The following is a 144,179-nucleotide window of genomic DNA, read 5'->3' as shown; positions in this document are numbered from 1 at the left end:
GATGGCTCCATGATCCAAGTGATGCACTTCACAAGAAAATAGATCAAATCCCTTACATACACATCAATAATACCAAAATTTGAGAAGAAGAAGAAGGAGGAGGAGGAGGAGGAGGAGGAGGAGGAGGAGGAGAACTTCTTCTTCTTCTTCTTCTTCTCCTCCTTCTCTATCATCTTCTCTCAATGCTGGGTGCTCTTGATTCAAATGCAAAGGAATTGAGGTGTTTGCTTACAAAGCACATTGCTTGGATCATGAAACCAACTACATGCTTTTGAGTTTTGGACTACATTACATAAGGTAAGTAGGTGAGTCCATAACACCTCAAAGTTAGCATCATGTTCTTTTTTCTTTCTACATAGAGAAGAAGGATGAATAGTTGGTTTGGAGCCAAAATATGAGACAACTAGGTGAAAGATAGTTGATAGTAGTGGTTGAAGCTCTTAAAACAATAAGAGTTTTGTCTAATGTCCCATTATTGAGCATCGAGGCCAACGCCTATACGGGAGGATTAAGAAGTCGACTCCCACAATGCCCTGTCACAAAACTTGACTCTCTCTCTCTCTCTCTCTCTCTCTCTCTCTCTCTCTCTCTCTCTCTCTCTCTCTCTCTCTCTCTCTCTCTCTCTCTCTCTCTCTCTCTCTCTCTCTCTCTCTCTCTCTCTCTCTCTCTCTCTCTCTCTCTCTCTCTCTCTCTCTCTCTTTGTGTGTGTGTGTGTGTGTGTGTGTGTTGTACTGAAAATGAGCCTTCCTTCCCCCTTCCTTAGGTCTTATAAGCCTGGGCCAACATCCGAAGATTTCCCCGTGCTTGATCTTGCTTTTTCAATGGATTTTTGCCCCTTTTTTGCCTGTTTTTTCCTTTGTTTTGGGCATGTTTATAGCAACAACCCTACAACGGTATGCTTTGATTTCCAAATCCTAGGCTACTCTAATGCAACAAAAATCACAACCAAAGTGCTGAAACGATTCCTCCTACTTCTCAAATAATTTAAAACACAAAATACTTACTTGCTTCAAAGATTAAGCTCCCAAATCTCCTACCTGGGGATGAGACGCTCGATTTGAAGCACACAAGTGCTCAAGCTTGAATTCATTGGTCCCAGCAACGAAACCAAAATGTAGTGGGAGCTCATGCTCAACCTCAAAGACCCACAAACCACTTATTGTTTCATGTGTTTCAAGCTAGCACAAATGGCTATCTCTCACCTAGTCAACGCGCCTTCAATCCTACAAGTGTAGTGAGCTTACTCTGATGATCAATAGAGTAGCCTCCTTCCTCAAGCCCTCCGATAGCTCCACGATTCAAGATGCAAGCTCAAGCATCCTCAATCCTCCACCTTGCTTCATCCTCCATAGCCCCGTGCACGAGACGAGAGAAGAGAAGAAGAGAAGAAGAGAGGAGAAGATGGAGAGCTTCTCCACCACGGTCCCTCACCCTCACTCACTCACTCCCTCACCCTCTCACACTCCCTCTCTCAAGCAAAAGCACAAGCAAGCAAGAAGAAGAGAAGACAAGAGGAGAAGAAGAGACCACTTTAGCCTCACACCAAAGAATGAGCTTCTCCTTCACTTTTTGGGTTTATATACAAGTCCTAAAACTTTTCGGCACCCATCCCCTTTTTACATGATCGGGCATCTTGCCAAGGTCCTCTTTTCCTATTCTCTTCTCTTCCACCCTATCCCTTCACCTACACCCGTCTAGATTTTACAATTGGCACAGGAGGAAGCCTAGCGCTCTTTTACAAAAATTTCAAGGGTGCCTTGCATTTAAACATGCGCCTTCCGCCTTTTGGACTTGCCTCAGATTTTCGGGGGTTGTCCTTACACTTCTTTGCCGTTTTTTTTGTTGTGTTTGCATTTTTAGATTTTTCTTGTATTTTATCGTGCCTTCTTTTTCTTTGCCTTGCACTGGGTTTAATAGGGGTCCTCAAATTAGGTACATCCAATGACCTCAATTAGCAAGTTGGCTATATCCCTAATCCCCTAGCCCCTTGTATATTCCACCACAAATTTTCAAGGCACATCAAGGACTAGACATGCCTAGGGATTTCATCTCGCTTATGGTTGGACCTGTCACCATAAATCACAATTCTTTCTATACTTCATCAATGCCATCATAATCAGCAAAAGCAAACTAAGGAAAAAGAAATTGGAAAGGACACAATTCTCTTCAATCACTACAAGTAGTTGCAAGCTGCTAAAGAATTGTCATCGAGACACTCAACTCTGCCACAAGGCTATTGTCCAAGCCACTAATGGTGTCTCAAGAATCCTTCAAGTGTACTTTTCCTCAACATCAACACTCTTTCCATCTCTTTGCACCCTTACTTCATCAACACATTGCTACGAGGAACCAAACCAACTATCTTCTAAAACTGAGTAATATCTAAGTATGCACGTGCACTCATGTAATATTTGCACAACAACCTATACACGATTTGGGTCCTCAAGTCCGGGACAACACTCTAGGCTTGCATAGAGATCAACTCATCTCCCAAATAAACCAAATATGTACTATGCTTAGTAAAGAAGACTAGCACTATCCCCTAGGGAGAGACCACATGAGAGGTTTTACATTGCAGATACTAAATATTTCCCAAAGTAATCAGCTCTTCAATGGCTTGAGACAACACTTTTGTCATTTGTCTCATCATCAACACTTACCAAAAGCATGATTATCAACAAAAATCACTAAGAGAATCTCAAGAAAGCCAACAACTTCAACAACCATGACAACTATCAGCCATGCCACCAACTGCAAAAATCATATTATACACAAATCACAACTGACCAATCGATGCAAGCATTGTTTATCAACAACTCTATTGGGATTCCTCCAAGGTGACACACAGTTGTCCCTAGCATCCATATCTAAAGCATGCTACCTATGATGCAAAGTTCCATGGGACTGATACTCGTCTAGGAGGGGGATAATGTTAATTGCAAGATGCAATGGCATACAAGCATGGAAAAGGAGCACATTTTTTGGGAAAAATTATCCAAATCTTCATGCTTATGAAGCTATTGTAACATTAACACCCTAAGTAATTTTTCCATTTGTAATGATTTAACATTTAAACCCGCAAATTGATGAGCATGAACCCGTGCAATTTGTAACAACAAAATAGACTTCTGTAGTGAAACTGTAAAGGTTCTAGTTTGTTCTTACCTTAGGAAAAGCATGCAATAAGTGATGACCAATCTAAAAACCCAAAAGGTGGGCAAGATGCCCATGAGGAATAGGGAAACCCTAACCCTAAAATCATGTATAAAAGGTTGAGTTTGAATGGAATAAGCTATTCATGTGTTGTGTGCAAACTTCTAGTATATGCTCTCCTACTTTTGTCTTTGTGAGAGAGTGAGAGTGTGAGAGTGTGAGAGTGAAGGAAAGGAAGTGAGAGGTGAGGTGAGGGACAAGGAATGTGAAGCCCCTTCTCTCCACCAAGTACTCTCTTATGCCTTATAATGCTTCTCTCTAAAAGTCATTGAGGGTAGTGGAATGGAGTGTGTTATGGATCATGGAGTGTGCTAAGCATCCTTCCTAAAATTAAGGGTATGTTTGGTGCATTCACTACAAACGGGTTTTGACTCATGTGTGAGTGGATATGTGAGAGGTATCCTAAGTACTTCATAGGTTGAAGCTCCTAAAATAATAGGAGTATTTCTTGATGGTCCCATCTCGTTGAGTGTGAGCCTAATAGTGAGCTTATCAACTATCACATAAATCTTGTTCCAACCCTTCTTAATTGTGGGTAGACTAGTGATAAAATCCATTGTAATGTGGGTCCACTATCCTTAAAGCATGGGCAATGGCTGTAATAATCCACCCATCTTAAGGTTATTGTCCTTATTTTATTGATGGCAAGGCACACATTGAGACACAAAGTCCTTAACATCTTTCCATAGGCCTCTCCAATAAAAGCTCTTTGAGATGCGATCATAGGTTTTAAACAACCCTGGGTGACTAGCAATTGGTGAAGAATGTCTCTCTTCTAGGATCCGTTGTGTGAAAGAGGAGGCATGGGAAATCACAATCCGACCATGTGCCCAGATGAGACCATTTTTGAGCTAATATGGGGAGTGCTCATACATAGTGCCTTACTGTAAACTCTGAAAGACAAGGCTAAATTTAGCATCAAGAAAGTAGGCCTCTTGAAATTCCTCTATCCAATCACTATGAAGTTTTATGGTGGATGAGACTTTGCATGCCCACATACAGGAGAGTGAATCAACCACCACATTGTTCTTCCCATGGGTATGAGTGATCTCAAAATCATAGTTTTGTAAAGTTTCCACCCACCACCTTTGCTTAGGAGTCAAATTAGGCTACATCAAGAAGTATTTGAGCACCCGATGGTCACTTTTTACCTTAAATCTATCGTTGCATAGATAGTAGTGCCAATTTTTAATATCATGAATGATTGCTAACATCTCCTAATCTCATAAACATGCAGTTGCCTCTCTTTTTCATCCAATTTGTGGTTCTCAAAGGCTATAACACCATGTTCTTGTAGCAAAATAGTCCCAATACCCCTTCTACTAGCATCATACTATATATTGAATTCTTTTGTAACCTCAAGACACACAAGAATGAGGATTGAAGTAAGCAAGGTTTTCAATTGTTGTTGGAAGTTGTGATTAACTAGCATCCCAAAAAAAATGCCTCTTTTTTTAGCCTATATGTTAATGGTGTTACAATGGTAGCATAATGGTGAATAAACCTTTGATAAAAGGAGAAGAGACCAAGAAAGCCATGTAAAGAGGTAGTATTACAAGGTGTGGGCCAATACCGAATACACTACACCTTCATGGGGTCAGCTTCGATCTCCTTTTCACTCATAATATAGCCAAACACTCAACCTCAATTTGCATGAAAAATACATTTTCTTTCCTTGGCAAACAATCTATGCTCCTGTAATAAATCAAATACATGTCATACATGTTGTTGATGCTCTCTCAATGTTCTATTGTAGATGAATACATCATTGAAAAAGGCAAGCACAAACTAAAAAAGGAAGGGATTCAATATCTTGTTTATAAGACTCTGAAAAGTGGTAGGTGCATTTGTTAGTCCAAATGGCATGATGAGAAAGTGATGCAACCCTTGGTCAGTCCTAAATGTTGTTTTGATTTCATCACTTGTCCTCATGTGAATCTAATGATAGCCAGACCTTAGATCTATCTTAGTGAAGTAGCAAGTTCCCTTGAGCTCATCCAACAACTCATAATTTCTAGGTATGGAGTATCTATTATTGATTGTAATCTTGTTAAGGTCATGGCATTGTAATCTTGTTAAGGTCATGGCAATCAATACACATCCTAAAGGAGCCATCCTTCTTCTTGACCAACAAGACAGAAGATGCATAGAGAGAAAAGCTAGGCTCGATAAACCCCATTTCAATGAGCTCTTTAACTTGCTTGGCAACTTCCTCATGCTCACACTTAGAGAGCCTATAGGTAGCTTATTTACTAGTTTCAAGTGGGATTCCAAGTCAATAGGATGATCTACTTGCCTTTTTGGTGGAAGAGTTGTAGGTGGCTAAAAGAGGTCCTTATATTCATTCAAAAGATCTCTCAAGGCTACATCCTTCATCAAATTAGTGGACTGATTTGAAACGTCCTTGCTTAAATGCAAGACAAAGATTTGTGAGCATCTCTTAAACTCCTCTTTTAGTTGCTTTGTTGTAATCAGTTGAAAATCTACATTATCCCTGATCCCCTCCTCTAAGTGTACAAGTTGTCCATGCATCACGAATTCCATGTATAGCTAAGAGAAATCCATGGCAATTTTGCCCAATTGTTTTAGTTAGTCATAGCCCAAGACAATATTAATGGGTCCCATATCAAGTGTAATCAAGTCCACAATTGCCTCATAATTTGCAGCTAAGCTAAGTGGTACCTTAGAGCATATGTGATGCCGATTTCCTCATTGCCATTAGGCACTTCCATCATAAGGGGTTGCTGAAATGCTATGGGAAAGCATCTCAAATGGTCAAGGGTTGATTTATTTACAAAGCTATGTGTGCTACCACTATCGATATAAGAACAAACATGTGTTTTTCATTTATGTTTCCTTTTATGCATAGTGTACTTAGGCTTCTAGAGCCTATCCATGCATTCGTAAATATGAAGCAAATGGAAGTAGTGGCAATTGTAAATGAGTGGGATACATGGGAAAATAAGGGGAAAATACCAATCACCATGATGGTATTTAAGGTGTAAGAAGGTTAGGTCAATCATCATGCATTAATCAAGAAACTCTCTCTTCACCTTCACAACTTCCGTGGCTTCCCTCCTCTTCTTTCTCTCTTTCTCTCTCTTTTTATCTTTCTCTCTCTTCTTCTAGTATTTCTCTCTCCTCATCACTCTCTTTTTCTCTTTTACACTCCTCTCTCTTAGGTCCTGTTAGATTCACTTCATTACATTGGTATCAGAGCACCGGCGGTCTTTGATCCTTCTTCTCTCTTCCCTTCTTTTCAATTTTGTTTCTTTTCAGTCTCAAATTCCTAGTTACTCAAGTACACAGGTATAAGGGAGTATTTGAGGTAGACTAGCAGCTTTCTTGAAGACCATGGTAGTCTTTTTTAGAGTTTTAAATGGATCTTTGATTGAATTTAAGGCAAACAATAAATATGGCAGCTCATTTTTCCTCTACGTCTCAATTTTAGAGGTGTTTTACCTAAGGAGGATAGTCAAGACTTGGAGGATGGCTTAACTACGACTATTTTTTCCCAAAAGTGAGTTTCTCTCTTCTTCCTCAGTTTCTTGAGGTAGCCATGGAACCTCCAGCCCAAGAACTCTCCAAATCTTCCTCCTCTCTCTCCCCGGGCTTAAGTGAAATCTCCCACTATTTTCCTAACACCTTAGGCAGCCTTTAGAGCACCCATAAGCTTCACTCACCTAGCTGGAGTCTCCAAAGGTAGCCCCGCAATTTTTGGCACATTTTGCACTAAGATCTGTGGTCATTATCCTCCTTCTCTAGCACTTGGCACTAATCTTTAGCTTCATCCCCCACCAGCTCTTGGCATTCATCTGAGTAAGATTCAACCCTCTTGACTAAGATCTCTGATCTTGGCACTCTCTTGAAATCCTAGAGTGGACAACATTAATGGCAACCGTGGAACCTTTCTTGTAGTTCAAGCTCTCTTGAAGAATCTTCAATTTCAACGTTTTGCTCCCATTTCCTAGATAAAGAATGAAATCAACCTACCAAGATGCTTGTATACTTATCATCTAGTAGAATAAAATGTTTGTTTCCATGAGTGTGGGGTGGAATGTAGAGGATCCAATCGCCCATACTCACACCTTGCTTACTTCAAAAAACTCATGGCTAGATTAGAAAGGTCAAATAAATGAGGAATCCATTTGATGGGTCATGGTTGAATGGGATCGAATAGGATAGGTTAGGATTAGAGAATTAAAAAATGATAAACGCAAAACTCAAAAAACAAACCTTTGGTATTCCTATCTACATAACATCATCATGTAGGTACCAAAACATTGTATCATTTTGTGTGGTCATACACACACCAAGGTGTACATGAGCACTCAAGGGATACACTAGCAGAGCAGGTAGATAGGCATGTAGGTTACATTGATCTTGTGGTTTTCTTGCATCATTAGTGTGCAACTTATACGAGGTTGCTCAAAAAACACAAAAATGACATTAGACAACCTCTTTAGGGCATGTACGAGCTTCCAAGGTAAATTACTCTTATGCCATATGCTCTCAAGGTATATCAACCTTGTGCACATAAACATATAAGGCATATAGGCTGGACAAAAGAAAGTAGTGTCAAAAGGGGCCAATTGAGATGAGAAAAAAGCAAACTCCACAAATGTGGCATTTATGAGAGCATATGCTATTGTTTATGAACACATATGGATAAGTGACATATGTGAAGATTTATGCCTATGGTGGCATAATTGCATCAACCTTAGGAAACACATATCAACTTGGAAGGCAAGCATATTATTTGGCCTATGTTTGATTAGGGTAGCAATGTCAAAAGCAAGAAAGTTGAGAATGAGGAGTAGATGACATCACCATCAGTTAAGCCACCCACATCATCATCTTTGTTAAGCATATGTGTATTGCTCTTCACTCTTGCTTTGATTTGAAATGCCTTTTATTGCTTTTATGATCTATGATTTGGAACTTGGGCTTATTCATTGCACTCCTTACACTTTTAGTGATCATTTGCAATCATCATAACATAGAATAGGTTCATAAATCATAAGCACTAGTATCATCATCATCATTGGTGTCATGCTCACCATTGTTGTCACAATTCCTATTGTGCTTATCACTCCTACATGCACACATGCCCTTATAGCCTCCTCCCAATCACAATCATAGCCATCAACAATCATAATTATCACATATCCAATCTTAGTCATGATGCCACTCATAAACATTAGCCATATCACTTATAATCATAATAGTACCCAATTATAATCACAACATGGCAATCATAATCATCATGATTATCATCACCAGCTCAATTATATTCATCACTAGCATATACTCAATTATAATCATCACTAGCAATCACCACGATGTCATGGACTAGCCATGCACCCTTAATTATGAGCCATCCACCACCCTAATCATAGTGATGCATGGATACTCACACTCATACAACACTTGTACATAGGTCATAGCCCATTGGCAGATAATAGCACTCGTAGACATAAAAGCACACCTCATTCCTAGACATAGTCACTTATGTAGATGCACTTGTGATCATAGCCCTACCACATACCCACAAGCGCAATAGGCACATAAGCAATCATAGATAATGAGATACACACGCTATGCATACAGTGCCTACATTAGTTGATTCGTATGGTTCTCTTGAATTATTTCCTTGTCCACCTCTCACATCTTTGGAACGGCCCATTCCAGATTAGTGGATGCTTTAGATATTAAAAATGAAGATTGTACTTGACATTCATAGCTCATTGAGATTCGAGAGAGCTTCAAGGTCAGTGGGTCTTTCATGGTTTGTACCAAATCATGTTTTTGCATATATTTTTAAAAGCACTAATGCACATAAATGTCCCTCCATGTTCACTTGTAAGAACATAATAGAGGACTTTCTTAATTTCAATTTTGAAGAAGGATGGAATGAGGTGTATGGGGTCCACAAAGGTGAAATCTTTTCATGTAGAGTGGTAGTTTCTAGTGTTAAATTTCATTACTTGATTGCATGTTCATCATTGTACATGCACTTCTATTACTGAAGTTGGATGAAGAAAGTAGGCCAATGGATTTCCCTCGGAGTCCACTAAAGAGATGGGACAAGCGTTTGATATTCAAATTCATATTCCATGTGGAATGATCGAGTCAATCATAGTGAGTGATTATTAGAGTCTCCTAAATGTGTGAGAGCATCTAGTCTTGATGGCAAGCATTCATACAGAGAGCTTCAACTTGTTTAATATTCAATTTTTTTGGTTTTGGTTGGGACAAAGGTTCAAATTTTTTTCTTTCAGATGGGCAAAAGAATGGAGAAGAATTATATGTTATCGTGAGTGCTTTATAATAAGTCAAAATTTATGTTCAAAATGACATATAAAAAATCAATGATGAATAGATCATGGGATTATATTTTTTAATGCTTTATACATATTTTAGATTCTCTAACATCCTATATTTTGGATTGTTTTATGATTTTATTTTTTAACTTTTCAAAACTATATTAATATAACTTAATGGATTTTAAAAAACTAATACTCTAAGTTTATGGCCCATAAAAACCATTCACTTGGTCTCATTTTCATTTTCCGACTCTCCAACCATTCTCCTCTCCCAAGTACCCTTGTACTTGCCTCCTTCACCCCTTCTTCCACAGTGGATCACACTCTGGAATTCTCATGCAATTCCTTCAAGGCATGGAATTCGGGTTGGGAGATCAGATCTTTACAAGATCTTTTGTCCCAATATTAAGTACTATGATACGGTATTGTGGCATGGCCCAAGCTTGCAATTGCCTATCAAGTACATGTAGTGAGCGGGATATATGGAAAAATTAGGGAAAAATACCAGTCACCCTAATGGGATTTAAGGTGTAAGAGGGTAAGGTCAATCAACATGCATTAATCAAGAAACTCTCTCTTCACCTTCATAGCTTCCATAGCTTCACTCCTCTTCTTTCTCGCTTTCTCTCTCAAATAAGAGAATGGAGCTTGACAAATGGATGAAGAGAAAGGTTAAGAACTATGAGACATACCTCAAACATGCTTGAAGAAGTGGTGGAAGGTTGCTCAAATCAAGAACCTATGCTTCTTCTCTAATTCAACCAGTGGATGGAAGAAGGTGTTCAATCCTTTGAAATCTTCAAGAGGAAGAGTCTTGAGCTGCTACTAATGGCTCTTGGGGTCCATCATTCCAAGTGAGCTAGACTTAACCCTTGGCTGTTGTTTAACGTTCCTATGAAGTTTGACAGCATGTGCTTGCCATCTTGGATTGAATTGAGTGAATTTATTCCTTGTCGATGAGCTTATTCACACGGAATAGGCTCGTTCGGTTCCCAAAATAGAACAATTGGTCCAATGGATTGCCTCGGGGGCAAATCGACCCGTCTAATTCAAACAACTGATGATAAAATCGAATCATCCGATTGGCGAAATTGGCCACCAAAACTCGATCGTCGGCCTAAGAGAATCAGCCCGTCTGATTTGGCTGGTCCTTCTAAGAATCAAACAAACCAAAATTGGACAAGATCGAAATCCGATTCTGAGAATCGGACAACTAGGAATTGACCAAGGCTATATCAAAAAAGAAAAAACCACAAATGACTAACCCTACCAATCAATGCATAGATGAGCCCAACCGAGTAGGACGACGTAGTAGAAATCCTAACAGACCCAAGAGTGGCCACCGTGCTTAGAGCCAAACTAGTCTAGGATGAAGAGAGCGGAGTGAATGCGATAACTATTTCTTTGGATTCGCACACCACTCTAATATGTACACTTGAAGTGCACTGAAGAAAACTAAAAGCTTGATTTTGCACTGTGCACAGAAACGATACCACATACGTAGTGAGTGAATATAAGTTGAGGATTGGTTGCAATAAAAAGGAGCGTACTCAGAGATAATAACAAAATGAACCCACTAGTAGGAGACGGCCCCAAACATAGAACAAAACCTCGAACCATGAGACCACCAAGAAGGGCAAGAAGCAAGTGCCATTGGAACTGCAACTATCCTTGGCCTACTCAACCTCATAGGCAGCCTAGCAGACCAAGAAACTGTCAGCATGGAAAGAACATGCACGAACTTCGAAAATGATGAGCTAGACGTGAGGGATTTTTTGATCGAGATCCAACAAACGATAGGGAAATATGACTTGCAAGCGAAGGTAGATCGCCAAGGTAGATAAGTATCAGCCTAGTGACAACCCGTATAGCTTTGTAGAGCAGTTCGAGCAAGTCTGCAAGGCAAATGGCCTTACTAACCTCACTCAACACGCATAAGCTTTTGGCTTATGCCTAGGCGATAAGGGTAGAACATGGTAAACTAGCTTCGACGTGGTGGATAGGCCCAACTTCAACGACCTCAAGAGTCTCTTCATCAAGAGATTCTCTGAGGTAGGATATTCAGACAACCTCATAGTCAGACTGATGTGAACGTCAAGTAGAGGGACAAGGAGGACATTAGAGACTACATTACTCACATGCGGAGTCTCTTTAAGAGGATCCCGACCAATGAACGACCAATGGAGAGAGCTATATCCATGGTGTTTATCAATGGAACCCACATCAAAGAGCTCTATAAGGCCTTAACAGGCAACTCAAGTTTTCAGAGAGATGCATTGGCCAGAGTCTTTGAAGAAGCTATACGAGTGGATGATCAACTAAAGGAGAGAAGCTCAAGAGTACGAATCAAGATGAGGATAGGTCTAGAACTTTAGAGAGAGCCACTACGTCTAGCGAATGATCAGGACAGACCATGCAAGACAAGGGAAAGGCCATTGACCAGAGCCAAGCGCTGACTGAGATGAAAATGGAGCTAGCTAGATTGCAAGAATTAGTGAGGAGACCTACATGGCTTTATGTCCAGTGTGTGTATTATGACAGAAACCACCTTTAACCCAAGTGCCAGGACCCTAGGTCTTGACCTTGTGCTTTCTGTGGTAGATTCGGCTACGATGCCATGTATTACAATCTTCTTCAAGCCTATAACCAACCATACCTAGGGAACTGGCGCGCCAAACTTCTTCAAGAGGAGAGCCCCATTGGCTCTTCCCGCACCTAATGACACTAAACTGGCCATTGCTAGGATGGAGATTAATCCCACAAGTATACCTAGGCCACAAGAACCCTTCTTAACCCATCCATCGTAGTCCAGTACGTGGAGGAGCCAAGTGAAGAGGAAGTCTACGTGAACCCTTACATCTTGTAAGATGAAGAGGGCAACCCAATCCTTATGGATTATAGACTAGTGCCGGTGATGGTGTTAGGAAGAGGTAGGGGTAGAGGCTTGGGTTAGCAATCCCAAGATCCAATTACCTGTTGGACATGTGAACACCCAGGCCACATCTCTTCACGCTACTCGAGAGGGAGCTCGCTAACCAAGAGAAGCCAAACCTTAGGTGCATGGAGTGTGGAATCACTCACTTGCTCGTAGATTTCCCTAAGTGGAAACCAACCACTAGCTCAGCAATCATACCATTAGTACCATTGGGGTTGTTTGGAGTTAAAACACTCGATGGGGAGGCTACGACCATCCCATTGGATGTGATGATCCAAACATAAACAAAGTAGGCCAACATACCACTGCCAGGACCCGGTAACTTAGATGCTGCCTCAATAGGGAAAAAGAGCCGTAGGTGAAGAAGGTAGAAGACTGAAGAAAAAGTCACACTCAAGACTGAGAGTGCTACAATGTTGCCTAATGGCAAGAAAGTTATGGATGTAGAAGCAGAGTCATCCACTCCAAAGATGACACAAAAGGGGAGTTCATGAGCAGTTCGCAAATATCCTAACCCAAGGCACCAACTCGAGGCAATAGACAAGGTCAAGGAGTGGGTAAGAGAAGCCCAACAACACCTATAAGATGCTAAACCTATCTTGGAAGATGATCTAAATGACCTCTGTAGTGCAAGCACACCAGTTTCACCAATGAGCGTGGGATAAGAGACGATACTACATCTCAAGCAGCTCCTCTCTTGGGAAAAGCACGAGAACAACAAGGCAACAAATTGGTCAAGGCCATTAGAGAGGCAAGCAACTAGCAACCTTCTTACGACACTAGTCAACATCCCTGTAACTTTGAGGTTAGGAAGCTTGCTTTGGTAAAAATTGACACAATGGCAAGAGCTAAAGCAGTGGGTAGAAGGACCTATAGAGTCAAGAGCAGTCGACCTACATGACAATGATGCAGTCACACAAATACCTAGTGTAACACTGCTCTCAATGCCCAAATCCTTACACATTAACACTTTATGGGAAGGCACAGAGATGCATGCTGTGTCACCAGTCTTGACACTGGGAGATGCAACGAGAAAGGGATTGTAGACACGAGGGCAGGCGTAAGTGTGCTCAGCCATGTAGAGCTCTAGGCTTGGGGTAACCTACCTCTCAAGAATGCTAGGTTCAATGTCACATTGGCCAATGAAATGAAGGTGAAACCATTCGAAGTGTTGAAGGATTGGCCATTGAAGATTGCAGGAGTGCAATTCCAAGTAGACTTCATTGTCATGAAAGGTGTGGACTATGATATCCTGCTAGGTTGACCCTAAATGAGGAATGCATGATCCATAGAAGACTAGGGTAATGGTCAAATCTTCTTAGGCAATTGAATGGAAGCTGTGAGGGTGGAGATGAACACTTGGAAGACTACACCAGTTGAGTTCCAAGCCATCTCTACTGTATTGAAAGGCGATACTCCAGTTAGGGAACTGTAAGGGCCACTGTCAAAGTACATCCCATGTCCAAAGGATGAGTGAGATTAGATGAGCATGCTTGCCACTATCGATCTGCCATTCTCAGACGATGAGGAATATAAGCACGCTGCCAAGATAAGAAGTGAGCCCAAGAACTAGTTCTCAATATCCTTATGCATGATGGCTGGAGCTCCTAATGGATGACCAACCCCTGACATGTTCCATGTCCCAAACAACGAACGAGAACTCCATGAGATTGTTGAATATTTCATAGGCAAGCTTAGATAGCAATACAACCGCTAACTTGAAGCCTCTTAGGGATCTCTTCGACAAACCAGAGTGGAAGTGGACAAAAGTGCACAACCTAAACTTAATGTACAATTGGGCTTTAGTGCGACCGATGAAAGTGAGGATCTAGATCTAAAAGACGATGAGCAGTCGGAACCATGGAGGTTCAAACGACGAATATGAGGACTGCTAGAACAAAAGCAAAGAGGACATTGATACGATCGAGTATGACACTAATGGATGAGTAATAGAGTAGGTACGAGCATACTCCAAGCCACAACAGGGGAATAGCTTTGGAATTGAATGGGGAATTATGAGAATGGAATGTGATTATGCTTGACTGGAGCACATAGGAGCAATCGATTATGAGCAAGCTAGCCTCACTTAACCCAATGCCGCATCACTGCTTTGGGTAGAGACATCATCTAAATTATGACCACCTGGAGAGACTCCCTCTTCTAGCAAAGATGGAGAGTTTGACTCAGAATCAGAGATAAGCTTTGACAATGACCTCGAAGTACCCCGATCCCCCTACAACAAAATGCACCAAGGGAGACTTGCCAGTCCACCTAAGGTGCAAGTGGTTAAAGAAGGAAGCAAAACGAGGAGTTAAAAGCTAACGGAAAAAGAAATTGCAAGACCTACCAAAGAGATTCACAAAATTCAAGAAGGGAGATAGGGTAGTGATCTTGCTAGGAGCCAAATGACAGGGGCAAGCGAGTGAGCCAATAGAAGGGTTAGGCATAGTCAAGGAGGTTAATCTAGCCAAGGAAGGGGAGACACCCTGACCTATCTTTATAGACGATGACTTGACCAAGGAGGAGGAACCGAATCTCATTTCTCTCTCAAGAGAGTACATAAACATATTCACTTGGTCCCTCGATGAACTAAAAGGGATAGATCCAAGTGTAGTGACTCATAACATCCCTATGATGCTAGATGTAATGCCAGTCAAACATAGACTATATCCTATGAATCCCAAACATGCACATGCTGTGAAGGGGAAATTAGACAAGCTAATGCAAGCTGGGTTCATCCATGAAATTGAGCACATGGGCTGGGTTTCACCCATTGTCATCGTTATGAAAAAGAATGGAATGATCAAAGTGTGTGTCAATTATAAGAAGGTTAATGCTACTACAAAGAGAGACAATTATCCACTACCGTACACAAAGCACATGCTAGAAAGAGTGCTGGGTAAAGAAGCCTACAATTTTTTGGATGGCTTCTCAGGATACAACCAGGTGCAGGTGCATCCTAATGATAGGCATAAGACTACATTTGCTACTGAGTGGGCTATCTTTGCCTATGTAGTCATGCCCTTCGGGCTGACTAATGCACCAGCCATGTTTTAACAGATCATGTGTGCCATTTTCAAGGGCATGCTTATGCGTGAGCTAGAAGTATTCATAGATGATTTTTGTGTCCATTCCAGCTGGCAAGAACACCTAGATAAGCTTCACGTTGTCTTTGAATGATGCCAATTATATCGTCTCTCATTGAACCCCCTTAAGTGCCAGTTTTGGGTAAAGCACAACTGCATTCTAGGACATGTAGTGTCAAAGAACGACATTGCCACTAACTTCTTGAAAGTTAGGGTAATTGTTGATCTCCCACCCCCAACTGATTATAGGGGAGTTCAATGCTTTTTAGGTCATACAGGATACTACCGACAGTTTGTGCTAAATTATGCATCAATTATTAGACCTCTTTACAAACTACTCATAGTATTTGAGTGGACTGAAGAATGTCAATGAGCATATAAGGAGTTGAAAAAGGCTCTAACAACATCACCTATCTTAAGAGCCCTAGACTGGACCATAACCTTCCATGTGCATATTGATGCTTCAAAGTTTGCCGTGGGGGTGGTGTTGTGCCAGCCTAGTGAACACAACTTAGATTATCATGTGAGCTTTGCTAGCAGACAAATCATGGATATGGAGATGAACTACTCCACCACGGAAAGGGAAGGACTGGCCATGGTATTTGATACGATTAAATTCTAACATTATCTTTTGGCCACGCCGTTCACCTTCTTTGTTGATCATCAAGCAGCATGGAAAGATATCAAAGGATAGTATGACAAATGAATTTTTGAGAATATTTGGTGAACAATGGTGAGAATAAGCAACAGAAGTGACTTGTGTGAAAGAAGAAAGAAATATGCATAATAGAAAGAGTCTAAGATCATAAGGTAAGAGGAATTGAGAGTGTAGATGCAAAAGTTGAAGGTATAAAAGGTAGATAGGTTCAATAAGATGAGGAAGATGAATCCATGAAGCAAATAATTGGAGTGAGATGGAAGTGTGAATTAGAAAACATATCAATATATCTGAAGATGTCAACTAGATCACCATACATTTACTATTAGCTACTTGCTCATGTGTTTGAGAGAATTGAATGTGGTTGCTTTTATAACTAAGTTATCATGACCATTACATCATGATATATTCATCTGTTTGAGAGAATTGAATGTGGTTGCTTTTATAACTAGCTTTAGCATGGCCATTGCATCACAATATACTCATGTGAATGTGGTCATGGAACAAGACATGTATGGCCCATATACCATAGTTACATGGAGTTGCCCTTACATTGTCATAAACCATGCATTTGAGGGAATAAGAAACTCCTTCAAGAATTGAGAGAGAAGTTAATATGTCCATTAGAAGTAAGAGAAATGGTGGAGATACATGCGTCTTCCATGAGAGAAGTATATGTGATGCCTATTGAGGTGAAATACTTTACCATTGCATAGATAGGATTGGTCATTGCCAACATGATAGTTTCTCCATGTGTCATTAAACATCCATAAGGTGTAGATTATAGGGCATCAATCAAGCCATTGGTGACTCTTGCATGATGGTTCCTAAGGATAGCTTGTGAGAAAACTTAGTGAGCCAAGGGAAACGAAACACAATAACAACCAACAATACAATTACTATAGAGTAAACAACAATAGACTTCATTCAACAAAGAAGGGAAGCTACAGCTTTGCCAAGTACACATGATGGGCTAATTCCCAAAGCCAAAACTATCAATAAGGATCTCAACCAATTCTAATATAATAATGCATAAAATGTTGAGAGTGTGGACCACATTTAGCACCACTCTATATTCTTAATAGTACACCTCTATAGTGTGTCATTATCTACTATCACTCACATAGTCCACGACACCAATCTAGTTACATAGAACAATTGATATAGTTCTATAAAATGATGAATCTCAAGGAACCTTTTGGTAGGTAGATAATCCTTGATGTGGAAACAAATCTCCTTCAAACTCCTTGTTGAGATAATGGTTGTAGTCTAGTTATTTGGCTGCCCAAGTAGGTAGGTAAGTGCAATCCAAATTTCTATAGGTAGGTGATCTATTACCTTGGTAGATGTATAAAATATTCTACATATAAGATCTAGAAGATCCCAATAATGAACTTATAGCGCAAAAATTTATATTTTTATTGGTAAGCTCGGATCACAAGGCTATTTGCTTCGATGTACTCTTTGACTCATAAATGTTCTTCAAGGTCTCCCAAGCTTTCTTAGGAGTCTTCACATCCATTAGATAGCTAAGAATATCATCCTTGGCACTCAACTTTATCATATGGATAGTAAACTTGGCCTTCTTGTCCCATTTTGCTAATTCTTCTCTAATAATCTCACTTGGTTTTGGTCTATCCATAGAGACCAACTCTCAAAAATCTTGAAAGAAGAGAAGCAATTTCATATTCACTTTCAAAAAAACATACTTGGTTCCATTGAGCTTTTTAGCTCCTTCCAAGTGTAGACTAGATGCAATTTTTAGCTTTAAGTAAACAATGCCATGAATGGGGATTTTCACACACACAAGGCAAGCTCCTAAGATGCCTACTCTTATACTTAGAATTTGGCGAGGAAGAGGAAATGAGATACTATAGCAACCAACAATTTGATGACAATGTAGAGGAAACAATAATAGACTTGTTCAAGAAAGAAGGGTAGCTATGGCTACCGAGGACAAGTGGTAGGCTAATCCCTAAATTGAAAACTTACGTTGAGTAGCTCAATCAACTTTGATATAATAATGCATACAATGTTGAGAGTGTGAAATACGCTTAGCACCACTTTATACTCTTAGTAGTATACCTCTATAGTGTCTCATTGTTTTCTATTATTCACATAGTCTAGGATTACAATCTAGATACATTAAAAAAATTATATATCTCTATAAGTGAGCGAGTCTCGAGAAACCCTTTGGTAGGCAAATTTTTCATGGTATGGGAAACAAGTATTCTTCACAGTACTTCTCGAAATGATGGCTATAGCTGTTGAGAACCTTCACCATACAACAACAACAACTTATTAACCAAAATTGAAAGAAACACAAATTGAATATGAAAGAACATAGAGAGAAGAGAAATTGAGTGAGCATGCATGACACAAGTTTGGGTACAATCGAAGGTGCTCACCTATGCATGGGGTATATGGTACCCAATCTTGTGTTGTGCATGCTTGCTCAATTTCTATTCTCTCTCCTCTCTAAAATTCTTTGGAGAACAAGATGTGCTTATGAAGAGAGATAAAGGCATGAGATATTGGTAGATGTGATAGATAGAGTAGATGATACATTGAAAAAGATGTGGCAAGAGATCTAACACGACAATATTAGGCTAGGCACGAGAATAGCTGGGAGAGAGAGAGAGAGAGAGAGAGAGAGAGAGAGAGAGAGAGAGAGAGAGAGAGAGAGAGAGAGAGAGCATTTGGTGTGAACTTAATTGGACAAGGTGATAATAATGTGAGGACTTGAAGATGATTGGTTATCAAAGGATGAGAAATCATCTGTTGCTTAGCATAACAAGGAGCATGTGGATTAGTATACATGGTTGTGACAAGGTAGTGGAAAATAAAGCTTCGAGTGATGGAATTTCCTACGAAGGACTACTAACTTTGACGCAAAATCTTGATGTATGGTAGTTATATGATTTCAACTATAAGATGCTGACTACTCGATTGCATTTTATGTGCTTATGTGTTGATTGGGTGACATTGATTGTGGTTACAAGGGCTATGTGTGTGTTGATGTTCACATGATATTGTTGGATTGATGTTGTGTGCTACTACGCTAGGTGTGTGTGTTATGGTGCTATTGTTGTGTGCTACTTGATAGTGGCCTCTTTTTTTGTAGTTTCAAAAACTACAATGGGATGGGGTGATAGAGAGATGGAAATTGCTTCACCAATAATTGGGTTGCTTATCACAACTAGTTGAGGTTGACTAATGCATTAACTAGTTTTAGCTAGAGGTGTCTTTGCAATGGTAACTTATTCGGGCATCATATTGCTTGTTTATGACAATTGGTGTTGATCATGATGGTGATGACCAAGTAATGCAACTATGCTAATTGTAATTTGGCACAATGAGGTTGAAGACAAGTGCTAAAGTCCTATGCTAAAGTAATGATTATTAAGTAGGCATGGATTTGTATGTCTATCGTTATTGAGAGGTGTTTTGGTGTTGTATCGTTGGTGGCAAGATTGAGTTGACAAGGGTTGTTGGCACAAAATAGGCTGACGAAGGCTACATTGCTATGATTGTTGGAACATAGGTGTTGGTATAAGCGCCAAACACATTGTCAAACTATGTGTCGGTATTTGCAATTGTATAGATCATTGTGCATTTTGACAGATATCCCAATGAGTGTAGAGGAAAAAAGTCTTAGCAACCCAAATCCCCATTTCCATATTTGTAAATTTGTTAGATCTAGAGTACCTATGCACTCCAACAAATATATTAACAAGTGTTGAGGAAAAAAGTTTTAGCAAGCCAAATCTGTGTGATTCATGTCCCCAATGTTGTTAGACATGGAGTGCCTATTTGCCAAGTATACATTATATCATACATATCAATAGACATAATACATAATAAAAGTTCAATACACCCATAGGTCTAATACACGATAATCAATATATAATATAATAATGGCATGAGTCCTATAAATATGACATATAGTACTCAATGTTACATATGCCTTACTAGAACACATGGAGTTCCCTCTCCAAGAAGCAATTGGGCATGGGGCATGAGGATACACTTGTGAAGATCTACAAGTGATATATAGTCTAAGTGGAAGCCCCTTCAACTTGGGACTTTTGTCCATAGATCCTTTTAAGAACTTGTTGCAATATACATGAAAGCCTTTCACAAAGGAGGATTGCTCCTACAACAATATAGACTATCAAATGAGCTTCCATTTGCATGCACATAATAACCCAACTACCAATAGAAATAGGTACGCACTTCCTCTCACACACACACACACACACAAATTGTTAACAAATAAAACAAAAAAATCTAAAGCATGCATGCACGCACACACATAAATAAAAAGTTACATATATTTAGCATAAAAATAAACAAAATATAAAACAATGAAATTATATAGAAAACACCAAAACAAATGCACATTAAGCAAAATTGTTTGTGATGCCAATAAATGAAGTTGCTGTGTGTGTGTCCATGTGTGAAGAGGTCTTACTATTGTGGTGTAGTTTAGGATGAAGTGCTTGCATGTAACATTTCGTTCAAAATAATGGAAATTTTTTCTATTGTTTTTCCCCATGTCACCGCCAAGCAGGTGGTGAGGGGAAGAGGGATGTCAATGATGCCGAAGCAGGGAGGAAGGACACGATAACAATGATGAAGAGGGGGAGGCCATGTGGCCTACCAGCCCCTCCCTCACAGGCATAATAGTCAGATCATGGGCAGTTAGGAGGCTACATGCCCCTACCGCCATGCAAAACAGATGGTGGTCATTGCCACCACCACTACCCCATGCCCCCCCCCCCCCCCCTCTGATAATAATCACCTTCCACCCCAATAATAACCTCCAACCCCCCCTCCCCCCTCATAAAAAAGAAGGAGAAGGCCTCAACCTGCTGCTGCATGGGCAGTGAGGAGAGAGAGAGAGAGAGAGAGAGAGAGAGAGAGAGAGAGAGAGTCTTTCTCTTCCCCTCCTAAGACGGTGGCCACACGCATCTTTTTTCCCCTTTGCCCGCAAATCTATTCTCCATGCCTCTCATGAGATTGTCCTTCCTCCCGCAAGCTGAAATTTCCCCAATTGGCCCTCTTCTCGAGCGAGTGGCTAATGAGTCTTGTGCGAGTCGCATCTAAAAGAGGAAAAGACCAAGGATGGCCCCCAAGCGAAAAGTGTCACGCGCGGATGGAAATCCCACAATGAGCAACGAAGCCTCGGGCGAGGGTATCACTGCCAATCCAATTGCGATACTGGCCTTAGGTAATGAATTTCCAAATTAATAAGGTGCTTGCTTTGATTCCCACATGAGATGTGTTAGGCCCCATGCTATCCTGCACGAGAATAGGTCATCAAAAGGGATAGGATTCATCTCATATTTTCGAAAGATGGAGTTTTCAAAGCACATGTATCAAGAGAAGTAAATTGCACCTAGATGCTATGCAAACAAATACATAGATAGTATAAATAGCGTATAAGATTCCCAGGTATTATCGACTCTCCTTCTCTTGAAAATGATAGATATGTATTTCACCACACTGAAAGTATGTTGTAACTTGCACGTCTGACGGATTACATGGTAAGTAATCTAGCCTAGAGGAAATTCAATCTTGAGCCTCTAAGATCTTTGCCCAAGTTCTTGCTAATATCTCGAACTGCTAGTTCATTGGGATCTTGATGTTGTGTATAGTTAACACAAATAACAATCATAAGGATTAAAATTAAGATGCCTTGAGATCTGTACAGTAGCTACTATGTTTATCAATCCAAATTCGGGGATTGGGCTGGATACAAACAACAACTTCGGGCCTCAAAGGCAAGTAGTGAGCTCAAGGGGTTATGAAAACCCTAAGTCGAAGGAAAGACCGATGCTTTTGTACTTGTTGAAGAGAAGGCTGGGTTATCGAACAATGTAAGTGACCTATAGAACTTACGTCACGTACAATGTTTGAACCCTTAACATATGCCTTAGCCAAAGGAAGGGAGTGAAGTAAATTTTACATAGAACCGCTCCTGATTCCAAGAGGGAGAGCAAATATGCGATGGAAAAGTTATCCTGACTATTCCTACAATGTTTGAAAAAAGATACCATTGTTTTTTGTGACTGATCAAGTAATGTCCTAAATGCTTTTGCAATAAACTGATTGTTGGGATATGATTTGGATGATTATTTTCAAGTGCTTGGGTTTGATGGTAAATGCATGGTAGGGGTCAGTGATGACAAGTTGTCGTGGGGAGTAAAAGAATGTTTTCTTGGAAGATGATATTAGGCTGATTGCCTTGATTGTGCTTGATTCTTAATTGGATTAATTAAGGAAGGATATTTTGAGCGGGTGGATCATCTCCAAGGTCACACCACATTTCAACCCGAGAGGGCACTACTCGAATCACGGGCCGAAGGTCTAGTGGTGAAAAGGCCAACCATGGAAGTTTGTCTCACTCCTAGGTCGCTTGGGGTCAGTGGAGCTCTGGACACCCCTTGCCTAGTCCGAAACGGAGTTGAAGACTGCCATGAGCCCAACATTTGAGGCATTGGAAGATACTATGCTAGATATTGGATGGAAATTATGGTGCCATGTGATTTGGACTGGGTATTTCTGTTAGACAAAAGGGAAAATATAATTTCTCATGTATGGGCAGGAGACAAAGATTAACTTGAAGATAAGTTAAGGAACTTGGTTGAACTTGTTTGTTAAAGGATTGCTTGCTCTATATTTGTGTCTATTTTGTAAATTACGTGAATGAACCCTGTTCCCTAAAAGGTTTAATTAAGGAAGCTGATTTTAAATGTCGCACATAAATATGATAGAACCTAATTAGAAAACTAAAGCTATCAAGGAAAGCGGGTGGGTGAAACTCTCAACGGGTCTAGGGTGGTCCCAGAGAAATGGGAGGCTTCTCACAAGATTTTACCATCATTCAACCGTTCGGTATTGCTAGGTTAAAATTCGATTCATGCCATTTTAGGGGACTTGAATGGGAGTATGCCCTACGGGCAGAGAGGTTGAGCGGCGCATCCCTCTCGTTTCCCATTCTCTTTGAACCAAGTGCGGCATGGGTTTACTTCGGCTTGGGTATCTTTGCGTAAAGTAGGATGTCCAAAACTCGATGTTAGAATGCTGTTAGGATATCTTGGCCACTAGGAACCTAGATTTTAGGACGATCCTAGTGGGTCTGACTACGAATGTTCCGTTGCGAGGTGGACTTGGGAAACCCTAGGCAACAAACCACGGAACATTCCATGGGAGTACCGAGGAATGACACTTAGATTTGTTTCTCAATGGACTGCTAAAACGTGCTTGAATATCCGATAAGTGGGCATGTTAAAATTGGTATCAAAGCAACAAAACTTCGTAATGATATATGATTCGTTTATGTATGGTTCATAGACATATCCCAAACAGAATAACCTAAGTAGTTAGTGGAGCTCTGGACACCCCTTGCCTAGTCCGGAATGAAGTTGAAGACTGCCGTGAGCCCAATGTTTGAGATGTTGGAAGATCCTATTCTAGATATTGGATGGAAATTATGATGCTATGTGATTTAGACTGGGTACTTCTGTTAACAGAAGGGAATATATAATTTCTCCTGTATGGGCAAGAGACAAAGATTAACTTGAAGATAAGTTAAGGAACTTGGTCGAACTTGTTTGTTAAAGGATTGCTTGCTCTGTATTTGTGTTTGTGCTGTAAATTACGCGAATGAACCCTGTTCCCTAAAAGGCTTAATTAAGGAAGCTGATTTTAAATATCATACACAAATGTGCTATGACCTAATTAGAAAACTAAAGCTATCAAGGGAAGTGGTGTGGGCGGAACTCTCGACAGGTACATCCTATGGTAGGGTGGTCCCAAAGAATTGGGAGGCTTCTCACAAGGTTTTACTGTCATTCAACCTTTCGGTATTGCTAGGTTAGAATCCCATTCATGCCATTTTAGGGGGATCGGAATGGGACTATGCTCTACGAGCAGGCTCTATGAGCAGAGAGGTTGAGTGGCACATCCCTCTCATTTCCCATTCTCTTTGAACCAAGCGTGGCATGGGTCTGCTTCAGCTTGGGTATCTCTACGTAAAGTAGGATGTCCAAAACCCGACGCTAGAATGTTGTCAGGAGATCTTGGCCAGAAGGAACCTAGATTTCAGGATGATCCTAATGGGTTCGACCCCGCGAACGTTCTGTTGCGAGGTGGACTCGAGAAACCCTAGGGGACAAACGCTAGAACATTCCATGGTAGTGCCGAGCAGCGACACTTAGATTCGTTTCTCGACGGACTGCTAAAACGTGCTTGGACAGCCTATATTATAGTACCTTGGTAAGGCACATGAAGCACAGAATGACCATAGGGTTAGTTGTTGTTTGGCAGTAGGTCCATGATTACCTGGATCTTTGCAATGTCAATTGTAATGCCGTCTCTACATTATGAGGCTAGAGTGCTCTAATACAATGTGGTGAAAATTCGCAAGAGAGTTGAAGACATGAGAGTATACAACAATATGACAGACTTGCTTGTGTTACTTAGAAAGGATATACACATATATATGTAGGTAGCATTGAGAGATGGATAGGTCGATAGTTTCCTTCATAGTGGAAGCTCCTACAAATATCTTATTTAGTCTCTAAGAATATGTCACCTAGCACTAGATATATAACATATGTTTGTGTTTCCATGTACAATACTCTTATCATAGATACAATCTATCACCACATGATTTGCAAGTTGTGCCATCAAGAGATGGAATTAGAAGATCATTACATCTATGACATACAATGTATTATGATAAGGAACAAGGGGAGAAGAGATCACATAGCCTCTAATAGAGAGGAGTGGATATGAGAGGTTTGTTTACTCCCAATCCCATGTCTGATGTACAAAATCTTGTCACACCCATTCGATGGAGTTAGTGGTAGACTATTCAATGTTCATCATTGCTTGGTTGGAAATACTAATGCCTATGCGAATAGTGAAGTTTACCACAAGTAGTTCAATACTTAGCTAGGGTGAGGTCTTCGGTTTAGGGTTGATAAAATATCATTTCTCATTTTTAAGTATTAATTGTACATTTTTACACGTGAGATTCTCAATATAGCCTTACTTTATTGAGACTTACTATTTCTGCTTCTTTGTGCAACCACTTAGTAACACTTGGAAATTGAATAGGTTGCCTCTTGCTCTTGAACAAATCCTCATGCCGCCCTTGTCTTTGTGCTTCAATTCTATCCCCAAAAACTCCACATTTGTCTTGAAGATATTCGTTGATCATTTTTGTTAGTTATCACCTCACAAGCTTGATGATATCATTGGCCGCACTTGTCAAAGCAAGGGATACAGACTTTACAAACCCCTACCACAAGAAAGATTTTGACTTTGTAGAGATACCATTTTTTATGAAAATAATAATTATATCTTGTTATTTTTTAGCAAAATCCCTCTGGTACATTTAAGGGTTTGCTACCCATTCCACCTTAATTCAAAGGGAATTTGTAGCCACAAAGTAGGGGAGGTCGAGATATTGTAAGCCCAAAGAATCAAGTATGTAAGTTCCAAAAGTCTATTAGAGATTGGTGGAGATGTTTGCTACCATGTTAAGGTGTGTGTGAGAGCTAACACAGGGAAAAAGTTTTAAGTATAGTTCCTTCGTTTCAACTACAAAGGAAAAAAAAGGTGGCAAATCCCTATGAGCATGGTTTTTTGAATAGTTAGGCTTCTCTTCATGTGATTGTATAAGGATAATCAAGAAATTTGGATGTCAATGGCCATAGATGTTTTGCCATTGCATATACTTGTGATGATTGTGGATTGGTTGATTCAATCATATGCCTGGGAAGTCCTAAGTTGGATGATACAACTAGCAAGTTGTGTTTGGATAATACAACATGATCAATGTCTTGTCTGTTGTGGGAATTCCTATGTTCTGAGTTGCCACTTGCAAGTCGTGTTTGGATAATTCAACATGATCAATGTCTTATCTGTTGTGGGAATTCCTATGTTCTGAGTTGCCACTTACTGAAGTATTAGGGACAAATTGTAAAACCATTTAACCACTTCCATCCACAACAAGAAATATGGTCACATTTGCAGGCAAACGGGGTTATAGTCCAACTGGTTCGAGCGCAAAGATATGTACATGGGTGTGGGAGCTCAAACCTTGGGTTACATATCTTTGAAATTTCAGGCCTTCTCCAAAAGAGCGGCTTCGGTGGGGGTTCATGTTTTTGTTGGGAGCCGGGGGCGGGGGAGGGGGCGCGGGCCTGGATGCAGGTTGTCAAACAGGGTACGGGAAGCCAATAGGATGTCGCCACGTCTCACCGGAGGACTAATGGCAGGTCGCCACGTGTAAGCATCAGGCTAGCACAACGCTATTTTGACGCTGAGGAGAGGCGGGAAGGGGGGAGGAGGAGAGGAGAGGATGCCAATTGCTCGGCCCGAGACGTCTGAGACTCGTGTGATTGCCCACGTCGACCTCGATTGTTTCTACGTCCAAGGTAGGCTTCCATTCTACCCGGCCGTCCACCTCGAGGGGCGGCCATAGCTAGTTCTTCAGCTTGTAGGTGGAAAAACATAATCAGAGATCGTTTTTGCCAGTCTATTTGAACAAGCATGTCATTGTTAATTGATAATACCAATCCTTAATCACGCAATTGGTTCAGGCCGGAACTCTAAACCCATAAATAACTATCGCATGATTGAGGCCTAATCACTGACCATGGTCCGTAACATTGCGGTCTCGTATGTTCATATATCTCCACTACATAAGATTAAGGTCTATATCATATTCCAGTACACAAGGGTGTAGTCCGCATTCAAGTTGCCCTGTATTCAGCTTCGTACCTTTAGGTGGCCACAATTATTTCTTGTTGAGCCACATGGATAAAATAGCCCCAATGATTGAATGGTTTTCAAGTAATAGAAGACACTTTGGGCTGCATGCAGGGACTGATTAGTCTGCCATTTTATTCAGCATTCATTCAGATTCACTGCAGATTTCTCTTCTCTTCTTGCTGTCTCTCTAATCTTTTTCCTTTCCATGTTCATGTTTCTCTTCCATTGTGCGCACTCACAGCTTACAGGCAGTTTTTGCCTTCTCGAGGCGGCTGAAGTTAAAATGCAGCAAGGGCAGAATGCCATCCCCTCTAGAAAGCAGTTCCCATCAAAGCACAAAGATCGAGGGTGTTTTAGATGCTTTCGATATTTGGGACTTTGTCACCCATCCTACTCCTTGTCCTGTAGTGGATCCAATAATTGGATTGTTGTGAATTTGTTCTCACTTCTCTTATCACATAAATATGATGTGTTCATGCAAGTCTCCTCACCTCTAGAGTTTGGGACACTGTCTCATGGGAGGAGTGGGTCCCCATGGTTCTTAATAGGATGTGCAGCATCAAGAGCTGTATTTGGAGGAGCAAGATCCATTAGCTAAGCCCCTGTAGTTGGCACAACATGAGGAAAAGGACAAAAGAAGAAGAAGAAAGGAAAAAAGGCTAAATTGGAGTTGTCCTTAGGCTTTGATTTTGACAAAGACGACAAGTGCAAAGGTTTCCCAAGTGTCCATGATGTGGGAAGAGCTCACATCTTGAGGGGAAGTGCTGGAAGAAGGATCCTCACCTTCATCCTAGTGCAAAGTTTGGAGTGAAGGAGCCTTTTTGGACATTCACATATTTTCCAACCATTAGATATGAGTCATTTTCCCTTCACACCCATCAAATGGAGGACTCTCCTTCAACTATTTTGTCTTCAGAGAGGCCCTGGCTTGTGGATGTGGTGCTTTGAGTCATATGGACCATAGGTGTGATTGGCCCTTGGACCTCTCTTCCTAGGAGGATACAATCACCATAGGTGACATTTCATTTGTGCTTGTTAGTGGTGTTGGCACCATGCTAGTTTTACTTGATTGTTGTTCATCTTTGAGTCCCGTAGGAAAGGTTCTCCATATTTTGGATCTGCACTACCATCTCCTCTTATTTGTCCATGGCCTTATTCATCTTTGGGACATGGGTTGTTTTTATAGAGCAAGCCGTTGTTTTAGGATGCTATGTTAGGAGTGTTACTTTAGATAGGTCTTTAGGAGTGTGGGCTTTATTGGCTCTATTCCCCATTTGTGTAAGTAGTCCTTGGTGTCTCCGCGTTGCCTCACCCAATCAAGTTTCTGTCCATTCACATGTTTCAGTGAGAGTGTGCAAAGGAAGAGAATGAATCATGAATATAGAGAGTGAAGGGAAGAGAGAGACAAGATGAATACAGATAATGAAGGAATGGAACTGCACTGATCTGAGAATGAAAGCTGAATACATTGCTGCATTGATCAGCCCCTGCATGCTGTTGGTATGTGTTAGTGAGGGGGCCGGAATGGGTAGAAGCATGCTGGGACAGTAGGCTGAAAGCCAATAGTGGAGGTGATTGCAAAGGAATGTGTGGGCAGGCTGTGGACAACAGCTATAAATAGCTGAATACCTCCAAAATTGGCAGACCAGCTGCTAAAATGGGTGTAAACCTGGTTGGCCTGCAGTTGGTGATAAAATGCTTGGTCAACTTGCTGTGAACTGGTTGCTTGGCTTGCCAAGAGGCAAAAACTCAATGCACTCGACGGTGTGAACATAGTTACAAACAAACCGATCAAGCTAGAAACTAGAATGCAAATGAATAGATAGTTGCCAAAGCTCTTCTATCTCTATCAAACTTTGACAGAGCTTGCAACCAAGAGATGACCAACATGAATACAAGTAATGCTAACACCCCCTCTCAAGTCATAAGAGTGGCTGAAGGCCAAGAATGTACATATGATGAAGCATGGAAGCCTGAGACAATGGCTTCATGAAGATGTCCATTGCATTGTCCTTGTGTCAATGCATTGCATGCAATCATGAAACATTGGGTTCTTCATGAGAGCAAGAGCAGACTGGTTGTTGGTGCTAAGTCAGATAGGTTTTGCTTGAGGGACACCAATCTCTGCAAGCATGTGGCAAAGCTAGACCACCTCCTAAATGGTAGAACACAATACTTGAAACTGGCTTGTAGATTTGATCTATAGGATAGTGAACATAAACTTATAACATGCACACTGTTCAATTCAGCAAAGGAAATAAACGATACAAAGAACTTGAGAGCTAGAGCTCTCTTGCACAGTAGACAACACCAAATTGGCTTTGAAAGTGAGTGCCCCTTATGGTATTTCTTCAATATTGATGATGAACCTTTACAAAACCACGTGTGGCCCGCTTGTGCAATCAACTAGGCTGTCACAAACCAACACTCACTCCAATTACCAAACAAAGAAAAATATAATATAAAAGGTATCTTCTATAGACACACTCTGTTTTTATTTACTAGTGAGAAAGTGGAATTGCATTTTCAGCAAAGGCCACATATTTTTGATAAATAGTTTCTTTATAGCAAGATGATAAAGTCTACCCTTTACTTTCATGGTTGTTTTAAAAACCCGCATTTTATGGCCTTGTCATCCAACTTTGTATATTGTCTTTATGGCCCGAGAATGCATCCATGGTCTTATTGCTCTAAGAAACCACACTTGACCCAATGGATAATAATGTTGATGTAGTAGTTAAACATAAATAGTTGATGTCAATAGTCCAATTAGACTCACTCCATCCTATAAGAGTAGGCCCCTCTCAATACAAGATCTTGTTGGATCGGGTCCCTTGAAAACATTGCAAGGTGTAGAGAGTGGCTCGCAAGTGAGCCCGAAGGAAAGTCTTCATAAAAGAAGACAATAAAGCTACCACGTAGGAAATGTCACTTGGAGTGTGGATCACCCATATGAGAGACCCAATGAGGCATTGATAGCAAGTAGCATTTGGAAGGGAATCACTTATTAAAGAAACTTTGGACTTAGGATCCATGGGGCAAGAGATAGGCTTACAAGAAGCCATGCCAAACTCCTTGAAAAGCTCAAAGATATACTTGTATTGAGGAATGAAGATGCCTTGAGGTTCATAGACCTCAAAATCAAGGAAGAAGTGGAGGATGTGAAGTGATGCTAGGGTTTGCATTGAGAAAACACAAAATGTACGAACACAACTAGGACACAAGAACTCATACAATAACACAATAAATGCAAAGACACAAAACACAAACAGAGAAGACAAAGACAAAGTGAATGAATCAATGTCGTAAATGAGTGTAAGAATGTACAAGATGCTCAAAGGTAGAGCAATGGGGGTAGTTGGAGAGTGATGCCCTCTAAAGACAGATCCAAGGTCTCTAATTACCAATCAAAGCAGAATGTGAAGGGGTAATAGGCTGGAAACCAAAATGAAGCAGTTTGGAGGTGTAGAATTGGTAAATGCAGTAGTCGACTACCTGGATGATGACATGAAGTGATCACTGACAGCAGTAGAAAGCTGGGCGATAGTTGCAGAAGGTGAAGAAGATGGTGACATGGTTTGTACTGCAGTAAACACAGGCTGTAACAACTTTTGGGAGTGGCTGGACAGCAGGGCAGCATGCCAAACCTACAATTGCAGCTGTCTAGAAGCTGTAGGATGGTCACTAGCAAGCAAGAAGTAGAAGGCAACAGCAGTAGACAGGGCGCTAGGGGTTGGAAGTTGTGTGGTAGCAGTCATGGATTGTTGGACAACCATTGGAGGAGGGTTGAAGGTCGGAAACAGGGCACCGACAGCTAGAGACGGTGTGGAAAATCTATGTAACCTGCAAAAAAGGGATGAGCTGAGTGACTGGGTAGCCTCCTGGTTATGGAGGTGGATCCTCCCAAAATTAGGGTTTTGGCTTAAGCAACATAGCAGCCAACTGGGTGTTTGGCCCATCTTGGTACTGGTCAGTTTGTTTCCAGGTAGCTATAAAAAGCAGCCACTTGATTGCTGCCACACACATTCTTCTTTCAGCCTACCACACACTCTTTGATTCAGCATGTAGTCTTTCATTAGCTTGATTTGGTGCCCTAATTGATGCCTTGGGCTGTGTGCAAGGACTGATCAGTCTATTGTGTATTCATTAGCTTGATTTGGTGCCTTGAGTTGTGTAGGGACTGATCGGTCCATTGTGTATTCAACATTCATTTTCACTTCAGTTCACTCTATTCCTTCTCTTCTTTGGGTTCATTTCGGTTTCTCTTCCTTTCTCTCCTTGTTTGTGTCTCTCTTCCATTGTGCACTCACCCTCAATGAGGCCCTTTTGAGATTTGTGTGTCCATTGGAGTGGAAGACGAGGTGCCCCTAATGGGCATTCCGGCCAAAAGAAAACAATAGGGACCGAGGGCCATGAAAGGGGTATGCAAACAATAGGGGATGGTGGCTTGATGATCAAGGAAAGAGGTCATCACATGAAAGAAAGGCACATAGAAGACTACAATTCCTGAAGAAGTTCCTCAAGATCTGGGAATTTCCCTCTAAAACACAAAGGGCCGTAGAATCCACAACCACATCATGGGTATCATCCCCCTTTGAAAGGCTTGCCCTTTACTTGAAGATGCTGCAAAAACACAGCTATGTGCATTCACTCCGCTAGAATTTGTCTCCTTGTGACATGCATCTTGCTCAAGCACCATTGGGACTAACTCCTCCCAAGTGGTAGTGTCCCTTGTATGAGAAGGGAGGAGACTGGTGTAGAACACATCATATTTTGATGATGGAAGATGTGAGAAATGTCACAGCTAGGTTTTGTGAAGAGATAATCTTACCAAGGGATACAAGCTCACCCTAGATCTCCTAGCCACAGAAGATTAAGGGAGAGAATGATAAGATGGTTGTTGGGAAGGAACCTAGTCATGCTTTGCCCTACAATCTTCACGGTCACAGCTCTAGGAATGCTGGTCTTCAGATTCTTGATTGTTACTTTGACAGTCCTTATTGTCCTGATCTACACAAGCCCCACAGCCATACTTGTTGGTTGTAGATGTCCTTTAAGAAAACCTGCGTAAAAACATAAGAAAAGAGTGTTACTTTGGCTGTTCTCCTCTTGTTTGAGGCCCGTCAGTCTGAAAATGCTGTGCAGCAGTGTAGATGGGGAGTATCTGAGGCAGCAGGAGTTACATGATGCCGGGCTATCAAGCTGGACTGCAAACGTAGGGGCAGCAGGGCTGCAACCTGAAAAACACAGCTTCTGTGGGGCTGTAAGCTGATCAGTATGGTCCGGGCAGATGCTGTCGTGCAGAAAACACAAGGTCTGAGGCGGCTGTAATGATATCAGCATCTAAAAAGGTGTTGGCAAGCAGAGAGTTGATGCCATCCATAGCTGCTACAGCAGCCTTCCAGTCTAAAATGTAGCACAAGGGAGGGTAACCTGCACAAAACATAGACTGCATTGGAACTGTCCCTGCAAAATACAGCAGCAATAGGGTTGAAAACTGGCTGGCCTGTTATAGAACAAGCTGAAACTCAGGGTCTTCAATGCCAGAAGATGTCACGCAGCTTGTTGCAATGTGGACAGCAGCTCCTCTTTGTCATCTCCGGCTCCCACTAACGAAAATGATACCATGTGAGTTGTGCAACAGAAAGGAAAGTGGACATGGAGTGGATAGAGAAGGAGACCAAATGAAACGCAAGAGAGAGAAGGAACAAACTGATTGATGGCTGAAACTTGAAAGATACAAGGTCGCAACAGTTAGCCCCAACACGCAGCATTGGGGGTTAGTGCCAAATGGTAGTAGGGCAGTGAGAGAGGAACGAGTAGGGCTGGCTGAATGATGATTATAATGGATTAATGAATGAGGGGGGTAGGCTGCCTATAAACAGGCAAATTGGGGCCACAGTTGGTATACAAGTGGCAAGGTCCAAAATGTGGGTGCCTAGCACAGCCCATCCAATTGACCAAAATGGTCACAATGCCCAAAATGAAATGCACTAATGTACCCTCCATCTGAAGTGTCTAAAATACATAAATTGATAGATAAGCACAATGTTAGAGCTCCTAATGTCCTCATTTGACTCAGATTGCGGCTCACGGGCAAGAGATAATTGTACATGACACGTCTGTCAACAGATATATCTATAGGATTATAGAATGCCACTGTGTGGCAATGTACTAGAAGTGAGTAAAATAGCCGGCACTTGGGAAAAAATACGTACATGCCAAAATGCAGTTGGACATTACCTCCCAGACCTATTTGTAAGTGACCTAATCTATGTTGAATTTAAAGAATTCCAAATTAGACGTTGGAAAGCTTAACATACTTTCCCTTTATTTTGGTTTCAGGATTGTTAGACTTGAGCAAAACTTAACCTCCTTTTTGTATTGCACATCCTTTTCTTGTTTGCTTGTAGCTTTCTTTTGTTTCATGGGAACCTCAATGGCAGTTTCAGCCTAGTTCTCCCATCCTATCTTTTGGAGAATATTTTTTCAGCATATGGTTTTCGCATGTCCAACTCCAAACTCTTTGTTACTGTAAAGAATAGAATGCTAAGGAAACACATCAGTGTCTTGAGTCCCTTATTAATGTGCATAAACTGCCAAGGGAAAGATTGAAAGAAAAATGGAAAAACACCTTAAAGTGTTTTCTTAAGTATAGAGCAATACTTGATGTCTTTGGAGATAGTAAGTATTGCCTTTGTTTTCTTTTTTGGCAGTGGAGCAGAGAAAGAACCCGGTGCTGCGTGGGAAGCCAACTGCAGTTGTGCAGTATAATTCCTGGAAAGGTGGAGGCCTTATAGCAGTGGGCTATGAAGCTCGCCATTTTGGTGTAACTCGGTAAGTGCTTTATAATGGTTCTTGATAATCTGGGAACTCTTTGGTATAATGGTAGAGCTTTATAATGGTTCTTGACAATCTGGGGACTAATTATAGCCTGGTGTTAAATCAAACTGCTGTGTGGATATAAGAGATTTTGACACGTAATATTTAGCTACAGCTTAAAAAATACATTCACACAAAGTGGCATAGAGTCCGGTTTTATATGTATAGCTAAGGATTTCTAATTTCTGTTAATGCTGTTTGAGAAGGTTGCAAGGACATTGGATGGGTAGTTATACTTCTTCATGGATGCTTAAGCTTCTCTAAACCAGGCAATGGATTTGATATACTGCATTTGTCTTTTTGGGTTTGTTCTGTTCTTTAAGCAATATGCGGGGAGATGAGGCCAAAAAAGCATGTCCAGAGATAGAGCTAATTCAGGTTCCTGTAGCTCATGGAAAAGCTGATCTTACTCAGTATCGTGATGCTGGCTCAGAGGTATTCTCCTTCTTATGCTGTTTTACATAACAATGCCCTTGACTTGGGTGCAAGTAAATTGCAACAATTAGGTGCCAAACAGTTCTCTTGTCACTTGAAGGTTGTTGCAATCCTTGCCCAAAAGGGAATATGTGAAAGAGCGTCTATTGATGAAGTTTATTTGGATATCACGGAAGCTTCAGCTGCTTTATCACTTCAGCAGTTTTCTTCCTTACCCGAACCATTGATCAAAGAAGTACTTAAAAGCCATATACTTGGATATTCAGAGGTATGCTTTTCTCCGAGTCCAACATAATGTGTGGAAGAACTCTCACGTAATGTGCATCCTCCAGGTGGTGGGCCTAATGGTTGCAAGTTAGGATTTTTGAGGATATTTGTTGCATTCAAAAAATTCTTGGAACATGTAGCTCATGTGTATCTATTCACTAAGTGTGTTTGATTTAGTAGCAGTGTGAGTAGTGACCTGAAACACCATAAGGACAGGGTGGGGTGGACTCCCTCACTCCCTGGGCTTGTAAAAGGAAAAAAGCACTGGTGAAGGAGGAAAAGTAGTATCTCAGAAGCTTTAAAAGCAAAGCTTCTTTCATGCTTTTCCGGGATGAGATCTAGTATGCATATTTTTGTGCACGTTACAGCTACAGTTGCATCAATGCTGTAGTATAAGATATTACGGCTTGTACGATTTATCAGACTAGTAATATGAGTGTGTTGGGAGCAAAGATATCTCCTTGATGCCTCCTCGTGGTCACTTTGTCGAATTGGCACTTGCATCAATGGTTTTTAGATATACATCAACTTCAAAGCATTTCATTAATTCACCATTTGCACCTATTGTTTTAGATGTAATGTTAATAGCTATGAAGTCTTTGGTTTTTAAAGCATCAATAATGGACACTTGTCTTTCTCTGCAACTTCAGCCAAGGCCAGTGTGTGAAGCCTTCATTTGGTCTGGAAGGCAGCTTTTGAACTCTTTCTTGGGCTTTGAACAACTGTTTCTCTTTTTGAGGGCTTTGCATGCACCTCATAAATTATGTTCCCATTTCATATCACACTAGGAATATTGTGTGTGTCTGTGCATTTACTGTACAGATCTAATATCATAATATTGATAAGAGTCTATACATCTGCTATACGTCTTTGTTCTGTTTCTATCTAACCATCCAAGAAAGTGAAAGAGACAATGCACGAGAATGAATGCAAACTATACACATGTGTAGAGGAACCCCCCCACATAATTATACTGTTTTTGGTCCATTGCATGAATACAAAGACAGTCAAAACATATAACAATATCGGCCTCAACACTCTAGCTAGGCTAGCTCTAGCTACACCCCTTATCTATATAGTTGGACACCTTGTCTATGTATGATCCAAGGTGAGAGCGGGCATCTGTGTTTTACTCCTTTGGCCCTATCAGTCCTCTAGACATCCTTCCAGGTGTCCGTGCATGGCCTATCACTTTCTCTTATAATGCATAAATGCCCTATTGTAGATCTTCTGGAACTCCAACATCCTGCAGTCTTTGCATGAAATGTGCTTGAGATACTATGCCAAATGCCATGCAGAAATCCACAAAGCAACAGTAAATCCTCGTCTCGGGCTTGGCTCTCCTCAATGATCACCTTGAGTGTGACAATATGGTCCTGTGAGGTGTATCCATGTCTAAAACTGGCCTGCCTCTATGCTCCTGTACCTTGCATCTCAGCCCATTATCTTGCAGTGGGACTATGGTATGGTCTGACCAAGCTTTGGGGAATCCCTCACATATTGCTCTATTGAACGTACATGCCAACATGGATAGCAATGTGTTACAAGCATGTGAGAGGTGCTAGCAAATGAGTGTCTTGCATGGCTGTCTCTTGCTTGTGAGCTTGAATGAGCTAGAAAAGGACATTAAGAGCTTTGACATGGTGTTTGTTTGTTGTTTTATATGTTTTAGACACTTTAGATGGAGGATACATCAATGCATTTCATCTTGGGCATTGTAGATTGTCTCGGGTGCCCACATTTTGGGTTAGGACCCGTGTGTACTAGTTGTGGTCTCAATTTGTCTATTCATAGGCAGCTTGCCTCCCTTATTCATCCATTGTATTGATTGTTGGCCCAAGTGTGGAGCAATTGTGCAATTAATTTAATGGAAAATGAATGAGAATGAAATAATTAATCGATGCATAATGATACTTGATCATGAATGAGAAGTAGTGCATTAATGAGTGAGTGAGAGTACAATGCTCAAGGCAATCACATTGAATAATGCCACACTTGTATGCTAAGGAGGCACAAAGTGTCCTTTTATAATAAAAAATGAAAGCCTAACGACTTAACCATCATAGGAAACCCTAGACTAAACCCTAAACCTATTGTCACTTAGTGCCTAGGACACTAGGGACAACAACTACATCTAATGACAGTTTAAATGTCTAGGGAGCCCAGATCATGGATCAACGGGCATCAGTGCGCAGTGTGCGAGATGGCTACAAACCCCCTCCATGAAATGGGTGCACTGATCTAGGAAAAATGACAGAATCCTAGAAAACAAAAAGAAATATAAGGTCATGGTTGCACATGTTCATCTTGATGGATATAGCAATCTATGACAATACAACGAATGACAAATGATGTTTTAAAAGGTGTCATGAGTAGAGATGGCTGAACAACTCAAAACTCTGATGGAGGAAATGGCTGAATAGCTCGAAACTTTGATGGAGGAATAGCCTTCATAAAAAGATCAGTCAAAATGTCCTTTGAATAACCAGCCCAATTATAATCCATGAATTCATGTATAAGTGAAGAAACAACCTTGAAGAACAGGCTTAAAAACTTGGTGTCCTTGAGGCAAGTGAAGACACTCTTCATGGTTTGCCAATGATTCAGAAGAGGGCTGTCAGTTATGATGCTTGATTGGGCAATTGAATACTTTTTTGGTGATGAAAATATGCCCCCCTCAATGGTGAAAAATTGGGGAGCCAAAGGTGAGCGAAGAACACCAACATAAATGACAGCAAGTGCTTGTTGGAAATGATGTTGTAATGTTGCAATTTGGACAACATTGATACCAATAATAAGTAAATCATCAATATATGGAATTAAAATTAGCAAATCTGAAACATGTGGCACTGAAGGAACCATGTGTCATAAAAAGATCACTTGTTGAAGGAGCATGATCAAGAGAAATTTCAGCATGTGGTTGATCATAAGTATCAAGACAATCAAGTCCTAATGCGAGAGCGCCGGTCAATACAATAGAAGAAGGTACCCGATATTCATAACTGCACACTAAGGGCCATCAAAGAGGATACAAAAGCCCAAAGTAGCAATGGTTGAGATGGAAAGAAGGTTCTTCTTAATGCATAGCACATAGAGGACATTTTGTAACATCATGGAAGTGCTAAGAAAAGTATTAACTTGCACAAGACCAATGCCTTCAATCGCATAAGAGGCATTGTTTGCACACATGACTATGCCCCTCTTAGGTATATAAAAAATGGTTGAGAATAATTTGCAACGATAAGTGATGTGCTTAGAAGCACCATTGTCGAAATACCAAGTAGAAGCTACATCAATGATAAGAGAATAAGCATCATGTATAGAAGGATTATATTGACATTCGATCAAAAAAGTATTTTCTTTGTGCTTGGTGAGGTTGGCAGCCTCATTGGTGACAATGAGACTAGTCTCCTTCTTCTTCTTCTCTGATGCAATGTGCTTATGACATTTAGTAATGTTGTGCCCCATCTTTTGATAGTAATTGCACCTCTTTGGTTTGTTGGATGTATCTTTGGAGGGATTGGAAGATAATGGTGGGCTAGCATGGGGAGGTATCTTGTAGGAATTATTTGATGAAGAAGATGAATGACTAGCATGGGTATTTGCTGGTTTTTGACCAGCATGCTTGTATTTCACATGATTTTGATCTTTTCCACAATGATGGGTAGAAAAGGCTTCCTTGATGGCCATGGAAGCATTGCGGTTGAGACTGTTTTGTTTTTCTCGCAACAAAAGAAACACAAGCTGGTCGAAGGTGTAGGTAACTTGGTTGCTTATAGTTACCAACTGCAAAGTGGTAGCAAAACCTTGATATGACTCCGGTAGACCATTAAGAGTGATAGAAACAAGCTGATTATTTGGAACTTTTTCATCAATATTTAATAATTGTTCAGTAAGATCTTTGATGCTGATGGAATAGGCATCCATGTTACCTCTTTCCATGCGGACATATTTTAGTTGCTTACGTAGGTAAGCAACACGTGCTTCATTGTGCACTTGATATAATGATGCAAGCTTTTGCCATGTTTCTTGGGTTGTCTTGCATGATTTGATGTGTGGAATGATACCTTTCTACACTGATAAAATGATTAGGGCGTGCGCTTAGGCGTCATGGCCATCCCATTGAATTTGATCTTGAATGGGAGGTGTTGTTGAAGAAGAAGAAGATCCGCCATCATGAGGGCCACCTTGCGATGTGGAGGTGGGAGGTGGTACTAGTGTTGGAGAAGTTGGCCTTTGCTTAGTGTGCCATTGACAATATGCCATAGATTCTTTCTGGCAAGAACATGGCATATCATGTAAGCCCACATTGGGTAATTGGTGCCGTCGAGCTTGTCATTGGCGCCAAGCATGCTCAACAAATTATTATTATTGTTGGCCATGAGTGGAAATCAGCAATAAAATAATATTTTCCAAGTGAAGAGAGAAAATAGATGCGCGAATAATAGTAAGTGCTAATAAAAGAGTTGTTGCCCGCCTCAATGAAGTTGCATAATACAAAGAAGAATAAAATTTTATTGCTGTTTTCTTGCTGAGGAGAGAGAAAAATATGCAGAAACTAATTATTTTCAGAAATAAAATATTACTCGATCAAGGTGGTAATCAGCAATATGCTGAAATCAGAGATTAATGGCTGAAAGTGCTTCAATAATGCTGACAGCAACAGAATATAACGAAAATTTGGCACAAATAGTACTTTAAAGGATGTCTTCAATGCGTTGCAGCCAAAGGAGATGATTTAAAGCAAAAGGCCCAAATTTTGACAACCCAATGATGAAGAAGTGCAAAGACAATGTTGGGAGGGGTAGTTCGTATGCAAAAGAAGAGAAATTGGGCAAAATGCCCCAAAATTTACTTGGAAATTGAAGAGAAACTAATGAAATCAGATAAAATTATTATCTGATTGGCGTTGAATGTTATGCCTCAAGTTGAGCCCAAAAGATGCCAAATGTCATAGCCAGTGATGAATTGGACCTTAGTGTCGATGAAGAATGCCAAATTTTGAAAAACTGCTCCCCTTGTGAATGTGAATACATATCCTAAAGTAGATTTCCTGCAGTTAGGATGACTAGCATAGTTTGCATCCATGAAGCCAACAACAAATGACTTTTGCTTCCCAAAGCAGATGCACAAGTCCTTTGTGCCCTTAAGGTATCTCATGATACCCTTCACTGCTTCCCAATGCTTTTTGCCAGGATATGCCATGTACTTGCTAACCATTTCCACCACAAATGCAATGTCAGGATGTGCAGCAACCATAGCATACATCAAGCTATCAACAGCTGAAGCATAAGGAATATTGGCCATCTTAGCCTTTTTATCATCAGATGAAAGGGTTGTCATCTGCACTAGTTTTCACATATGGAGGCAACGATACACCAATGGCTTTCCCCCCCCTGCATATTGAAACACTGTAAAACCTTAGTAACATACTTCTATTATGACAGATAGAGAAGACCATGCAATTTGTCCTTGAGTATACGCATGCCAAGAATATGATTGGTCTCACCAAGATCCTTGAGTATACGCATGCCAAGAATATGATTGGCCTCACTAAGATCCTCATATCAAAGCTATTATGTAGGCTTTGTTTCAAGGAGTCCAAAACATGAATATTCGTGTCTGCAATAAGCATGTCATCTACGTACAAAACCAAGAGAATAAGGCTGCCATCTGGTGCCTTCTTGGTGTATAAGGAGTGATTAACTTCAGATCTATGGAATCCTTGAGATTGCATAAATGTATCAAATTTATGATACCATTGTCATGGTGCCTATTTCAGCCCATACAAACTCTTGTTGAGTTTACATACCATTCTCATGGTGCTTGTTTCAACCCATACAAACTCTTGTTGAGTTTACATACCATGTGCTCTTTCCCCTTGGCAACAAAACCCTCAAGCTACTGCATATAGATCTCCTCATACAAATCTTCATATAAGAAAGCTGTTTTTACATCCATCTGTATGAGTTCCATATCTTCAGATGCAACCAAGCCCAAAATGGTTCGCAAAGTAGTCATTTTGACTATAGAAGAAAAATTTCATGAAAATCAATTCCATATTCTTGTTTGTACCCTTTAGCAATTAGTTGTGCCTTGTACCGTGGCATAGAACTAGAAGTGACTTTCATACCCATTTGCATCGTAGCACTTTCTACCCTTTAGGCAAATGCACCAAATTCCAAGTGTCATTTTTCATGAGAGATTCTACTTTGATAGCATAGCTTTTGCCATGTCTTGCTGTTTTTTCTGTCCATTGCTTCCTTGAAGCATGATGGCTCACCACAATTTGTCAACATGACATAATCAGCCACATAATCGAGTCCAGAAACAAACCTATTTGGCTGTGTCTGCTTTCTGGTCGACCTTCGAACTCAATAATCAGGATGTGCTGGCTGTTCAGCTTGCAAATCTGCATTAACAACTTGTTGTTTTGTAAGTTCAGAATGCTGTATAGCTGGTTCTGGTTGTTCCAAATGTTGGGGCAAAAGGCCCTTGGGCATGCCCGTGTATAGTGACCGCCCATATTCTTTATTCATATATATGAGAAAGTGCAATAAGGCTGTCATATCATTCTTGACAGCACCTACATTGTGTGTGCTCTTCTCTCCCGCATCTTCCTCTTCTCCTTCTCCACTGCCATTGCATCCCCTTTAACTGGTATCAGAGCTTTGGATTAGAGCTTGATCGTGGAGCTTAGCGTGGTATTACTTCAGCCGCCCGGATTGAAGACCTAGAGCTTGGAGCTTCAATGTCAGCCATGACTTCTTCCCCTCGAGGTAAGATTTCATCTCCCACCTCTCCTCGGCCCTCATAGGCTCTTTGCAGGTGTTCCTTGGATTCATCGGGCACCTTGTATGGTCCCATGTGTCCCCTTATCCTCAAGATAACCAGTAGGCCCCACAGTAGTAACTCACAAATTTTTTTAGGCTTGTTTCAAAATCTGGCTCAAAAATCCTATTTTTTCTCATATCTCGGGCATCCAAAACCCGATTTACGCAAGGTAAGAGTCTAACTTGGGGTTTTCCTAGAGCTTAACTATTACAGGATTTTTTGCCTCTTGCTGGTCTTGGCTTGACTTGGCTTTTCCCAGATGGCATTATGTACTACAGAGCTATGCTTATGCGTATGGTTATGGGCTGATTTCATGGCTGAATACCGTATGCTCTTATGACAGATGTCTTATGCTTTACTGTACTGAGGTTGGTTATGTCATGCAGTTGGCTACGACTCTTCTTCATGTGGGAGCTTTTGCATCCTTGGTTGATGCCTTTATGTCCTCCCATCCGTTGAGGTTTCATGAGCCTTTGCAACATACTTCTACCACTGATGTACTTGCAGATGATTGTCTTTATGATTAGGCTTCCTTTGTTGGGACAGCCCTCGACTCCTTGAGCTCCATGGATGCTATGGATAGCCCTATTCATGGTGACTTGGATTCCTTGTCGTCTTCTACAGATTCTTATTCTATAGATGTATGCTTTCATTGTGGGAAGCTTGGGCATGTTAAAAGAAAATGTTTCAGATGGTTTAGAGAGCAGCAGAGACAGAGAGGGACTCGACATGAGCAGAGAGTCAGAGATACAGGAGATGCAGCGGGTGTTACCATTGTTACTAGTGGTGAGGTACATATTGTTACCCATGATGATGCAGTTGAGCATGTCCTCTTGTCATCTTGTTTCCCTACAACTTACTTGCTTAGTGATTAGGCCTATGCCTTTGATTGGCTTTTGGACTCTATGACATCTTGTCATGTTACCCCTCATAGAGCATGGTTCTCTTCTTACAGGGAGGTTGACGGATGTATTGATTTGGGCCTTGAGCAGACTTATGCTATTGTTGGTACAGGGGACATACACCTAGCTGTGCCTAATGAGACTTTTCTTATGCTCAGGGATGTTCTACATGTTCCCATGCTCAGTAAGAGCTTGATTTCTTTCAGTTAGTTGCATGATACAGGTTACTCTATTTCTCTTCAGGATAGGTCGTGGAAGATCAATCGTGGTTGCTTGGTTTTGGCCAGAGGTTCTAGAGTTGGTTCTCATTATCCAGTGCATGTCTCTCATGTGGGAGATCCTATGGTTGCAGTTATTTGGATATCACATGCATTGTTATGTAATTATCGCCTAGGCCATATGCACCATAGAGAGATGGATATCTTGTCTTGTTTAGACTCATTGTTGCCTCCTATGTCACATGTAGATCTTGATGCTTGCCATGATTGTTCTTATGGTCCTTGCAGAGCCCCTTTGGCTCATGGTGGTTGTGAGAGGCATGATCCTCTAGATCTTGTCCATTGTGCAGTTTATGGACCTATGCCTACCCAGTCACTTGGTGGAGCTTCGCATTTTGTGACCTTCGTGGATCATGCTACCCACTGTGTTTGGGCTTTTTCCTTGATATGGATTGAGGATGTTGTAGTTATGCTTGACAGGTTTATGGATTCTGTTGGTTGCAGGCCTAGGTGCTTGCAGATGGATTATAAGATTCATGCTATCTCTCCCAGATTTCAGTCCTATTGTCAACAGTCTGGCATTGACTTCCTATGCCCATGGTATTACGGGATTGCTCATGGCATGTGCCTAACTCTACAGGCAAAGGTTGCTTCTATGCTTACCACAGCTGGGTTATATTATGGCTTTTGGGCTGAGGCCCTTATGACAGCAGTCTACTTGCTTAATAGGATGTCTTGCTTGACTTTGGATGGTATTACACCACACGAGGCATGGAGTGGCATGAGACCCTCCTATGATTACTTGAGGATGTTTCGTTGCCAGGCATTTGTATATATGCCAGATATGCCTATGTCACGCAAATGTATCCTCCTTGGTTATGGAGATGGTGACTTTCAGGCTTACAAGTTATGGGATTTGGATGCCCAGCAGGTTATACGCAGTCGTCATGTTGTCTTTTATGAGACACAGACATCTCTCAAGCCTCTTGATGGGCGTTCAGTGTGCTTTATGGTTGATGCTATAGCCGTATGTCAGTCTTCCGCTTCGTTGAGGCCGCATAAAATCTTGAGATCCTGTCTGATATGTGTCCGGGATGCTGGCCCTTTGTCTATGATTGACTTTGGAGAGTCTATGTGCTCTCAGCTGTCTCCTATGTGCCACGCTGATGCTATGCGCTACTCTGATGCTTATGCATTACAGCCTTGCACTCATGAGTTGTGCTTGCTTCATGAGAAGCATTCTTGGATTGCTCCGTTGTATGGAGCTGCGGGATCTCTTGTCTCTTGGATGTCATGGACTCAGGGATGCTTGACTCTTCTTTCACAGAGATTCCCGCTTATTGCACAACTCGCTTTCCGATTGGGGGGCATTGGGTGAGATGTCATGATTCCTCACATTGTCTCTTTTTTTTCTTTGTTTTTTCACTCCTGGCCCATTGGCCTTTTAGTGGGAGGTTGTTGGGGTAAAAGGCCCTTGGGCCTACCCGTGTATAGTAACCGCCCATATTCTTTATTCATATATATGAGAAAGTGCAATAAGGCTGTCATATCATTCTTAACAACACCTACATTGTGTGTGCTCTTCTCTCCCGCATCTTCCTCTTCTCCTTCTCCACTGCCATTGCATCCCCTTCACCAAAGGCATTTGTTCTTGCTGAAATTGTGGTATATCATGGGCAATATCTTGCTGATCATTTTCAGCATCATTTCTTGCATTTGCAAGGCCATTTACAGCAGGTATTTGTTGCTATCTAGCAGACATTATTTGCTGTCCTGTTGGTACATCTTCCCGGAATACAATCTTGCTCACTTTCTTAGTATTTTCTGGCTGTTTGGGAATGCGATCTTCCTAGAAGATAACATCATTTTTGTATATAATTTTTCTTTTTTCGGGATCCCATAATCTATATCCCATTTCACCCTCATCACTATATTCTAGGAAAATACATTTAGAGGACTTTGGCTCAAGTTCACTGCGTTCTTCCTTGCGAATGTGTAGAAATACCTCGCAGTTGAACACTCTCAAGTAAGCATATGAATGTGGCTTGCTCGATCATGCTTCTTGAGGGCCCCCCCCTCCCCCTCCTCCCAAGACCTGTTTGATGACCGATTAATCAAGTGTATGGTTGTCATAACAGCCTCTGTCCAAAATCCATGAGGTAATGCAACATGTGACAGCATTGTACGGACCCTATCTTGAATGGTCCTATTCATATGCTTTGCAACACCATTTTGGGGTGGATTTTGAGGGGCGGTGAGCTCTTTTTTAATCCCTTTGCTGTCACAAAAGTCCTGAAACTCTTTGGACACATATCCCCCACCATTGTTGGAGCGGAGACACTTTAATGTCTTGCTGGTCTGATTTTCAGAAAGTGTTAGGAATTTTTTAAATTTATCCAAGGCCTTGTCTTTATGAGGGATTGGATAAACCCATACTTTCCATGTGGCATCATCAACAAAGGTAATGAAATACTTCTTTTCCCCTAGAGATAACCTTGGCGTCTAACATACATTTGAGTCTACCAACTCTAAGGGTGAAGACTTTAGAGAGAGAGATATTTTATGTGACGTTTGAGCATGCTTACCATAAATACAATGATCACATTGTTCAAAATCAGCATACCTCAAAGACGGCAAATAACCCAAACGAGAAAGCACTTTCATTCCAGTTTGACTCATGTGTCTCAACTTGCTATGCCACAAAGAAACACTTGGCTGCTCGGTTATGGCAACTACATGGTCACGCATGCTAGATACATGCAAAGGATACAAAGTATCACTTTTGGAGCCCTTGGCAACAATGCGAGAGCCCTTATAAATTTTCCATTTGCTATCCCCAAAGCTGGTGTGATAGCCTTTATCTTCTAGTTGCTATGTGCTTATTAAGCTCTTCTTAAGCTGAGATAGATGTCTCACATGATGCAAAACAAACACAGAGCCTTGCTGAAATTCCAATTTCACACTGCCAATACTTGCAATTTTACATGCATAGTTATTCCCCAAGTGGACAACACCACGTGCACCACCATTGTAGTCAGAAAACCACTCATGATGTGGTGTAACATGAAAAGACACACTTGAATCAAGTATCCAAGTGTGCATGTCATCATCAGAATCTGCAATCGATGCATGTGCACTCAAAGAAGAAGCAAGAAGTACATCATTGTCACTGTCATTCTCTTGACTGACTACATTTACCTCTATTTTCACATTGCTTTTCTTTGCAGGTTGGCTGTCCTTTTTCTCAGTCTTGTTGTCCTCAATGTTTTTGCTTTTACCTATCTCTTTTTTTAATTGAAAACAGTCCCATTGTGCCCTTTCTTGCCACAATGATGACACTCCACATTTTTGCCACGAGACTTGCTATGTGTTTTATTTTCAGAATTGCCTTTTTTTTTTGAGATTTGCCCCTAGTGTGCTATGCATTAGAAGACTTGTTTACTGAATTGTTTTGCCTATTGAGTTCTTCCATCAGCAAAGAACTCTCCACATCAGAATATAATACTTGAGTATTTGAATTACTCAAAGCTGTCTTGAAAGTATCTCAACTTTTAGGCAAAGTGCATAGCAAGAAAGTATCCTTGAATTCATCATCAATGTGAAAATCCAAAGCAATCAGCCGGCTGAAAATTGAGTTGAACTCATTCAAATGTACAAACATGGTTGTATCTTTTTTCATGCGAAGGTCCATCAACTTTTTCAGCCAATAAACCTTGCTGGCTACACTTTTGTGAGCATATAGTTCCTCAAGTCTTTGTCACATTTCATATGCAGAATTTAGCTTCTCAATGTTAAAGAGCAAGTTGTCTACCACTGAGAGCTCTATGGTAGAGTGTGCAAGCTCATCCAAATCATCCCACTCTTCTTGTTCCATACCTGTTGGTTTTATTCCCTTTGCTTTGATGGGCTTCACCTGTTTCTTTTGCACCAAGACATTGTAGCACTGTTTTTGCTATATTGTAAAATTGTGTGCACCCTCAAGCTTCTTGATGTGCAAAAGGTTGCTGTTGTTACTGTTTCCAGCCATGATTTGCAGCATTAAATTGACTCAAATGTCAGCAAATGCAAGCCCAAATGTCACACAAGTGACCATGGTACCTTGCAAGTACCAACCAGTAGTGAAAATCAAGAAATTACAGAAATTTCAGATCTGCAAATTGATTTCCAGAATTAGAGAATGTTTGTTACTGCACTCCACAATCAATTACAGCCACATTTATGGGCCAATGCACCAATTGCATGCGAAATCCCCAAAATTCTGCTGCAATTTTTGCTCCAAATGCATTCTCGGGTACAAATTTGATGATTGCGGTCAAAAGCCCCAAATCTTCAAAAGGAAATTTGCCCAAATTGCATCAACACTTGTATCCAAGTGCATATACTTGGCAGTTCTTGCACAAATTGATGAAATTCTGCAAAAGCCCCAATTTTCTCGAGTCCAGTGTGCACAAATTACAGTGAAATTGACAAAATTTCCCGGGCAAATGTATACCAAATTTTGCAATTTTTGAGTTAGATTGTCCTAATCTGCATCAAAATCTCCAAATCTGGGAAAAGCACCAATTTTTCGGATCAAAATTTCACATTGTGCATGGGCATGCGAATGCTTGTTAGTGGGAGGTGAACAAATTGCAGGATATAAATAAAAGATGATGAAAACAAGCCAGGAGTGTTGAAACGTTGACCAAGCATGATCTCCGCTTGGGCCAAATCATGGCCCTGCCACCTGCTAGACCTGTGCTGCCTACGCACTTGTTAATGCTTGGTTGCAGCCTGCCACTTGGTTGTCGTAGCCCCCTTGCCTGGCCGTCGTAGTCCATTGGCTGCTTGCCAGGCCCGCCCGCTTGGACACGTCAACATGCCTGCTCGTCAGGCCGCCAGTTGGATCTGTGCTCGCTTGCCAGTTGCTTGCTCACCCAGCTCATGCCTGACTGTACCTTGAGAAGGGTGCACTTTTGAACTTTCTTGAGAAGCTTACACTCCTTGCCTAGTTTGACACCAGTTTATTGTTGTGGGCACGAGGATCAAGACAGAGTGCGGGGTTGAGATATGCACAATTAGAGAGGGAAAGTGCAAAGTAGAGAGAGGGGGTGAGAAAGAAGCAAGACTCGATGTGGGTACAGTTACAAAGTGTACCACTTTAGGTTTTTGATTATATATACATATATAAAGTACATGTGTAAGGGTGCGTGCACACCCGAACACTGTAAAAGGCACGGTGACTCTTTATTCCCAACATATTAATGAGTGAGAGAGAGTACAATGCTCAAGGCGATCACATTGAAGAATGCCACACTTGTATGTGACTGAGGCACAAAGTATGCTTTTATAATAAAAAATGAAACCCTAATGGCTTAACCGTTGTAGGAAACCTTACAATAAACTCTAACCCTAGTGTTACTTAGTGCCTAGGACACTAGGGTCAACAATTGCATTTAATGAGTTTAAATGCCTAGGGAGCTTGGATCATGGATCAAAGGGCATCAAAGCATAGTGTGCGAGATGCCCTACAATGATTCAGCCAGCCCTCCTCATTCTTCTCTTATACCCTTGCTACCTTTTGGTGCCAACATTGACATGTATAGTTGTGTGTTGGGGCTGACATGTATAGTTGTGTATCTTTCAGCCATTGCAATCAATTTGTTCCTTCTCTCCAGCATTGATTCAGTCTTCTTCATCTCTCCATGTTTGCTTTCCTTTCCATTGCACACTCTCACCTGGTATCAGAGAACGAGTTGGGATCTAGAGTCTTTGGAAGAGGAGCAGTCTGTCCACCATTCCAGCCAGTTGGCGTCATCCTCAGGCATGAAGATAATGCATTTATTGTGTTGCAGGGAAGGGTGACCTGAGTTCATCCAAGCTGCATTTGGAGCTGGAATCCACCTTTGCACCTTGCGTTTCAGCCTGAGGACTCTCTGCTGGTGGTCAATCTTTGCATGGGGCCTTCCTTTTTGCAGGGACAGGTTCATTTTCTGCCTGCATTTCAGAGCAGACACCTCTTTTTTGTGCTGTGTTTTATGCTGGGAAAACCTACAGATGGCTGGGTGGCCCATCAGAGATCTGGGCAGCAACTCCCCTGACCTGGGCAACAGATATTCCAGCTAGATGACCATCACACCTGCTGGATGGTTTCTAGTCTTGATGCCATCATTCTAGGGCTAGACTTTGCGTTTACAGCAGGATTGTGTGTTTCCAAGACTTTTTGCTCCATCTCCAGCCCCATTAAGGCTGCATTTACTGCATATCGTGGACCAGCCTCACTGCTTGGCATCACATCACCTCTCCTGCCTTGGATACTCCCCATTACACTGCTGTCCCATAGTCTTCTGCTGACCAGCATACTGACGGATCCTGAACAGGCAGAGAACACCCAGTGAAGCATCTTTTCTTGTGTTTGCCTGCAAGTATTCTTGAAGGACATCTATGTCGGATGAGTATGACAGCGGATTTGTGTGGATTGGGACCATGAGGACCATCATAGCCATGTCTGAGACCGTGAAGATGGGTGTTCACAGAGCCCATGACCATGAGGATCCTTTGCACGGACTCTGATCGGCGGACCATGACTGGGTTCCTTCCCAACCACCATGTTATCATTCTCTCCCTTTTCAATCTTCTGTGGCTACTAGTTGCTGATTAGTAGTGACGGCACCCCATGTGCAGGTGCATGTCATACACACTGTGTCCGCATATGAGAAGTTGGATGAGATGAACTACTCTCTTTGGTTGTGCAAAGTCAAGTACATCCTTGATACCTTTTGACCTTTGGGATTGACAATTCCTTTACCCCAACCTATCATGGATCCCTGAGCTGGAGCACCCATGGACTGAATAGCTTTATGAGATTTACTAAATGCCAAACCTTGATCTTTTCTTTTCTTCAATTGTATAGATTTGTGCTTGTGCATGTAAGATGCATTTGCACTATTGTAGAGCTTTGGAAGAGATTGATATCTTTGTATTAGGTCAAGACATTTTGCATTGCATATCCCTTGAGTTGAGGCTATGATAACTTTCTGTCCGTAGATTCCCCTACAATGAAGGATCACATCAACAAGATGGAGGAGATCTGGGATGAACTTGTACCTCTTGGTATGCTCATTCCATCCAAGGACCTGGCTTTGACACTTCTCTCATATCTCGTCACCAAAGTATAATGTGTTCTATGCCAATCTCCTTCCTTTTTGAATGAGGTACGCTCTCATTGGGGAAGAGCTAGTCCCATGTCAAAGTGCAGTGAATGTGGAAGTATATGGATAAGAGTGAAAGGCAATGAACATGAGAGAAAGGTGTCAAAAAATGACAAGAGAATAGAGAGACAGTAGGGTTTGCAGGGAGAAACACAGTGTGTACGACAAACATTGGGAGAGGAGAAACTCCAAAAACACAGAAGAACATGGTGTTGATGCATTGAATCATGCTATGAAAAGAAAAGTTGATATAGTGGAGTCAAAGCTCAAAAGATGATTGCACTGTTTTGTTTGAATTAGGTGGCACCACTTGTGGGGATGTGCACAATGAAGGGAGTAAAACGCAGTCCTTTGAGCAACGGGCTATGGAAGTAATCATTGAAAGGTGAAGAAGTAATCACTGAAAGGTGAAGGACAGTTGTCGAGGGAGCAAAGCGCAGTCCTCAAATCCCGTTGGAGAAGAAAAAGATGATCACTAGTTGTCGATGGAGTGAGACGCAGACCTCAGATACCAGGGAGATGGCATGGGTGGCAAACACAAATCCTAGAGTGTATTGGAGTTATAAAACCTAGGAAAAGCAGCCTAGATGCTGATGCCAAGTACAAGATGACGCCAAATTATGGAGGATCTCCTAGGCTACAAAATGCAAATACCTAGGTGGTGATGAGTTGACGCCAAGGGTGTGAAGGTTGACACTAGGTGAAGAATATCGTCATCGGGTGGAAAGACTTGATGCCAAGTAGAGAAGTCCCAAACACAAGCGATCTAATGGTCGCTAGGTGGGAGATGATGTTACTAGCTGTGTAGGACTAACGCCTAGATGTGGGGAGGCTCCAAAGCGCAAAACCTACTGATGAAACAAATGGCTTGAAGCAAAGGACAAAGATTTAGTAGACAGCTATGAACCACAAACTGCAATGTCTGTGTCGTAAGGGGTGCAAGGGCAGATGACGAAGGAAGAGTGGTGGAGAATGATCGAAGTGGGTTAAAGAATGAATGAAGTGTTGGCCTATTTATAGGCATAAGCTATCTAGGGTGGTATACCATTGAGTGGGCGTCCACTAACAAAATGACCAAAATGTGGTCACCAATCCTTTTTGAGGCTGTCAATGCAAAACCCTAACTGAAATGTGTAAATTGAAAAAGTGGTTTCTCAACATCCCCTCTTAGGCCCAAAAAGGGATGAAGAGAGATACAATGAAGATGTAGAGGATCTTGGAGATTCAAGATGTCCACTTGAAGGGTAACCTATAGTAAGGAACAATAGACCGGACGAATTGTAGAACCTGACTCCACCTCGGGAGAGAAGCCACTAGCTCTGTAACTCCATGTTGGAAGGAATTCAAAGGCCTCATCGCCAAGTTGCGGCTGAAACTTGAAGGGCCTGTTCTAGGCAATACTTGAAGATCGTGGGTATTAAGAGGAGAAATGACCGCTCGAAGATAACCATCCCTAAAGAGTAAATGGTGGGTGAAGAACTTCATGATGAGTAGGTGCCTGCTTTGAGGTTGGAGAAGCAGGGCTCCTCTCCGAAGCCGAAGAAGAAGTAGGAGTCTCTTTGAGGGCAAAGAGAGTACATCCCCCTTGGCAAGAGATAGGGAATCTAAAAACTCATTGATCACGGACTTTGAATCATCTGGTGATGAAGTGTCTACGTCGAAGAAGATATTGTTAGCAGTCATGTTTGTCATGCCTTGTCACGTCTTGCTTGTGAGCCTCAGTCTAAGTTAGATGGGGACTTTTGGAGATTTGACACTTCTGTCATGTGTTTTGATGGGAAAGGATACTGATTCTAGAGTGGCTATTTGGGTGCATTTCTTTTGTTTGTTTGGTTCTAGTGTGTTTTCCATGAGTATGTGGATTTCCCAAGCTGTACACACCTGCTGGACATTGTCCTTGCCAATCAGATTTTTTGGTGGCCATCTAGCATTTTCTAGGCATTTATTATGCCATGACCAGGATTAAATGCTGGCCGTTTGGCATTTTCAGATTTCAGTAGGCTAGTTTAGGGGTTTTGTGGCTATTTATAGCCATTCCCCACTTGGCAGTCATTCATATCATCTTCCTTCTTTCTTGGCACGTGCACATTCTGACTCCGTCATCTTCCTCCGTCTCCAGTGCTGTTGTGAGCATCAGCTTGATCTAGTGCCCTCATTGATGCTATGGGCTGCATGCAAGGATTGATCAGTCCATCATTGTATCAACGTTCTTATTTAGTCAATGTAGTATTCTCCCCTCATCTTCTACTCTCTCTCTCTCTCTCTCTCTCTCTCTCTCTCTCTGTCTGTGCTTCTCTCTGTGTTCATGTTTCTCTTCTGTTGCGCACTCTCACATGGTATTAGGGCCTAAATGAGGATATAGTTTGGAGATTTATCGCAAAAGAGTAGGTTTTAATTGCGGAGGAGCAGCCCAGATTTCCAAAATGCAGATTTTCATCTTACGTTTACTGCGTTTATAGCCCGAACAGGTGGTCCACTATTCATTTCATCCCCAGGCAGCCATGCGATAGTGTCCAAGGACCAAGTGGCAGCTTTTCTACATCAAGCGGCATCAACTTTTGCATTTTGCCCAAAATGCAAATTTGCATTTTTGCAAGTGTCCATTTCATGGTGCAGGTGTCCCATCTTTTTGTAGGTGATAGCTTCTCAGCCTTGGCGACAACTTTTTGCAATGGACAACTGTTTTTTGTGCACGACAGTCTCTTGTTGGTAGGCACCGGTTGTTTCTTTGTCAAACGCAACTTTCCAAGAGATTGCAGGTTTGAAGATGTCTTATTACTAGCTCTTTGCTGACTCAAGAGAATGAGGTCTCTATTCCTTTCTTGTATCTTAGTATATGTGTGCAGGTTATGGCAAGGAGTGCAAGCGTGGACAAAGCTTGCTTCTTTGTACCATCAAAAGATGTTTGCCCATCAAATTACTCTTGAAAAGAAATTACAGATGCTTGCTGTTGATGATTTTCCTTCCATGAAGGATCATATCAACAGGTTGGAGGATATGAGGGATGAGCTTGCGTCCCTTGGCAGGATGATATTTTCAAAGGATATGGCTATGATTCTTTTGACTTAGTTGCCATCTCGCTGGTTTGATATCTTCTATGTAGGGACCGGTTAGGCACAGAGATCGAAGCAGACAGTCGTCGTGCGCAGTGAGAGACAGAGAGAGAGAGCAGAGTAGAGAGTGAGTACGTTTTCAGGTACAATGACGAGTGTGTACCTTTAGGTTTTTATATAGATATATATGTGTAAGTACAAGTGCTAAGGGTGTGTTCACACGCGAACACATTTAAAAGGCACGAGGCCTTTATTCCCAACAACCTCCCACCTAAAGGCAATGTGCCTTAAGAGGAGAAAAGAATTAGCTAAGTCTAGGTATGTACAAAGCTGAAATACATATATCTATCCAACTCCCATCATCTGTCGACAATGAGCAAACCGCTCTGTTGGAAGACCCTTCGTGAGAAGGTCTATAGGGTTATCATTTGTATGTACTTTGACAAGCTCAATGCTTTTGCTGTGAAGTACATCTCTAATGAAGTGGTATTTCACTTGTATGTCTTTGCATGAAAGACAGGATTCCGTGCTAGCATGATAGCACTCTGACTATCACAATGGAGAACAGGTAACTCTGTGATGCCCAGCTCTCCCACCAGATGTGAAAGCTATAAAGCTTCCTTGCATGCCTTAGTGGCAGCCACATACTCTGCCTCTGTAGTAGACAATGCAATACACTTTTGTAGCTTGGAGATCTAAGAGACTGCTCCTCCTGTGAAAGTAAACACATACCCAGAAGTGGACTTCCTGCAGTCCGCATGACTAGCATAGTCTGCATCCGTAAAGTCAACAACAGATGCCTTTTGCTTTTCAAAGTAGATGCACAACTCCTTTGTGTCTTTGAGGTATCTCATAATACCTTTCACTGCATCCCAATGTTTCTTGCCAGGGGTTGCCATGTATCTGCTAACCACTCCCATTGCAAAGGCAATGTCAGGACGTGTAGCAACCATAGCATACATCAAATTGCCAACAGCTGAAGCATATGGTATCTTGGCCATTTCAGCCTTCTCATCATCAAATGTAGGGCTGTCCTCTGCACTAAGTTTCACATATGGAGGCAATGGAACCCCAATTGTTTTCCCCCCCTCCATATTGAAATGCTGCAAAACTTTGGAGATATACTCTTGTTGAGATAGATAGAGTAAGTTTTTTGATCTATCTTTGAGTATTCGCATGCCAAGAATGTGATTTGCATCACCAAGATCCTTCATGTCAAAGATGCCATGAAGACTTTGCTTCAATGAATCCAAGGCATGAGTATCCCTGCCAACAATCAGCATGTCATTAACATACAAAACCAAGATAATCAGGCTGCCATCTGTTGCCTTCTTGGTGTACAAGCAGTGATCCACTTGACTTCTATGAAAGCCTTGGGACTGCATGAATGTATCAAACCTATGATACCATTCCCTTGTTGCTTGTTTCAGGGCATACAAACTCCTTTTGAGTTTACATACCATTTTTTCCTTCCCTTGTTCAACAAACCCTTCAGGTTGCTGCATATATATGTCTTCATGCAGATCACCATGTAAAAACGCAGTCTTTACATCCATCTGTATGAGCTCCATATCCTCAACTGCAACCAAGCCCAAACTGGTTCTCAATGTAGTCATCTTGACTACAAGAGAGAAAATCTCATCAAAGTCAATTCCATGCTCCTGCTTGTACCCCTTTGCAACCAATCTTGCTTTGTACTTTGGTGAGGAACCAGAAGTGATCTTCATATTGTAAACCCATTTGCATGGAAGAGTTTTTTGCCCTTTAGGGAATTGCACCAAGTTCCAAGTGCCATTTTTTTCAAGAGATTCCATCTTTGACAGCATGGCTTTATACCATTTCTTGCTGTCCTGTCTGTCCATTGCTTCCTTGAAGCAAGACGATTCACCACAGTTTGTCAACATGACATAATCAGCCACATTAATTGTACTAGTAACAAACCTGTCAGGTTGTCTAGTAGCTCTAGACGATCTCCTAACCCAATGGTCATTGTTTGCTGGCTGTTCTTGCGAATTTCCATTTTCAGCATGCTATCCTGGCATTTCAGCCTGCAAATCAGCATTAATAGCTTGCTGTCCTAGCTGTTCCTGCACATGTAATGGCTCATTTTCATGGACAATAGCTGGCTGATCATTTCCAGCATCATTTCTTGGATTTATAGGTTCATTTACAGCAGGTATTTGCTGCTGTATAGCGGGCACATTTTGCTGTCCAAAGGGTATTTCTTCCTGGAATACAACCCTACGGACCTTCTCAGTCTTTTCGGGCTGTTTGTGCATGCGATCTTCCCGGAAGATAACGTCATTGCTGCGTATTACTTTCCTTTTCTCGGGATCCCACAATCTATACCCCATTTCACCCTCGTCACCATATCCTAGGAAAATGCATTTACAAGACTTTGGCTCAAGTTTGCTGTGTATTTCTTTACGAATGTGCACAAAAGCCTCGCAGCCAAACACTTTCAGATGAGCATATGAAGGTAGCTTGCCCGACCACGCTTCTTGGGGAACTCCCTCCCCCCCCCCCCCCAAAGTCTTGTTTGGTGACCGATTAATTAAGTGAACGGCTGTCATAACAGCCTCTGCCTAAAAACTATGGGGTAATGCAGCATGAGACAGCATCATACGGACCTTATCATGTATGGTCTGATTCATATGCTCTGCAACTCCATTTTGGGGCGGATTATGAGGGGCAGTGAGCTCCCTCTTTATCCCTTTGCTGTCACAAAATGCTTGAAAGGCCTTGGGCACATATTCCCCACCATTATCAGAGCGAAGACACTTAAGTGTCTTATCTGTCTGATTTTCAACCAATGCCAAGAATTTTTTAAACTTATCAAGCACTTCATCCTTGCTATGAATGGGATAAACCATACCTTCCGTGTAGCATCATCGACAAAGGTGATAAAATATTTCTCTCCCTAAAGATAATCCTGGCATTTGATATACATCTGAATGTACTAACTCTAGAGGAGAAGATTTCAAAGAAAGAGACATTTTCTGAGACGTCTGTGCATGTTTGTCATAAATACAATGATCACAATGCTCAAAATCAGCATAATGAAGATAAGGCAAGTAATCCAAATGAGAAAGCACTTTCATTCTTGTTTGACTCATGTGTCCCAACCGGCCATGCCACAAAGAAACGCTTGGCTGCTCGGTCACGGCAACAACATGGTCACGCACGCTAGATACATGAAGTGGATACAAAGTATCACTCTTGCAACCTTTGGCAATAACCCTAGATCCCTTACAGATCTTCCATTTTCCATCACCAAAGGTGGTATGAAAACCATCATCATCTAGCTGCCCTGTGCTAATCAAGCTCTTCTTGAGCTGAGGTACATGTCGTACATGCTGAAGTGTAAAGACAGAGCCATGCTGAAACTGTAACTGCACACTGCACACTGCTAATACCTGCAATCTCACATACATAGTTGTCCCCAAGATGAACAACACCATGTCGACCCCCTGTATAGATGGAAAACCACTCACGATGAGGGGTGACATGAAAGGAAGCACCTGAATCAAGAATCCAAGTATGCATGTCATCACCTCTATCTGCAAGCAAAGCATGTGCACCAAAGTGTGAAGAGACAAAGAGTACGTCACTCCCACTATCACTGTCATGAGTGACTACATTGACCTCTTTAATTTTTACACTACTCTTCCTAGGCTGACTGTCTTTCTTCTCTTCCTTGCTATCATTTGTCTTCTTGCCTTTTCCTTTCTCTTTCTTCCATTTGTAGCAGTCACGTTTAAAGTGACCCTTCTTGCCACAATGATGGCATTTAACATCTTTGCCACGTGATTTACTGCGTCCCTTGCCATCATATTTGCCCTTTTGCTATGATCTACCCCTAGTATGCAAAGCATTGGAAGACTTGCTGGATGCGTTGTTCTTCCGATTCATCTCTTCCATAAGTAGAGCACTCTCTACATTAGCATATAAAAGGATTACATTAGAATTGCTCATAGCAGTCCTAAATGTATCCCAACTCTTTGGTAAAGTGCAAAGCAAGAAAGTAGCCTTGAATTTCTCATCAATCATAAACTTCAAGGCAACTAGCTAGTTGAAAATGGAGTTAAACTCACTCAAGTGAGTAGACATTGTTGTACCCTCTTTCATACGCAAATCCATAAGCTTTTTTAGCCAATACACTTTGCTGGCAGCACTCTTCTGTGCATACAGTTCTTCCAGTCTAGTCCATATAGCATATGCAGATTCCAAACCTTCAATGTTGAAGAGCAAGGCATTAGAAATCGATAGCTCTATGGTTGAGCGTGCAAGCTCATTTAACTCATCCCAATCGTCCTGATCCATGTCCGCGGGCTTTGCCCCTTTGGTTTTGATCGGCTTTGCCTGCTTCTTTTGTAATAGAATATTGTAGCACTGCTTTTGCAAAACTGCAAAATTGTGTGTGTCTTCAAGTTTCTTTATGTGCATCAGATTACTGCTGTCATTGCTGCCAGCCAAATTTTGCCCAAACTGCAAAAGCCCCAAATTGCACGGGGTCCAATGTGCATCAATGTCGAGAAATTTGGTAAATTTCAGCCCAATGTGCTCAAGTACATGAAAAGCCCCAAATGCCGGGGACAAAATGTCACAAAATTTCTGCAATTTTGAGATAAGTGACCTTGCTCTGCACCACAATCCCCAAATCCGGGAAAAGCCCAAATTTTTGGGCCAAGTTTGCACAGATTTGGCCTTTTGTGCCTGGCACGCGAAACCCCGTCAAGAAAGGGGTAGAAGTTGATTTTTTTTTTCTTTGTTATTCTTAAGAAAAAACGATTTTGAGAAAAAGAAGACGTGACGGGGTCCGTTGACCCCGTGCAGGTCGCCAACAGGACGTCGCCTGCGCCTACTTGCCATGGATCACTGTCGCGCGACTGCTGCCCCATTATGCTCTGTTCGTTGCCCGTTGGTCCTTGTCAGCTGTTGCTGGTCCTCACTGATTGCTGCCCGTTGGTCCTCGTTGACTCTGCTGCCCGCTGTGTCCTACTGGTGACTATCGCCTATCGCCTATTCACTGCCTGTCGCACCCCGTCCAACAATCCGTTGACTTGGACTTCATTAGTCCTGTCGCCCACGATGCCTGCAGTCCAACTTGCAACCCTGACTTTGCCGATGACTCTTGCAAGACTGACGGAGTGTTGAGCACCTGGGCTTTGATACCAGTTTGCAGGGACCGGTTAGGCGCGGACATTGAGATAGACTGTCGCTACGCACAGTGAGAGCCAGAGAGAGTGAGAGAGAGAGAGTAGAGTAAAGAGTGAACATGTTTTCAAATACAATGACCAGTGTGTACCTTTAGGTTTTTAGATAGATATATATGTGTAAGTACAAGTGCTAAGGGTGTGTTCACACCCAAGCACATTTAAAAGGCACAAGGCCTTTATTCCCAACATTTCTTGTATGGTCATCTCTTGCTTGTGAGCCTCGATCTGAGTTAGACAAGGGAATTAGGAGATGTGACATTTGTGATTGTCTATCATTTTATGTGTTTTAGACACTTTAGATGGAGGGTACATCAATGTGTTTCATTTTGGGCACTGTAGACTCTCTTGGGTACTCACATTTTGGGCTGGGCCACTTGTATACCAGTTGTGGCCTCAGTTTGCCTATTTTCAGGCAGCTTGTTCCTCTCACTCATTCATCCAGTGTGATCCTTCAGCCAATGCTACTTATTCTTCTCTCATCTCCTTGCTACTGTTTGGCACCCATACTACAACGTAGAGTTGCATGTTGGGACTGAGTGTTGCAACCTTGTATCTTTCAGTCATTGTAGTCAATTTGTTCCTTCTCTCTTGTGTTGATTTGGTTTCCTTCTCTTTGTGTTTGCTTTCCTTTCTATTGTGCACTCTCACAAGAAGTGCTCTTATGCTTCCCGATTCTATAGTTTACACATTGCTTCTCTAACCATCCATTGGTGAAGAAAAACCATTGTGTTGGCTTGTGGGCGTGTGTAGTTTGCATGAGTAGCTGTCCCAATACATCATTCAACTATTTCCCATAGTGAATCCAAGCATTTGGGGATTCCATCTATATGGGGGGTTGTCTCTTTGAAACATTTTCCATGCTCTTTTGCTATTCCATACCAAGAATAGTTGGTATATCTTTGTCTCAAATTTTGCCAAGTAATTTCACTTCTTCTGTTGTACAAGGTATCCGAAGAGCATCCTTTCGTGGCAATGTGTTAGAATGCCCAAAGCAGTCTCTCTTAATAGATGAGTATAAGTGTCTCTGCACTCATAATCATACTAGCCATTTTGAGTAGTAGAGTGTGCAGGTTTGGATGGAGACATGGTGTGTGGGAATGCATACACAACTGAAATATGCAAGGTCTTTGTTGAGTCTCTCATGCATTTCTTTAGCAGTTTTCTCAAATCTAGCATTTGTAATGTGTCATGCAAAGAGTATCCATATATTTATGAAGCCTTCTCTACAAAGTGGTATTTGTGAGCCTAGGGTGACATTGTATTGTGTCTCTCATGTGCCTACAAGAGATTGTAAAGGTCAAGATGGCATGGTCCATTGCTATCCCAAACGGTCTCCCAGAGATCTCAATGCTCTGGATGTTTGGTATCAACGATGATGATCCTATTAAGTAGTCCATTGTACTTGCCCCTCGCTTGTGGTTCCAACATGTCAAGGCATGTGATCTTGGCTAGCCATGAGAGACCATTAAACATGGCCAATCTATGTGCACTCTCCAAAGCTTATAAGTGTGTCCCATAGATACTCACTTCTTTGTCACGAGCCATCTTGTGTAGGCAAATCTCATCTATATCAATCTCGTTGAATATGTCATCCTCCTACATGTAAAAGTCACTCTGTTTGCCCCTAGTTTGTGCATTGAAAAGCCCTGCCAATAATACATCTCGCGAGCTAGCATATCTCGTGATGTCCTCAAATAGTGTATCAAAGGGGGATCCATCTTGTGAAGCATAGCTTGAGTTTGTAGGAGAAAAGTAGCATATTGCAATTAAGATGTCACATAGTCTCCCTGTCTGCAGCTTGACCCACTTGTATTGTGTATTTTCATCTTTCTATATCACTTGCACGACACCTCTAAGACTCTCTTGAAAAAGTATGGCCACACCCCTAGAGCCCCTAGTGCCACCAAGCTTTCTAGCTTGTGGCCGGAATGCATTTTCCCATTTCTACCCCATGTACATTTGGTAGTTGGCGCCAAGAGGGCTGCAAATTCCATGTGAGGAATGTGTCCACACCCAAGAGCTTCTCTTTCTAATCACAATGCTGATCGAGATGATGGTGTTGCTCTTTTTAGCAACCATGATGCTGTTCCAGCCTCTCCCATTGTAAAAAATGACCTCATCTCTAAAATGGAAGATCTCAGCCTTCTCTCAGGCAACAATGGCTTCCACTTGTTGCATGCACTAATTTGGCTTCATTGCTTGCATGCACACAAAGAGAGAGAAAGAAAGAAAGATATATTAATGTTTGCAAAAGGCCAATGTGGCCTTTGAGACAAAATCAAAGTACATCTGTGTCCAATGTCATCTCATCATGAAAATGAAAGAAAATTGCATCCTACTTCCTAGTATAGCCTAACATCTAGAATCTAAAGATCTCAATGTCTAGAATTGTATGTTTAGAATGTACATGATCCTAGATATGATGTGGTCTAGGGCCACTCTGTTAATGTGTGGAGGAGTGTGTCTCTTGTGTCTTGCAATGATGGATTTGATCTAATGCAATGGTCATGTCTAGTGTGACTCCATGACGTGGGGTAGGTCTTGTTTGGTGGGATGAATTTGTGTGTGTTGAACTAGTAGTGCTTGTGGGGTTTGATGTATGGAAGAAATCCATCACTGCTCTTTGTCTAGGTCCCTTTGGGCAGATTGGTCTCTTGTCTTATCACAGTACTGTGTGGCGCTTTTGAAGCTCGAGGAGGAAAAGCCGTAGGCATATGTGGTCCTTAATTCCATGTCACGGTGGAGGGGGTCCAAAGTCCTCACGGAAAAGGCAATGATATCTTTCTCGTATGTCATAATACACTGTACATTTGCATGTAGAGTGTTCCTATGTCTCGAGCTCTCTATCACAAAGCTGGTATATATCTTCTATTGGATTATCTATCCACCTACTTGTCTCTATCCTTAGCCGATGGGAGAAGGTCCGCAAAAGCAGCCTGCATACCATGGGAGATGTGCGTATCCATATACTTCGGTCAGACAATATATCTATCCTCGGAGAGGTGTAGGAAGCGAGTTGAAGAACTCCATTTTCAATCCTAGAGGGAGAGGTAGCTAGATTTAGGTTCTTTCTATCTCAACTCTTAGGACATAGGCCTTGATGACTAAATTTAGCTTAGATCAATTGAGTTGGGGTGTAGGACATTCCGAGCTAAAGTCGAAGGGCGAGAGTTGGTTGATGTCGAGTCCACGTAAGCCCATCCAAGTTGCCATCTATGAGTACCGACATTCCTTCTCACTTGCATCTGCTAGCTGTTTGGAGGAAGTCAATTCTAATCTGGGGTATCTATGGCATGGGAGTACCCATATCTTGTGTAAGAAAGTCACTACTCTAAAGAGTGCCTAACTCTACTCTGGTGATATGGAGTGGGGTGGAGGGCTTACTCCTAATCATGTGTGATATCATCATTGTCAATGGTCTCTCTATGTGGTACCAACCATCATAATGGTCTCTTTTTGGGCTAGTTTAGTCAATGAGTGGGCTAAATCATCTATGATATATGTTGCAGGCCCAAATCTCAGCTTCATACATAAGAGTAGGTGTGACTAGACTGTCAAACAACCATAGTTTGTTGCGAGATTACTGAAACTTTATGTGGGCATATTGGCTCTTAAGGGCCCCTAGGGCTACGTAGCCTCACACCAATTGGGCCTCAGGTATCCCCCTCAGTGATCTCGGGCTAGAGAAAGTGACTCCTAAGTATACGTATTCTCTCACATGCTCTGTTGCATCTTCCCCAAATGTAAATTGATACATAGATCGAGTCATCCACGCTACAGAAGTGTTGAATACCATGACTTTGGTTTTTCCAAGATTCATTGTGAGATCTCTATCTCTGTAAAAGGTATATGGTGCATTCAAATGATGCTGCAAGCTCTTCAGTGAGTTTGAAACACTCTAGCGAGGCTAGCTATAGCTCCACCTCACCTATCAATGTAGTTAGACACCTTGTCTATGTAGAGTCCAAATAGTGTGGACAAAATCAGATATCCTCGCTTTACTCCGATAGTACTATCGATCCTCTTAGATATCCCTCTAAGTGTGTGCATATGGCTTGTCACTCTCTCATATAATGCATAAATGCCCCATTGCATACCCTTTGGCACTCCAATCTCTTGCAATCTTTGCATGAACGTGCTTGAGGTATTGTGTTAAATGCCTTATAGAAATCCACGAAGCAACAATGAATCCTCTTGTCTTGGGCTCAGCCCTCCTCAATGATTGCCTTGAGTGTGAGGTTATGATCCAATGTGGTGTATCCACGTCTAAAACTAACTTGCCTCTTTGATGTCCTTCCTTGCATTTCGGTCCATGCACTAAGCTCATGCTTAAATATGGATCCATATGTCTTTGGCCAATGTGTGGCTGATCATGATACTCGTGTAGTTACTAGGGACCAGAGGGTCGCCACTCTTAAAAGAGTGGGCCTATAGTATGGTGCAACCATATTTTTGTTAGCGATTGTCATCCCCTGGACAGTGCGGAGCAGGCAGCCACGTCAGCTGCCACATGGCAGTCTGGTGCAGGTCGGCCAGATCTGTACCAGTCAGCTGCATTTAATGCAGCCGACCTGTCATATTTTATCGCATTTTCTCAGGCTATTTATAGCCGGCAGCCAGCACACTATTACTCAGTTGCGATTGCAGATTCCAGCAGGAGATCGGGCAGATTGCAGCGTACTTCGAGGTGAACAGCAAGTTACATCATCGAGGTGGAGACACGCAGTCACACGCATTGCGCCCGTGCACATATCTGCATATCTTTGTATACAGCATACCTTATACAGCAGATCTTCCACTGTCTCTTCCTCTCTCTCTCCTCTCTGTGTTCACTCTCTCTCTCAGTCTTGGTCCCACGCTTCCGCATCGCTGCACTCTGACATGGTATCAGAGCAGTGAAGGACTGACTGAGTGAAGAACCTGCCTGAAGAGGAGATTCCATCGTGACACAAGGTTGCATTTCCAGCGTTCGAGGGTGAGCGGGAGGGCTGCGCATCGGAACAAGGCTGAAGCGAGCGTGGGCGCGCGGGAAAGGAGTCCAGTTGGTAAATCTGCTGCTGTTTGCTGCTGTTTGAAGAGAAAGAAGGTTGTGTTTTCAGCTTTCAAGTGCAGGCTTTACTTTTTCATCGCCTCCGGCGGTTGAAGAAGGTTCGAGACGCGGAAGAAAGAGCCCTAGCAGGCTGTGTTTTCACAGTCAGAGGGGGCTGCTTTTGTGTTTGTGCAGGCATTGTAGGTGAAGATGTCTACAGAGATTGACTTGGAGTTCCAGACAATCATGGATCGGAAGGTGCCTGTCTTACCGGCTTTTTCCTCAGATCAAAAGCTCGATGGCGACAATTACCGCATCTGGCGCGTGATGATGTTGGCCATCCTTGAGTCTTACGATTTGGCGGAGCTTGTACAAGTGGAGATAGACCGGCCCTCGGTGAGAGATGAGTCCAAACTCTCTTCCGATGCTCGTGCGGAGTTGACCAAGGCCCAGTCTCACTAGGACAAACTGAATGCCCGGATTCGTTCTTTTCTTTTTCTGTCTTGTACTACAGCCATGATAGCCCACATCGAGCACTTGACGGTGGCTCGGGAGATATGGCTGGAGCTTGACCAGATGTATAATTGGATGACCTTTATGAAGAGGGTTTCTTTGGAGGTGCAGATACGGACCTTGTTCGTGAACAAGTCTTCTTCGTTGCGGGAGCACATCAACAAGCTTAGACAGCTTCAGATGCAGGTTCAAAATGCGGGGAAGTCGATTTCATCCGAAGACATGGCGATCACACTCTTGTCCCAGTTGCTGCCACGATTCGGTGCTTTTTACTCCGTCCTTATTGCTTCGGGGCGTGAGTCTACTCTTCAGTGGGAAGAGTTGGTTCCTATGGTCTTGGACCAAGAGGAACAATTGAAGGGACAGCATGCTTCCAAGTCGGAAGCATTGACAGGTCAAGCCTCTCAGAAGAAGGGGAAGGACCAAAAGAAGAAGAAGGAGGACAACAAGCCAAAGAAGGACAAGGAAAAAGAATCAACATGCCATATTTGTGGTAAGACCGGTCATTGGAAGAAGGATTGCCCCGACACAGACAAGAAGGGCTCGAAGGATTCTGGAGCGGTGGTTGCACCATCATCAGCTGCGTTTCTTCATTTAGCAATCATTGAGGACTCTACATCGAAGGCTTCTGAGCTGCGATGACAGCCCCACAGGCTCGAGAGTGGATTGTAGACAGTGGTGCCTCCCGGCACATGACTCCTTCATCAGTTGGTGTTGCCCAGTTGCGACCTTCGCATGGGCAGATTCTCATCGGAGATCGCTCTTCGGTATCTATTGCAGGACGGGGTGAGATGCAGCTTATTCCAGATGGACGTGGTGGTACCCATACCTCAGAGGTGTTGCATGTGCCAGGTTTAGGGTATCATCTACTTTCGGTTCATAAGATTTGTTCACTTGGACTTTTGGTGGAGTTTGATAGTGATTCGGTATGAGTCCTTGATCGTGGATCACGGAAGGTTCTCTCATCAGGATATGAGGAGAACGGCATCTACAAATTGACGTCTTCTACCGCTCTCACTACTCTTCTTCTTACCTCTCAGATACAGTCCGAGCTATGGCATGCTCGGTTTGGTCACCTAAACTATGATTATCTTCGGAGGGCGTCATGTGGACAGCTTGTTCGAGGGTTGCCGGACATTGTGGTGAGCCAGCAGCCATGCGTCTCCTGCATTCGTGGGAAGCAGCATAGGGATGCGATTCCCACCAAAGCTTCGCGGCGGTCTACTTCACCGATGGAGCGTGTATCTACGGATCTTTGTGGCCCTATGAGGAACGAGTCCTTGAAAGGAAGCTCGTACTTCATGTTGATTGTAGATGACTACAACAGGATGACTTGGGCCTACTTCTTGGTGTTGAAGTTGGAGGCTTTCTCCCACTTCAAGGATTGGCTTCTCTTTGAGGAGAACCGATCGGGTCGGTGATTGAAGACCTTGCGCTCCGACAAGGGTGGTGAATTTGTTTATCATGAGTTTGCTCGTTTTTGTGCAGATAGAGGCATTCACCAGGAGTTTGCTAACACCAATACTCCTCAAGAAAATGGTATCCTTGAACGGAAGAACCGAAGTGTGATCGAGACGGCGTGCACCATGATGGAGCACCGACAGACACCTCAGTTTTTGTGGGTCGAGGCTGTGGCTACTGCAGTCCACATTCTCAACCGCTCCCCCACTTTGGCCGTTGATGGGATAAGACCTTTTGAGTCTTACTTTGGAACTAAGCCCGATGTTTCTTATTTTAGGGTTTTTGGGTGTGATGCCTATGTTCACATTCCCAAGACTCATCGTGATAAATTTGCAGCAGCTTCTCGAAGACAGGTGTTTGTTGGCTACAGCTCTTAGTCCCAAGGCTATCGCTTGTATGATCCCGTCAAGCGGGATGTGTACACCAGTCGTGATGTGCGGTTCGTGGAGGTTCCGACCATAGCAGCGGGTGAGGAGCATCCCGTACTTGGAGATCTAGGGGAGAGTTGGGCTCTCGTGACAGTTTCTTTGGAGCTAATGCCTTTTGATTCCGATTCTGTTTCAGATACAGAGTCTACTCTTCCACTGGTCACCCTCGAGGAGCTCCCACCGGTGGATGTCCCAGAGTTTTCAGCTGATGGAGAGCGACGAGGAGAGATTTGGCCTCCTCCTCGTTGGGCTCGTGACACACTCCGAGATTCAGGGATCGAGGGGGTCCCTGAGGAGTGGGGACCGCAGGATGGTCCACGGCGGTCACGGAGGCACCAGGCACATTCTACGGAGCTTGTTTGCTCTAACTATTGTTTGATGACCCGTGTTATGCAGGATCGAGAGCCCACCTCCGTGAAGGGGGCTTTACAGTCCGCACCATGGAAGAAAGCTATGGAAGCCGAGTTGGAGGCTATTGAGAGGAATGACACTTGGTACCTTGTGCCTCGCCCCTCTCATAAGAAGGTGATTGGCGTCAAATGGGTCTTTAAGATGAAGTACCTTAGCGATGGTTCTTTGGATAAGCACAAGGCTCACCTTGTTGCTAAAGGTTTTGTACAGCGCCCAGGGATTGACTCTCATGATACTTTTGCCCCCAGTGCTCGTATGGCGACTATTCGAGCTGTTCTTGCCTTGACTGGCCATAGGAGATGGCCTGTCTACTAGTTGGATGTGAAGTCAGCCTTCCTCAATGGTGATTTGAAGGAGGAGATCTATGTAGAGCAGCCTCCTGGCTTTGGATCTTCAGATGGGCAAGTCTACAGGTTAAAGAAGGCCTTGTATGGCCTAAAGCAGGCTCCGCGTGCATGGAACGAGAAGATTGACTCGTTCCTTCAGTCATAGTTGGGATATCGACGCTCCAAGGCCGATCCGTAGCTTTATGTACACACTTCCGAGGCTGGTTGTGTGCTTTTTGTGTTGTATGTTGACGATTTGATTGTCACAGGTGATCATGCACAGAAGGTCAAAGAGACGAAGGCAGCTTTACATCAGGCGTTCGAGATGACGGACTTTGGTCTACTCCACTTTTTCTTGGGCCATGAGATTTATCAGTCTCAGAGGGGGATTTTCATCTCTCAACAGAGATATGTACAGGAGCTCTTGGTTTCTTTTGCGATGGAGGATTGTCGGACCATTTCTACTCCTATGGATTCGAATTGGAAGGTCACTTTCCATTCTGATTCTCCCTTGGCGGATGCTTCCCGCTACCGTTAGTTGATTGGATCATTGATTTGGCTCCTCAACACTCGTGTTGATCTTTGTTTTGCTGTAGGTCTCTTGGTGGGGTTCATGAGTGAATCTCAGAATATTGTCTCTTCCTCTCTCTCTCTTCTCTCTGTGTTCACTCTCTCTCTCAGTCTTGGTCCCACGCTTCCGCATTGCTGCACTCTGACAATTTCAAGGAATCCCTCACATATTGCTCTATTGAACATACATGTTAAGATGGGTGCTAGTGTGCCACATGCATGTGATAAGTGCTTTGCCACTAGAGTTTGTTTGTGGGCCTATGGAGGTTGCATGGGTGTTTGTTCGGGCACATCATATAATTGTCTCCCATTTTGGAGATGAGCATTAGGTAATGTAATTTGTATAGGGGACTATTTCTCGTGAAACATTCTCCATGCTCCTTTGCTATCTGCTCCAAAAATAGTTGGTATATCTTTGCCTCAATTTTTGCCAAGTAGTTTTGCTTCTTCTACACAATTTGTTTTTGGAGTAGGCAATGTGTTTGAGTGCCCAAAGCAATCTCTCTCTTTAGGAATGTATGAGTATCCTTGCACTAGTCATCGTATCAGCCATTTTCATGGGCCATAGAGCGTGGGGGTTTGCATGGGGGCAAGTTGTGTGGAAATGCATACATAATTGAAGTAAATAAGGCCTTTGCCACATCTCTTTTGTAGTCTTCTAGGGATTTGCTCAAATCTAACTTTTGTAATTTGTGAGGACTCAGACATAGAGCTACTATATGTATGTGAAGTCTCCTCTGCAAAGTGATATTTGGGGTGCTTGGGGAGATATGATATTGTGTCTCTCATGTGTTCGCAAGAGATTGTAAAGGTCAAGATGGCATAATCTGTTGCTATCCAATCAAGTGATCCATTGTACTTGCCCCTTGCTTGTGGTTCTAGCATGTCAGGGCATTTATTCGTGACTAGTAGGAGAGACCATTGAAAATGGCTAATCTATGTGCACTTTTTAGAGCTAGCAAATGTATCCCATAGGTGCTCACTTCTTTGTCCTGGGCCATCCTATGTAGACCCACCTCAATCTACATCGATCTTTTTGAATATGGCCCACCTATGTAGACCCACCTCAATGTACATCGATCTCTTTGAATATGGCATCCTCATGTATGTATCAGTCATTTTGTTTGGTCCCACTTTGTGCATCAAAGTACCATGCCAACAATATAACTCCCAAGCTGGCATATCGCATGATATCCTCACATATATGATGTGTCAAATAGTGACCCATCTTGTGAAGCATAACTTGAGTTTGTAGGGGAAAGGTAGCATATAGCATTAATGATATCAGGCGGTCTCCTTGTGTGTATTTTGATCCACATGTGTCGTGCCTCCTCATCTTGTGTGTCATCTATACAACATCTCTAAGACCACTCAAAAAAGTACGGCCACACCCCTAGATTCCCTAGTGGCATCACAATTTCTAGCTTGTGGACAGAATGTACTTTCCCATCTATACCCCCAAACATCTAGTGGTTGGCTTCCTTTGCATTGGTGCATTTTTGTATACATAGCTATGTCCATATTTCAAAAATTGTCCACAAATACTTAGCGTCCAAACGCAGCACTCCACTATAGTTTCATATGGACATCCTAAGTGTCCCATTGGCCGTACATCATCACTGTGACCTACGTTGCAATAATTACCCTGCTATCTTTGTAGACTATGTACTTGCCTGCCTTACATGCCTCCAATATCTTAGGCATGTTGGCGTTTCTATGTTCTAGCTGAGTAGGTATCAAATCCTCATCAAGGTATAATTTTTCTTCCTTGAAGGCCCCACGTTTTGTGAGGAAGGCTTTTTTCATGTCCATGTTTTAAAATTCAGTATGAGGATATGCTCTCTCTTATCCATTGGTCCTCCCACTTTTCATGCATCTAGAATGGATATCTCTTTTGCCCCCATTTTCTCACTCCGGGATGTTGCATCTTCTTGTGGAGTGGCTTTTTCAGCCCATCCTTCTACATAAATTTGCATTGCTCAAATTTTTCGTCTTGTTTCTTTTTTGTGTGATGGCATTCATCACTTCCACTTTGCTTACATGCCCTCCTTTGTTCTTTTGTGCAACCTCAATTCATTGAACATTTTCTTCAGTGACACGTTCCATTGTTTCCATCTTCTTTCTTGCCCTTTAAACAATGCTGGCCCATGTATGCATGCCCTTCTTAAGGCAATCCATTGCTTTTTCTAATTTGGGTGCCATTGGTGATGGCTTTTGTGTATCAAATTTTTACTTATATGTTGCTATGTCTTTCTTGCAAGCATCTAGCTGAGATTTCAACTCAACAATTTTTTTCGCTTTGGCTGTTATGCATGTCTTAGTGTGCTTTCTCAATGTTTCCATTTCATTTTTCCAAGCTATATCCAATTTCGCCATGCTATCTGCCATTTCAACTTTTAATTTTGCTTTTATTTCACAATATTTCCCATTTTCCCAGTCACTAATGCATGCTTTCATGTGTGCTTCTTGCAATATTTTTATCATGTATTGATGCATACATTTCTTTGACCTTGGCTCTTATGAGATCGTCCATACTGCCCCGCACATTGTCTTCAGTATATCTGCAACTTTAGAGCATCATTTGATGCTTGTTTGTGTAAGTGCATCACGTCTACATCCTTGGTAGAATTTTGCTGGGTTCGGAAGGTTTTTTTTTCCACCAGGATGTCACCTTCCTTTCCCAGTGATACCAGTTGACCCATATTTGCCAACATAATTGTTCTTCCTACTACAAGTGCATTCACATGTACTGGTCACAATATTGCTGTGTGCAATGCTTGCTGCTGTGTATTTTCTTCTGTCAGTGCATGTGAAAATCCCTTGCCTATTTTTATTGATTTTAGTAATCATTGGCCTGTGCAAACTATCATTTGGCTGCCCAGATTTTAAATTCAGAAGGGCTTTCCCAAACTTTGAATTTAAGTGGCCTGCCCAACTTTTTGTCCAGCCTTTCACACTAGGTTAGAAACTACTCTTTTGGCCTATAATGGAAAGTTTCACAGTTGACTTTTGGAAAGTTACAATTGACAATTTCGAAGGCCCTGCACATGTCCAGCACTGCTAATGCAATGTACATCATGCCTAGGGCATGGAGTAAGTTCACATGCTTATGATAGACTGCCCTTGTTGGCTCAAGAAGGAAAGGTAGCATTGTAGGTTGAACTTGAAAACTTTCTGTAAATGCAGATAGATGCCAAAATAAGTATAGGAGAAATTTAATAAAGTTGATAGTAGACACCTCAAACAGACGACAGCTATTGTGTAGCGATTTTGGACTGATAATTGATTTGTGAAAATTGCTACAAATGTTAGATCTTGTATGCACAGAAGATTCTTGGAAGTTCATAATGGTACCGTACTCTTATCCAACTAGAAATGAGTTTGAGCTTACTGTTGCTTCAGTCATATTTTGTTCTATTTGCAGGAGTATTTGTGGCTCATTCTTAATGCTTTAAAACTTTCTTTGTTTTATGTGAAGGGTGATGGAGAGCGACAGGACCTGGTCAGACAGTGGCTATGCAATGCCAAAGCAGATTCTAAAGAGCGAATGTTAGCATGTGGAGCTATTGTGGTTGCACAGCTTCGATTGGCAGTCTTAGCAGAGACCAGCTTTACATGCTCAGCAGGCATTGCTCATAATAAGGTAGTGCTTCTAGTACTGTGAATGTGCTCATGAATTTCTGTTTGGATTTGTTCTGCATCTGTCATTTAGATTATGGCCTTTATATTTAGAGTTATGATAGTGTCTTAGAATGATTATCTGCATGAAAGCAAGTACTTTGAACAAAATGGACTGGTTAGAGATAGGCTGGTATGAAACAATAAACCTTACTTTACTGTGTATTGCCGTTATAGCGTATAGGCTGTAGTGCATAAATGTGCTGTGCTGTGCCTATGTAGCAGCCCAACTGTCTGGACATCACTGAAGGATCAATGAGTTTGTTACTGCTTGTGCATTTGTGCATTTGTGCCCAACTGTCTCACATTGCCCTTGTGGAAAGCCTCAAACTTCTCACGTGGTAAGGCCTTGGTGAAAATGTGTGCAACATTTTCTTATGTGGGAATGTACATCAAGCCGGTCTCTCTTGCATAAGATCTCTCTTTGACATAGTGGTAGTGAATCTTAATGTGTTTCATGTGAGCATGGAACACATGATTTTGTGCTACTACAATAGCATTTGACTGTTTGAGAGAATTGGTGTAGGATTCTCCAACAAAACCTGTAGATCAGCTAGCAATCTGCATAGCCATATACATTTGACCGTTGTTGTGAAGGCTGCCTTGTATTTAGCGTCATAAGATGAGGTAGCCATTGTAGATTGTTTCTTACTAAGCCATGAAATGCATGAATGGCCCAAAAAGAAACAATATCCTAGTAGACTACTGAGTACTTGAGTCTCCATCATCCCGATTTGAATCTTTGTATGCTTGTAGGCCCCCAAGAAATATCAAGGCATGTGTTTGAGTACCTTGCAAGTAATGGAAGATCTGCTTAATAGCTTGCCAATGAACTGTATGTGGACTGTGCATAAGCTTGCTCATGTGAGATACTACAACCTGTATGTCAGGGTATGTATTGCAAAGATAGATAAGGTATCCGATAACCTTACTATAAATTGCAACATCAGTTATCTCACTACTATCATGCATAGAAAGCTTTAGCCTTGGCTCCATAGGAGTACTCATAGGTTTACAATCTTACATCTTAAACCTATGTATAGGGCATTTTGCATAGTGGGAGTAAGTGTACTAATTGTCAAAGCATGATGAGTTTTCTTTTCAGGAAAAGCATCCACCATCTGACAACACTTAAGTGTCATCAAACTACCAAAACTCATGTGACCATAGTGAGCATGTCAAAGCTCCACTTTCTGCATAGTAGGAGTAAGTGTACTAACTATTAGAGCATGATGAGATTTCTTGTCATAAGTATTCGGCAAAAAGAGACCTTTGTACAAAGTTTGTGGTAACCGAAGAGCATAATCAGCTCTATATCTTTGACAACACATTTGTCATCTTCAAAGAGGACCTAAAAGCCTTGTGTAGTGGAGGATGAAATTGAAATACAGTTTTTAGTGATCCTTGGCACAAACAATACATCCATAAGCTGAAAATTTGACCCATCTATAGTAGTTATTGTACTAATGCCACATACATCATAGCTAGAGCTGTTTGCACAAGAAACTCTCTTGTCCATAGGGGCTGATTGCATGCATATAAATAAATACTTCCATGAAGTGATATGCTTGGATACCACACTATCAAAATACTATGTATTTTGCGTTTTAGCAGCATTAAATGCTGAATCAGCCATAGATGTGTCATAGCTACAAGTCAAAAATTGAAAAATGCATAGTTCTCCTCAACCAAGTCGGGTATAGCATCACCATTTTCGAAGACTGAGTGGTTGATGTTTCATTGATAGCCAAGACAGAGTCCTTCTTTTTCTTTGCTATGTTGGGGGTAAAGGTGCCTATTCCTATGTTGCCTTGTATTTACTTCATACACTGTGACCACATACTTGGATGTGGTGGATGCCTATCACTTCAATCTTTATTCTTTTAGTGATCATTGAATAAGGGAAGGCCGGTCACACATTGTGATTATTGGAGTTTCTACATACGGTACTTTGCTTTCTTGCTCTCTTGCTCCATTTGCCATAGCTCATGCTTTTGCTTGTGTGCTTCCACTCAGGCTCTACCTCTCAATTGGTATTGGGCATTCGATGAGCTTCTTCATTCTTTACTTTAGTCCGGATTCAAAGCTTTAGCCGAAGGTTTCATGGCAGCCATTGTTTCTTCCTCTCGATACATGCATCAAGTCTTCCTTTTTCTCGACTTGTTTCAGCTTGCTCTTGGCTTGTCAAGGAGCTTTCTAAGGCTTAGCTAAGCCTTATTGAGTGGTTATTGAGCTGAGAAGCAGCCATTCTATTCATTTTGAGTGGATATAGAGCATGTTGCAAAAAATTGTAGATAGCTATGGCAACTTGACAACACTTTCATATTTTGGTCATAACTTTTACATACGATATCGGATTGAGGTATTCTATAGGTAGAAATGAAGAGCGCGCAATGAGAACTATAGATGTGAGCACTGATAGAGTTCATTTTGTGTAGTTTTTAGTTCTTTGTTTCACACAAACAGAACAATTGTGGTCTGGACAGCAAATTGTGAGCTCCATTATGCATGTTTAATGCCTTGGTGATATTATTTTGATGCCCCGATATTATGATTATGCTTTGGAATGCTATTTGGATTGGTTAGAGCTTGATTAGCATAGTTTTGCAGAATTTTATTGTTGTAATAATAGTTTGATCAACAAGCTATTAACAATAGCTTTATGTCTATTCAGGCTTGATGCTATTCCAGTATGCCATTAAGATGCATTGATGTCTAGCATTGATACTTGCACTTGGATATAAGTATGGATGGCTTTACCACTCAGGTTTGAGCTACATTTGATGTACTTGGGCTTTGATGAGTTGCCTTTGAGTTTTCGTGCTTACTTACTTATGGGTATTGAAGCTTCATTTGGACACTTATGCTCTCGGATGTATTTATGATGCGCTTAGGCTATTGGAATGCTTTGGTGTATATATCTTGAGCTTTGCTTGCTCACTTTGCATTCCAGATTCTCCTTTAGTGGAAGATGTTTGTACTTGGTAGAGCTTGGTTCTTTGAGCTAGTGGGACTCTTGGTTCATATATGTGCTCTCTTTTATGCTATTGGATGCAGTTACCTCCACTTGTTGGTTGATTTGATTCCATATGCTTTGGACACCGGTACTTACCTTTGTCAGTAGTTTGTTAGTGATGTATATGTTTATGGGATGTGTGGTTTATTGACACTTTGAGTTTGTGACAGTCTTTGGTACCGGTGGTCTATGCTTAGTTATTTTACATTCTTTATATTCGAGGAGTAACAATACATGTGGCCTATGCTTAGTCATTGCTAGTTGCATTCTTTATATCTCAGTTGTTACTTGGATATCCTTGGTAGTGGGAGCTTGCTTTCTTGCTATTTTTCCGCAGTTATACTTTTCATCATTGTCTTGGAGAGCAGACATTATACTTTAGCAATCTGTTTCTTGTAGTTGATAGATGGCCCTGTACTTTGGTATTCCCTTTTATTTTGCCCTTGTTTTGATTGAGTTTTGGGGGCTGATTTGCATTCATTTACAGCAGTCCATTCTTTTGGATTTTACATTGGTATACAGTCATTATGATTGGTTTTTTGAATGATAGTGCTATTTTCCATATTGAAGCTTGATGGCATAAATTTCACCTATTGGAAGAGGTAGATATGGCATGTACTGGTTCAAAAGAAGCATGCTAGGTTCTTGAAAAACAAGAGTATAAAGCTCGAAGGCATGGATCGGGATGCTTAGGATGAGTTGGATGAGCTATGCAAATCCACCCTTGTATTGTCATTGTCTAAATAGGTTTATTTTAATGTTGTGGTACCTGAGGATAATGCTTGGTAGTTATGGGAAAATATATGCAATCTTTATGACAAATAAAGTCTTGCTTCACAGATGTCTTGGTTGAAACAACTCATGGACCTTCGTATGAAGGAAGGGACTAGTGTGTTCGTGCATTTGAATTAGTTTCATTCTCTTTTTAACTAGATCACTTTGCAGGGCATTGAGTTTAAGGATAATCTCTCTCCCTTGTTCTTGCTTGTGACACTTTTTAAGTCATGGGACACTTTCTGTACCGCTATGTATGCTAGTATGCTAGTATGCCTAAGGATGGTTTAAATATCTAGGATATTGAGGGTGTCTTATTCACAGAGGAGATAAATAGAAAAAATGTAGATGGAGCACTTACTTCTCATGCATTGGCTGTTAGGGTTAGACATGATGCTAAGAGTGGTAATGACCGCCGTGGTAGAGACTTATAGAGGTTCTTGTGTTGTGGTCGGTCACACAGTAAGTCCCATAGTCGTAAGGCCTCTCTTACATGTCATTACTGTAGGAAGCAAGGTCATATTAGGCCATAGTGCCATAAGATGTGTGATGATAAGCACAAGGAGAAATACAAGGGTAAAGCGTAGGATAAGTTTGATGATTGCAACATTGTTCTTAGTAAGTCTAGTGTAAAAATTGAGGAGATAAATGCCTTGGAGCTTGAGTTTGATGATGATTACATCTTTGCAGCTTCTTTTCTTGATGCTAGTCAGTTGGCTGATGCCTCATTCACTTTTTCTTAGTGTTGGCTGCTTGATTCGAAGGCTTCTTTCCATGTTATCTTGTATAATAGGGTGACACAAAGTGGTAGCTACTGTAGGTGGTGACCGACACCAAGGGAGATGGAACGTGGCGAGTAGTGCTAGTAGAGATGGATTGGGTGAGTTGTAGGTAGTGTTGGTAGTAGAGGTGGCAAGGCTGATAAGAAGACTGCTAGGGTTTGCACTAAGGACACACAGAGTGTACGACCACGACAGAAACACCAAGACACGGACATAGACACAGAGGGCAAAACTTAAACCCTAAATGCAAAACTCAAAACTCAAACACAAACAAAAGAAGGGAGAGAGAGAACACAACTCTGAAGTGAATGAATGCTGTAAATGAATGTAAGAGTGTTCAGTGTGCTCAAGGGTAGAGCAATGTCGGAGTGTGACGTCCATCGAAGATGGATCCCAAGTCTGTGACCACCAATTGGAGTGTAGGAGTGCTGAATAGTGAATGGCAGCAGGCTAGTCACCAAAATGCAGCAGTCTGGAGGTTGGAAATTGGTAAATGCAGCAGTGTACCACAGATCGGGGGCTGGAAATTGTGCACAGTCTGCTGTGAACAGCAGGCTGAAATAGTGTCTGAGAGTGTTAGGGCCTGCAATGTTGAAAACATAGGCTAGCTGACCGTGGAGATGATGGACAGCAGGCTGAACAGCAGTCTGGGACAGTTTGGAGCAATCGCTAGCAGTTGAGAGCTATCGCCTGCAGCAATGGACAGACTGAAGATGATGAGGCTGCAGTCGATGATTGCTGGACAGCAGATGGAAGCAGGCTGCAGGCTGGAAACTGGACGCCAATAGCAGCAGAGGGTGTATGGGCTGGTGTAGCCTGCAAAACAAGAATGATCACTGAATGGGAGCAGCCTGTCTATTTATAGATGTGGAAGGGCGCCCCAAAAATTAGGGTTTCCACTAAACTTTCTCGAATGACTCCCCATTTTAGGGTTTCCATTGAACTCTCTCGAACCGCTCCCCGTTTTAGGGTTTTACTCTAAAAGAGCATTTTTAGTGTGTTTTGGAGCTACTTAAGAGGCTAATTAGCAAGTAATGCATATTTTAGCTCAACACTCCCTCTCAGGCTCAAAACTGAGCCGAAAGGTTAGGCCAGCCATTGTGATGTTGATGTACCCCAAGGCGTCCCATCTCAAAGCAGCCAAGGTATCGAACAAGGGTGCACGTCAGCTGCCCAATGGCCTACCAAGACTACAGAGGCGATGGTTATCTTACCAAGGGAATCCAAGTAGTCACCCTAGAGAGGACAAGGTATCGGATAAAGGTGCACGTCGGCTGCCCAGTGGCCTACCAAGACTACAGAGGACAAGGTATCGGACAAAGGGTGCACGTCAGCTGTCCAGTAACCTACCAAGACTACAGAGGCGATGGTTATCTCACCAAGGGAATCCAAGTAGTCACCCCAGAGAGGACAAGGTATCGGACAAAGGGTGCACATCGGCTGCCCAGTGGCCTACCATGCCCTACAAGAGGTGGATGGAACTACATGGAACTTTTGTGTGTGAGTGTGTGTTTTTTTTTTTTTTTTTTTGAATAAGTGTGGTAAATTTTATGGGATGCGGCCGATTGAGGAATAGTGACTCAAAAGACGGGAGCAGGGAGGGTAAACCCAACACATCACAAAACAGTACAAGCTAACCCATCCACTTAGGGTATCGATGATGAGGAAAAGTTGGTGATGAGGTATCTATGTGATGAAGAAGGATGGTGGTGTGGTAACAACAGCCGCCGGTGGAAACAGCTTAGGATTTGCTCAAGTGGTGCGCTGCACAATGAGATGCAAAGTATGCTACATGCTAAAGAATGCTCATGCAGCAGATGCCACTTGGACAGTGTCCCTCATGGGAAAATTGTTCACTTGCCCAAGCGCCCAAGTACAAAGATGATGAAATCATGAAATGCAAAGGGTAAGGTACAACAGGGGGGAGAAGCCGATGTCGAAGACAAAGTACTGAAACTTGTAGAATACCAAGAAGGATAGGAACCCCCTCTCAACCTAGATGTAGATGCCGAAGAAGAAAGAGGAGTCTGATGTCGGTTTTCGTGTGGTGCCGAGAACATAAGGAATGAAGAGGAGAAGGAAGCATCCCAGCTGGAAGAGCTAGGTAGAAGTCATCGCCATGATAGCATCAAGAGAGATGCTGCACGATCTGCCTCGGGAGGGGAAGCCTCCATGCTGGTAGAAGAGCAAAACTCCAAGGATGATGAAACCATGAAGGAACGGCGCGCATTCCAAGCCTCCAGCCCAGGTAGGACTGGGCAAATCTGCATGTTAGCCCTACACCGAAAATCGACTCTAAGAGTTCGAAAAATGGATGCTAGACTGACCCAGGGTATCCGAAAGGACCTAGAGACATGCTAGTCTAAGAAGGTGGCCACCATTACGTACGTCCAGTAGCAGGGCTCTGCCAAGGGAATGCCTGATGAGGTGGGGAGGAAGGTGAGATAGATGCATGAAGTGCAACGGGATCGGAACCTGTAGACCAATCAACCAGTCCCTCAGGGGTAGTGAAAGAGATGGGCTGCTGAGGTTGTACTCGAGCCACATGTCTAGCAGCAACAACGGGTGCTGAAGGAGCAGATGAAGCAAGAGTGGAAGGTGCAGCCCCACTGGATTGTGGAGTCGCAGTGGTGTGTGGAGGCTTTTTAGGTGGAAGACCTTGGGCCTTGGAGCGATACTCCTCGTCCACATGGCCTGCTCTCTGGCAGTGTGTGCAAAACCGGTTTTTCCTAAGGAGTTGCTGCCAGATAAGTCTTGATTCTTTGGTTCCATCAGAGGAAGAGGAGTCACCCTTTGATTGACTTGCCTTCGCATCTAGCGAGTTCTTGCCACTGGTGGTTTTCCCTCCCGAAGAAGAAGCAACCAACCCCCTCTGCTCTGAATAAGGTTGTGATGAGGATTACTTGTGGACTTGATTATGCAGCCTTGCGTAATGCAAGAACTGACACTCAAACTCGTAGAAGGTTGGCAATCGAGGTTGGAAGATGATGTGTTGAATGAAATTGAAGTATTTTGCGGGCAACTTATTCAAGAAGAATGTAACCTGATCGTCATTTGACTTTGGAGAGCCAGTAGTGGCGAACTCGGCAAGTAACCGCCTATAGTCAGCCAGCTTGACTTTCAGATCATCCCCTTACTTAAGAGAGAACTCTTGAAGCTCAAAGTCGAGATTGATGCGCCGAGTACGATCATGAGCGGCATAGCAGTCGAGAAGGTGACTCCAATGCTCTGACGCGAGCGAGAAGTGCTACAACTGAGAGTGAAACTCAGGAAGCAATCCGTGTATCAGCTCAACATTGGCTGTAGCATTGCGGACTCTCCATTGACGGATGTAGTCAGGGTGAGCTAGTCGAGGGTTCGGCATAGGCTCTAGACCAATGACGAGGTCCCAAAGACCCTAAGACTCAAGCACTTGTTGCATGAAATTCGACCAAGTAGTGAAATTTGACCCGTTAAAACGTGTCTTATCCGTGAAGGCATTCTTGGCCGTTGCAACAGGAGTGGTAGTGCTCGGAGATGGATAGTGTGAAAAAGTGTAGTGGGGTAAGGATGGGGGAGTGGAGTACACTTGGGAATGGGCCCTAGAGTGCCCACCAGGCATGCGGGTAGTGTGCAAGGTGGATCCATAGGTAGGGATGGGCTGACTAGGCATGGGCATGGTAGCCACATGAGGAACCCAAGGAGGTGAGATGGAAACATGGTGAGTAGAAGATGGGAATCCTTGCGTAGGTGTAACCCAAGGAGAGTGTGAAGATGCACCATAAGTTGAGGAAGGAAACCCCTGCGTATGAGTGGTCATGGGAGATATGAAGCTAGGGATAGTGAGGGGGATGCCCATCACAGTCGTCCCAGGAGTTATGGGTGTGCTCATGTGTTGAAAGGTGAGAGACACTGTGTTAAAGGGTGGCATTCCCCCTAACGAAGTACCATGGTGCAAAGAGGTAGAGAATGGGGGTGGAGAAGGAAAAGGTGCTAGGAGCGGAGATGGAAGATTCAATCCCTAGGGTGTGTGATGTAGATGTGGAGTGTAATCCAAGGTTTTGGAAAGATGATGAGAGGTGTGATATAGAAGAGGGTGGGATGGGAGGGAAGTGAGAAGTGTGTGTAATATGCTCAAATGAGAGAGAAGCTGTAGATGTACTTGAATTTCGTCTGCTTCTCGAGCCCCCTCTATTGAAGTTTATATACACAAAGCCATCTGGATCCTGTACCTCAAAAGAAGAAACAGGCGAGGGTTTTGATTCATGCAACACAAAAGAATTGTACAAACCTGACATTGGACTTGGCGGAGATGATGAAGATGGATCACCAGACGTTCCGAATGCCGTATGTCCTCCATGATCGACGGAGAGGCGGCCAGCCTCACCAATTAGTCCGAATGTGGTTGCAAAACTAGTAGGAGGGGTGTAAACATCACTGTACTTGTTGTGATAGTACTCCTCAAAGTCCTCTGTCATGTTAGTGAAAGTTGGTGAAGGTGGAGTGTCGTCCTCCTCACCGAGTCCATAATGCCATCTCAGGGCCTCCAATGATGGAGAAGCTTGATAAGACATCATAGGAAGTGGAGAAGGTGTCTGAGACATTGTGATTCGGTTATGAGTCGTATTGTGTGCCTGATAAGACATCATAGGAACTAGAGAAGAAGGTGTTATGAGACATTGTGATTCGGTTATGATTCGGTTGTGAGGATAGCATTTCCGTGGTAGATAGGGTTGTGCTAGGCAGATAGGGCAACTTTGCTATTGGGTAGCATACAACTGGTGGAGCAGTGTGGCGACGGCTCCTCGATCGTCAACAACTTCTGCTCTGTGAGATTTGAGCTAAGTTTGCTGCAGCATGGTCCACAAGCGGATGGCATCATCTGATGGTGATGAGATGAAACCCGTGTGTAGCTATAATACCAAATGTGAGATTTAGTTGGCTATGGAGGAGAGAGAAATGAGAGACAATGAGCAATAGATAGTGTGAGCTCAAGAGAGTGTATTAGCTCAAGACTACACAATAGAATGAAAGTTCAACTAAGGTCTCAGGTTGACCCAACCACACTTCCATACCCTAACTAGAGTTGGCTTAATTTAACTCTAGAGTCTAGTGCCACTACACTTAAATGTCCTAGACACACCACACTTTGACACTTCAATAAGTGTCACACTACACAAATTACATTGGGCGCTGCCAGAATTTAGAAATTCTAACAACATTGACTCTGATTGGGTAGGAGATCCAAACACTTGGTGTTTGCCTAGTGGCTATATGTTTGGTCGACAAATTGTAAATTGGACACACTTGCTACCTCATTTGCAAGGCCGACTATCAAGCTCTCTACGATGGTACCATTGAGGCTATCTATTTGAGGAGCTTGCTAGAGGAGCTTTGATTTTCGTGCACCATCTCGACTACTATCTATTGCGACGGCCAAAGTGTTATAGCACTTGGTGGCAACTCTGCATTAGTTCGAAGACAAAGCACATTGAGGTGCACTATCATTTTACTAGAGAGCAAGTGGAGCTAGATACCATCCACCTAGAGTTCGTACCATTATGAGATAAATTATTAGATATTTTGACCAAACCAATCAATCGATCCTTCAGTATATACCTCCATGGATTGGAGTGGGTGCTCCCTCCCCTTTGACTTCAGCTTGATGAATAGGGGTTTTTCATAGCTTCTCCTTCCATAGTCTAGTAGTGAGAGGGGGCGGCTTTCTCTCTTGGTGCCTATAGGATTTTGGTCATTGTCACGGGGATGCGAAATTTTAAGATGCTTCAATCTTGCCGATAACATTTAATTAAGTTATTAATCAAATGTGCAAGGTTGTTTTGGTAGATTATATGCACATGACAGTTATTTCATGGTAATAGGCCAATGATTGCGAGGATGTAGTGGGTATCAAAGGTAATAGTTGTGATAAGTTATGCTAGTTGGGCTTTGGAGGTTAGTTGATGTTAGTTTTGACCTAGCACAATTGCGTGGCCAATAAGTGTCAGTTTGGTGACACTAGGGACTAGCATTAATTAATTAATGCCAGTCTAAGGATCAATAGAGTTTGGGGACCACTCAAGGTTGTACATGGCCTAGCTAATTTAATTATGGATGGGCACATTTAATTTTGGGTAGGGTAGAGGGGCTGAAATTAATTTTCAGGATGATTTAATTCTGAAAATTACTTAAATAGTTTGATAATGCTAAAAAATAGGTTTAGAAGGTTTTCCACTTGGAAAAAATGCCTATGCAAACTAAGAAAACGTTTTTGGGGGCTAAGTCTTAGCCATTTAGTGTTTGCAGCCTAGAGAGAGAGAGGGAACCGTTGGTCCATTTTTTCAATTAGTGAATAACAATTTGCTGCAAAAGATAGTCATCTGGGGGTCTCAATAGGCAGGGGATAGCGGGAGATATCTTCTAGGGGTTGGCAACATCATTGTTAATCAGGTGACAACATTTTGGAGGTGTTTAGCAGTAGGTGACTTCCTTAAATGCAGGCTGGAGCAGGCAGTAGGCAGATTTCAGGGTTTTCTCGCGAAGAAAATCAGATTTTTTTCTCATCTTGGCTTTCTCTCACCTTCTCTAACTATTTCTTAAAGTTCTCAGCATTTCTCAACCATTCTCAGTAGATCTCAGCCAAATTTGGTGGACAGCAGAAGGATTTCTGCTGTAAATCCTAAATTTTTGCAGAAATTAGGATTTGACAGCCACCTTGGGACACATGCCAACAAGAATAGGCATCTCACACTAAAATCATCACTTGAAATTTGTTGAATTGATAGGAATTTTAGATGCTACGTTATCCAATGTAAATTGGGGCAGCATTTGGCCAGTTTGGTGGTTCTATTTGTGCAATTTTTGGGTGAAAATCAAGGGGAAATTGGAAGGGGCAATTGGCCCAACTTGCTTGCTGATTGTATGTACAGCAAGGGGCTTTTGGATTAGCAAAGGAGATTGTAGAATCTCAAGCTATACACTGTCCATTAGCAATTAAAAATAAAGAAATACTGAAAAGGACGCCAACTTTTGGGCCAATTGGGTGTTTATTGTCCAAGATTGTTAAGGTAATGTGTGCATTTCAGTTTATGCTCAGTTTTTAACTATTGTGATTAAGTGCTTGATTAGTTTTACCTCTCTATCTAAGGGGAAGGTTGGTTTCATGGTTTCATTGCTAGGATTTGAACTCAATGCCTTGATTTGGTGGGCTCGGGGCACCTGATTGCAAGCCAAAGCTTTTAGTTTTGATTTTTGCTCCTAGCTGAGAAATTATAGCAATATGTCTTCATATAGTGAGATGCAATCAAGCGGTGATGATGCTTTTTTGTATGGACACTCACATGGGGAAGAAGGGAATGCAATGCCTAATCTTGAACACACCACGGACAGTAAGTTGAAAATGTTGCTGTTGGGCAGGATGCAAGGCCTTCAAGGCATAATGAGACTGATGACCAACAAAGTGAAGAGGAATTTGATGACAAATTCAAGAATCGGATAAGGATAGCAGAAAATCTCTTTGCTGAATTGGCAAAGGATCCTCAGTTTACCCGATTTTTGAATGCTCTAAAGAAGGACAATTGCAAGAAGAAGAAAGTCATCTTCTACACCATTGGAATAGCAAAGTGCATCGAAGCAAATGCCAAAGTCTTCATTTGAAGCTCCCAAAGGTGCTATGGAAGCAAAACATTAGTATCTATGGGGCAAGAAATGCAAATGCAAGGCCATCATGGAAGTGCCAATCCAATGGATTTTGGATAGCTGGGCATGTATGCTATGATGGGACAGCTAGGATACTTTGGTGGTAGCATGATTTTTTATACTATGGTTGGATAGGGACCGCACACATGAATGTATAACACAAATCCCTATGGTATGCAACAGCCAATGCATGTTGTGCAAGGCCTAATGTATTCGGGTATGGATGGAAATATGCAAAACCCTATGTATGGCAGCATTTGCTTGATGCGTGGGGCACAAAGTAGCATGGCCGATAATGCATTTGCATTTCCGAATGCTTATGGGGCTCAAGGAATGAGTGCTGGTCACGCAGATGTTCCGTTTGGTGTTGGTTTTGATGAAAATTCAGTGAATGCAGCCTTTTTGTAGTAGCTAGTGTATGATAACTTGACACTCAAAGGGACTGCAAAAGACTATGATGAGGGTGGAAAAGCAATGAAGTTTGAGTCATTCAATGGTACACAAGATAGGTTGAAAGCTTTGACTTTCATTCAGCAGTTTGATGCAGCCTATTCAGGGGGAAACTTCACCGAGTCCTTGAAGATTCGAAAGACAACTACTTTCTTGAAGGGGAATGCATTGTAGTGGTGGTTTACTCTTTTGATGCAAGGTAGAGCATTGTCAATATGGATACAATTCGAGTAAATGTTTGCGTCAAATTAGTTGACAAGTATCTTTGAAGTGGATATCATGACAACTCGGAATAAGTTGGATGCTAAGGAATGTAGGAATTTAGAGAAATATAATAATAAGTTTTGGAATACATTGCTGCCGGTCACTTCTTATTGCGTTGTACCACTTCATGAGCAAGTGGAAAAATATATTTGTGGACTACCTAAAGGAATCAAGGGATTTTGCATGAAATCCACCATGTTTAGCATCTCTCAACTCATAGAGACTGCTGCTACAACAGATACTTTGCTGCACGGGAAGGATTCGAGCTTCCTACAGAGTGGGGAGAAGTCGAATAAAAAGCTGTTTAAGGTTGAGAAAAGGGGCAGATTTGAAAATCAGCTTTAAAAAAGAAAGGGCTCGAAAACATTGGCGCAATGTAGAGAATTGATGGCTATAAATAAATGCTTCATTTGTAAAGAGGAGGGTCACATTGTAAGAGATTGTCCCAATAAGCAACAAGCTGGAAAATTAGAAAATCAAGGAGATCCTAAGGAAAAGAAGCCCAAAACATCAGTGGGATTGATGTTCGAAGTTGTTAGTGATTAGTCCAATGATGATGCTATTGAGTTGTGCAGAGCATGGGGTAAAATTAGGGATCAGTATGCATTGATTTTCTTTGATAATAGTACATGAGTCAACTTCATCTTTGTTGACATGGCAGCCTGTCTAGGCATCGGAGAGGATGAGATGGGACCCATGGTGGAAAGGCCATGTAGAGCCTGCCACACTACTCATTGAAAAGCTTTGGTTGCATATACAGGGATATGTAGACAACAAAGAGTTATTCATTTTTCCACTTGAAGGTTGTCATGTATTGCTTGGAATGCCATGGTGTCAGCGTATGCATGCAGTGATTGTTTCTCATGCAAAAGAGATTACTATTCAGCACAAGAGAAAGACACTCACGATATAAAATTGAAAGATGAATTTGTCCCTGTGTTGTATCTATAGCTTCCATTTCTAAAGTAATGAAACATCATCTTTCAGCGAACTTGGTTTTTACTAAGGATAAAGATGATAGTGAGAATGTTGGGAACATGTCTAAGCTAGAGAAGGATCGCATGCCATTATTGAAAATGTATGTGGATTGCTTCTCTTAGTCACTTTTAAGGCAGCTATTGCTTAAACGGCTTGAAGATCATACCGTAGATCTTATCCTTGGAAATAGCCCACCTATTAAGCCACCCTACAGAGTTAGTGCAACCTAGCAGGAGGAGATTATGAGTCAAGTGAATGAGCTATTGGAAAAAATGTTAATTCAGCCCAGCTCATCTCCTTTCTGTTCTCTAGTGCTTTTGGTGTAGAAAAAAGATGGTTCATGGCATATGTGCATTGATTATCGCGTTCTGAACAAAATCATGATAAATAATCTCTTTTTGATTCTTTGGATCGATGATGTTATGGATAGATTGCAAGGGGCAACCATATTCAGCCATATAGATTTGAATAGTGGCTACCATCAAATATGCATTAGATCGGAGGATGTGCCTAAGACAACTTTTAGAACATCTTTTGGGCTATATGAGTTTCTTGTCATGCCTTTTGGGCTTACGAATACTTTTGCTACTTTCAATCGGATGATAGATCACATTTTTAAGCCACGTAGAGAATTTGTGGAAACTTTCTTTGATGACGTGATTGTCTATTCAAAGAATGAGGCAGAATATAGAACACACTTGAACATTGTGTTCAACAAACTGCGTGAACATAGACTGGTTATCAATGACAAGAAAAGTGAATTCTTTTTGCATGAAATTCACTTTTTGGGGCACACTGTATTGGATGATGATATTCGCATGACCCTGCAAAGATTGACGTAACACTATCATGACCACCTTTGAAAAATGTGCATGAGATCCATAGCTTCGTGGGTTTATGTTCTTACTACAAGAAGCATGTATGCGGGTTTGCGGAAATTGCATCTTCATCGCATGCCTTGCAGAAGAAGGATGTGCCATTTAGATGGACAACAGTGGAAATTTTAACATTTGAAAAGTTTAAGGATAAGATGACTTCAAAATTTGTGCTTGTGTTGCCAGATCTAAGGAAGTCATTCATGGTTCAATGTGATGCTTGTGGTAATAGCATTGGAGCTGTTCTTATGTAAGGTGGCCATGTTATGGCTTGTAAGAGCCGAATTCTCCATGGTGTAGAGAAGAATTTACAGGTGTATGAGAAAGAACTGTTGGCTGTAATTCATGCACTGTCTATGTAGAAACATTATTTGTTGGGGGCTGATTTTACAATTTAGATAGATCATCAAACTTTGAGGTACTTTCTGACACACACAAAGTTGTCAGAGAACCATATGAGATTGGCAAATTTTCTCTCTATGTTTCATTTTTAGATTGTACATATTGATGGTAAAAAGAATGTTGTGGTTGATGCATTGTCACGTAAGCCACAAATTTTAGCTGTTAGCATGGTTTATCACACTGAGTTGGATGCCATGAAAGAGCAATATGCTGTTGATTCAGACTTTGCTAATATTTATGATCAGCTTTGCAATGACCAAAGGCATGAGTACTTTGTGCTTAGAGATGGATTTTTGATGATGCATGGACAATTGTGTGTCACAAAGTAGTTGAGGCCTAGAGTTATCATTGAAAGTCATGCTTCTCTGTATACAAGACATAGAGCTATTGATGCCACAGTCAAGCTAGTGGAGCATTCCTTATATTGGCAAGCTTTGAGGCATGATGTAGAACAGTTTTTAAGACATGCAACGTATGTGAGAAGGTAAACATGATAGGCAAAAGATGCCAGGCTTGTTGCAACCCTTGTCTATTCTCGATAGACCTTGGTAGAGCATCGCAATGGATTTTATTTTTGAGCTTCGTAGGACGCCTACAGGGAATGATGGGATATTGACTATCATTTGCAGGCTTAGCAAACATGTTCATTTCATCCCGGTGAGAAAGAAAATAAAGGCTAATCATATGGCACGCTTGTTTTTGTAGCATATCATTAAGTATCATAGTATGCCAAAGTCAATTGTCAGTTATCGAGATCCTTGGATGACCAGTTTATTTGGGAAGGGGTTGTTTGAGAACATGGGTACCACACTGAAATTCTCATTGTCCTTCCACCTGCAGACATATGGTAAGTTTGAGAAAGCAAATTCGAGAGTGTTAGATCTTTTGAGGTGCTATGCCTTAGCCCATAAGACATAGTGGAAGCAATATTTGCCCTTAGTTGAGTTTGCTTATAACATAGTGTATAGTTCCACTGGCAAAGCTTCATTTGAGGTGGTTAAGGGTGGCAAGAAGGTACCACCTATCTTGCAGACTAACGATAAGATCTTTGAGTCTGACCATTATGTGGAAAACTTGGATGCAGCCTATGCAAAGATGAAGTATATACTTGAGAGATCATAGGAATTGTTGAGTGTGCGAATAGCGGAAGTGTGAAGATTTGCAGCAGCGGAAGTGCGCAGGTGAGTGAGAGTGAGAGTGATAGAGAGAGTATGAGCTGATTTGGGTGTACCAACAATGTGTTGGTACACAAAGAATAAAATGTATTTATACTTAGGGCTCGTAAGGGTGCATTCACATGTACAACATAATAATACACGTGTACAATATATGGAGGTGGATAAAGGACCTTTACATCCCAACAACCTCCCTCTTAAAGATCCAAAGTGAACCTTTAATTAACTCCCACTAGTCATATGCAATGCTCATGCTGAGCTTTTCTTAAACCTTTAGTGAGAACATCTATAGGGTTGTCCTGTGTTTTGATCTTGGTCAATGTGATTAGACCATCTTCTAGAACCTGTGTGATAAAGTGATATCGCACATCTATATGCTTTGTGCGTGAATGATACATGGTATTCTTAGCCAGATACATAGCACTCTGGCTATCACATCCCAACACTGGAGTAGTCATAGACAAGCCGAGATTTTTTGCAAGTCTGCTCAACCATATAGCTTCCTTGGAAGCTTTAGTAGTTGATATGTATTCAGCATTAGTAGTACTGAGTGCTACGATGTTCTGCAACCTAGAGCACCAAGAGATGGCCTCACTAGCAATTGTAAAGACATACCCGCTAGTGGACGTGAGAGTGTCCAAGTCACCTTCCATGTCTGCATCACAATAACCATGTAGACTAAGTGCACCCTGCCCATAGCAAATACACTTTCTTTGTGTACCCTTTAGATATCTAAGAATACACTTGGCAGCCTCCCAATGTGGTTGCCGGGATTTGACATAAACCCCTTGATAACTCTGCATGAGCAATGTCTGGACAAGTAGCGACCATAGCATATATAAGAGAGCCACAAGCTGATGCATAAGGGATTCCCTTCATAGCATTGGTTTCCATGTCATCTTTTGGGCTGTTGGCTTTACTAAGCTTAAGATATGGAGGTAAGGGCACCCCAAGAGCTTAGCTTCGGCCATGTTAAATCTATCCAATACCTTTTCAATGTACTTCTCTTGAGATAAGAACAACAATTTCTGCATTCTATCCTTGTGAATCCTCATGCCCAATATATGCTATGCATTCTCCAAATCTTTCATAGAGAAAGGTGATTTCAGCTGATCTTTTGGAGCATCCAAGCTAGTCTTTATTTTCCCAACTAGCAACATCTCATCCACATACAAAACAAGTATGATGGGGTTGCCATCTGTATCCTTTTTCATGTACAAACAATGATCTGCATGGCTGCATGTAAACCCATGAGGAAACATAAAAATGTCTAACTTTTTGTACCACTACCGTGGTGCTTGTTTCAGCCCCTACAAGCTGCGTTTTAGTTTACACACCAATTGCTCTTTTCCAGGAACTACAAAGCGCTCGGGTTGTTTCATGTAGATCTCCTTATCAATGTCACCATGTAGAAAAGCTGTTTTCACATCCATTTGGTACAGCTCTAAATCCAATACAATAGTGAGAGTAAAAAGCACAAATAGAGTGGTTATCTTCATAATAGGGGAGAAGACCTCTTGGAAGTCGATCCCTTCCTTCTGTGCATACCCTTTGGCAACCAGTCTTGCCTTGTACTTGGGTTTTCCATCAACTGTCTCTACTTTGTAAGCCCATTTGTTTGGAAGAGGCTTTCTTTCTTTGGGCAACAACACAAGATCTCAAGTATCATTAGCATACAAAGATTTAATCTCTTCTTGCATAGCTAGCTCCCACTTACTACTGAATTTGCATGACTTGGCCTCTTTATATGTAAGAGGTTCACCCTCATTTGTAAGCATCACATAGTGCAAAGAGGGGTCATACCTATGTGGCTGCCTTCTTAAGCGTGTAGACCTGCGTACCCAATGATCTACATTCTCAGGAATCGGGTCTACATTTGGAGGCATGTTATTTTCAGCATTTATTGGCTGCTGTAAGCCATTTCCAGCATGTTGTTCATGTTGTACAGCACCTTCATTGTCATTTCTAGCACCTGCATTTTCATAATCAGCAAGTCTATCTTGTTGTCCATGACCTTCTTGTGCTTCTATTTGTTGTCCATCATCATGTGGCTCAAAAATAACTGGTTGATCATCAGTTTCAGCCTGTGGTACAACATTATGAGGCTCATCATTTGAAGTAATAGATGGTTGCAAATGTTGAAATTTGACATTTTTCATGTGTTCATAGGCTAAAGTACTTTTCAGCAACTTTGCCTCATTAAACACAACATTACGGCTACGAACAATTTTCTTGGACTATGGTTACCACACTCTATAGCCAAATTCACTCTTATCACCATAGCCCATGAAAATGCCTTTGGTGGATTTCGGGTCAAGTTTACTCCTCAGCTCATCTCTAACATCCACAAAAGCATCACAACTGAATATTTGTAAGTGGTCATATGAGGCCAATTTGCCAGACCAAACCTCCTCAGGGATGCCATTATTTAAGGACCTATTTGGAGAGCGGTTGCAAATGTGAACCGTGGTTTTAAGTGCCTTTCCCCAAAATTTACGAGGGGGATTAGGAGTGGATAGCATGCACCGCACTTTCTCACATAAAGTTCTATTGTATCTTTCAGCCACACCATTTGAAGAAGGGCTATAAGGAGCTGTAAGCTCTCTCTTGATTCCATGCAAGTCACAAAAAGACTTAAACTCAGTAGATGTGAACTCACCCCCATTATTGGTTCTCAAGCATTTAAGCTTTCTACCTGTTTGAGTGGTCACGAATGCATGAAAAGTTTTAAAAACAGCAAACACTTCACTAAACTCAAATCTTTCTAGAACAATCATCAATAAACGGGGCAAAATATGCAGCACCACCCAACAATTTCACAAGCATACTAGATACATCAGAATGCACTAAGTCCAAGACATTGGACTTACGAGAGACACCAAGGTAAAAGGAAATTTTCATTTGCTTTCTAAACTGACAGTCATTACAAAAAACAAGTTTAGAGCCTTTTCCATCAACCCTCTTCAAAGAGGTAAGGACATTAAGTCCTTTCTAGCTCATATGGCCTAATCTTTTATGCCACAACTCCAAATGATAGCCAATTTCAGCAGCTGCAAGAAACTTGCCATTCAAAGCTTTATAGTGCAGACAATACAAAGTGCCCTTTTTGTTTCCTTTTGCAATCAGCATGGAATCCTTTTTTAATTTTCACAAACCACCACCAAAGAAAAGTGCATCAATCACATCAGCCTTGGTAATCTGCATATCCTGTGTGATATACAAGGGGATCATAATCTACTGCACATAGTACATCAGCCTTTGCATCCGAGAGCTCCTCTATGACTACACTGGAGGCCACATTGGCCTTTTCCTTACCTTTGGCTGCCTTAGATGCATCAGTCTTATCCTCTTTCTTCTTTTTGTCTCTTGCATTCTTCTTTCTCCCTTGTTCCTTCTTGTAGTACTTGTAATAAGGCTTCTTGTGGCCCTTCCAACCACACTGATAGCAAGTAACATCACTCTTTTCCTTTCCTTTGTTCTTGCTTTTGCTTCTCTATCCAGCATTTGCATTTTTCTTTTTAGCCCTACCTCTAACATTGTAAGCTGAGTTATTGCCTTCTCCACTAGACTTACGTCTAATTTCTTCATTCAAGATTGAACCCCTCACACCATCATATGAGAGATTGGGGTTATTACTGAGAGAAATTACCAAGGTCTCCCATGCATAGTTATCAGGTACAAAAAGTACGATATGCTACGGTACGATAAAATACAATTCTTAATGGTACCTTAAGATTTTATAAGGTATCGTACGATATTAGTACGAAAAAAAATTTAACTTCATTATTTTGAACTATAGATGATAGAACAGATGTTTAAAGTCTAAATAGCAATGCTATTGGAGGATATAAGATGAATACTTGAGGGTAACACGCCAAAACCTTTATGGCATATGCCACATGCGCAATATGCGCTACAACTTACAAGTACATACATAGGAGTGGATACATTATACATGAATGATCATACAAATAAGAGATATGTATGCTTGAGAGAGAGAAGGTTGAGAGAGAGAGAGAGAGAGAGAGAGAGAGAGAGAGAGAGAGAGAGAGAGATGAAATGACATGAGATGCTTTATTAACGTTTACAAGAGGCCAAAATGACTTGTGAGACCAAACAAACCACCAAAGGTTTTGGTAAAAGATTTATGAATTTTGTTATGGTTTTGTTTGGCATTGCTAAGGCTAAAGTAGCTACCGATGGTACATTCACTAATTCGTGTACTCTCAGAAGGTACATTAGGCCAAGCTATCATCTGGCCTAGTTTTATTAGCAATATGTACTAATGCTTTGGGTTGGGTGGTGCAAAATGAGCTGTGAACGAAGGTAAAATCAATAGGATTAAGCTACTTGATGATTCTCAAATGGTGCTGAATTTATTTATTGATATATTGTGAAAAATGATGGGACATCCATTAGAAACGTTTAGAACTGCTTGAATACCTTATGTATGCCCTTTGGCTCTAGGATAAATCATAACAAAACATGTATGAGGAGTCTAATCAAGCTTCCACCCCCTTTCTTGGTTGATCGATCAAGGCTACAAAATCACCACCACCACCACAACAACAACAATCAACAACCCAAACGACCACCAACAATAACAACCACACACAAAAAAAAAGAAAAAAAAAGTTCTTGTTTTTTGGTACGAATTCGTACGGTATGGTATGAACTGTATAGTACGAACCAGTTCGTACTACGTACGAGTGCAACTATGCTCCCAAGAATCAGACAGTGTCATGATTAGAAAGATCGCCCTCAACTTATTATCAAAATCCAAATTAGCATCCTTGAGCTGATTTAAAATACTAGTAAATGCACTTCGGTGCTCAGTTGCAGGCTTGGACTCATCCAGCCACATATTCAACAACTTGCGTATTAAATGTACTTGATTAACATGTGTGGTGATTTCATAGGTAGTTTGCAACTTCTCCCATCTTGCATGACCAATATCTTAGCCCTTTATATCTGTCAAAATGTCATTAGTGATACCCATCTTTATATAAGCCACAACCCTTTTGTTGACTTTGACCCAATCTGCATCAGACATTTGTGTGGGTTTATCTTCTTGCAAAGCATCCTCACAATCCTTTAAGAATAATATGCCCTATATACGGTCTTTCCAAAGGTCAAAACCCTGACCATCAGACCGTTTGATTTCCATCAAACTCTTAATGTCAGAACTAGAAGAAGTTGCAGCCATTTTTATCACAAACACGAGTTAATGCATTGAACTGCAAGAGCACAAGCTGAACCAGCAAATACACTACTGTTCTTGCCCAACCAGCAATAAACCTCTATTGCTTTTACTTAAACCAGCCACCACATGGGCAAATGCTGCAGAAATTTACCAAAATCTGCACAAAATCCCAAATTTCCAGGTTCAATAGTGCGTAAATGTCAGCCAATCTGAGCCAGCTAAGCAAAATTTCATCAATATATGAAAATCCCCAATTTTTCCAGATCCAATGTCAAGAAATTTTACTCGGATGGGCAAAATTCCTACAAATTTGGCAAAATCCCCAATTTAACTGAGGTCAATATGCACAATGATTGCAATTTCTGACACAAATGTCACTTTCAAGCATAAACAACATTAAATGTGGGGAAAGCCCCAAATTTCGAGAAGCAAATTTGCACAGATTTATGATCTGTGCTTATGCGTATGAATGCCTGGAAGGGGAGAAATAAAATGAACTGAAATTTCTGATTTTAAATAAATGGAGGCCCATTGACCTACTTGTTTGATGGACGTGCAACCCAACATGCACGCTTCCTTTGTTTCCTGTCGTTGATTGGTCCTGATCGCGAGCAGTTTGTCTCGTTCGCTTGGTCGTTTGTTGACTGGTCCTAGTCACGAGTGCCATTTGTTCCGTCGATCTATTGCTTGGGCTTGTCCGTTCGCTTGTGACCTTAGTAGACTACACCTGTCGATTGCGCTTGTTACTTGCTCTTGTCACGCTTGACTTGTCGTGCAATACTGCATGTCACTTGCTTTGAACAATTGCTCGCAGCGCTTGTCACGTTTGCCCATTTTGTCTGTAGCCTAGTTGGCAGTTGGTTTGATTGCTACCTACTGGTCTCGAGATGCGTGCACAACTTGTGCTCTGATACTAGTTGTTAATGCGCGGATAGCGGATGCACAGATAGCGGAAGTGCGAAGATTTGCAGCAGGGGAAGCGTGCAGGTGAGTGAGAGAGAATGACAGAGAGAGTACAAGCTGATTTGGGTGTACCATCAATGTGTTGGTACACAAAGAATAAAATGTATTTTATACTTAGGGCTCGTAAGGATGCATTTACATGTACAACATAATAATACACGTGTACAATACACGGAGGTGAATAAAGGACCTTTACATCCCGATAGGAAAAGTAAAAGAAGACGGTTGATTGCCATAGATGTGCTTTGCAGTTTGCAAAGGGTGATTATGTATTGCTGCATTTTGAAAAGGTAAGGCTGAAAAAGATGAAAGGAAGAGATTGTATCCGAAGTTAAGTATGAGATACTATGGGGCCTTCCAAGTGTTGTAAAAGATCAACAATGTGGCATATCGGTTGAAATTACCTCTACATTGGTGGATACACAATGCCTTTCATATCAGTTTGTTGAGGCTTTTTCATGGTGATGTGCCAGAGGATATGTCTACTGAAATTTAGGCTGAGGTTAAGGAGCTAGACAAGATTTTGATACTTGAGCAGATCTTAGCACATAAGGAAAGAAAGACTAGAGGTAAAATTTCCAGGAGATTTTTGGGTGAAGTTTTAGAATTATTCACCAACAGATGCAAAATGAATGGGAAAGGATGACTTGGTAGACCATCCTCAGTTGTTGTAGCTTTACCTAGATGCCTTTCAGTTAGGGCCAACATCAGTTTGAGAGTTAGGTTCAGCAGAGCAAGGGTCTAATGTATTACCTGATGCTCAAGGGGAAGGTAGCACTTCCACTTTTGCAGTTGTGGACAGCTCTCGTATGTAGTGGATCTTGGATGTATTCAGTATGCATCCAAGGTACTGTGCCGATGATAGTATGTTTGCCATGGGGCCTTTTCTCAGTGTACTAGTCATTGTGAGATGTATGCCAATGAGTATGGTTGTTACCATGGCTCTGACACTATACTTTTGTATTAGTTTGGGATCAGTTCATGATTAGTTGGGCATGAGCTTTTGCCTCGGTTTTGAGATTAATTTTTGATTAGTTTCAGCTCAGTTTTTAATCAGTTTGAGAAGCGTTTATGGTCACTTTTGGGATTAGTTTTGCATCAACTTCTGATCAGATTTGCAATCAGTTTGAGGTCACATCTGGGGGCCTCAGTAAATAGGGGATAGTAGAGAGACAACTTCCAAGGGTTGGCAACAACATTGCTGATCAAGTGACAACATTTTGGAGGTGCTTGGCAATAGGTGATTGCATTATATGTAGGTTGGAGCAGGTAACATGTAGAGTTTAGGGTTTTCTTGCGAAAAAAATCAGATTTCTTTCTCATCTTGGCTTTCTCTCACCTTCTCTAGTAATTTCTCAAAAGTTCTTAGCGTTTCTCAGCCATTCTTGGTAGATCTCATTTGATGGACACCAGGAGGATTTTTGCTGTAAACCCTAAAATTTTGCAGAAATTAGGGTTTGACAGCCACCCTGGGACCCGTGTCAACAAGAATAGGCATCATACACTGAAATCAACACTTGAAATTCGTGGAATTGACAAGGATTTCAAATGCTAGGTCATTGAATGTAAATTGGGGCAACATTTGGCATGTTGGTGGTTCCATTTGTGCAATTCCTAGTTGAAATTCAAGGGGCAATTGGCCCAACTTGCTTGTTGATTGTATGTATAGCAGGGGGCTTTTGGATCAGCAAAGGAGATTGTGGAATCTCAACTTGTACAATGTCCATTGACAATTAAAGATAAAGAATTACCGAAAGGGGCACATGATTTGGGGCCGACCAAAATGTCTATTTTGTGTAATGTGTGCATTTCAGTTTATGCTCAGTTATTAATTGCTGTAATTAAGTGCTTGATAAGGTTTTACCACCCTATCTGAGGAGGAAGGATGGTCTTAGTCACTTTTCATTTAGCTACATTTGTACTTTGTATCATTATTGGTATGCGCCTTGATGGTCATGATTGTAAGGATACTAGGGCAAGTGAATAGCTTTCTTATGAGGGCATTGCTCAAGTGACATTGTTGCATGAGTAATCTATTTGAGCGTGACACTTTGTATTAATCCTTATATAGCTTTTGCATTGGCATTGTGTTTTTGTGAATGGAGCGTTTTGGAAGAGGGGAATACTTGTATTTTCCCTTACATAAAACTTGATAAAGATTGTGTATCTATGAATAGATTGCTTTGAATTAGGGGAATACGTGTATTTGGAAGTGCTCATCCAAGGATGCAAATCTCCTTGCATCTATGAATGCTTTTCCTTTTACTTCTCTCCACTGTGGCAAACACTAGATCCACCATATTAGTGGCATCTCATATGGCAGTCTTCATGGTAGTATACGATACATATCTTTATATTTCCTTTGTCACTAACACCTCACTCCTTGTGACAGCTATCATCCATCCTTCTAACTCGTCATACTTCTACATTTGCAACTGTAATTGTAGTTTTATACTAAGGTTTCACTTTCCTATGAAGTAATGAGTCAAGTCAAACCTAAAAGAATTGTAATATAAGGAAATCCACCGGTCCTTCTACTAGTGCTTTATAAAAATCTTGTCTAATGAGCCTTTGGCCGTCCTTGATAGAACAATAATCCACCAAAATCTCGAATGTTCCATGAGAGGATTCTCATGGGAAGAATCTAAGTACCTTAGATTGGTATGGCTCTATGGTCTACATTGTCTCCTTTGCCACATGGTGTAAACCTATTCTTGTCTTACTCCTACAACCTTTGTATCCTCATGAAGAGGGGGAAACTCAATAGAGTTTAAAGAATCTTTTAAATTTGAATCCATCTCGTCCCTGCTCTCTCCCTCCCTTTGGTGGGTAGCCAAAATCTAGGAAACCAAATACTCCTCCCTCCTCCAGAAGAGTCCCTTCCTCCAAATGAGTGTCAATATTTCATAGACCAACCAATCGGCGGAGGCCTCAATTGTATGGGCAACCATAGATGGAACTAGTGTGTTATCATTGACGTAAGCGGTTGGGGGTGTATGTGAGTAGATTGTTCAATCTAGTTAGAGGGCATGTGGTTGCCACCCTAGGTTGTCATAGGTGATTGAACGGGTTTGTCCCTTTGTTGTTGATGGCCTAGGAGGGTGGCTTAAGCACATCCATCTTTGCCACCATGGATATTGGTGGTGTAACTATTATTGCGTGTTTGTAAGTGGCAGACCTAGGATTTCTAACAACTCTTGATTGTCTCTTACTTGGGCGGCTACTCTTGTCTCTATTTCACCCCTTTCCTTAGTCTGTATTTCTTCTCTATCTAGTGACTCTTCTCCGTCGCTCTCTCTTTCTTCTCGTGTGAGGTGTGAGTTCTTCCTCATCTTGAAAGAAGAGTGTACGAGGCCTAGCAACTCATCTCCTTCATTGTGCCTTGGGAGAGTTTGCTACAAGGTGGCCCATCATCCTGTAGGTGAAGCATTGCCATGGGAGGCCAATATAGTATATTGCTTGGAGCATGAAACCCTCATGCATTGAGGGGATTTAAATGGTGTGAGGAAGAGAGCCCAATGGAGTGAGGTCTTGCTCCCTTCTCTGCTTGTGTTTTATATGTTTGGCGTGAGCAATTAGTTGTATAATAGCCAAATGGACATTTTTTAGGCTGAACTCATGCCTATACAGGTTGTCTATACCAGCAACAATCCTTCTTTTCTTTATGTTTTGTTGGTATTCTTAAAGGACATAGATGTGAGACTAGTATGATTGGTATGATTATGTGGATCAGGACGGTGAGGACAATTGAGATTGAGAAGATTGATGTTTCGACCATTGTGATTGTTAGGATTGTTGCGAAGACCATGGAGATTGAGACAGAGAGCGTACTCGCTTTGGTCATGCAAAGTCGCGGGCACATCCTCGACACATTTAAGCTATAGGAGTTTGTCATAGTTCCTCATCATTAATCTATTGTGGACCCCCATGTTGAAGTGACCTAGGGCTCGATAGCTTTACGGGATTGGCTCAATGCCAAAGCCCATTCTTCTCTCTTTTTGAGTTGTACAGATTTTGTGTCGATGTGTTTAAGATGTATTCACATCATTGTAGAGGCCTAGACAAGATTAACATCTTTATATTAGTTGTAGACATTTGTGTGTCGGATGACCCTAGAGTTAAATCTACGATATCTCCTTGTTGTGAATTCTCTTATGACGAAGGATCACGTCAACAAGATGGAGGAGATTTCAAGATGAGCTAACATCCTTAGGGAAGACCATGGCCTCAGAAGAACCTTGTTGTGAAAATGTGCAATGCTTTTTATCTCATCTCCTATTACGGAAGTATGATGTCTTCCATACAAGTCTTCTTACCTCTTGTACACAGGATTATGGATACTATCACTTGGGAGGAGCAAGTTTCTATGGCACTAGCAGGATGCGCATCACAAAAGAGAAAGATTCTCACAGAGCAAGTGGGCTCGCGAGCCTTGCTTTTGCAACATCATCGTTGGTCCAAGCAGAAGAAAGAGAAGAAGTCCAAGAAATTAGAGTTATCTTCCGACTTTGATACAGACATTGAGGGGAAGTGCAAAGGATATTCTAAGTGTTAACGTTGTAGCACAACCTCACACTCTAAGAAGAATGATGGACAAAATGTTCTCACCTTTGTCTAGGAGGGAAGGTAGAAGCAACAATGGAGTCTCCATCTACCTCTACCTCTATATTTGCCATTATGATAGTCAAATTTTTTTTCACATCTATCAGTTGGAGGAGTCTTCTTTGGCTATCTTGTCTTCGGAGAAACCATGACTTATTAACCACAATGCTTCGAGTCATGTGACTGCATGAGGAGATTGGCTCTAGGATCTTCATTTCCAAGAGGGTATAGTTACTATTGATGATATCTCATCAGTGCATATTTGTGGTGTTGGCACTTTTTGTCTTTGATCATTGACCGTCTATCTCAAAGCTCTGCATCAGAAGTCCTATATGTTTTGGACTTGGGCTTTTGAAACTAGCCTTCCTTCTCGGATAGGGTGGTAAATAACCTAATTAAGCACTTAGTTATAGCAATTAACAAATTGACAAAATTGAAATGCACACTTTACCATACAATCTTGGATATTTAACAGCCTGTTGGCCCCAAAATTGGCGCCCCTTGCAATATTTCTTTAACTTTTATTGTAAATGGATGGAAAACTAAGATTCTCTGACCTCCTCCGCTAATCCAAGTGCCTTTTAGTGTTAAAACTGACCAGTAAGTCTCCAAACCAATTTGCCCCTTGTCTTGCATGGGGATTGACATTCACCTTGCTTCTTGAGAGACAAATTCAGCCCAAACCTCATATTGGCTAGTTGGCCTCTTGAATCTCCTTAAAATTCCTCAATTTCAACTGCCAGATTTCAAGTCGTAGATCCTCAATTCTGAGCATGCATCTCAAGGCGATTGTCAAAAATCTAATTTTTGCTTTAAATTAGGATTTACAGTAGAGACTGATAGGAATCTCTTCCTCTGATGGTTCAAAGTGCTAGAAAATGTTGAGATAACTTGAGAGATGATTGGGGGATGGGAGAGAATGTTATAGAGAGGAATTTCGGAGTTTCATTGCAAGAAACATTGAAAAACTACTGGTGCCTTGGTCAAACAGCCATGGAAGTTGTCACCTACAACTTAGGATCACCAGAAAGACTCTTGCTCCACCCTATATGTTGTCATCTGTACCAGAAGGACCTTGGGCTACCGTCACTTGCTCTTGGAGGGCTCCAAACTGTTGTCACATGCTAAAGGACTGATCCTTGGTGGCTGCAAATCACAAGAGCAGCCTCTCATTGCTCTTTAACAGCCTCCTTTTCTCTCACAATGGTTGGAATAGACTTCCAACAGCCCCTAAAAACGTTTTTTCCACTTGCATGGGCAAGTTTTGCCAAGTGGCAGCCTTTTAATCCCATTTTCTTACATTATCTAGCTTACTAAAACAATTTTCAGTATATTAATTTTGAAAATTAATTTAAAAATTATTCTAGTACTCAGAAAATTAATTTCACTAGCCAAGAATTTAATTGGCCAGGTCAATTTGTCTTCCAAGTATCTTGAGCAGTTATTGACCCTTAGATTGGCATTAATTAATTAATTAATGCCTAGTCTCTTATATCACCATCGACAATAGTGGCCAATAAATTGGTCTAGGCTAAAATCTGACACTAGATATCACCTAGTATATGCCACGCATAACTTACTACAACTTTTGCCTTCAACACCCATTGCATCTATGGGGACCTTGGCTTGTTACCATGAAATAATTGCCATGTGTATCACATGTGCTAAACAACCTTGTACATTTGATTAAGATCTTAATTAAAAGTTATCAGCAAGATTAAAGCATCTCAAAATTTCACACCTCCGTCAAATGCTAAACAATCTTGCACATTTGATTAATATCTTAATCAAATATTATTGGCAAGATTTAAGCATCTCAAAATTTTATGTCCTCGTGATGATAGCTTTCATCTTCTTTCTGTTGATGGCCTTACAAGATTCATTACTTGGTTTGTCTTCAATGAGTAGGTTGTACTAGTTGAAGACTCTTCATTAGGAGTCATTCTTGCAATAGGTTGGTAGGAGAGGGGGCTATATCAGCTCCATTCCCCTCCAGTGTGAATGACCCTTCAAGGTAGCTTTCTATTGTTGCACCCATTCTCGTTTGCATACTCCCCTATCCCATAGCACACCCCCTCTCCTAAAAAAAAAAAAAAAACTCCTTTGGTGGTTCCCCCGCACCCCCATTCCCTTTAGAGCGGGATGCTCGTAGAGATGCAACTATGGATTCCCTTGCTCTTCTTGTTTTTGAGGGGGATTCCTAGGATTGTGAGGAGCTTCTTCAAGGATTGCAATCTTATATGGGCCTTTCTTTCATGTGGTGGCCTCTTTCCTTTATCATTGAGCCATCTCCTACTGCTTTTGCAAGCCCATTCCATGGCCCTTCGTTCCTATTGCTCTTTTCTAGCAGGCTACATGGCCTTTGATAGCTCTTAGCTACCATCTCTTGGTTGGGTTAGAGGTTTGGCACACCCATTCTCAATCGATCGATCCATTCAAGGCCTCTCCTAGCTATCAGGTTAGAGGTTTGGCTCACCCATTCTCAAACAGACATCTGTGGATCGATCCATTCAAGGCCTCTCCATTCCCCTTGGTCTATGGTGGCCTCCTGTTGGGTCGCTTTCATTTGGAAAGGGGGTCTTACTCCTTGGCTGGCATTCTTCCTCGATGGACTTCATTGATGGTGGCACTCCTCTTGCCACCCTCAGATCCATTCAATCTTGTTTGGCCTTCTGCCACATCCAAGACCTGAGAGGGTTGTTAGCAGTCATGTGTCATACATGAACATTGTTTGTGTGTGAGCCTGAGTTTGAGCCAGACGAGGACACATTATGACCTCTGATAGAGTATTTGTCCTTTGGTTTATATGTCCTAGACACCTTCGGAGGAGGTCTAGTCTTGCATCTGCACTAGGCAACCTGATTTTCCTCTTTTGTGCATGCAGCATTGCCACATGGCAGGGCAGATGGTCTCTAGTAGGCAGACAGCATTATTGACCAGGTGGCTATTTACTGGTCCCACCTCCATTAAATGCAGGTTGGCCAACTGCTGGTCAGCCCTATTTGCAGCCTTCTTGCATATATTGCAGCTGCCACTCTACTGAGTCAGTCATTCAATCATTCCATTTTTTAATGGCAGCCATCATCATCATCATCATCATCATCTCTTGCCTCCATCTGCTGCCCTCACTGACACTCCCCATTGGGGTGTAGGGGCACTGAGACCAGCCTTGTATCATTCAGATTTCTGTCAGTTTTGTTCCTTTAGTTCACTGTGTTTCTTCTGTCTCCCCTTTCACTTTGTCTTCATTGTTCCTTTCTTCTGTGCACTCTCACAGAAGGCACAGTTGGAAGAGAAGGTGCAGGGTGCTGGTGGGGCTACTAGTAGTAAGTAGGTGCAGGGGCTAGAGTTATTGGTGGGACTGACAGTGGTGGGTGCAGTGTGCTTGTGAGGCTGGAGGTGTTGGTGTGACTGACACGGTAGGTGAAGGGTGCCAGTGGGGTCGGAGGTGCTATTGTGGTTGACAAGGACAGGTGCATGGTTTCTGTCGGGGTTAGAGGAGCAGGTGGGGCTTGGAAAACAATGTGGTGGTAGGGAATAGTATTGATTGGTGGTCACCAGCAGCAAGAGGGCCAGGGCCAGTCGTACATGTTAATCCCTGTTGCTCTTCTGCTACTCCCATCAATTGAAAAGTGCACTCAGGGTATCAAGGTACCCTACCATGTGGCACTTTTGACCCTCTTGTGTGGGAAGAGGGGTCATAACATTTTTTCATCTCAGATTCCATCTCCACCAGAAGGTTTGTAGCAGCACCTAAATGCTTAACATGTCTTTTGCACAGATAAAGATCTCTAGAAAAATCTTGGTAAAAATAAGGTTGCAGTGCTTAACACCATCCAGGCCTGGACAACCAGGTCAAAACAGCAGTTTACCTTTAACGGGACCTCCATAGAGATGGTCAGATTATATGTAGATCTAGGTTGACCTTCAAAGGGCGTGACTTTAAGTAACTAATATGGCAACCAATAAATGGTTAAGAGTATAACAATTCCTTTACAGTTTTATATGTGAGAAGCAAGTGATGCCAGGTTAACAGGAGGCTTTGTAGCACTTGGCACATTGGAAAGACATTGTGTGGACATACAATTCCAGGAAGCACGAACCAAATTATGGGCTGTCCGACAGTAACCCCGAGGATTCTCTATGAATCAGAGGTTTGGGGGCCTAGTCTTTATCACACAAAAAGAGAACCACTAGGAGTAGGATGGACTTGAGAGAAAATTCTATGATAGCTGGCAGCCAATGGAAAGAGAGTTTGTACTTTCTATTCATTTTAGCATTCCTGAAAACATACATACTGACTACTCTCTCTCTAAAGGAAATTCAAACATGGGCAGCCATTGTCAAAAAGGCCCAAGGGGAGGTGCAAGCCACTTCCGAATGGATTAAAGTGGAGAAAAAATGCAAGCCACCAACAAACAAGGACAAGCTTATCAACGCAGTCATGGAGGAAAGAAAAGAGGAAGGTCTGTGCTTTTTACATGCAGATAGTGGATTGGAAAAAGAAAGATGGCCCATTGGAAGATGCCAAGGGCACGTGCCAGCGTATGGGAGTGGCTGATGCCTCTACTATTGTTGGTGCATGGTATGTAGGGAAAGACACCATCAAACACCATTCATCCTCAAGTTTGTGATCTCAAGGCATGGAGAGGCTCTCTCTAAGACGGCAGCCCTTAAGGGTGAGAAATATATCTTGAAGATGATCTCAAATTAGCCCAAACAGCACATAAAATGGAATGTGTGCCATGAGTCCATAATAATGTGCCATGATCATCACAAATAGGTGCCCATAATAATATGTGGCCTAAGAGATGCACCTGAGATTCAGTGTGTAACTGTAACGGAGTGATGAGGACTCTCAGTAAAGGTAAACATCACTATTGGGGTAAAACAAGGTTGCCTATTGTCACCTACGCTATTTGGCCTATACATTGATGAAGTAACGAACTACATAACTACATACACATATTTGGGGGACATGGGGAAATTCTGGCCAGAGTGTTAATATCTATGCTTTTGTATGCTGATGACATTTTTCCATCATGCTGGTGGCATTTTTAAATCTCAGATTCACCAGAAGGTTTGTAGCAGCACCTATATGCTTAACATGTCTTTTGTACAGATAGAGATCTCTTGGTAAATCTTGGTAAAACTAAGGTCATGGTGCTTATAACACCATGTAGGCTTGGGTAACCAGGTTAAAACAGCAGTTTACCTTTAACGGGAGCTCCCTAGAGATGGTCAGATCATATGTATATCTAGGTTGATGTTCAAAGGGCCACAGTTTTCCATGTGAGAAGCAACAGCGGCCAGATTAGTATGAGGCTTTGTAGCACTTGGCATGCTGGAAAGACAATATATGCACATACAATTCCAGGAAGCATGCACTAAATTATGGGCTGTCTGACACTTAGTAAGACATTGTGGAGTTGAATATTGAGAAGACTGGCTGAGTCCTGCTGTAGCAACTAGGCATAAAGATGGCATGTTACCAGACACTTTTTGAAATCTCTCCCAGGATGGTTTTGTCACATGCCCAGCTTATATGGATGTACATTTGTCACATGGCGTGAAGTGTGCCGTCATATAGATCTGCACTTTGTCATATCAAGGAAGGACAGTTTGGGAGATATGGGTACATACAGCAGAGGACTGCATTTGGCAGATGTGCGGGTTAAGAGGTTGAGATGGAGGAACACTATAGTTGTTAATCCTCGGTTTACTAAGAGATCAGGAGGAGATACCGTCCTCTCTCCTGTGAGGGTTTTGGTCCAGTTCAGTGGGCATAGAATATGAGGGCCAGAAGTACCTAGGCTTGTTCTTATTGGAGCTGAGGAGACATAGGGAGTCACTTCTGAGAGACCAAAGCACACCATCATCCTCATGTCCACATGGCTAGAGACTCCTCACGGATTTCTTCACTATATCCACCACTAGAAAATCCACCCACTCCCATGACTATGACACCCTTGTCCTCCACATTGACAATTCTGGATAGATCATATCTGTGAAGAGTTACCATACAGTGAGCCACTGCTCTATGTTGCATGAGGTGGCCATGACCGCCAGGGAGAGGAGCTCACTGCCTGTTTTATCACCAGATCAGCTCTACTATCATCTGACACAGGCAACGCCCACCCAGATACTTGAGCATGGACAAGATAGAACAATGGTGACACCATCTATGTTGGATATACTCTACATGGTGGTTTGGCATTAGATATGACAGATGAATGCTCATGGATGACCCAGCCACAGCTGGTCTCTTCAACTAACTTCAGATATAGTTTCTTAGTCAGACCAAGATAGACTTTCTTTACTTATTAGATCTAGATTAGGTCAGATAGTTCAACTTGTTTAACTTTTTGTTTGATATTTGCAGTTCTCATTTGATATGCGTCTCATCTTTTAAGAATATCATGATGAGATGTGATTTGTAGCTGCACCCCTCTGGCCTTCTCTTCCTCTCCTTTCTCGTTGTTTCTTGTTGGTCTACCTCACATCCAACAAAATGGACCGAAGAAAATGGGCAAAAATACCCTGATGGAGCTGGACATCTGCAAATTCCACAAGATTTTTCCGGGTCGAATAAATCCTGATTGCACTGTAGGAACGCCCTTACTGCATAGAGTCACTTATCCTTTTAATTTATCAATATAAATATAACATGCCCTTTTATGATGTTTGTGGTCAAGTCATAAAACAACAAATATTTTTAAGTGTTCAGTTACTTCATCTATTGTAGACAGTAAGATAGCACTAGTAAGCCTGCAAAACATAACCTATCAAAAACTCATGCTGGTGTGCTAACTGTAGTTGTACTCTGCTAGAGCCCTAAACCATTGAGATGATTATCTGACCAGTCAGGGTTAGTTCTCAGGTGCCCCACCTCTGCATTTGTTTTTTCCCTTATTTTATTGCTTATGGATTGTGTGGAAGGATCTTTTCCTGAAAATGTTAGCATTGTGACTTGCAGATGCTTGCCAAGCTTGCAAGTGGAATGCATAAGCCTGCACAGCAGACACTTGTACCTTCTTCCTCAGTATCAGACTTGCTGGCAAAGTTACCAATTAAGAATATGTAGGTCTTTGCTTCTAATTGATTGTGTACATGAAAGCAGGATTCAATACAATTGATGACAATGCTGCCATGGTTGCTATGTGCCTTTCAGGAAACAACTCGGAGGCAAGCTTGGTGACTCTTTAAAGACGGACTTGAAAGTGTCTTACATTGGAGATTTATTGCAGTTTCCAGAATCTAAACTGCAGGATATGTATGGTGTAAATACAGGGTATTCTTCTTTTCCTCATTATGTGAAAAGGTAGTTATCTAAAGCCATGAAAAGGTACTGAAGAATATTATAAGGTATTCTTCTTTTTGTTCTTTCTTGAAAAGGTAGGCAGTCTTCTCAAAGGCATGCAAAGATGCAGAAAGTTTCTTGCAAGGGGTGTGAAGGCATTTTGTTAAGGCAGTGTCCAATTGGCAATTTAGTCCGTAAATAGGAAACATCACCAATCATAACATGATGCTGTTTAAATAGGATCCAAAAGTTTACTATATGGCCTGAGATTGCCCTGCCCTGCATATGAAGTTGTTTTCAATCAGCTCAGATCTAAACAGCCCTATAGCTGGATCTATAAAGTATGGTTAAGAAGGATTCTGTGTGTAATTGAATTTTTGTTATTGCCATTGTAAGTTATGCCCCCATAGGCTAGTAGTGTGTGCCAATGTAAGCTTTTTTCCCATAGCCTATATGTGTGCCTTTAAGAAAGGATATCTAAAGCTCACATTTTCATCTTAACAGTTTGTCTTTGAATTTTCTTATTGACAATTTTCTTGCTGCATTACCAGTTGGCAAGGCTTCCTGTAAGATTGTGGCTGAAATATTTGCCATTGCAACATGATTTGCAAATTTTTGCCTCAGCAAATAGATGTTTGGTGCTTGCAGGGTAGATCCAAAGATCATGTCGTGTTGTTGGCATTGCCAAATTTTTTTTCTGGAACTTTATCTAGGTCCCATGCCACATTAACAGAGCTCATGCCATTACAATAAGTCAAATTTGACAGGAAACCACTGTAATCATTGCAAATTCCAGTGCATAGATTTTCACGTGACTAAAGTGTGGGAAGACAATGCCATCAACTGTATTTTGCAGTTAATAGAACACAATAGAGTGTATCTTCATCAACAACTGCTCTTGCATGTGTAAAAACCACCCACAAACTAAAACAGTGAGTAAATTTTCAGTGTGCTTTAACTATTGATCTTTCAGAACCTGGTTATGGAGCGTAGCTAGGGGTGTGAGTGGTGATGAAGTTAAAGCTCGTACTCTGCCTAAAAGTCACAGTTGTGGCAAAACTTTTCCAGGTCCTAAATCTCTGAAGAGCTTGGATGCAGTGAGTAGATCTTATTTACCATGCTGTCTCTCTCTTCACCAAGTTCAACTTGTAAAGTAGTGATCTTTAATATTATAACTAGACAGTTTGCATGATAATGAAATAAATTGTTGCTCTTGGCTCAGCTTGTGAACATTGGCTTGAAGAGCATTGATATTCATCAGAAGTGATGTGTAAAAACCTGCATCAGCAGATTGGATGTAACTTGATTTCTGCATATGGATTTTCTCAGGTGGGATATTGGCTTAAAGAATTAGCAGCAGAGCTACAAGAACGGCTGGACATAGACCTTGAGCAAAATCATCGAACAGCCCATCTTTTAACTCTGCATGCTGGAACTGCTCAAGTAGGTGCCTGTTTGGTTCTTGTACCCATGTATATCTCAGTTTTTGAGAGTCATATATCTCACATCAAGATACGTTTTTCATTCATGTTCTTTTGACAGGGATACAAAACAATCTCAGATAAAAAGTTCCCATCCAAATCATGTATGTTACGATATGGAAAGGAGAAGATTGCTGAAGATGCAATAAAACTTTTCGAGCGTGCATTGCGAGAGTTTTGTGTCACATACCATCAGTCACCTCGGAAGAAAGACAATATGGATTCAGCTGGCTGGGCTGTAACATCACTGTTTATTGGGGCTTCTAACATCTGGGCAACACCTGCTGTAAGTTTGAGTTGTAGCCATGCTTTTTTACAGGGAAAAGAAAATTCTCTATTTCAACGGCAATCATCTCTAAGATAAATTCTCTGAGTACAGAATCACAATATTTGAAAATAAAGAACCATATGTGTCAACAAATTCCTGGCTATCTACTCGGGGGAGATTTGTAGTGCGAGGCTGTAATAAAGAAAGTAATATCTAGAGCCCTCTCCTGAAAGGCTGTTTCCAAGCTCTCTTCTTCAGATATGAGTTTCTATATGGGTCTCCTTTGATATGCCCAATATCTCCACCCCTCATTTTCAACGAGCTGGATCTGGGTCCTTGCAACACTTCTTGTCATAGTGAGCCACAGCTTGATCCTGTATAGTGCAGCCTACATACTTTGTCAAGGCTATCTCCACTTCATCACAAGTAGCAATGTGTCCCCTTTAGAGAATACCTATGCAAGTATGTGAAGTGTCATCCATTTGGAACTCCCTCATGAATAGACCACCGTGCAAATGGATGTCCTCAGAGTCTCTGAAGTCTTTGTCTTAAATGTCTCAAGGGAGATCTATAAAGGTGAATGACTCTATATAGATAGCATTCTCTAGCAAAAATCTCCACCAAGAAAGTTAGAATGTTAGCTGGAGTGTGCACCTTTGTGATCCGGCCTGATTGTTGATGAATGAATTGTAGTCATAATATTGAGATTGCAACATTCCTTTTTCTTTTGTATGCCTGTTTATTATAATACTGAGCTGCTGACAGTTTTTCACTCAAAATATCTGAATACAAATCTAACAAATACTCTGATTTGCCACTTGATCTATTGAATCTTTACCTTATGGTTGTATCCATGTAGTTAGCACTTACACTGTGGTAATATGCATAAAAAACTTTTGTCTATTTTAGCTCTAGGTCATGGGTAGCATAATTTCTTTCATGGGTTTTTAGCTTCCTCGAAGAATATGCTATAGGGTGACCTTCTTGCATTAGTACATAGCCTAGTGCAAGTGAGCTAGCATTTGTGACAACTTCAAATTCCTTGCTCAAGTCAAGGAGTTTAAGAATCGGTGCTGTTACTAAGCTATGCTTGAGTTGATCAAAACTTGATTGTTCAGTGGGCATCCATACTATGGCAACTTACTTTTTCAGCAAATTTGTGAGCGGTGCTTCGATTAAGGCATAGTCCTTAATGAAGATCCTGTACCAACCTGTTAATCCAAGAAAGCTACGTACTTTTTTAACAGTTGTTGGTGGAGGCCACTCTTGGACATCCTTGACCTTTGTGGGATCTACAGAGATTCCTTCATTTGACACAATAAATCCAAGATATTCAATCTGCCTCTTGAGGAAGGCACAATTTTTCTTCTTAGCATAGAGCTTATGAGTTCTCATGGTCTCAAGGACGATGTAAACTTGGGATTCATGATCCTCCTCTTCCTTGGAATAAACCAAGATATCATCAAAGAAGACAAGACAAAATCGTCAAGATATGGTTTAAAAATGTCCTGTATTAGCCTGTTAAAGGTGGTAAAGGCATTAGTCAATCCGAAAGACATTACTGTGAATTCGAAATGACCATATCTTGTGTTGAATGCCGTCTTAGGAATATCTTCTTCTTTGATGCGGATTTGGTAGTATCTTGACCTCAAATCGATCTTGGAGAAGATTTTTACTCCTTGCAATCAATCAAGTAACTCGTCTATCCTTGGGATAGGATATTTATTCTTAATGGTTACTTGGTTCAGGCCTTTATAATCGATGCAAAGGCAAAGTGTATCATTTTTCTTCTTTTGGAACAAGATTGGAGCTCCCCAAGGAGAACTGTTGGGGCGTATGTACCCTTGGTCCAATAGCTGTTTGAGTTGTTCCTTTAACTTAATAGCTTCAGAAATGGACATCTTGTACGGCCTTTTGTGACTGGTATAGCTCTTGGTATTAGCTTGATCTCATGATCCACTTCCCTAGGTGGTGGTAATTCAGTCAATTCTTTTGGGAACACATCCACATACTCTTTTAACCATGATGGTTCCTCAATAGAGTCCTCTACCTGTTCCAGCTTGTTTAGCTTGATCAGATAGACGGGTAATCCTTTTCTTATCCCTTGATTCGTGTTGCTTTAGCTAACTGGATCTTTGGTTTACTTGCTTCTCCTTGTGTTGTTACCTGCTTACCTTTAGGATTACGAAAGGATACTTGTCCTTTCCCACAATGAATGTGAGCATCATTGGGGATTAGCCAATCCATCCTGAGTAGGCACTCATGGGCTCTAAGACTCATTATCCTGAACTTAACAGATAAGGGCTCATTTCCGAGTAGGAATTCCACCTTAGCAGTTTGTCTAGTGCAAGTGATTTCTCATCCATTTGCTAGTTCAACAAGCAAAGTGGGTGCAACTACAGTGGCTATCCCTAACCTTCTTGCACAAGCTGGTGAAATAAAAGAATGAGTGCTGTCACAACCAATTAGGGTTTTGAATTTCTTACCTTGGTAATCTGATGGTGTTTGGATCACCGTGAATTGGTGATTTAGCCCCTTTTTATGGAGAGCGGCATGAACGGATGCCCTCTCAACCTTAGCTTCTATAGACGGGTCTTCTTCTTCGTTGATTTCCTTAGAGGAGATATTGGAAATTTTTGCCCTTCCCATTGCTGCACGTCCGCGACCATGGGTAGCTCTAGCTTGGCCATTGAATTTTCCTTGGCGACGCTCTCCGCCAAGTTTGGGACATTTCCTTTTAAAGTGTCTATGTTCATTACTGTGGAAACAACGCATGCTTTGATCACTTCATTGAGTAGGGACGAAGTCATTGATTGCATTTGCCCTCGGCTTATTTCGTTGACCTTGATTTTGTCCTTGTGCCCTTTTAAATTGAGCTTTCAACATCCTGGATTCTGGTCTTTGTGAGACCAGGGTCTATTATTTCTGGGCTTTGGTTGGACTTCTTAGGCAGTAGGTTCTGCTCTTATCAATGCATCTTGCAGATTCGAAGGATGCATTGATTCCAACCGAGTGTTCATTGGTGGATTCAGCCCATCACAAAACTTCGAGACTTATTGGGAAATGCTGATGATTGGGGCTTATTTCAACAAGGAGACAAATCTCGAGTAGTACGTCTCTAGAGATAAACCCAACTGTTTCAACTTGAAGGGCTCATTCATCTTCTGAGTTCTGTATGCAGGTGGCATGTACCTTCCTTGTACTGCTTCCTTTAGTTTATCCCAAGTTATTGTGTCTTTACTGACTGCTTGGTTCTTATACCATTGCTTCCACCAAAGTCTAACCTCGCCGGTAAGCTTGAGCTTGGCAATCATATGCGCAAATTATTTTTCATCACTATTGTGTGACAAATCAAATAAACACAAAATTCTTATTTATCCATAAAGAAGCGTAAGCTTCAAATACAATTATTCGGGAATAGATAGAGATTGGCTAGGATGATTTTCTTTCCAATAGATACATCAACGCCAGGTTAATAATTTCCTATTGGATTGAGCTACAGGGACAAAATAGTAATATGAGTTGGGAGAATGGATTCTCAGGAAGTGGTAAGTCATGGGAAGTTCGGGAAGTCGCAGTTTTTTATAGCCATGACGTTCGTTTCACCCCATTACTTTAATTGTGTCAGCTGGCAAGACTTTGACGACCTCGTCATAGATATAGCGATTTTGTTCTATTTGCCGACATCCAATATGTAAGATCGAATTTACACGAGCCTCATGGAAGATGAATAACTTGATGATCTTCAAGTCCTCCTACCATTTTAGCCTCTTTAGATTGTTTTAAGATAGGCGAGTTGGTTGGCATCTATATAGCAGTATTCCGTGCTCCAAGTCCAACGCCTTTCCACATACAGCGGTGAAGGGTTGTAGAGTCGATCCAGGATCCCCATCATATCGGATCGTCTGCGATAACTTGAAGAGTTCATAGCCGTCTTAAACATGATGTGAAATACGAGGAACCTACTCCATGCCTCGTAAGTCTAGAAGCGGCAACAATCCACAAATGAGTAACAGAAAAAATGATTTTCCTAGTGAAAACATTACTTCTCCCTTTTCAATTTATTCCTATCCGGATTGTCTTATTCATTGGTTGGCTTTGATACCAACTGTAATGTGCTCGCCTAACAGCTATTCAGGCACGTTTTTAAGGGTCGATCGAGAAACAAATCTAAGCGCCGCTGCTCGGTACTCTCATGGAATGTTTCGGGGTTTGTCGCCTAGGGTTTCCCAAGTCCGCCTCGCAATGGAACGTTCACGGCCGAACCCACTAGGATCGACCTGAAATCGCAGTTCCTAGTGGCCAAGGTCTCCTAATAGTATTCTAACGTCGGATCTTGGACATTCTACTTTACGCAGAGATACCCAAGCCGAAGTAGATCCATGCCGCACTTGGGTCAAAGAGAATGGGAAACGAGAGGGATGCATCGCTCAACCTCTCTGCCCATAGGGCATAGTCCCATTCCGGCCCCTTAAAACAGAATGAATCGGGTTCTAACTTAACAATATCTAAAGGTCGAACGTCGATAAAACCTTGTGAGAAGCCTCCCAATTCTTTGGGACCACCCTATCGTACAATGGACCCATCAAGGGTTCCGCTCACCCGCTTCCCTCAATGGGCGTTCTTTAGTTTTCTAATTAGGTCCTACAACATTTATGTGTGATATTTAAAATCAGCTTCCTTCATTAAGCCTTTTAGGGAATAAGTTTTGTTCATGTAACTTATGGTACTGACACGAAAGGAGAATCAGACAGGTTCCTTGGAAGCAAACTTTATATTAACATCTTAACTGTGATACAAATCTTATCCAAAAAAGGTGGATTCCACAATCCGTGGGGATGGGTCTTATTTCCTCCAAGTCTCCATCCTTGTACTAGTAACAGGGCCTCGAGAATCTATTTTGAGTCACGTAGATCATTTGAGTAGGTCTCGGAGGTAGGGAATTTACGACTAGAGCTCTCCTTGGCATCCAAGCGTCCTACGTCAAACTAACCCACGGAGAGACCTCTCGTGGTGGGTTTGGTCCACGTTTCCGTCACGGTTATTTGGGACCCCCTTGGCTAGGGTCGGCGGCCAACTAGGGGTAGCTAGGCACGACCTCCATGAATTCATATTGATTCATTATTCAAATTTCTTTTGTGAGCTTGGATTATACATTCTTTCCATAGACATTGAACCTAGTGTTACAAGCACAAACAACAATGAAGGCGAGTGCTCTAACATGTGCTAAGGTGGAGTCCTCATCTTAAAGTCCAAATCTACATGATTCAAACTCAGGATTTCAATTGGTCAGTTCGTAACCATTTTTCCACCTTAGAGTTTTATTGGGTTTTAAGTTTACTCTAGGGTTTCCTTTCTTCAAGATAGCAGGAGCTTGTGTTCACTCCTCTCGGAATTCAAGCGCAACTAAGTTTATTTACCATTCCGAGCATCGAATGTAACTTGGCGAATAGTCATCTTCTTGTGGGTATTACATTCGAGCTTTCTTGTGTTAGCTTTGGAATGTTTCATATTTTGAAAATGATATACCCAAGAGTGTTTTGGACGCATCGCGGTTGGTTATTGGGATAGAGACCAAAGGGCATGATGACTCTAAGTCAAAATATGGTCGTAAAGACAACTTGACCTATTTGCGACTAAAGTCTCAGTTGAGTTGAACTAAATCTTAGCTTCACTCATCATGCAGGATTTTATTTACTAAACCGGTCCTTGCAATTAAGCTTATCATCTCACATGCGCCTCTTAAATCTACATTTAAAAAAAAAATGCATCCCTATTATGTGGTGCAACTAAGGCTATCCATGATGTCATGCAATTTCTAGATGCAAGTCTATGAAGCGGGATCGTCATTCATGAAAATTCCCTTAGTGCATTTATGCAATTCATAAGGCATGACCTAATTATTCAAATGCGAGTGTACATGTATTCATTGTAAATGCAAATAATTCACTACAATGGTCTACGGGAGGCAATTGACCTATACGGAATATTTATATACCTTGGCAATCTATGATGCATCTACGAAAGTTCAAACCTAATACTTGACTTAATTTCCACAATAACCCGTAGATGCTTAATCTATTCTCGTCAACTCATGGTTATTAAACCCTTTCAACTATCTTTCAAAATATGCAAGTTACTTGATGCGAGGTATGAAATTTTCCTAATGATGCCCATGCTTAAAATATTTGATTTCAACGGGCGTATTATCACCCCTTGCTAAGGAGGGGGGGTTTAATGGGTAAAGTGGGTAATAATTGGGGGGGGGGGGGGGGGGGCGGGAATGCTATGATAGGGGGTCCTTAACTACACAGGACCCCCAGATCTCTTGCTGTCATGCAGCTTGTTAAGGGGGGGTTGGAGGTGGCAAACGTGTGCCCCTCCCCTATCAAAATCATCGTCGGCCTCGTGCTCTTCGGCGGTTCTTTTGCCCACCACCTCAACTCCTGTTCCCTCATCTATGCCGACTGTGAGTTCAGCCCCCCCTCCCTCTACCAGCTGACGGCGTCGACCGGGGGGGGGGGGGGGGTGGAGAGACGTAATTAACAAATGTTACGCTATTTTTAAATCGATTTGTTAAAAAAAAAGGGGATTCTGACAGTGACAGCGGTGGAATAAAAAGGGGGGGGGGATTTGACGGCGATGGCGATAGGATATTACATCGGTACACAAAAAATAAAGTGTATTTATACTTAAGGGCATTTATGGGTGCTTTCACATGTACAATGTGTGTGTACTATACACGGGGGTTAAACCGGGCCTTTATCCCAACACAAACAAGGTCTCTGTATGTTAGCTTTTAAGGCCCCAAACACATGCACTTGTATTGCTCTATTTGAAGCTTTAAAATGCATCCAACCAGATAAAGAATGACACTGAACTTTGTTGTGCTTATACGTTTCCAAATCTGTTATTGCAAGCCATAAGCGTCAGCAGTATGGACCCTCTTGTCAGATGTAGTCAGCTCGATGGGGATAGGAGGAGAGTGGTTGTGCTTCAAGAAATTAGATAGCTTTTTCTTGGGAACAATCTAGTGGCTGAAACAGTTTAGAGAGCAACTTGGTATAAGATCCATACTTCAGTAATTTTATAAACTTTGTAATCGATCTGCTTTCTGAAGCCCAAATGAGTTTCCTGTGTGCAAATAAGCAATTTGAGAATTTAGTACACCTTATCTTGTAGGTTTCTGACTTCTAACCACTAGAGACAGCCATTTTATCAGCAACTCAGAAAAGCCAACATCAATGCTCCCTTGTATTTTACTTGTAGCCTGCAAGAGGATCAGCTTAGTTAAATGGATTAATGGAGTTGGATTTTCTTGTTCAGGTTAGGTTCTTTTCCAGGTTGCATACATAGGTGAAATTGTTCTCTTCAACCACTGAGGATCTGAATGGGTCCACTCAATTGTAGCTTTGTGTTTCTTGATTTGAGCAGGGCATGAATCCCATAACACATTTCTTTTCATCTCCATCGTCACCTTCAACGCTCTCTTTGAAAGGATCACCTTCCTTGAGCACTCCTTTATCACCATCTGTGGATTGTTTAATTCAACTTGAGCCTTTATCCCCAAACGCAGCTCCAAGCTCAGATGATGAAGCTATTGGAATTGCTTGCAGAGCAAGTGACAGTTATGGCTATGGAGGGGAGAAGGGCTCAGTTTCTGATAGCAATCTTGAAAGTAATCTTTACACAAGTGCTGTACTAGAGGCAGGTTCTAACATGCAGCCTGAAAGTGATGGAATGATTTCAAACTGGAGGTCAGTCAAGGCTGACATACTACTGGAAGATGAACGATTAGCATCGATTGCCTGTACAGGTTCAATTGAGATCAATCAACTAACAGGGACTCCAATGGCTTCAATGACTACACCATCAAGCTCTTTAAAAGGTGAGATACTAGCAATTACTATTGGTAATGCGTTCGTCCAAGCTGTAATTAATAGCAAGGTTCTTATATGTTGTTAATATTTTGATTTACCATGCGAAGGTGACAATGACATGGGTGTGGATGGTGCACAAAAAAATATGGATAACGCCAGCTGTGATTATCATTGTCGGATGAGGCCTGATCCTTCTGATTGCATTGAGACTAACAGGAATCTTGATGGTGATGAGTTCACCTGCACCCCAACTTTTGGTAATTTTGAAGATGTCAAGGCTCTGCCATGTGCCCTTCAGATTCCAGCTGCTGGATCTTACACTACTGCATGCTCTGTAGACTCTGATCCTCTGGAAAAAGAAGATTTGGAGAATAATTCTTCACTTGTGATACATTGCTCACCAATTGAACAAGGAGAGTACATTACTGACTCAAATAGTATCGTTACATTTCATCAAGATGATGGCTGCAGCAAAGGAACAACCATTTTGGGGAGAAACACATCTCGAATCAATAATAGGCAGCAATCTGGGATTTTGAAATTAAAGGACATATGGCAACGCAAAATATCAAGTCCAAGTGCATCAGGAAATGTCATACCTCAAGTATCAAATAACACGTGGAACTACAGACAGGAAGATATCGATGAGACAGTGCTGTCTGAGTTGCCTGATGAAATACAAGCAGAGCTTTATGAGAGCTTTGGCTTTAAGAGACCACGTGTCACAAAGAGAGGCTCAATTGGCGATTTCTTTAGAGGTTCCACTTCTACTGAACATTTGAAGTAACAACCTGTGAAAAAATCATGTAAATGTTTGGTGTTGATATACAGAGAAACATGCTTGCAGGGGACTTCTGAAAAAGGGCAGCCATGTATTAGATGCTGCTGCAACATATGAGAGGCAAGGCACAGGAGCTCCTGGGATTCTACCAGACAGTTTACTATGTGTTCATCATGTTATATTTTTATATCTACATGTGTGCATGCAATTGTCAAGGTGTAGGTGATCATGGGTTGTATTTGAGCTGGAAATTGGATGTTATTGCCATGTGAAAAGCAACATGGCTATATTTGGAGAACACCATGACATGGAGGCCACGGTAAGCCATAAAAATAATTGTAGGAGCCATGTTGTGTTTTCAGAGCAAGGCATGCAAATATCATGGAGTCTCTAGATCAGGATATTATCAATCTGAAGAAGCTTGTATCATGGAAACTAACTCAGCATGTTTTATGTAATGAATAACACACTCCATGTGTTCTGGCAACAAGTGAACTATCATGAAGAAAAGACGAGGCTTAAATTAATTTTTAGAAAGAGGATGCTGTTTCCTAGATTTTATGCTATGCCCTAATCATATGTGCTGGTATAAAAGCATTTTTGAAGCTCCTTTGAAGTTCATTGCTAATAACCTAACATTTGCATGTTCTCATTCTAAGCCATGTTCAAATAAGCTTTGGTAAAGTGCATTTGTGACTTCTCCCTTACTGTATCTGTGCTGTCTCACCTCTCTCCCCCTCTGTGATCAATACAACTTGTTTTTATGAGGGAGTTCTGGAGTCTGTGGGAGTTGTGGAGTCTCTAAGAATATATGGCCAGGCTCTATATATGGGTTTGGTTGCAAAAAAGATGGCGCACCAACTCTGTCCTTGGATCCCTTGCCTATGAAGACTCTGGACTCTAATGAGAAAGAGGTGAGATGATCCCCTTCAGCGACAAGCAAGAGGTATTGATAGCCTTTTTGGATCAGTAGGTTTAGACAAGAAGAAATTGCCCCTTGCTTGTGGCATTTCAAAAACATCTCTAATATATGTAGTAGTACCTCTTAGCCAGGTTGGTTTTTCTTTTCTTGGCTAGGGTTGAGTTAATGATGGCTTGTCATCCGTGTATCAGTTGCATAGTGGGGCATGAGAAAGATAATCTCAATAGTTGTCTTAGGCCTCTTTTTCTAGACTTACTCCATGGTTATCTCTTTTTGGCTAGGGTTGAGTTAATGACGACTTATCACCCTCTTATAAGTAGAGCCTAGTGGGTCATCGAGAAATATGATATAGTAGGTGCCTCAGGCCTCTTCTAGATTTATCCATGAGTCAGCAGTCACTATGCTTTTGACTAGATGAGAACATCTTGGAACTAACCCTTACCTTATGCGTTCTTGGAACTAACCACTACTTTGTGCCTTCTTTGTAGCCTCGAAAAACATAGTTGTCCTTTTTTGGACTTTAGAAAGTGTATGATGATAGAGATCATGAGTAGTTCTTTGATGCATTGTTGCTCGACTAGGCTTAGTGGTTTGGCAAGCTTGTATCGCTTAGATGGCAACAAAGTACTTGTTGATGCTTGATTTGAGAGGAGTTTCAACTATAAGAACAGAAAAAAAGGAAAGAAATATTTTGTACATGTTCTTTAGAGGCATTCACGGTTTGAGGCTTCTCATGAAAGGCATGTAGGTTTGTGGAGTATACAAATGGCACCATTGAGCATGGATGATGATATTGTAATGTTGAAGAGGCTTTAGTTAGACTCAAGGTTTTCTTTATCGCAATGTGAGCAATAATCCATTGGCACAAGCTAGTTGGTTCTCTTACAAATCTTAACTGTCGGGGCACTTGGGCCTTCGTTGGATGAGCATACGACATTGTTTGATACCTTGGGTTTTAGATGGAGCTTGGTACTAAAACAAGTTAGTGTCTCAATGTTAGATTCCACCACAATAGCTTCTTGCTACTAGATACTTGTTACAAATTGACCTATTAGCAACCATGTAAGCTTGGAGGTAGAAAACTCCAAGGCACTCCACTATTGACCTTGTATGGTCTTCGTTCTTTGAATAGACAATCATGTCATCAAAGAAAGTACTCACAAGTTCTTTGTTTCTTGAAGATGCGATCCATCATCTAATTAAGTGGCAGGAGCTTTTGTAAGTCCTAAAGTCATAACAAGAAACTCATACAACCCAAAAGATGTTTTGAAGGCTATCTCAGGCACATCTTCCGGTCTAATACGTATCTGATGATACCTACTTTTCAAATCTATACAGTTGAATATGGCTTCTTCTTGCAATCTATCCATAATATCATTGATCTGAGGAATCAAAATGTGATTCTTTATTGTGATCTTGTTTAGAGCACGGCAATCAATGCACATATGCTATGAATCATCCTTTTTTTACACCAAAGCATTGGAGAACAAAAAAGAGATGCATAATATCATTGTTTTCGATGCAATCTTTGTATTGCTTTACACCTTATACATTTTGTACACATGCATAATAGAAAGATATTATAATCATCCTTTTGATGTAAGTGGACATATTGCTTTTGTAGCTAAGGTATGTTTTGTAATTTTATCTTGAGTCATTTAATGGCATAAAAATTAAAATGTATAGTAACAAATATGCATTCAACATGCTATTACTAAAACTCAGGCAACGGTTTATCATATATTATTCGAAGTATTGAGTTGGGATCCATGTCTCAAGTAGAGGTCACAATTGTCTATTCCTTTACAAGTATAGCGATTGCAATACCTACATTTTACCAAATGTACGACTCATCCCAAAATAGTCTAAATAGGATGCTGAGAATGTAGACATTTGTAGTGCTGACTTTATCTATAAAAAAATTGTGATTATCTTACATTCGCATATATAAAGCTATCAAAAGGGCTTGGTGGGATGGACTTCTAATCTTTTTCAGGTGGGTAATGAGGCATAAGTAGCCTACCCATGTGTAGAATTGGAATCTAAGCATATGGGTGAGGGTGACTTGATGGATGTATTTCTTACAAAAATCAAGGATCTTAAGTATTAACATGTTTGTGGTTGATAAAATCATTTGAGATGGCAAGTACACTCTTGTTCATGATGAAGAACAATTTTAATACCCTCATAAATTAATTTTCTTGTTGCAAAAGGAATAGACAAAAAAATCTCTTTGTATATAGTTGATTAAGAATTTGTGGTTGTATAAGTCATTTAAAGGAAGAGAAAGGCCTCTATCGTGGCTCAAAGCTCAAGGCTAATTCAATATAGAAGTTAATCAAACAATGTTGACCATGGTGATAAGAAAAATAAAACATTCTGTCAACATTGATATTGCAAATGTGAAGGTTGTATTGTCAAAAAATCATAGGTGTAGACCACATAGTATCATATTTTATTGTTGAGGTAAATGATTCTTAAAATTATGTTTAGAAGGATTGAGCATTCATCCCATAATGCAACTTATGATCCTTTGATGCATCACTTATATGAATTTTTCTTTTTGATTTATGGTATTTTGGTAGTGATACTAATAAGCATGTTACTCCTTATAAGGAGTGTTGAATCAATGGCAAAAGGGCAAAGCAGAATCACAAGGGAATGGAAGGCCAGTTAAAGCTTATTTCTCTATTATCAAAGACAATGAAAATGAAGAAGAATAGCAAATAATTGTATAATCCTAAAAGAACAAGAGTAGGGTATATACAAGTCTAAGGGGAAAAACCTTTGGAGGGCAAAAAAACTTGTGTAGTCCAAAGTATTGTTCACAAATCACTATTAGAGCATATGCTATGAGTCTTCCATAGGAGTGTTGATGAGATCTAGTATAGGGATGTGACTAATCAATTTGGGAGAAGGGTATGATATTCAAGCTTTGTAAAAAGCAACAAACCTTTTGCAAGAGGGTATATTTGCAATTAGATTAGCCAACTTGCCCCATTGAGGTATATACACCAACTTGGTCTTGCTTTGCTGAGAGTCACCTTTTAACAATTTGATAATGTGCTTCAAAGTTCCTTACATGAGCATGGAAGACTCAAATTCTTTGAAATGTTGTGTGAGCCACACAAGCTCAGCTATTATTGTAAAGGCTATCTTGCACTCAGTCTTCACAAGTTAAATTGGACACAATTTTTTTCTTAGCAAAAAATATATGCAATTTACCAAGGCAAGAAAAAGCCACTCGTGGACACTTTGGTGTTATAAAAACTTGCTAGTTAAAATCACAAAATGTAGCTATGGACAAATATTGGAAAGAAAAATGCATAATCATGTGTGCCTGAAAGTATTGAAAGGTCAACTTTACCAATGCTTTGAACCAAGGATATGCATACATTTTCTTGCATGTCGACATTGCAAATTGCACATCTAGGCTAGTGTGATAGACATAAAGCAGACACCTTGGTAACCTATTGATATGAGGATGCATCAACTAAATCATGTGGGTGTTGAAGACTTAGATGTAAACTAGGTTCTATAGTAGTCCCAAGCTTGCACACATCAAAACAACTGCCACATCAAAACCTGGGATTTTTTTTGGCTCTATAAAAATGCCATTTTTGTGTTGTGCAAATTTAAGGATGGTGGAATGGAAGTGCACTAGTCCCAATTCTAAACTTTCAAAATCATTACAAATCAACTTTTGAGGGTTGAAATTACATTAGCAAAACAAACTTAATTACATTTGTGAAAATTTTGGTACTAAGACTCAAACCCCACACAAGGATGACCATGCACTAAACAATACGGGGCTAGACTTTATAAAATTTAGAGAGAATCTTATGGAATTCATTTAGCTTAGCACCCACATATATCGCATATGCTTTTTCTTTTATTTTTAGGATCTTTTTTCTCTCTCTCATAGGGATGCCATTTATAATAACAGGAAGGAATGTTGCCATCAAAGTAGTCATCTACCATGTGAAGTAGTTGACAACTAGTGTAGCCAACAAAGAAATATTAAGTTAGATTGGTAAGATGTATTTACTTGTTATAAGCCTCAACACATTATGGCACTCCTTGACAAATTCCAAGAACTAATTTAGAGAGAGAGAGAGAGAGAGAGAGAGAGAGAGAGAGAGAGAGAGAGAGAGAGAGAGAGAGAGAGAGAGAGAGAGAGAGAGAGAGAGAGAGAGAGAGAGAGAGAGAGAGAGAGAGAGAGAGAGAGAGTGTGTGTGTGTGTGTGTGTGTGTGTGTGCAATGCTTGTTTATGAGGAGTTTGTTGTTTGGATGAAAGCATTAGAATTTATATCTAAGTTGGATTAGGATTTGCATTTAAGTTACATAAGGATGATTAAACTTTTAAATTTCCATATGTTTAAATTTAATGAATGCTTTTAAAAATATTCTTATGGATAATGTGTTATACATATAATATAAACTCTTTTATACATATAATATAAATACTAGAAATATCTGTATCATAGTGAGACGAGATTACACCTTCAAGATTATAATCTATACCACTAGTACATCTACTTGTGCAAAACTCATGCAAGTCAAGTGCTTATTTCTGTCTTACAATGAATTGATTATTCCTTAAGAAGTTGAAGTACCTTTATTTTCTCTAAATAAAGTGATTATGGTTTTGTGTTTATTAGCATTGTCTATAAAGGCATGCTATACAAATGCTTAGGGGGATTATTACTTGTTTCCAATAGATGAAAGAAAAGGTGGAAAAGTGAGCCTACATGATAAGTACAGAGTGCTAAAGATGGAGATAATTTCTAAAAAAGGTAGATGAAGGGTTAAAGTAGGTGCCTAAAAATATGGTATGTTTTTTAAAATATTATAGGTTATCTTACTTTTGCCAACATATGTATGCCCTACAAAAGGTTGTAATGCAATTAATAAAAAATCTAGGAGTCATGTTCTCTTGCGTGCACATTGGGAAATCTCATGGGTACACCTAAAGGCCTAACCAAATCAAAGCCTTGTATATATAATGTTCAAAAGATAATGAGAAAATATAGCCTCATTATGTGTACAAACTTTGTGAGCTCTCTATGTATCTCTCCTTCATTCTTGTTTGTTGCGTCTTTGATTTGCGAGTGTGTACTGCATGAAAGTGTGAGAGAGGCATCTCACTTCCCTACCATCTAAACTATAATGAAGAAGATGGAGGCAAGTGCAAGTTTGCTTAGGAGTTCTTGAGCATTCCCTTGCTTTTACAAATGCTTGAGAGAAGGATGGTGAGAGGAGGTGAAAGCTCAAGGCTTGGACTTCAAGTGACTTTATTGAAGAAGGTATTCACTATATTTTGAAGTGGGTTTTTCAACAACACCTCCCTCTATCCCCTTGTCATTATTGATCATATCAACAACAATAAAAGCTAGCTTGATCTTGGAGATTTGTGTGATTAGCATGCACTAATAGACCACCTTATGTATTCAATTTGAGCAACAATAAAAGCTAGCTTGATCTTGGAGATTTGTGTGATTAGCATGCACTAGTCTACCACCTAATGTATTCAATTTGAATAGCAATAAAAGCTAGCTTGATCTTGGAGATTTGCGCGATTAGCATCCACTAATCTAAAAGCTAGCTTGATCTTGGAGATTTGTGCGATTAGCATCCACTAATCTAAAAGCTAGCTTGATCTTGGAGATTTGCGCGATTAGCATCCACTAATCTAAAAGCTAGCTTGATCTTGGAGATTTGCGCGATTAGCATCCACTAATCTAAAAGCTAGCTTGATCTTGGAGATTTGTGTGATTAGCATGCACTAATCTACCACCTAATGTATTCAATTTGAGCAACCATGATTGATTTTATGTTCCAATGTTTCTCTCATTTCATTATTCCCCTCTTCTGCACATAGACTATGTCCATGTGGGGGTTGGACAATACACTTTTGGGCAATTTGTGCTTGTCCAAAGGAGTATCTAAGTGGTAGATCTTGATGGAGGAGCAAAGATAAGTGTGTTAGTGGCCTGTAGAATAATTGGAAACACTCTCTTCTTCATTTTGAGGTGCTTGGGTGCATGTAAGAAACATGATAATCATGTGTGTCCGAATGCATGTATTTTCTTTGCCCTTGAATGTTTTAAGTTTTGTTTGGTGATTCTTCACCACAATGAAAGAGAATATCAAGAAAATTACTCTTTGCTTATGTGATGGCGATGAATGTACAAAAAAATAGAATGCTATGGGAAACAAGGGAGAACCACATTTGGATTGTGAGACCATTGGAGATCCTCTGAACACATTGGAGTAAAACTAGAGGGAGGTAAATTTTGGTGAGTCTACCATACTCTTTGAATTTTGTATCACTTTCTTGCATTCTTTGAATAGACTAAAGAGCACATGGATAATTTGGAGCTTGAGTACTAGTTGATTGACTATATGAGAGGTAGCTTAAAGGGAGTGCAAGCTTGAAAAAGAAAGAAATTCTGTTGAATTTGACTAGCATGTACTAAAGGGAGTGGAAGCTTGAAACAAAAGAAGTCTTGTTGAATCTCACTAGCTGGTTGAGCTCCCATGAGTGCTAACATTTTTTATTCCATTGCTAAGACCAAGGCAGAATCTACTCTCTTGGTTTGCCTGTTTTATTCTCTTTTTGTTAAAATAGGAGGTTCGTGATTTTCTTGAAGAGAATGGAATGATTTGTTGTTCTCCCTTCAAGAAAGCCTAGCTAGTCCAAATCACACATATAGTTCGATTAGGAATGCCAAATTGGAAGGGAATTGATTTGAGAAAATACGATGACAAGAGATAAGAGAAAACTTTGAATACACTAGATTTATTCTTACTTTTCTTTTCATAAGGGAAAAATAAGTTAAAAAGTAAAAATACGAACCAAAACCCAAGGTGAAGCAAAGTCATGTTCTCTATTCAGTCAATAGCTTTGAATACATGCTACTTGCTATTTCCATTTTTTTCTTGATTAAATGTTTCCATAATTCATAATCATTGTCCTATGAATTTCATTTCATGCTTGTGGATAATGGTTAGTGCATAGCTTTGCATTTCTTGACCTTCCATACAGTATGTGGAACTTTAGCTTGTGGAAAATCAAAGAACTTTAAACTCCCAACATATTAAAAGCTTGGATATCCCTTATGAACCAACTACAAAGCTAATGTGGCATTCTATTGGCATGCTTTTCATTCCTACCATGCAAAAGAGACACACTTAATATATTGTGTAGCTGATATATCGAGTATTAAGAGCCCAATACATGGATTATCAACACCAATATATCAACTAGTTATAGAAGGTTTAATACCACATGTGCTTCCTAGAGGGAAAAATTATGAGAGTGGAGGTGACCTAATACCTAGAGTATCCTCCATAGGGCAATTACCTCAAGTTTCATGGTTGGGACCATTACCTCAAGTGTCATGGTTGGATCAATACCTTGAGTATTGAGTTTGATGGGAACTTTGATTTTCCTCTTTTTTTTGGAAAAAAAAGAAAAAGTTCAAAAGCTTTCCATTATTACAAATTTTTGGAACTAAACAAAGAATGAATGCTATATCAACACACTCTCTCTTGCTTGTTGGATTCACCCAACTGATGTGCCAAACTTTGTCAATCATGACTATAACACCACACTCATCTTTTATTCCATGTAAAAAGTGAGCGGGAGGAGGATGGAGATCTAAGCTCAGGGAATGCATTGGGGATTAATGTATTGGAGATCTAAGCTCGGGGAATACAATAACCTATAAAACTTTGACCTCCAAAGCTCATGTATTTACCACCAATTGAATCATTGATTTGTATTGTGGCTTATTGTTAACATTAAAACGTAAGTCTTAATACCACAACCATCATGTAATGCCTAGTCTCCTCCTCTCTACAATATCTTGATTGCATGCTACTGTGATAATACCTAAAATAGGAACAAAAATCACCGATTTGCAAGAAATCATAGTAGCATGTTTTGCCCTTCTTTGCACTTCCTTGGTCTCGTTATGTGTTTGGTGATTCTCGAGACAATGTTGCATTCAATATTGAAAAAATGAACGGGACCAGCTACAGCTATTGGAAGACACATATTTGATAGGTTCTAGTGTAAAAATTGTAGATTAGACCACTAAAAAGTGGGGGTGTCAAATATGAAAACATTGATGCTAAGGATTGGGCTAAACTGGATGAGCTATGCGTGTCCACAATCATTTTATCACTCTCTAAACAAGTTTACTAAAATATTGTGTTTGACAATCAAATTACATATTAGCTAGACACATATTAAGAATCTTTATGACAAGCAAAGTCCTCCATCGGAAATATATTGGTTGAATTTTGAAACACTTCATGGACAAGAGACCTCGAGAAAGATGCCATGTCTTAAAAGTTCTCCAAGGCAAGATAGGGGGTTGGGGGCGGGGGGACTTGACACGTGGCCTCCTGCCCTCTTCTACATGCAGCCTGCCAAGAGAGGAAGCGGGAGGAGGATGGAGATCTAAGCTCGGGGAAGATAACGATGATATATGATGGAACCCTTATGGAAATGGACTATGCCGTAGTGGGCAAGGGTGCCTCAATAGATCTATGATCTGGAGTGGAGAGGGAAGTGCGCAAGCAGCAAAGGCCATGCAACAAGAGGAGAAGGGGCTGAGCCAGCAGTGGCTTTCAAGCGATGGTTTCTCTATCCTTTGATCGAATCAAACTATACTATGCGAATCTATCTTCTACTGGTTTGTTTTTCTATTTTCTTGGCAAGCCTCCAAATGAAGTGGAGTTTGAGCCCTGGTTTGCAAGCACGAGCAGAGCTTCTTCAGTTTTGGTTTGTGGGTAAGGGATTCTTCATGACCCTTGTTTTGCTTCACAGCCGGAATGTGATTGGATTTTGGGGTGTGTTGTTGGCTATCATGGGAATCTGGTATCCACACTCTACGTGCCAAATGTTGCTACTACTAGTGGCGCCCACGCCCTCAAGCTTGAGTGAAGGGCTTGCATTCTTTGGGATCGTTGACAGAGCCCGCCTGAGTTTATGGAACTCATAAATGCAAACGGGTTTGATATCATCCTCCAGGTCCGATCTGGGACCTTCCCAGATGCATGTTTTGTGTGGAAGTAAAGTGGGCATTTTGCCAAAGATTGTCCTACTAAGAAGGACAATGCACCCAAGCTCGATGACACCCAAAATGAGGAGCAATTGTAGGGGGAAAGAAAGATAATGCTCAAATGGCTACACAAGAGAAAGGAGGCTTGGCAGACCACCCTCAGGGTAAAAAGAAGGTTAAAGGGAGCACAGCTAGGCAGGGAACTAAAAAAGCGAATCAAGGGTTGCTCATAATGATGGTGCAGTGGCCAAACCTAGAAATAATATGGATAAGGAGAACGTTTCACTTGGATTTAAAGGGGTGGGCAAGGCAAACAAAAAGAAGAATAAGCTACCAATCAAGCAGCTTGCTCCCATACAGCTTATGGATAGGAGCTGCTGTGCTGCTATCAAAGGGAGCAAGGGGATGGACGATAATGTCTCTTACTGATATGGAACAAGCCTCAAAGAAGTTGACTGCCATTTCATGGAACATCAGGGGACTGTGTTCCGCTAAGAGGAATGAAATCCTTTATGGAGTCCTCAAGAGAAGAAAACCCGCATTTTGGCCTTGCACGAGATCAAAGTGGATGCGGTCGATGCTATCCAGATAGCACCATTGGGATATGTTGCCCTTGCTTTTAGATGCCAAAGAGGGCATGGGGGACCCCTTACTGCTTATTAAGGATACATTGCAACCTTCATTGCGCTGGTTCTTAGAGGACGGTGCATTTGTAGCTGCAGCCACTAAGGTTGGAGAGGAGATCATTCATGTGATCTTGGCCTGTGCATCCAATTCATCTGGGAGAAGGGTGGTGCAATGGGAGTTCATGCAAAGAATGATGAAGGACTACCCCAAGCTATATTGGGAGATTGGAATATGACAGAAAGTAGAAGCAATCGTTCCTATGAAACCTCATGCATGAGCGAGGAGGAGAGTGACAAATGGCAAAGGTTTGTGAATACTCGCCAAGTTAAGGACTTAACTGTGGCAACAAGCTCGCCATGTGTCTTCACTTGGTACAATAGGTAGGGGGGCTAGAACTAGAGGGCATCCAGGCTTGATAAAGCCTATGCCAATGATGACGGATGGTGGTTGTTCCCAGATTATCATATGAAGATCCTAAGCATTGATGGGATCCTTATTGAAGCCTACAAGGCCTTGCGGGATGCTTGCAAGGAGGATTTGATTAAGTTTGTTAATGACTACTTTAGGATGCATGAGATGCTTGCATTGGTCAGTAAGGGCTTGATTAAACCAATTTCAAAGTCTATAGCTTAGGCTCAAGGTGGGCCAATCAAGGCCTCTTAATATGCTCACCGTGGCCTATAAGGTCCTTGCTAAACTACTGGCCTTGCATATCAAATTGATCCTTTTTTAGAGCAATTTGTCCCAGACAATATGGGTTCATCTTTGGTAGGACAATTCAAGATCCTATTCTCAACCTTACCTTTGTAATATATTGGGCCCTAGCCAATGGATAGAAGAGCATGTTGGTCAATATGGACCTTGACAAGGCCTATGACCGTCTTAGCTGAAGGTTCATCCTTACAGTCTTACAGATAATGGGTTTTGGGGATAGATTTGTGAACATTGTATCCACCCTAGTCATAAATGCCTTAACCTCCATTTGCATCAATGGGGAGGTGACTGCTATATTTCCTCTCAAAAGATCAACCCGACAAGGGTGCCCCTTGGTCTTGTTGTTTGCATTGGTGTCTGACCCAATTATCAGAAGGATTGATTGGCTAATCCAGTGAGGGACTATATGGTCGTTGATTCTCCCTGATGGTAAGCAATTTGGTTCCCGATTTTTTACCAATGACAACACGAATCTTCTGACTGCTGAACAGGAAAATGTAGATGTATTGTTGGGAGTCTTGCAGACCTTCTTGTCAGTTTCAGGGTCCCAAGTGAGTTTGCCCAAAACTGAGCTCCTCTACATTAGATAAAAAGACCCACCTTAGTGGGTGGGGGCTTATGGATTCGACATAATTACTAAGGGGCATGTCTTCAGGTATCTTGGGTGCTCTCTTGGACTGGGGTCATAGGCCGCTAGAAGTTTCTTGGCCAAAGTTAGAGAAAAGGTGAGTAAGTGGGGTCTCCAAGTGGCCTCACTACTAGCCAAGATAGTCATTTTGGACTCAATGTTGGTCTCTTTGATGGTCTTTATCGCAAGGACCAGTGTATTCAGTGTTGGGGCATGGAAAGAAGTGGAGAAGATTTTTGGGTCCTTCATCTAGCAATCAAGTGATAGACATGTGTGGCATGCCATATCTTGGGAAGTCATAACAGCTAATAAGTTGGAGGGGGGCTTGGGTATCCCAACCCTCAAGGAGAAAGCCCTAAGGCTTTTAGTTAACCCATGCAAGAGATTTTAGGAAGACTAGACATGGATGTTGATACTCAAGCAATGGATGGAACACTACAGGATGCATGGGGGTCTCTAGGATGGCCTTCAATGGCAGGATTTGCTCATGGCTCAACAATTTAGGATCAAAATTTTTCAATCTAAAGTTGTTGGCTATTTAGTTGAAGTATGGGGATCTACCCTCAAAGGCTCCAAGTGGGTGGGCAACAACGAGAGCAAAGGTGATGACTCGTTTGGACTTTTGGGGGAGCTTATGAAGAGGACTTTGTCTCAATCCTACAGACAAACGAAGATCTCAAGAGGGTTGTTCAATAAGGGAATTAAAAGATGGAGTGACATATGGGATACTACCCAATTGTGCCTCTTCTCATTGGAGGAAATTACCCCCACAGATGGCAGCTATCGGATCGTGAATCTAATTGGATGAAGAGAATACTTGAAAAGAAGAGAGCTAATGAGCCCATTGTCAGAGTGAAGCAATGCGAAAACGACAAAGAGTGAACAGAGAAGAAAGAGAGAGAAAGAGACATCAAAATGTAGAAAATCTGCAGTGAAGAATGTTATATAGGAATGCAGAAGTGTACATCAGTGCAGAGAGAATATCTACGTATGTCTCCACCTTGAAGATCTGTCTTTGTCAACTCCAAGAGCAGTCTCCACGGTCTGCAGCTTGAAATCTATGAAAACAACCGATAGAGACTATTGAAATCAGGGCCTATAAGTAGGCTAGAAACATGAAAAAAAAATGTAGGTCGGTTGTATTAAATGCAGTCGACTATTGTAGTCTGATTGCTTGCCATGTGTCACCTATGCCTGACCTACCATGTGCCATCTGACTTGTTGCCTGCACTCCTGCCACGTGGATTGCTTACTGAAAACTGCACATGCTTGTCTAGGGAATGCCACTCTAACACCCCCTCTCAGATCTTAGATATGGTTGAAGGTTAAGGGATCTGGAGTGCTGTTGAAATAAAGCCTAGGGAAGCGCATCGGTAAACAAGTTTGCAAGATTGTTCTCTTTCTTGCAATAGACTACGGAAATGATCTCATCTTGAATATTCTCCCGAATGAAATGGTATTGGATCTCAATACGCATCATGTCCGAGCAGGAAACATAGGATTCTTGGCTAAGGTCATGCAACTCTCATTGTCACATTGGAGAATAGGACATGTCGGTGGGCAACCAAGCTCCTCTAGAAAGAAGCCTGCGAAGCCACACTATCTCACATGTAGTAGAAGACGCCGCTCGATACTTCGCCTTAGTCACCATAGGTTGCTTCTTGTTGCTCCATGAAACAACACCAACACTTAAGGTAACACAATAACCTATCGTGGGTCTCCGATGATCCATATCACTAGCCCAATCTGAATCACTCCAATCTGTAAGTACAAGGTGGTAGCACTTGTACTAGCAAGATAATAAAATCCCAAAATTAGGAGTCTCGTATAGGAGCCACAAAATCCTCTGAGTAGCTTGCCAATGCACCATCTTGGGTTCACTCATGAACTCGACTAGCACACCTATAGCATAACATAAGTCAACATGCATATTAAGAAGCCAAATCAAGGAATCAACCAATTGTCTGAAACGGGTAGCATCCACCAAAGGAGAATCGGAATGAGTTGTAGCCTTCCAATTCGGGTCCATAGGAGTCGTAAGAGACTTGTATCCCTCCATTTCACATGTAGCCAAGAGCTCCTATACATATTGCTGTTGGAAAATAAAGATCCCCTTAGAGTTTGATAGATCTCATGACCTAGAAAGAAGTGAAGAAGTCCCGTATCTGTCATCTCAAACTTCTCATGAAGTATTGTCTTCGTCTGCTTGACCATCTGAGTATGGTCACCTGTCAAAATCAAGTCATCCACATAAAGGACAAACAACACACGACCTCCACCTGAGGTGTGTACATACAATTGAGGGTCGGCTTTGGAACGTTGATACCCTAATTTCTCTTGGAGGAACGAGTCAATATTCTCATTCCAAGCACAGGGAGCTTACTTAAGGCCATAAAAAGCCTTTCGCAACTTGTACACCTTGCCATCAGAAGAATCGAAGCTAGAAGGTTGCTCAATGTGGATCTCCTCCTTCAACTCCCCATTCAAGAAGGCAGATTGCACATCCAACTAATAGACCATCCATTGCCTATGGCTAGCCAACGCAAGAACTACACGAATAGTTGCCATTCGAGTTGTAGGGGGAAAAGTATAATGGAAATCAATGCTTGGGTGCTATGCAAAACCTTTAGCAACAAGGCGGGCCTTGCGCTTGTCCAATGTGCCATCACTATGGTACTTGGTCATAAAAATCCATTTGTCTTCAATAATCTTCTTATGAGGAGGCTTAGGCATGAGATACCAAGTGCCTTTCTTCTCAATCAACTCCAGCTCCCGCTCCATCACTTTCTACCAATAATCATGCTATAAAACCTCTTTTCACGGAAGTGGGCTCTTGATCCTGCATGACACGAGTTATCAAACAGTAATTAGTGTAAACAAGCTCAGTGTGATGTGCTTGGTTCCTCTCGGAATGCCACGGACCATCTTGTGATTGCCACTCCTCAGGGACCCCTCAATTGCTCAATCATGAAGTGTGTCACGAGCCCAACGAGGAGAGGGCCGGATCACGTCTCATTGCTCGCCAGTTGGCTGAAGTTTTGGGAGGATCCATCGATGGGGCGAGGGAGTGGTCAGTGAATTCGGTGGTTGAGAACTAAGCTCCTCATTCGAAGAAGAGTCCTCAAGAGGCACATGCTCCATAGGAACAGTTGCTAGCGCTCAACTATCACTAAGATCTCCAAAAACAGGGTATTCCCCTTTCTTGCCACACCCCCGTTCCCCCCCCCTTGAGATTGAAACTTCCACAAACTAAACATCACGGCTCATGTAGGCATCCCACTTAACAGGATCATACAATGGATAGCCTTGAGACTACGAGGTTATAGCCCACAAACAAGTCTTTTGGAAGGTGCTTCAAATTTGTTACGCTGTGTCTTTGGGATGTGAATATAGGCATCACACCCAATCACCTTGAAATAAGAAACATCTGGCTTAGACACAAAGTATACGTCATATGGAGTCATATCAACAACAAAGGAAGTAGGGGAATGATTAAGGATATAAATTGCAGTAGCCACTATCTCAGCCCAGACATTGAGGTGTCTGATGATGCTCCATCATGGTATGTGCCATCTTGATCACACTGTGATTCTTCTGTTCCAAGTTGCCATTCTCCTCAGGGGTGTTTGTATTGGCAAACCCCTAGTGAATACTACAATCTGCATAAAAATGAGCAAACTCGTTAGAAACAAATTTGTTGCCCTTATCCGACCGTAAGGTCCTCAGCTTTCGGCCTGATTGGTTCTCCTCAAAGAGCAACCAATCCTTAAAGTTGGAGAAAGCCAGTGACTTGAGCTTCAAGAAATAAGCCCATGTTAGCTTGCTATAATCATCCACAATTAGCATGAGATACAAGCTTCCTCTAAGGGACTCCGTCCTCATTGATCCATAAAGTTCTGTAGAAACAAGCTCCAAGGGTGAGGAAGACCGCCTCGAAGCCTTATTGGGAACAACATCATAAGTTTGCTTTCCACGGAAGTAAGATATACAAGGTTGCTAGCTCACCACAATATCTGACAAACCTCGAACAAGCCATTCCTTTGACACCTTCCGAAGATAATCATAATTGAGGTGGCAAATCAAGCATGCCAAAGCTTGGACTGAGTTTGGGAGGTAAGAAGAAGAGAAGTCAAGGCAGAAGAAGACCGCAACTTGTAGACTCCATTCTCCTCATAACTTGAAGAAAAAACCTATCTCGATCCATGATCAAGAATTTGAAAAGAATCATCATCAAATTTGACCAAAAGGTCGAGGGCACAAATCTTGTGCACCAAATGGTATCCCAAATTTGGCACATAAAGTACCTCAGATGTATGGGCACCACCGCGTCCATCTAGAATAAGATGCATGTTGCCCCATCCCTATGTATAGGAATATTGAAGAAGGAGTCATGTGCCATGAGGCATCATTGTCCACAATCCACTCCCGAGTGTATGGGGCCGTCAACCCAACATCATAAGATGTCAAGGTTGAATCTTCAACAACCTCCAAGTGGAGGAAAGCAGCTGATGAGGGAGTAGCCACCACTCCGAAATCCTTTGAAGATTTCTCTTTTTTCTCCTCCTTTTTCTTGTTGGGGCAATCCTTCTTCCAATGACCTATTTTGCTATAATTGTGACAAGTTCACCCATTTTCTTTGTCCTTAGAGTTGTTCTCCTTCTTCTTCTATTGGTCTTTCCTCTTCTTCTGAGAGGACTAACCAATGAAGGCCACATATTTTGAAGCATTAGTACCTTTCAATTGCTCCTCTTGGTCCAAGACCATAGGAACCAGCTCTTTCCATCGAAGAGTCTCAGACCTCTCTGAAGCAATCAAGGCGGAATAAAAACCATTGAAGTGGGGTGGTAACTATGAAAGAAGAGTTATTACCATGTCTTCAAAAGTGGTCACCTTCCCTGCGTTTTGAACCTGCATTTGAAGCTGCCTTAGCTTGTTGATATGCTCGTGTATAGAAGTTGACTTGTTGACGCTTATGGTCCACATCTGCACTTCCAAAGAAACTCGCTTTATGACTCATCCGATTGTACATTTGATCAAGCTCTAACCACATCTTCGAGGCCACCATCAAATGCTCAATACGAGAGATAACAACTATAGTACATGAGAAATAAAAAGGAGTGAATGCGAGCATTGAGTTTATCCCAATGTGCTTGAGTCTTTGCCAACTTCACCTTATTACTGGAAGAGAGTTTGGACTCGTTTCATGAAGAAGAAGAATCAATAGTCTCTGTAACAAGCTCTGCCAAATCATAGTACTTCATAATGGCAAGCATCATGACCCACTAGATGTGATAATTCTCACTATTGGGCTTTTGATTTGATGGAAGAGCCAGTAACACGTGCATCTTCTAGTCCATGATCACCTGAAACTCTATCTCAGTCTCATAAGACATCTTCACGTACAATGCTGCCTGCATAAAACACAAAGAGTAGCTCCCCGTTGACTGTGAAAATACAACATGTTAGGGCTCTTGATCGCTCGTCCCACTCCACCCGTCGGAGGCGATCAAAAGGTAAACTTTGCACTTGAAGGCCCAAAACACAACCTTCTTCCTTCTCTAACTGTAAAGACCAATAGCTTTAGAAATCTTCTCATTTCTTGCACACCCACACCCACGCTCACCTCAACCTTGTTCTGATGCGTAGCCCACCTACTCACACTTGAACATTGAAAACACAGCCTTGTGTTGCATTGAAATCTTCTCTTTAGTTGTATCCACCCTAAGTCAGTCCTTCAATGCTCTAATACCATGCCAAAGTGAAGCAATGTGGAAGCGAATGACCAAGATAAAGAGTGAGCATAGAGAGAGAGAGAGAGAGAGAGAGAGAGAGAGAGAGAGAGAGAGAGAGAGAGAGAGAGAGTGTGTGTGTGTGTGTGTGTGTGTGTGTGTGAGTGAGTGAAACACAAAAAATCTATAGTGACGAATGCTGTATAGAAATGCAAAAATGTACATGGGTGCAAAAAGAATATCTGCGTATGTCTTCACCTCGAAGATCTCAATCTCCATTAGCGCCGAGAGCAGTCTCCATGGTCTGTAGCTTGAAATCTGTGAAAATAATTGATAGAAACTGCTGAAATCAAGGCCTATAAATAGGTTTGGAAAAACACAAAAAATAATGCAAGTCGGCTGCATTAAATGACAGCCCAACTGTTGGAGTCTCGACTGCCTACCACGTGTGACCTGCACCTGGCCACCTGCCATGTGTCATTTGCCCTACCGTGTGTGCTCTTACCATGTGGACTGCCTGCTGAAAATTGCACCTGCCTATCTAGGGAATGTTACTCTCTAACACCCACATCCCTCTTCTTGAAAACATGTCACTCGTTTAAGTCCATGGCCACCATGGACAAAGGGAAATGTCTTTGGGACGTTGCTAAGAGAAAATACATTGAATGTTATGAAGGTAGGCATACATTCAAGCTCTCTGAGTGAAGAAGTAATTCCCATAGGTCAAGGTCAGAATGTGGAAGAAGAGATTGAGGAGAGTTTGGAAATGAACACCCTCAAGGATATTAAATTTTTATTTATGAAGGACCTTGCTTAATAAATTCTCAACTAGGGAAAGATTGGCTAAGGCCAGGGACGTTTTCCCTATGTGCTCTCTGTTCAATAGGGAAGAAGAATTGCTACTACAACTATTGTGGAAATGCATGGAAACAAAATCCTTGTGGAGGGAACTGAAAGATTGGGTGGATAAGGTAAGTTTCCATGGGCTTTTTTCCCCACAATTGATCTTCTTTGGGACCCAAGTTAAGTTGAATGATGCATCATTCATGTAGTTAGCATTCGATGTATCTAGAATTTTAGAAATAACAGTTTTTTAGGGGACTGGAAGGTTTTATGGGCTAGATGTTGCTAAGTGGAAGCAAGAAATTTTGGCAGTCTTTAGGGGGTTGGGGAAAAAGGATAGAATGTTCAAAGCCTTATATAAGGCAATGAAGGTTGATAGCTCTCCACTATGTTGTCGAATGATGTAAATATCTATCTTTTTAAAAATACAATCGTGCATTATTAAAAAAACACCTAAAATAGTGAATGCAAGTCCACTCCATCCCTACTTCCTTCTTTAAGAAACTTCCTACCCCTATTCATTGTTGTTGGTGTCTCCATATAGCTTTACCACTCATATCCCTTGGCCCTATCAAGCCACATGTTAGTCCAACCCTCCTTGGGGCTACTAGGCTCATTCAACATTCTCTCTTAGCCCCCTAGCTAGAATTTGCAGTGCCCCATGCAGTAAGACATTTCGACCCCTCCGCTCGCTAGTCTCTCTATTGGTTCTCCACCTCCTTGGCTACACTCCACAATAGCTAAGCCATTTTCCCTCAAGTCTCGTTGTTTTAATCTAGCCATGTGGCCAAAGTGCTTAATCCCATGAGATGCATCCTACTCAACCTTTATGCCACCTCAACCACCTACGCGGATGTCAGTCTCCCAAGCTATCTGCACCATTGACCTTCACCAATCAGCCCTTGCACACCCCCATTGTAAACTCAACCATGCCAGTTAGCCTCTCATGCCATCTTATTGAGCAAAGGCTAACTTGGCCACCATCTTGGGCTTGACTGGCCACCCATGCCTCTTTGATTATGTCATCATAGCCCTTCACTTCCCTCACTTTGAATCAAGCACTCAAGCTAGCAAAAGGCACATAGGGATCCAATTGAACTGTGACTTAAATTCAAGGGGTAACACTCTTGGACATCCTTGTGATATGTTAAATGCATAAAGTATCATTGAAATCTATTACCTTGATTGGCATAGGTATACCAAGCTGGAGCTAGGAGACTCTAATCCTTGACCTTTACCTCATCCATCTTGAGGCTACAATCACAAGGCCTACTGGTGACAAGGTGATTTGTCTCCTGAAGGGATATAATTTTTGTCATATCCATGATACCTTGATTATTCTTCTACTTCATATTACCTTGTCTTTCTTGTATTGGATCCAAAACCTTTGTTTGTGAAATCCCTCATTGACGAGACTAAGCATAGATGCCTTTGCACAAGATCATTTTGGGGTTGAACTTGGCTTTCTTCGACTTGGACTTAAGCTTCTAAGTCAATGCATTTTGTAGTCAATTGACTACCTCTCCTATCTTGGAGAGACACCAAAACTTGTGGAAGATCCCACTTCAAGGTTCCCCATAGCATCTCTTTCACAAGGGAGCTCCTGAACTATGACATCACTCAAAATTTTGGTGGCCTCCTACATGAATGCTCTAGATGGGCATAAGGCCTTGGTGGTGAAGGGGTAATACCTCCACTGAAGCCTAGTACCTCCAACTCTTTGCCTTGCATCACCTTGCCTTGAGGTACCTCCTCTTGAAGCCTCTCTACAACCAAAACTAGATCAAGGGGGTCAAAAGCTTGTGTGTCTTCCATCAAGAGTATCTGAACCTCTAATACCACAAGCTTAAACTTACCTTGGAAGCTTCATAATATTTGGAGGCCTAAAAATCAACCCAAATGCATCCTTGGATAACCCTAACCTATCTCCTTTCCATCAAAGAGAGTTTTTCCAATGTCTTGGGCCAAAAGAGATTGGAACATCAATCATATAGTTAGTCAAGGTATCATCACCCCATCATCATCTCAATCCCACATACTTAATTTCCAACTCATCTAGGCACAAGCTTACAATTAGCCCAATTAGGCTATGTATCAAGCTTGAGGGTCATCATTATTTTTGCACCCATATCAAGTTGATCTAGCTAACACTAATGCAACCAAACTAGGAACCCTCAGCTATAAATGGTAGGCTTTCAATAGCAAGGCAATAGGAAACAATGAGACACTAGTCTGGGTGCACCTATCTCCTTGCCAACTAAGACATTCTTGATTATAAATCTCCTTATATAATAGTTGGTGCCATCCATGATATCCTCTTTTGCAAGCAAAGTGAAAACATCATTGGGATTTTGAGTAGTGATTGCAAGAAATTACATAAGTACCAAGTGCTCAAGTGTTCAGTTGCCATGAATAAGATACATAAACCAAATATCACTTTGTCAAAAGCCTTTTCTAGAATTGCAAATGCATTGTCAAATCTATCTCCAAACTATAAATCCCTAGGGTAGTCACTCACATATACCAATGTTGGACACCTAACTTAGCATATCTAGATTGTGTGAGGGTGGTATTGGGTCATGTAGTAGGTGCAATCCCTCTTGCTCTCAAAGCTATGGTAGGGCACACATGGTTGGACATGGCGTCTTGAGGCTATCAATCCTTTCCCATTAACCATGTGTCTAAGTCACCTATGTTCAATTACTCTCAACCCTAGGCACATCTTCATGCATATACATGGGCCCTAAATCACTAACTCTAGTTTAGCTTGTAGCAATGTAAAAATATGCATGTCCAAATGCAAAAAACATGTCTTTAACACTAGGAAAATACCAACCTTGTGCATTACAATAGACATACCTTGCACTAAGGTTGAGAGCACCCTTGTCATAGGTCATATATTGGGATATCATTGTATATTAGGATATAAGCTAGAATTCTCACCCACAAACTATCCTCATCATAGCATCCTTGGGTTTATAACTCCATCCAAATAAGTGCATTTGGAGTTCCAGTTCTTAGACACTATCTCTCTAAGCATACACACCCACTACTACACTTACATTGAGATCACTCATGGTACACTTCTAGGATGCAAACAATAGGCCTTTGACACCCCCTAGGACTAGTTGCATATTCACAAACACACATTGAACACAACCCTACTCTTACTAAGAAATCATATAACCATTTAGGGAACCCTTAGTTCATACATAAATAGTTAGAATCACATCTTCTCTGGTTTGAGGCTAGAACACACTTTACCTTTGTCAATGCCCATTGTAGGATTCCTTCACATCCACCTTGGACTTAGGAACTCAACAATAGGTCTAGTTGTACTAAACTTAGTTCAATCACACCTTCCTAAGGAAACCATCATGCATTTTAGCATGTGTAGGCATAATAAGTATGACTCCTAAAGAATGTTTTACATGAAAGAAACCTAATGTATCACACTTAAAAGTGTTTGGTTGTTTTGCATATGTTCATGTACCTAATGAATTAAGGAATAAATTGGACCCAAATGCTAAAAAATGTATTTTCATTGGATATTGTACTAAGGCCAAAAAGGTATCGTTGTTATAATCCTGTTAATGGTAAGTTTCAAGTGAGAAGAATGCTTTTTTAATGAGATGAGCAATTGACATGCATCTAGTGGAGATGGATTGGATGATGTTGATGATCATGATAGTCATGTGTAGTTAAGAAAGTAGGAATCACAAACTCTTAGTGGACCAAAGACATCACATCTAATAGTAGATCTATAGTATTGGGAGAGTAAGGAGCAACCCCACATCTTCACACACATCTAACAATGTTGCAAGTGATGACAAAGGGAGGAAGATAGTGTCATATGGAAATAATTCATCTACTAGTCATGCAATTCTTGATGGAGACTCTAGTGGCTCAAAGAGCTTGGATGATGACAAAGGAAAGGAAAAAGTATTGAATAGAAATAATACATCTACTTAGGGCATTTCACCCTTAGCCAATCATATTCTACTATAGAAGGGAATAGTTTACACTTTGCCACATATAATGCCATGTTTAGGATCTTAAGATCACCTTTAGTTTCACTTATTCCCATATACATACCTAGATACATGTAGGATAAGGCTCTCACATGCACACTTGGAATAGAGTCCTTGATTTCTTAGAAGCACCAACCCACTCCCACCACATTTCAATAGCACACATTAAGGTGAATGCACAATCCATCATATAACACAAGCAACACACTTGTTTGGATGTTACTCTCAATGTTAACTAAACACTCACACACACAAGACACCTCATGTATCCAACCACACACCACATTCCACCTATGTACACCCACACACACAACACAACTTATGCATCCACATATGCACATTTAAACATTCCACTTACACACCCTTATGTGCATTTCATTGTACATCACAATCCATGCATGTGACACTCATCTTGGACATTATCTACACACAATAGATGCCACACAATGCACTAATTAGCCACATCATGCACACATCACACACTTATCCACACAAAACTAGGCCCTCACCACCCTCTTGTGCACTAAAGCTACCAATCCAAGGTGTTGTCTTGTTGAGAACCTCAAGCTGATCTTGCCTAGATATCTCGATTAAAAGGACTCCCAAAAACTATCTCAAACACTCAACAAGCCAAGTTTGCAACATACTTTGTTGAGGATACCTAGAAGTCTCCAACATTGAGAGAGGAGGTCTAATTGTGACATATCAAGGGTGATCATAAACCAAAACTCCATACCTAGAACCTTGATAGCTTAAACTTGCCCAAAGGCTATCCAACTAGGCAAAGCCACAAGTAGTGTTGCAACTCAAGTTTGCCTTGATAGCTTAAAACTACTTGCACTACCCAAAGGCTATCCAACTAGCGAAAGCTACAAGTAGTGTTGCAACTCAAGATTGCCTTATAATTGATAAATCCATGAATATTTGCAATCAATTTGTTGGAAACTCTAGGTAGGTTGCACTTGAATTTTCACATGGAACCCTAGAGTTTCTTACAAGCCATGATCAAGGCATTAGTATCAAGGGTACCAGAAGGAACTAGTGTTATTGTCTTAGCATCCTTGGGAAGCAAGCCAAGTGGAGTATGCAACATTTTGTAGGAGCTCCATACCATCAGTTTTACACTTAGAAGATGACCATAAACAAGTTCGAGTCTAGAAAATGAAACTCACAAGCACATGATGTGCCTCCACATGAATCTAGATTGTGTGTAAACACCTTGAGCTATCGATAGCTTGAGGGTATCTTGATCTTCTTATAGCTTTTTGAAGATCCTTCTGCACTATAACTACAACAATATTATATTATCACTTGACTAGAAAGCTTCACATTTTAACTATTGGATATTAAGGATCTTGCAATTACAATTCTGAAAGAGATCTGGCTTGCATTGAAAGAATCCCATGAAGTATTGATGTGAGGGGCCCAAGGTTGAGTACTAAGCATTGGAATGTAACAATCATTAGTGTTAACCCTCGGACGAATAAGGTGGAAAATCTAGAAAATCTGAAGTAGAAGATAAGGCAAGGCAAAAGTGAAATGGAAGATGAAGGCGCGCCAATAAGAATTTGGAAACACAAGAAGTGCAGAAAAGGCCTAAATCAAGGAGAAAGGCACAGAAGAAAAAACTCAAGTCAATACTTTTGTAAAAGAGCGCAAGGTGCACAGTGATTTATTTTAAGAGCGTCAGGCTCTCACTTGTGCAAATTGTAAAGGTAGATGGCGGTAGGAAGGAAGCTAAGAAGATAGGAGGACAATGGGAAAAATGGCCTAGGCTACGGTCGGCCATGTAAAAAAGGGGATAAGGAGATGATTGCCTAAAAGGAATTTAGGGTTTTGTATATAAAGTTGAAAAGTGAATGAGAAGCTCATTCTTGTGTGTAGCCAAAAGTAGCTCTCTTCTTCTTCTTCTTCTTCTTCTTCTTCTTACTTGCTTGAGCTTGTGCTTGAGAGAGGGAGTGTGAGAGTATGAGGAAGTGAGTGTGTGAGGGTGAGGAACCGTGGTGGAGAAGCTCTCTATCTTCTCTTCTCTTCTTATCTTATCTTTTCTTCTCTTCTCTTCTCTTACTCGTCGCTGAAAGGGAAGTGGAACCTAGGAGAAAGAAGCTTAGCGGGAAACTCCAACAACCACAATGTGTGGCCGGGCCTTCCTTTATTCAAACTATTACTAAAAGAATAAAGAATAAGTGACTGTGACAGATGTCCGCCACTTGCAATGTGTAGTGGTGGGTATTGTCAGTGTAGTAATACATGGGCGGCTAGGCGAAGGCGCCTTTACCCCCAATAACCTCCCACTTAAAGGCGAATCTACTCCAGTGAGAGAGAAAAAGAAAAGACAATACAATGTGTATACATGTACAACAGGATGAGGAAAAAGACGTCATCTCATCCAACGCCCATCAATCTCCTGAGGAAGGCAAAGCGCTTTGTAGTGAGGCTTTTCGTGAGCAAGTCTGCAGGATTTTGCTCAATCAGAATCTTGACAAGGTCAATAGACTTGTCCTCAATGACCTCGTGAATGAAGTGATACCTAACCTCAATATGTTTCGTCTTCGCATGGGAGACCGGATTCTTGGCCAACTGAATGGCACTCATAGAATCCGAATGCAGTGTAGACATATCATCTGTCATACTAAGGTTTGCAATCAAATGGCCTAACCAGATAGCCTCCTTGCAAGCCTCTGTGGCTACAATATACTCGGCCTCTATAGTAGAAAGGGCCATACCCTTCTGCGCCCTGGACATCCAAGAGATAGCCCCTCCAACATAAGTGAACACATATCTAGAAGTAGACTTCCTACTATCTGCATGTCTTGCATAATCAGAGTTAGTGTACCCCACGACTCCTGTATCCTGGTTGCTATAGCAAATATACATATCTATTTTGCTCTTCATGTACCTCATGATACCCTTCATGGCATCCCAATATTTCTTGCCAGATGTAGCCATATAACATGCCATAACCCCAACTGCAAATGCAATATCTGGATAGGTGGCTATCATGGCATACATAAGACTGCCAACAACTGATGCATAGGGAATCTTGGCCATCTCGGCCCTCTGCTCATCTGTCTGTGGACAATCGGCGTGTGAAACCTTCACATGAGAAGGTAATGGACAGCCAATAAGCTTAACATCGTGCATACGGAAGCGCTCAAGGACTTTATGAATGTACTCCCTCTGTGACAGATAGAGTAGTCCCCTGAGATCTATTATGCGTAATGCGCATATCAAGTATATGAGAGTCCTATCCCAGATCTTTCATCTCAAAGCTCTTCTTAAGCTGAGCCTTAAGAGCATCTAGCTCCTCATGAGATGTCCCTACTAAAAGCATGTCATCTATATAGGGTACCAAAATCAGTAAAGAACCATCACATGCTTTCTTCGTGTACAAGCATGGATCCATAGCACTGCAGCAGTAGCCCTGTGACTACATGAATGCCTCAAACTTATGCTACCATTCCCTAGGTGTCTCCTTCAAGCCATATAGACTCTTCTTTAGCTTGCACACTAGGTGTTCCCTGCCAGGGTCGGCAAAGCCCTTAAGCTACTCCATGTAAATCTCAGCATGCAAGTCCCCATGTAAAAAAGCCGTCTTGACATCCATCTCAGTCAAGCTATGCAACCAAGGCCAAGACTAAGCGTAGGGTGGTCATCTTGACCATAGGAGAAAAGACTTCATCAAAGTCAACACCATGCTCCTGCTTAAAATCCTTAGCAACTAATCGAACCTTGTATATCAGCTTGGGGTATCCAGGGGTACTTTTCAGCTTGTACACTCACTTACATGGCAAAGCCTTCTTACCTTGAGGCAAGGAAACCAAATCCCAAGTCAGATTCTTATGCAATGAGTCAAGCTCAGACTACATAGCCGTCTCCCAAGAGCGACAATCACCCCTATGTATAGTCTCATCATAAGTGAGAGACTCCTGCATCTGTAACAAATACATAATTCATCGAGGGCGCAAAACAATCAGGAGGTCATCTATCTCTAGTAGAATGCCTCAACCTAGGCTCTGCTGCCTAACCAACATCATGTCTAACATCAGCATGCCTAACATTTGGGCCATGAGCATTAGGTGATGCTACACGGTGTTAGCTGGTTGTGGAGCGGCGGGCTGAATGGGAGTAGGTGGCTCCTCCTGAAAGATAACTCTGTGTACCTCAACCACTTTCTCAAGTTGCATATGCATTTTTTCCTCATGAAAGATGACATCATGGCTGCGGATCACTTTTCCTGCTTGCAAATCCCATAGACAATAAACCATCTCTCCTGCATCTCCATAGTCAATGAAAATGCATTTGATACTTTTAGGATCTAGCTTATTGCATTTGCCCTTGGGTACAGAACCAAAATAAGTAAAGATTCAGCATGGGGTTTCTTTGTATACAAACACGAATCCATAGCACTACAGTTGTAGCCCTGTAATTGCATAAAAGCATCAAACTTGTAGTACCATTTCCTAGGTGCCTGTTTCAAGCCATAAAAACTTTTCTTCAACTTGTACAATAGGTGCTCCCTACCAAGCTCTACAAAGCCCTTAGGCTACTCCATGTAAATCTCATCATGCAAGTCCCCATGTAAGAAAGCCATCTTGGCATCCATTTGGTACAAATCTAAGTCAAGCTGTGCAATGAAACCCAAGACTAAGTGCAAGGTGTTCATCTTAACCACAGGAGAGAAGACCTCATCAAAGTCAACACCATGCTTCTACTTAAAACCCTTTGCTACCAATCTCGCCTTATATGCCAACTTGGGGTATTCAAGGTGAGGAAACCAAATCCCAAGTCATGTTCTTATGGAAGGAGTCTATCTCAGACTACATAGCCCTTTCCCAGGAGTGACTATCACCCCTGCGCATAGCCTCATCATAGGTGAGAGGCTCTCTACATTTGTAACCAAGATATAGTGCATGGAGGGCTCAAATCTATTAGGTGGGTGTCTATCTCTAGTAGAATGCCACACTACAGGCTCTGTTGCTTGCCAAACATTCTATCCAACACCCTAGCCATGAGCATATTCTACTGCTATAAGCTGTCCAATTGGCTGTACGGGAGCATGTGGCTCCTCCTAAAATATAACCATGTGTATCTCCATGACTATCTTAAGCTGCCTATGTATCTTGTCTTCATGGAATACTACATCATGGCTGTGGATGACTTTCCGCGCCTGCGGACCCCATAGATGGTAACCCATCTCTCCTGCATCTCCATAACTAAGGAATATGCATTTAACACTCTTGGGATCCAGCTTGTTACGCTTGTCCTTGGGCACATGGCAGAATGCCTCACATCCAAAGATACGTAAATGCACATAAGAGGGAGGCTTTCCTGTCCATACCTCCTTTGCAACTTGAAAATCAATGCCACTACAGGGCGATCTATTAATGATATGCACGGCAATCATAACTACCTCGGCCCAAAAGTGCTAGGGTAGGCTTGCATGGCTAAGCATCCTGCGAACCCTTTCCTAAATGGCCCTATTCATTTGCTCAGCTATACCATTCTAGGGAGGGGTGTAAGGGGCGGTCAACTGATGCTTAATACCCCTCTCATCACATAACTGCTCAAAATCATGTGATACATATTCACCCCCATTATCTATCCTAAGGCATTTCAGCCAATGCCCAAAGATTGGTTTTTTGCCAAAGCAAGCCATCTTTGAAAAACTGCAAAGACATCGGACTTCTACTCTATAAGATAAGCCCATACTTTACATGAAAAATTATGAAAATAACAAAATACTTCGCACCACCTATAGAATGACAGGGCATGGGCTCATAGACATCAAAATGTACCAAAGCCAAGGGCTCACTCATGCGTGACATACCCGACTTCTTATGTGTAGACCTAGTCTGCCTGCCATAAAGACAATGATCACAAAAATCAAAATGAGAATAGTCAAGGGGTGGTAAGTACTACAAACCAAAAAGCATTTTCATTCCCTTAACGGACATGTGCCCCAAACAGGCATGCCAAAGAGATGCATGAGCTAAAGACCCCACAAACAAAGCATGATCAATTGTAGATCCAGAAACAATTAAGGGGTAGAGGTAGCTTGCCTTGGCACCTCTCACAAGCACAAGCCTGCCATGAGTAATCTTCCATGTAGAGTCTCCAAAAGATACATGATAACCTAGGTCATCAAGTTGTCTAGGGGACATAAGACTGTATGTCAATGCAGGTACATGACATACATCGTGCATAACAAAACTGTGGCCATCCAGAAGGAAACTGCAATAGCCTAACGTCACCAATGTTGACAATCTCAAGAGACCTGTAGTCACCCAAGTGCACAAAACCTGAAAAAAATGA

The 144,179-nt window shown here is 41.5% G+C and overlaps 1 protein-coding gene across 2 annotated transcripts; it reads left to right on the top strand.

Moving 5' to 3' along the window:
* The first annotated feature begins 26,284 nt into the window (after nucleotides 1–26,284).
* Nucleotides 26,285–115,860, top strand: LOC148038897 (DNA polymerase eta-like). Of its 2 annotated transcripts, none has more exons than XM_087674787.1 (12): nucleotides 26,285–26,672; nucleotides 33,726–33,846; nucleotides 34,215–34,326; nucleotides 34,427–34,594; nucleotides 70,226–70,390; nucleotides 104,563–104,666; nucleotides 104,758–104,877; nucleotides 105,860–106,034; nucleotides 106,216–106,329; nucleotides 106,429–106,653; nucleotides 114,070–114,523; nucleotides 114,623–115,860. In XM_087674787.1, exons 1-12 carry the CDS (start codon nucleotides 26,597–26,599, stop codon nucleotides 115,300–115,302), a joined length of 2,514 nt encoding a protein of 837 aa, XP_087530913.1. In that variant the 5' UTR covers nucleotides 26,285–26,596; the 3' UTR covers nucleotides 115,303–115,860. The 2 variants fall into 2 exon arrangements, with proteins under 2 accessions (XP_087530913.1, XP_087530915.1); XM_087674789.1 differs by having other exon boundaries at nucleotides 26,287–26,672; nucleotides 105,860–105,983; nucleotides 114,623–115,859.
* Nucleotides 115,861–144,179: the final 28,319 nt, after the last annotated feature.

Source organism: Lygodium microphyllum, chromosome 3 (assembly GCF_053477565.2).
Source record: "Lygodium microphyllum isolate KBCC chromosome 3, Lygodium_microphyllum_v1.1.10, whole genome shotgun sequence".
Lineage (NCBI taxonomy): Eukaryota > Viridiplantae > Streptophyta > Polypodiopsida > Schizaeales > Lygodiaceae > Lygodium > Lygodium microphyllum.
This window is presented reverse-complemented; position numbering and strand designations above follow the sequence as displayed.

Bases quoted from the DNA above. Each gene is read 5' to 3' on its own strand.
- LOC148038897 (XM_087674787.1), top strand. From the start codon at position 26,597: ATGCCAATTGCTCGGCCCGAGACGTCTGAGACTCGTGTGATTGCCCAC. The intron at 70,391-104,562 runs GTAGTGCTTCTA...TGTGACTTGCAG, and splicing joins CAGGCATTGCTCATAATAAG to ATGCTTGCCAAGCTTGCAAG. The intron at 106,330-106,428 runs GTAGGTGCCTGT...TTCTTTTGACAG, and splicing joins TGCATGCTGGAACTGCTCAA to GGATACAAAACAATCTCAGA.